We start from the raw sequence: 129,505 nt of genomic DNA on the forward strand, positions 1-129,505 counted from the left end.
TTTCTGACTTGTTAATTATAGCTATTCTGACGAGTATGAGGTGGTATCTTGTGGTTTTGATTTGTATTTCCCTTATGCCGAGTGATGTTGAACATTTTTCTCATGTGTCGGTTGGCCATTTGTATGTCTTCTTTTTTTGTATATTTTTTTATTGGAGTTCGATTTGCCAACATATAGTATAACGCCCAGTGTTCATCCCATCAAGTGCCCCCCTCAGTGCCCATCACCTAGTCACCCCATCCCCCTGCCCAACTCCCCTTCCACTACCCCTTGTTCATTTCCCAGAGTTAGGAGTCTCTCTTGTATGTCTCCTTTGGAGAAATGTCTGTTCATGTCTTCTGCCCATTTCTTGATTGGATTATTTGTTCTTTGGGTGTTGAGTTTGGTTAAGTTTCTTATAGATTTTGGATAGTAGCCGTTTATTTAATAAGACATTTGCAAATATCTTCTCTCATTTTGAAGGTCATCTTTTGGTTTTGTCCACTGTTTCCTTTGCTGTGCAAAAGCTTTTTATCTTGATGAAGTGCCAGTAGTTCATTTTTGCCTTTGAAGCTCCTAGTCTTTTTTGCCACCATGAATGTGGGAGATCACACCCTCTTCTTCCTGCCTCCTAGGGATACTGTGATAGAATGAAATGTTGTTATCGGGGATTATGTCCCTCTTGAGGAAGCTGCTGGAGATAAACAAGCAGCAAGTTTGTAAACTTGTGTGACACACTGGTAGAGGTGTGCATGGATATAGAGGCCAGCAGCCTCTTGCAACCTTGTGCTCATAGCATCTGTCTGTGAGCTGCTTCCTCTTTTTGCCCCAGGTTGTCACACAAATATAGTTTTTCATGCATGGTATGAAGTGACAAAGGTTGGGAAGCATTGTTTTCTGCAATGGCTCTCAGTGTTAGTTCCATGAGAGGATAAAAGATGAACTCAAGACACACTCACAGGAGTCACTTGAATGAGTCTTATGGACAAATGGGACTTTGGAGGTTTCATATTGCTCTTTGCCTGAGTTCATGCACATTTCTTACAGATACTTATTAGGGTGACTTGGCCCTTCCAGAGACGGAAAGCTCATTAACTCATAAGGACTTCCATTCCATTCTTGGACAGCTCTAGGTTCTAGAAAATCTTTCTTTTATTGAACTAGAAACTACCTCTCTATAAATTCCACACTTTGACCTCATTCTGTCCTTCAGGTCACATAGAACAAGTTTATACTGAGTCATAGGAATGGCCTTTCTGGTGTTACCCCTCCCCTCAGGAGTTTTGTTTGTCTTATTAATGTACTTTTTTAAAACAGTGTTAGACTTGCAGAAAAATTGAACAAATAGTACAGAGTTCCTATATACCACCTCACACTCCACACCCCACACCCAGTCTCCCCTATTATAAAAACCTTATATTTGTGTGGTACTTTAGTTGCAATAATGCATTGATAGTGATGCTTTTTTTTTTTTAGGTTTTTAAAATTTATTATTTGAGAGAGAGAGAGAAAGCATGTGCATATGAGTGGGGGGAGGGACAGAGGGCAGAAAGAGAGAATCTTAAGCAGACTGCCTGCTGACCGCAGAGCCTCCCTCTCACAACCTTGAGATCATGATCTGAGCCAAGATCACAAGGCAAATGCTTAACCGACTGAGCCACTCAAGCACCCCATTATTATTATTTATTTAGATTTTTAGAAATTTAGATAGTGATACATTTTTTAAAAATATTTTATTTATTTATTCATGAGAGACAGAGAGAGGCAGAGACACAGGCAGAGGAAGAAGCAGGCTCCATGCAGGGGGCCCGACGTGGGACTTGATCCCAGGACTCCAGGATCACGCCCTGGGCCAACGGCAGGCGCCAAACCACTGAGCCATCCAGGGATCCCCAATAGTGATACATTTTTAACTAAACTCCACACTTTAGCCAGATTTCCTTAATTGTTACCTATTGTCCTTTGTCCGCTCCAGTTTCCTATCTAGGATGTCACATTACATTTTGTTATCATGTCCCCTTAAGCTCCTCTTGACTGTGACAGTTCCTCAGACTTTTGTTGTTCTGATGACCTTGACAGTTTTGAGGAATACTGGTCACATATATCAAAGGATGCCTTTCTATTAGAATTTGTCTGTTTTTCTCATGATGCATTTAGGGTTGTAGGCTTTGGGAGGAAGACCACTGAGGTTAAGTGCCATTTTCATCAAATCAAGCCAATGGCACATACTGTCCACATAGTTTATGGTTGCTGATGTTGACTAGATTACCTGGGTGAAGTAGTTTTGGCCTGGTTTCTCCTCTACAGTTGCTTTTGTTCTCTCCTTTCCATGCTATACTTTTTGGAAACCAGTAACTATGCACAGCTTAAGGAGTGGCAAGTTGTGCTCTCCTCTAGGGTGGAGTGTTTGTATAATATATTAGGAACTCTTCTGCATGGGAGATTTGTTTCTTCTCCCTGTTTATTTCTTTATTAAATTATTCATTTACATCAGTATGGATTTGTGGATATTTATTTTAAACCTTGAGTTATAATCCAACATTACTATATTTTGTTGCTAAAATTGTTCCAGCTTTGGCCATTGGGAACTCTGTCAGTCGGTTCCTATGCCCTTTTGATACACTCTCATCAATGTGAGATTGTTTTAGGCAGCCTGGGTGGCTCAGCGGTTTAGCACCTTCCTTCGGCCCAGGGCGTGATCCTGGAGTCCCGGGATCGAGTCCCATGTCGCGCTCCCTGCATGGAGCCTGCTCCTCCCTCTGCCTGTGTCTCTGCTTCTCTCTCTATCAAGAATAAATAAATAAAATCTTTTTAAAAAAATGTGGGATTATTTTTTTTAGCCCTTCCCTATTTATGTCATAGAAGATGCTCCAGGCCAATCTTGTGTATTTCCTGACCCAGTCCTAGAATCAATCATTTCTCCAAAAAGCTTTTCTTACTCTTACTGGAGAATGGCATTAGAAGCCAAGTTGTGAGTATTAGGTGTACTTGTTTCTATGGAGGTGTTAGTTCTTTTAGGAACCTCTCAAGCTAACAAAGCAAAGAAATGTGTGTGTGTGTGTGTGTGTGTGTGTGTATGTCTGTGTTGTGTGTGCACACAAGCACATGCATTAACCCCTGCACATAAACATAAGTATTTCTATATGTAACCATTTGTATCTACATTGGGTTAAACATGAGGTCGAACTGATGTCTCCAACTCTAATTGATTATCACATGGTGGTAATGTTGATGATGACCTTGACTATCTATAAATCTCCAGCCCAACATGGGAAACCTGGTTCCTGTCATCTACAATCCTTTTATTTAGTCATTTGATTCCGGTATAAATGTATGGCAGTATCAGAATTGTTAACTTCTCACACATCCTGTTTTATCTTCTCTTGTATTAAACAGCCTCAATGCCTTTAACCATTTTATTTTTTTATTTTAATTTTAATTTTTTTGCCTTTAGCCATTTTAGGTTGTACACCATCTTTTTCATTCTCCATCAGTTCTGAGTCCATGGTTTTCCTTTCTCATGAGAAATAACCAAAAATTATTCTCCAATTTATAAAAGAGGAGAATGACTTGTAGCAAACACTTACCCTTGGCATATAGAAGGCACTGGTTTAAGTGCTTTATGCGCATGAACTCCCTTAATCCTTATGACAACCCTATGAGGTTGGTACTGTTATATTACTATGTTACGTGAGAAAAGGTTAAAAGCTTGCGCAAGGTCAAACAACTAATGAGTAGTGGAGCTGGGATTCAAAACTAAGGTCTGATATCAGAGTTCATATCTGTGATCATTATTTTATGCCGCATTGCTGCTAGAAGGGTCTTTCTGAAATACTGTTCTGCATATATAACAAATAGTGGTACACTATTGCCCATTAGATAAAGACCCAATATCTTAGGTTAGCATTCAGTGCCTTCCACAATCCAGTGTACCTTCTGCACCAGCTTAGTCAGAATGAGCAGTGAAGACCCTTAGAGCATTCCCAGATACTGTTTTACCTAATGAGCACACTCTCTACCTTTCCTCCCAGTTAAAGCCAAGAACAAGCCACACCCTTTCCACAAAGCCCCCTCACATTCTCCTGGGCAAACTGCATTTACAGTGATCTCTTCTTTCTTTGTTAACATTCTTTGTTCCTGCCCTTTGTTTGGTATTTAGTTGTGTTTTGTTAATATACTTTTCATTGGTCTGTTCAGTCTCCCCAACTTGTTCTCAATGCCATCTTGCCGTTGTTGTGACTGTTGTAAGTTTTCATCCCCATAGACTTATTTGGTGAGAAGTTGGGACTCTGTGAGATTTGTGATTACAGTATTTGCTCAGATATAATCATTTTCCATTCAATAGACAATCAAATCCTGCATTAGTATAGTTAGCCAATTAAATTAGTTTGGTTTAAGGCCATGAGCCATGCTCTATGCAGCCCCTTCTCCTTCAGGTCATGTCCTTATTTTAGGAGGTCAAGATGGTCTATTCTTCATGATCCCCATCATTATAGCTCTGTAGAGGCTTAGTTGTGCTGGGTGATATTAAGTTGAACTACTGTCCCCAGTTTGTATATCATTGTAGCCAGTATACCAAGTTTTACAAAGGTGGGTAAGCAAAGGTGGGTCTGGCACCAGCTGTGTCTCAGATAAGTTTCATTCAGTGCCCAAAGAGGGGGCTGGATGAAGGAGAACACATGAGTTTTGCTTCAAAGAGAAGAACCTAACATAAAGACTCCTAACTCTGGGAAACGAACTAGGGGTGGTGGAAGGGGGGATGGGGTGAATGAGTGATGGGCACTGAGGGGGGCACTTGATGGGATGAGCACTGGGTGTTATTCTGTATGTTGGTAAATTGAACACCAATAAAAAATAAATTTATTATAAAAAAAAACAAAGAGAAGAACCTAGATTTAAACTATAGCCTGTTTTTGCTAAACTTTAGTAGTTTCAGTGCCACCTTCATGGTTTTTGTCATATCTATGTAATGCTCACACTTTTTTAAACTTAAATTTTGGTCTCATTTTTCATAGTAAAATTATAGGTTTAATGTGCTATAGTTTTTCAAGTAGATATTAAAATAAATGTATAACCGTTAGATAACTGCCATCTTATATCATACACAATTATGTCATATACTTTCATGGTGTGCTTGCCGTCCCTTTCTAGAGTGAAGTCTCTTCTGATCAGTCCCTGGTGTTCAGGCTGGGGTCCCATATTCTAGTGGGTTCTACTAGGGCCCCTGGGTCGAAAGAGTCCCAGAGCAAGACTGTGGACATTTTTGTCTCTTTAGAAGGAGCAGCTCAGCTTTTGTTTCTTCCCCTGTCCAAGGTGCCTAGTTAAAATTATATCTGAAGAAAAGGCTCTATAGATTTTTTTAAAGTATGAAAACCATAGGAAAAGTCAATCCAGGATAAGAACTGCCAGAAAGACCACTTGTTTTGATCTGCAGTCACTCATACATTCATTCAGCACTTCTCTGGGCTTCTCTTAGCTCTTCCTAGCTTTGAGGTCAAGAGAGCTGGCTTCAACCATATCTTGATTGTTGTAATGGAGCAAAACATATGTCTCAACAGCTTGAGATGATAGCATGCTAAACACTATTTCAATACTGTTCTACTTGATCTAGGTTGAGAGTAAGCCTTTGGCTCAAGCCCAGAAGCCACCTTCCAAGATTAAGAACCTCAGAATGACTCGATTCTTACATAAGGTGGGCAGTGATGTTTAGTGTATTTTCTCTAGGAAAGGAAGAAGGCATGTGGGTGGCCAGGGTAGCTTTTCAGTGGCATTTTGGTCAACTCAGCATAATATGATGCATATGCTTTATCCACATCACCATGCCTCATCTCCACACAATTTTAAATGTGGCTATTCACTGACAGACTACCTCTTTTGTAATCAATCAGTCAATCAATGCATGAGGACAGGGATCCAAGGAAGGTCAAATCAATAATGTAGAGGAAATGGGAGCTTATGTTGCACCATGGAAGATGTACGTTATTTAGCAGGAAGAGCTTCCCATATTAGGGTGGTAAGATATTAGAATGATGATAATAATGGCCAACACTTATGGAATACTCTACATGAGTTGCCTTGTTTACCTCACAAAAGCCTTATGAGGTAGATCCCATTTTTGTCCCCATGGTAGTGATGAGATAACTGAAGCTTAAAGAGAGAGTTGTGTGACCTATTCAAGATCTGCAGCTGTATGCAGAGCAGGGATTCAAACCCAGAGCTCATCTGCTTGACCACTCTGCTTTGCTGTACAAGAGCTTTGAAAATACATTTAGGCCTGGATTTGGTTCAGGCTCATTCTTGCTGTGGTAGGAGAGCTGGTAGAAATGACTCCGTGAAGACAAAGATTTCTTTCCTGAGGCTCTGCACCTTATCCACTTTCTCCTTATATAGAATCCAAACACCAGCATTACTTCACTCCCTTTTGTGGATACCAAGGGGAAGAAAAACATGGTTAACTTTCCATGCATCGGCAACAAAATCTTGCTAAAGCCACCCCTGCTGTATCAGGTGAGTACAGGGCAGTGGACATGGCCCTGAGCAGGCAGGTCAAAGACCTAACTGCTGTCCAGAACCAAGTTTAGAAAGGCTAGGAAAAGTGCAATATCACCTGAAGAATTGGGTTCTAGTCCTTCCTATCTCTTTATAAAGAATATAAACCTTAGCAAATAAATCACTGACTTTCTTTTATCTACAAAATGGGCTTTTCATAGGGTTGTCATGAAGATTCATTGAGGAAAGGAAGAATGAAGTGTCTGGTATATAAATGGTAGAAGCATACAAGATGAGTGTTTTCCTCCAATGTCCCTTACTTTTTTTTTTTTTTTTTTTTGTATAAGGACCAAATAAGATAATGTGAGAAAGTGCCAAGTTAAAGAGGTATTATAACTTCAAGTGTTTGTGCCCTTGGGCAAATCACTTTATTTAGTTAGGAACTGACCTTCTTAAGAGCAGTAGTAAAAAAAAAAAAACAAAAACAAAAACAAAAAACTGTTCCCATTTCTTCCTGGAGTAAGACATCACTGGGGTTATCAACTGCATAAGGTACTGTGCATGAGCCTTATAGAGAATAATGTGAATCAGACAGATACTTCCTTTGACAGGAAGATTGAGAAAACCTAGTGTCTGATAATTATCATTTTCTCCCTGGAAAGGTAGAAGAGTCTGGCTGGATGTGGGTGTTCTTGGTCTGATAAATAGTTTGTGACACCCAAGAGAAGTCTAAGCAGTCCTTTATTTCAAGTCTCTTTGTCTGGACAGGATAATCAAAGTCATAATCAGATGCCAGCCTCTGAAATCAAGGCTTCTGAATTGCCTTTCCATTCAAGCATTAAAACCAAAGATCCCAAGCCAGAGGAGAAACCACCAAGAAAGCACAAGGTGCCTCTCACTGCAGCAGGTATGCCTTTTGGGCAATAACAGGGTGTAGGGGGGGCTGATTCTAGATGGTCAAGGCATCATGAGCTGAGCTGAACCAGATGTTGGAGAAGTCAACTAAGGAAAAAAGCCAAAATGAAAGTAAAAGTAAGCTTCTCATTACTTACTGTGATAGAATAAGCAAGAGATTAAATAGGGGAATTGGATGTTATACCATATGTTGGCAAATTGAACTCCAATAAAAAATATTTTTAAAAAAGGGGAAAACACCAACTCCCCAGTATTCCATTTTCCCCCATGGACTGGCACCACACCAGGTCAGATGCATCAGCTCAGTCAGAGGGAACTGTCTCACTGCCTAGAGAGCTGAACAGGCCTTCAGTCATTTTATGGAGGGGTTGGGGAGGAGGTAGAGGGGAAGAGCTAATAGTAGAAATGTACTAAGTACTGAGTCAGAGTAGGGACAAGTATCTTGAGGCCTCACTTTCTCCTCTTGATAAGGAGGTCTTGGCAGAAATACTCAAGGAATGGGGGCATCTTGGTTAGGAATGCAGATGTGTCTAAGTGCATGGCCACCCAGGGGAACCTGAGCCCTTGACAGCAACTTTTCAGATACTTCATGCACTGGCTCTGCACCAATGCTGGCATGGGGAGGGAAGCTTCCTCATGAACCCTGCCAGGAAGCCTTTTAATATCCTATGGTTAGGCCTGAAAGATCACACATATGTTTTTGGCCAGGAGCTCAACTCCATCCGTACAGGGTTCAGAGATTCATTTCCTATTAGAATTCAAAGGAAGAGAACTAACACTCACTATGCCAACACCCTCTGATGCTTGGAGCTCTTTACCCACACCCACAGCTTTGAAATTATTGTCCTTCCACTTCTTAAACAATCTTGGGAACCACCCACAAAAAGATCAGTTCAGTTTTGAGCTAGTTTTGCCTTTACAGAGCTGATAATCTGCCTCCTTGTTTTCTTAGGTCTTGGTTCTGTCTTCTGGGCTAGGAATATGCCTTATTCAGCATTCACATGATTGCCCTTCACACAGGTCTTGTCTCTCATGTCTTTTTTCCTTCTGGCAGTTCCTTCTTCAACTCTTTAGCAGTTTGTCAAATAACATGGTGCCTTCTCCTCCCACCTGCAATCCCCAGGACTCTCTCAGCACTCTCCAGTTTATCTACTTAAAGTTTGAATCCCACCCCACTTGCTGCCAGACTAAACATCAAACACCTGACGGGGTCTGGACAGAGAAGGGTAGAGAAGAACAAACATTCATTCCTTCCTTGCAGTCTGAGCTGCAGACTTGAGTGGGAATACCTCCTGGGCTTTTAAAGTTGCATTTAAGTTACCTGCTTGGCTCTTTAAGGGGTAACCTTCTTGGGATAAACTATTTGTGTAGCTGCAAACCATATTAACTCAGAAACTGCTGCCGTAACTACATACTGTTGTTGACACTAGCTTTCCTCCTGGAATTTTTACCCATGCTGCTGCAACCATAGCTTTTGGGAGCTAGATTCTCCCTTTCCCTTTATGTTTCCCTCCTGATTTGTTGAAGTCAGTATGACATCTTAACATTTATCCTTTACATTTCTACCCTGTGAGTTTTAAGATATGTGATCCTTAGTAAGTCACCTAGTTGAGGAAAGGAGTGACTGGCTTATGAGCAAGAAAGGGTGCCATCATTAGGACCCTGGGCAAATCCCCATGTTGCCTCAACTACAACTATAGTGTCTTTCATACAGAGGCCTTAAAGTGTTTTAAGAACCAGCTATCTTCATATGAGCAAAGTGAAATCCTGGGCTACACAGAGCTGTGGTTCCTGGGGCTTGAAGCAGAGAAGCTCCACATGACTCCTGAGAAGTTCAGCAAAATGAGTTTCGATGATGAACATGGCTCCTATATGAAGGTGACGGGGAAGTAGGTCATGGTAACTCCAAGGGCCTGGGGCTTGGGATAAGAGGTAGTCTGGAAAGGAAAAAAAGTGTGGGCTTTTTTGTTTTAATAGCATTTAGTGCCAATACATCTCAGACTAGGCATCCTGAAGGATTCTAGTGGGTGCTAAACCAAAGAAATGCCATGTTGAAAAATGGGAAAACATGCAGTTAATATACAAACTACTCTGCTAAGGGTATTCCAAGAGTATTTGGGGTAACAAGTTTGCATGCTGGACAAATTCTCACAAACTTTTTCTGCACAGCCCTTTACCCATTGGAAAGGCCAGACTCCATGGAATAAGATGCAGTCTTCCCAATGTCTTGTTTTTTTGTCTCCTCCATACAAGCCCACACATGGACCTCTTTCTATTTCATTTTTTTTCCTATTTCATTTTAAATGCCATTTCTCCACAAGCAAAAAAAGGTTCTTGTCACTGTAGTCCCTGGCACCTAGCTCTTGACTCCTTCTTCTCTTCTGATTGTGTCTCTGAGGTTCCCCAGGACAGTGCCTCTTACTAGGCCTGAAGGCAAAATCTGGGCAGTGGAAAGTGTCTTTTTTGCTTCAGAAAGCAATTTTCACTTCTGAAGATGTCCAGATATGTGATGCTTGGTCCACTAGATTTGTGGGCTGCTGGGAATTTCCTCCTCTGGACGTTTTCTCACAACTTGGTTACGTTTAAAGAAATAAGATTGGTCTTTGATGGCTTCGTAGAAGAGACATATTTCTTCAGAGTATTTAAAGCTGTGTTTCTAAGCTTTACTATGTACCTAAATCCCCTGGAGGTCTTGTTAAAAATGTGGATGTTTATCCAGCAGGTGTGGGATAGAACCTAAGATTTTGCCTTTTTCAAAAGCTTCCAGGCGATGCCCGTGCTGCTGGTCCTTTGGTCACACTGAGAAGGAAGGATTTAGAGTTTCTGGCACAAATTAATCCTTGGTTAATCTTACTTCCAATTCATCCAGACATCCTCAGCTCCTCCACCCCAACCATACCTGGGCATAGAGTTTCTGGGAAATTCCCCAGGGATGTCAACACTACCTTTAAGTCAATTCACTGGAGCTCAGTTCCTCAGTCTCAAATCTTAGGAGCTATGTTACTGGTGGAGGCAGGCAGGGGGATAACGCGTCCTCACTGTTTACTCAGAACCTCCATCTTTATCAAATTCCCAAAAATTCCATGCTAAATTCCCAAACAAGTATTTCTATTCTTTCAGCAATTATTAATTGAATAACTATTTATTGAGAGCGTTTTATATGTTTGGGCATGTGATAGACTCTGTGATAAGGGGAATTATAAAAATGAACACAACCTGGTCCTTGACCTCAAGTAATGATAATCAGGGTCAAAGTTGGCATCTAGACAAATAATTATCATACAACCAAACTGATGACTTGGGGCCCAAGGGTCTGGGGCTTGGGTTCCAAGCCCCAAAATACGTACAAAATAACTTTGTGCCAACATGTGCAGAACTTGTCCATTGCCCTTTCCCTGTACATTGTCACAACCGAATTTTACAAGTAGGGTAATCCACTTCCACATATTAACAGGTAAAGTTGTACCTGTTCATATTCATGGTCCTGATTCCTGCTCTATGACTGAACCACCACCACAGAATCACAAACACATTCTGAGGACTGTATACAAACATCTGTCTTTCGCCTCTCCCAAATCCTGAGAGTAAAACTAGGAATCAGAGATTCTCAGAGCTGGAATGTCTTAGAGGTTCTTCTCCAAGACCTTCAGTTACAGATGAGGGCACTCAGCTCATAGTGGGTAAGTGATTTGTCTCGAAGATACTCAGATAAAGTATTTTTAAATGAAAATTTCCTATTGCTTTGAATAAATAACCCATTCTCTAGTTTCCAGCCCATGAAGAGAATAGGTGATTCTGGCTCTTGGAAAATGCTTCTCTTAGTTGAGAAAGATTCAAGTTCTTAACTGCTAACTCTCAAGTTAGAATTAAATCTGAGTAAGTCAAGAGGAGGACCAGTTCTGACCAGGAAGAGGCAGAGCAGACATGAAGCCTTCTCTGATTAATGGAGACACATCAAGGATCAGAAATAGAACTTCCCCCAAATTGCTGCTTGGCTGCATTCAAGAATTATGAAATATCCAAACTGGAAGGGACTTTAGAGCCACTTTGTTCAATCTTCTCATTTTACAGATTCCCACATAGGCAGAAAACTAGAGATGATGGACTAGATCTAGAACCTGAGTTTTCTAAGACCATCCAATGTTCTTTGCACTGCTTGGCATGGATAGAACCTGTGGGACCTTCCTGGAACCACACTGGTAGCCTGCGATCCAAGCAACAACCTCACCATTGCAGAAGCAATTAACAGGAGGGTGGGAGTTGCACAAATACTCAGTGCAGTTCAGAATGATCTCCCTGAGGGTAAACCATGAGATGACATGGGCCCCAGTATCAGGGAAGCCCCATAGCCTATGGCTCTGTTCCTCACCCTGACCTGGCTTCTGCAGGTCCTGCATGACCACATTGCCTATCGCTATGAGGTTTTGGAGATGATCGGGAAAGGGTCCTTTGGACAGGTGGCCAAGTGCTTGGATCACAAAAACAATGAGTTGGTGGCCTTGAAAATCATCAGGAACAAGAAGAGGTGTGGTTTGGCAGATGGCCTAGGCCATGGGAGGGGTGGTCTGCATGACTCTGGCCCCTTCATAATGCCAACCCTTCCTGTTTCTGCTTTTTCTTCTGATCTTCCTCATCCTTTTCCCTCTTTCTCTCTCTACCTATCTGATTTCACAATGGGGCAAAGAAGAGGCAAGATTATGAAGCTTTTAGTGCTTTCTGCTCCCCCTGGACAGTCTTGTTGGGGTAATGGGGAGGGTCTGGGTAATGGGGCTAAGTGCTGCAGCATGACATGACACTGTAAATTCTGTCCCCATATCCTATCCTCCTGCCACTCCCCTACCACTTCAGATTTCACCACCAAGCCCTGGTGGAATTGAAGATCCTGGAAGCTCTCAGAAGGAAGGACAAAGACAACACCTACAATGTGGTACACATGAAGGACTTCTTCTATTTTCGCAATCATCTCTGCATCACCTTTGAACTCCTGGGGTCAGCTGCTTTTTCTTTTAATGTATTTTCTTTTGAAAAGTTGCTTAAGGTGATAGAAGAAAAACTTTGAGGTCCGAACACTAGATTTTTCTAGATGTGAACTTTTAATGACTAGAGTAGACACAATGACCACTCAGATACCTAGAAAGCTAAGGAGCGAAGAGCTGTATCCAAAGCTGCTCATTTCACTCCACCCCTCAGTCATGTCTCTCACCTGCCAGCATACTCAGGATGTGCTGCCCAAGTGTTGGGTGCCAAACTGGGTGACATAACCAATACAAGGCCCCTGCCCTCAAGACTGAAACTTAAATATGTTGAAAACGACTATCCTTTGCCCCCATGTCTCCATTCACTGGCTTTATAATTCTCCTTGGAACCCAAGGGAGTAGCAGCTAGCTGCTCTCAGGCAGGGAAAGGACTTTGATTTTGAGCAAATAAGGATAGGAGCAGATATTTTTTTTGGCCAGGAAGCAGAACCTGACAAATAGATTGGTATCACCTCGCTGAATATTGGAGCTGGAAGGGTGTGCTAATTGGAAGGGCATGCTAATCTGATTACTTTTCTCTCTGAGAAGACCAGCTTCCGTAATTTGAACAAAACCAGAAACCCAGAAAGCATTTAGCAAAGGGGAATAATTACGGTAGACTCTCAGAGGCCCAGTATTATGGGATTCCCTGAGCGGGTAGCTTGGTGCTCCCATGACACCTTTGTTGTCAGTGAAATTCTAAGAACCAGCTAAACTTGAATTAGAAGGAAAGTTGATACTCTTCTCACCATCTCTGATGACTACAAAATATGGTCTACTTTCTGTATGCAGAGGAGAATTATCTTCCTTCTGTCAAAATGAACAAGCCAGGATTAGATTTCATCGTATTTAAAAGAACAAGCCAGTTAGATGTCATTGTACTTAAAATTAGAGCTCTGAGAAGTGAGGAGGGGCAAATATGCTGGGGGAGAATCCAAAGACCATAGAGGTTGGGAGTTGTCCAGGGTCACACAGCTAGTCAGGATGAGGCTAGAGCTATACATCTTCCTGTACTCCTCAAGAATGAACAGCTTCCTAAATACTGCCAGAGTTAGAGAAGGCTTAGAAATGGAAGATTGGGAGAAATCAAGAAGAAGTTGATGCAGAGTTGTTTCTGGGTGGTGCCCCTTCTTTCCCTCTTCTCTCCATTTGATGATTTACAAAGTCACATACTGGCAGCCCACAGACAATGTTTTTCTTGTTAAAATGCTTTGCATTTGTTTCTAACACTTGTAAATCATCAGATTTCATATAATGTAGCAGGCTTTTATACAATAGGGCAGGCTTCTGCCTGTCTAGAAAATTTAGGATAATCTAGCAAGAGTAAACCCTCATTTCTGCAAGCTTACAGATGGATGGGACCAAGCAACCAGGATTACTTTGGATGGTATAGGGCTTCTTCATTTTACCTCAGCCCCCATCTGCCCACTCTCTTGTTCCCTTACTTATCAGGAACCTTTTGATGTCTTTAGACAGCCTTATTAGTTTGGGGCAGGAGTGACCACTTGGTTGGGTGATGGACTTCCTGGATCCTTCCCAAGGGCCTGAGAAATTATGAATATTTCAGAAGTTTGGCCCAACCTTTGAACACCCACATGTGTAACAAAGTGCTTAAATGACCTTGCCACATAAGAAACAAGGGCACATCTGAGAGGCCAGCACAATTGAGCTTCACACAGGATCTACCATGAATCAAGGCAAAAGTTGAGTTTATAGGACACAAAAGCTCTGCCTCCTGGCCTGAGGCTTGCCTACTACCAGAGGGAAACCAGGTGATATGGGATTGTTTGCAGGTTCAAGCTCAGCATTATACCTTCTGCACTGATACATACACATCACTCTCTCTCTCTCTCTCTCTCTTTTCCAGAATCAACTTGTATGAGTTGATGAAGAATAATAGCTTTCAAGGCTTCAGTCTGTCAATAGTTCGACGCTTCACCCTCTCTGTTTTGAAGTGTTTGCAAATGCTTTATGTAGAGAAAATCATTCACTGTGATCTCAAGCCCGTGAGTGCAAGCTCTGTCCTGCCAAGGGAGCTGGTTCCCACCCTCAGAAACTATTTGTCCCATTCTGTTCCCCAGTGGTAATTGGGAAGCCATCATGGCCAAGGCTCCAGGGTAGAAGCCAAGCAGTTATGTTTATATGTTGTATAAACCAAGAGAGATGCAGTGAAGATTAGGGGACAGATATCAGGGTGATGCAGAGAGATGTGGTACTATCAAGACAGGAACATAAAGATCTGAGGGCTTTTCTACAGAAGGCTTAGAGGTATGTAGAGACATATGTAATGCAGGGATATGGAGAACTACTGTACTAAATCCTGACTTTATTCACTCTATTCTGAGTTGGTCCTAGGGTACAGAAAATCCTCTGCTCCAAATGAATGTGCCCTTCCCACATGTCCTGCTGGTATTCTGTACTTGCTCTGTTACTGCTCTGGTTGCTATGTAGGGATGGTTTATCTTCCACTGACTGCAAATTCCCCCAAGGTCAGGGACCATGTCTTCTCACCATTTTATTCCCAGGATCTAACATGGTACTTGGCAATAGTAATGGCAGGCAATAAATAAATGCTTGTTAGAAGAGTTAATGATTGCAAACTTGAGGAGTACAGAGAGGTAGCTAGGGGAAAGGTATAAGGGTGTGAAGATATGTGGTCAGGAGCTGGTTCCAAAAACAATATGATTCTCACAGATATGTAAATATCCCTTAATTTTTCCTCATTCCCTTCTCACTCCCCCCAAATAGTTCATTTTTAGTTGTTTTTAATTCTAATTCCAGCATAGTTAGTACAGTGTTATATATCAGTTTCAGGTGTACAATATAGTGACTCAACACTTCCATATAACACGTGGTGTTCATCATGATAAGTGTACTCTTTAATCTTCATCGCCTGTTTCAGCCATCCCCCCCACCAACCTCCCCTCCTCTGGTAACCATCAATTTGTTCTCTATGGTTAATAGTCTGTTTCCTGGTCTCTCTCTCTCTCTCTCTCTCTCTCGCTCATTTGTTTTGTTTCTTAAACTCTATATATCAGTGAAATCATATGGTATTTGTCTTCATCTGACTGACTTATTTCCCTTATCACTATATTCTCTAGCTCCATCCATGTTATTGCAAATGTAATATTTCATTTCTTTTTATGGCTAATATCTATATATCTATATCTATATATCACCTCTTTTTTTTTTTTAAAAAAGAAGATCTTATTTATTTACTCATGAGAGATACAGAGAGAGAGGTAGAGACAGAGGCAGAGGGAGAAGCAGGCTCCATGCAGGGAGCCTGATGTGGGACTCCATCCCTGGGACTCTGGGATCATGCCCTGAGCCGAAGGCAGATGCTCATCCACTGAGCCACCCAGGTATCACTTTATACTACCTCTTCTTTATCCATTCATAAGTTGATGAATTCTTGGGCCACTTCCATAATTTGGCTATTATAAATAATGCCACTATAAACATAAGGGTGCACGTATCTCTTTGTTTTTTTTTTTTTTTTTTTTTTTTTTTTTTATGCACGTATCTCTTTGAATTAGTGTTTTAGGAGTAAATAGCCAGCAGTGTCTTAGTGGAATTGTATTTGGGGGGTAAATACCCAGTAGCATGATTAGTGGATTGTAAGATAGTTCTATTTTTAACTTTTTGAGGAACCTCTATCCCCAAACAATTAATTTTTTAAAAAACTGTAACTTATTGGGTAAATTTTACAATTTAATATTGACAAGATAGAGATGTTCTCTCAGGGCTTACTGATGGACTCTCACAAGAATGATGATACATTAATTTATTTTCCACATTCAAGTTCCTAATCCTCAGATTTGCAGCTTCAAAGGGTCACTGTACATCTGTGGTCTTTAGGCTTTGGGGCCTGACTCTTAACAAGGAAATTCACATGACATAATAGATTTTTTTCAGAAATAGTAAACTGGAATACATATGCCAAGTAAAAAAGTGTGTGTGCAACTAGGAGAGTGCTTGGTGAGTATAGATAAAAAAAATCAGGGAATTTTTTGAAGATACAAATGTGGTGATCTGAAGGGGCACCTGCACCCCAATGCTTAATAGCCAAAATATGGAAAGAGCCCAGATGTCCATCGAAAGATGAATAAAGAAGTTTCATTATATATGTATAATGGAATATTACTTAGCCATCAAAAAATAAAATTTTGCCATTTGCTACAATATGGATGGAACTAAAGGGTGTTACACTAAGTGAAATAAGTCAATCAGAAAAGACAATTATCACATGATTTCACTTATATGTGAAATATAAGAGAAAAAACAGATGAGCATAGAGGAAGAAAGGAAAAAATAAAACAAGACAAAATCAAAGAGGGAGACAAACCTTGAGAGATTCATAACAATAGGAAACAAACTGAGGGTTGGTGGAGGGGATGGGTGAGGGGATGGAGTAACTGGATGATGGGTATTAAGCAGGGCATGGGTTGTAATGAGCACTGGGTGTTATATACAACTGATGAATCACTGAACTCTACTTGGAAATTAATAATACACTATTATTAATTAATTTAATTTAAATAAAAAAAGAATCAAGGAGTTATTCTAATGGACTCAAAGGATAGTTTCAATGAGTTGTGATGATCTGATGCATCCATCACCTCTATAGAGCTATTTTTATCAATATGACGGGAAGTTCTTTAGTTAAGGGACCTTTCCATTGGTCTGGAGACACACTGAAATGTCTGCTTTTAAAAGACTTTTGCTGATTGAACTCTTCCAGTTAATACAGATATTCTTTAGGAAAGGAATATGGACTAAAATTGTGCTTTCTTAATTTGTGGTGCCAGAGGCATCAGACCAGGCCTGCTGTGCCATATCTATAAAGTTAAAGGTCTCAGTAAGCAACTAATTCATGCGCTATTCATAATAGTGAATTCTTCTAATATTGAGATCTGTGAAAACATGACTGGGACTTTAAACTCCAGGCCCAGGAAGTACACCATCATGCTCTGAGAGCTCAGGAGCTTAACCACAGCTCTCCTGGGATGCTGGTTTCACATTTTCCCCAATGTCAACGAAAGAATCATAGCTCAGATTAAATTATTGCTTTTTTTGGGTTCATTACTGATATCAGTATATTGGAGGAGCCCTTAATGGAAACACTAAGTGTTAATGATATTTCTATGGCCTTATGCAAGCAAGGGATAGAGCCAGGTGCCAAGGAGATAAAAATAAGCCCATAGTGCTCAGTAGTTACACATTCCATATGGGGAAAGAGACAAAATATATGCAAAAGAAATACGACAAAGCAATAAATATGGAGTCCAAAGAAGAGGTACAGACCACAAATCAAATGGGAAGTCAGAGGAGGGGGAGAACATGGCATTTGGGGAAGAGACCCCTTGGAGCTGGTTACATTTTGATCTGGGTCCTGGAGGATGGCTGGCATTCCAGTAAATAGAGTGTGTGGAGAAAAATTATTAAAACCTGACATCTGTCTTTCTCCTCTCTAGGAGAATATAGTGTTATATCAAAAGGGCCAAGTTTCTGTTAAAGTCATTGACTTTGGATCAAGCTGTTATGAACACCAGAAAGGTAAGCCCATTCTGGTCCCTTGGTCTGAATTTTCCTATTACAATTTCTTTCCCTTACTTAAACATCACTTTTCATGTGAGGTCACCTGGGTTCTAGCCTGGGCTCAGCCACAGCAATTGCTTGGTATGATTTTGAACAAGGTGCTTCACTTCTCTCAGCCTAAGTCTCCTCATCTATAAAATGAGAAGATTAAACTCAAATACCACAAGGGTTCTTTGCAGCTCTCAAATTCTGTATCTGGAATTACCTCAGAGTCTTGGCTCTCAAAACTAACTAGATGTGCATCTGGATCACCAGAGGGCTCTGAAAAATTACAGCCCCCAGGACCTCATCCGAGATGTAAGGAATTTAAATTTCTGGAGGAGTCCCCAGCGGTCTGCACTGTGGAACACACAGCCATTCTGAGGTTTAAGATTCACTGCCCTAAGTTCTCTAGGCTTTATATTTTTTTTCCAGGCTAGAATCCAAAAAGAAGCCCTGGAATATATTTCAAAAACCATCGTTGAACGTGATTTAACTGCCTTTTCTTTTGACTTTTATCAAGTTTGAGGGCAAGAACATGTACCATTTAACAAACATTTACTGAGTATCTTCTATGTGTCTGTCACTGTTCTGGGTACCAGAACAACAACAACAAAAAATAACATTTCCTGTGCTCTGATTGCTTACAGTTCAGTGGAAGAAACAAAGATAACAGGATAGGTGTAGTGGTTACAAGTATGTACAGATGATGCTAAGGGCATAGTAAAGAAGGGCTTGGGATCAACCTTCGTGGTGGCAGGGGGTGACACAGGAAGCCTCTGGAGGCCAAAGAAAAGACTTCTAGATGTTTTTTCCAAATATTCTGCAGCACTACTTTTGAAGACATGTTATCTTTTATGTATGGAACCCATAGGAAATTCCAGCTAGAAAACAATCTGCCTCCCATGAAGTACTCATATGCTTACTCTTCTCAGGCATGAAAGCTGTGCAATCTCTTGGCTTGGCTACTGGGATGCTCCCAAGAGAATTTGTAATGGTCTTATCCTTGCTTTCATTTTTTTTTTCTTAAATTTTTTTATTTTTTTTTTATTTATTTATGATAGTCACAGAGAGAGGGAGAGAGAGAGGCAGAGACATAGGCAGAGGGAGAAGCAGGCTCCATGCACCGGGAGCCCGACGTGGGATTCGATCCCGGGTCTCCAGGATCACGCCCTGGGCCAAAGGCAGGCGCCAAACCACTGCGCCACCCAGGGATCCCCTTATCCTTGCTTTCATATAGTCATTTCCCTCTTTATGTATTTTCTGACTTCGCTTTATCTTTATTTTAACCACGAGACAGTATAGAGTATGGATACTACACTTGAACAGCCTGAGTTCAAATCCTAGCTCTGCCACTTAGAGCTGAGTGACCTTGATAATTTATTTAATCTTTGTCTGTCTGTTTTCTCAGTTTATGATAGGACAATAATAGCACCTGCTTCACAGGGTTGTCATAAGGACTGAGGATTATTCTGTATTAAAACACTTGGAATAGTGCCCAGCACATGTTAAGGATTATAGAAGTGTCCATTCAATCTATTTTTTTAAAAAAATTATGCTGTGTATATATGTACCTTGATTGCAAAGTGCATTAAATCCATTTTGGAAGTAGGCAGGGTATGAAAGTCATTTTTATCATATCTTCATTTTGTTTTTATTCACAAAATTGTTATGTTTTTACTGACTCAAACATCAGAGAAGTGACCACAGAACCCTTCCCCTGCCAGCACCTAGGTAAAGAATGTCAGCATGTGGAAGCACAGTACTGTCTTCTGCACATCTTCATCTATTGAGATTGGGGGCTCTTCTTTCTGTACTTTATACAACACACTGCACATAATATATTGCAGACACATTAAAAGAGATGCATTTTGCATGGTTTCTTTTCCATTTTTTAATATGCCTCTTCTCTCACCAAATCACAGTACGTTTAGAAGGTGTCTGCCCCAAATGAATGTAATAGCTTAAAAATTTAGCTTTATATTAGCCTTCTGTTTCCTTTTTAAATAAAGTTTGGCTGACTTAAATGTCTGTCCCTGGAACAATGCCTACTCTAGAGTTCTTGACCAATACAGTGAGGATAATAACACTGCATGATTATCAGGTTGCTATGAATATTTGATGAGATTATGTATGTAACTTGACTCAGAAATGCTGGTGGGCTGTACTTTCATCTCTCTGCAAACCCTGGAGAGTGAAAGGGGCTGGGGAGTCTTAGTTACCCTCGACCTTCACCTGAAATGTCCTTGGAGAAGTGTGTTTTGGAAAGGAGGATTTTACATGATAGTTCTCTTTCTTTCTCCACAGTATACACTTACATCCAAAGCCGATTCTATAGATCCCCAGAGGTGATTCTGGGCCATCCCTACAACATGGCCATTGACATGTGGAGCCTGGGCTGCATCATGGCTGAGTTGTACACAGGCTACCCTCTGTTCCCCGGGGAGAATGAAATGGAGCAGCTGGCCTGCATCATGGAGGTGAGGGGGAGGGCTGAGGTGCCACAGGATGGTTAGCTTGCACTCTCAAACATTGGGCTGCGTCAGAGTCGCTGTAGGGCAGTGGCCTGTGTACTTTTTTGTGGTTGTTGGATGTATTTTTGTAATTATGTGCCCCTCTGTACACTTTTGAGTTGGTATCTAACATTTTTATCATAAAATTTAAATAGTTGCAGAGGATGAAATTTCCAACATATTATGAAAGTGACTTCATTTTTTAACTTTTTATTTTTTAGTAATTTAAAAAAATTTTTAATTCCAGGATAGTTAACATATAGTGTTATATTAGTTTCAGGAGTACAATGCAGTGATTCAACAATTCTATACATTACTCAGTGCTTAACATGTTAAATGTACTTTTTTTTTGAGAGAGAGAGAGAGAGAGAGAGAGAGAGAGAGAGAGAATGTGTGAGCCAAGGATGGGTGGGTAGGGAGGGGTAGGGGGAGAGGGAAAGAGGGAATCTACATTGGAGCCCAATGTAGGGCTTGATCTCATGACCCTAAGATTACAACCTGAGTTGAAATCAAGAGTTGGATGCTTAACCAACTGAGCCACCAGGCACCCTGATAAGTGTACTTTTAATCTCTTTCACCTAGTTTACCCATCCTCCACCCACCTCCCCTCTGGTAACCAACTGTTTGTTCTCTGTAGTTAAGAGTCTGTTTTTTGTCTCTTTTATCTGTGTTCATTTGTTTTGTTTTTAAAATTCTAAATATAAGTGAAGTGATATATTTTTATGGTATTTGTAACTGACTTATTTCACTTAGCGTATATTTTGTATAATGTTGATGCAAGTGGCAAGATTTCATTTTTGATGGCTGAGTAATATTCCATTATATATATGCTGCATATACGTATATACCACATGTGTGTGTGTGTGTGTGTGTGTGTGTGTATCTCACATCTTTATTCATTCATCTATTGATGGACACTTGTGCTGCTTCCATAATTTGGCCATTGTAAATAATATTGCAATAAACATAGGGGTGCATTTATCTTTTCAAATTAGTGCTTTTATATTCTTTGGGTGAATATCCAGTAGTAGGATTACTGGATCCCACTACTGGATCATATGGTAATTATATTTGTAATTTTGGGGGGAATCTCCATACCGTCTTCCCCAGTGGCTGAACAAGTTTGCATTACCTCCAACAGTGCACAAGGGTTTCTTTTTCTCTACATCCTTGCCAACACTTGTTATTTTTTATGTTTTTTATTTTAGCCATTCTGACAGGTGTGAGGTGATATTTCATTGTGGATTTGATTTGCATTTCCCTGATGATGAGTGATGTTGAGTACTTTTTCATGTGTCTGTTGGCCACCTGGATGACTTCTTTAGAAAAATGTCTATTTATCTGTTCTGCTTATTCTTTTTTAAAAAAGATTTTATTTATTTGAGAAAGAGAGTGAGCGAGTGCACCAGCAGGAGAAGCAGCAGGCAGAGGGAGAGGGAGAGGGAGACACAGGCTCCCCAAGGAGCAGGGAAGCCTGATGCAGGGTTTGAACCCAGGACCCTGGGATTGTGACCTGAGCCAAAGGCAGACACTTAACTGACTGAACCACCCAGGCACCCCTCCTCCGCCCATTCTTAATTGGATTACTTATTTTTTGGATGTTGAATTGTATAAACTTTTCATATATTTTGGATACTAACACTTTATTAGAGATGTCATTTACAAATATCTTTTCCCATTCAGTAGGTTGTCTTTCAGTTTTGTTGATTGTTTCCTATGCTATGAAAAAGCTTTTTATTTTGTTGTAGTCCCAATAGTTTATTTTTGCTTTTATTTCCTTTGCCTTAGGAGCTATATCTAGAAAAATGTTGCTGTGGCTGACATTAGAGAAATTACTGCCTATTCTATACATTACTCTCTTCTAGGATTTTTATGGTTTGAGGTCTCACATTAGGTTTGATTTACTTGAGTTTATTTTTGTGTATGGTCTAAGAGAGTAGTCTAGTTTCATTATTTTGCATGTTACTGTCCAGTTTTCCCAACACTATTTGAGTTGATTTAGAAAATAGAAATTTGGGATGGATGGATGCATAGATAATAGATGTTAAATAGGTAATTAGACTAATATATATATGCTGCATTTATGTATACCACACACACACACATATATATATACACACACACACACCACATCTTTATATATACACTATATATATATGTGTGTGTGTGTGTATATATATAAATATCTTTATCCATTCATCTATTGATGGACACTTAGGCTGCTTCCATAATTTGGCCATTGTAAATAATGCTGCAATAAACATAGGGGGCATTTATTATATATATATATATATATATATATATATATATATATATATATATATGAGAGAGAGAGAGAGAGAGAGAAATCAAACCTTTGTTCATGGTCAAAATATCTTTGTTCATTGGTATGATTCTGTCTTTTTCCATATTCTTACCTCTTTTATCAAAGACTAATTGATTAATGGACCATATAGGATTTATTCCTGGGCTTTCTGTTTGGTTCCTTTGATCCATGTGTCTATTTTTGTTACTAGCATTATACTGTTTTGATTATTATGGATTTATAGTATATCTTGAAATCTGGGATTGTGATATCTCCAGTTTTGTTCTTCTCTTTCCAGGTTGCTTTGGCTATTTGGGGTCTTTTGTGGTTCCACCTAAATTTTAGAATTATGTGTTCCAATTCTATGAAAAATGCTGTTTGCATTTTGATGAGGATTGTATTAAATCTATAGATTATGGACATTTTAACAATATTGTTCTCCCAATCCATGAACATGGAATATCTTTCCATTTGTTTGTGTTGTCTTCATGACTTTCATCGATGTTTTATAGTTTTTATAGGACAGGTATTTCACCTCATTGGTTAAGATTATTCCTAGATATTTTATTATATTTGGTGCAATTGTTTTCCTAATTTCTCTTTCTGATCGAATAGTGACATTTTAAAATGAAACCATTATGCCAGTCTTTCAAACATACTCAGAAGTAACTAAAAACCAGAGATGACACCTGTCCAAATCTATGTATTGTTCATTAATCATTCACTATCCTAACTTTCTGGAAAGAATATCTTTCAATAAAAAGGCTTTACCAAGACTCATTGTATGATTATTCATTATGTATTTTTCTTAAAGACATAATGTTATGGAGTTAAATTAGACAAAACAGGATAAAATAACACTAAAAATTAGAAATTTCACATTTTAGGATTACACCAGTGAGCAAAGATATTTTGACTGTGGACAAAGATCTGATTTCTCTCTCTCTCTCTCAATATATATATATCTAATTACCTGTCTAATCTCTATCTATTCATCCACCCATCCCAAATTTCTGTTTTCTAGATTGACTCAAAGTTATAGATGGTCACAGGGACACACACATACCCTTGGGAATTATTAAATATACTTTCATTTCATGGTTGAAACTAATAAGTATTAAAATAACTTAGGTTATAATAGCTATAAATGATATCTATGGTGGAATGAACACTGGCCTGGGAATCAGTAAGTCTGGAGTGTGGTCCCAGCCTTTTCTCTTGGATAAGTCAGTTCCCTCTTTTGGACCTCTGTAAAATGAGATGTTCAGAGTACTTGGCTTCTAAAGTTGATGATAAATGATTTAATGAAACATTCCTGAACCAATCCTGTTTCCAATACCAAGAAGAATTAAGAAGTATGGGATTTGATTCACTTCCTCCTGAACTGTCAGTGAGGCTGAGGAGGAGGAGGAGGACAGTGTTGTGCAGATATATATGGCTGGGAACCCAAGGCTGAGGATGACACCTGTAATTTCTCTGTCTCTGTGTATCCCTATAGGCTGCAGTGGGTAAAGGCGAACAAGTGGGTGCTATAATTTTCTTTTCTTTTGTCATATAGTGGACTGAGGCCCATCTGGTGATTTCTATCTCCAAGTTGGGATATGTCATTCCTTAATTCAAGGATGGTCAGCACATACACTGTTTTTATTTATTCTGACAGATGATATCTAGCTACCATTAAGAGTGAGCTACCTCTAGTTTGTCTTAACGCTTGTTCAGAGTAACACGACTAATATTTATGCTCAGGATACTGAAAGAGCCCTAAATTAGGAGTCAGAAGACCCATGCTCTGGGCCTTTTTATCACCGGGTTGAGGTTATCACTTAATATCCTTGGGTCCTTATCTGTAGAAGCAAAATTTGGCTAAAGTCCCATCCAGTTCTAATGTGTGACTCCACAAGAGTGAACCCACTGCATTGTACTTGTTGAAGGTGCTGGGCCTGCCACCAACCCACTTCATTCAGACGGCCTCCAGGAGACAGACATTCTTTGGTAAGTTCCTAGGTCTAATACTCTTTCTCTCATTGTGATGAGGTCTCACAGACCTTGGAGCAACCTCCCATACCCTAAACCCCATTCAATGCTCTCCCCTAGTCCCATCCCAAAGGGCAAGCTGTGATTAGGAACTTCTGCTAGGAAAGTAAAAATCTGCTGACGAGTGGTACCAGAAAGCATGATGGAGATGGGATGGAGGAGTCACAGTGGGAAGGAGGTCTTGGCATAAAAATGACCAGGTTCCTGCTCAGAAGATCTATTGGGAGATCTTGAAACCTTGAAAGATTATAACTATGCCCTTTACTGCAAATTCTCCTTGCTTCTCCAAGCAGCTTGCCCCTTCACACTATGTACTGTTCAGGGAAATAAAAAAGCAGAAGCTCCTTTCTAAGAATAGTGGGAAATTTGCTACATATCATTAACGGAGCATTATTCTTTCCTGCTGCAATTCTTTTAATCTTCCAAATCTGTACTATGCCAGAATCATTGCAACTTTGCTATAAAATGGGTAAATAAAGGCTGTCATACAGTTTGGCTGCGGATATGTTGTGACTTCCCAGTTATGTATAGGACAGCTACCTAATTGCTGGAATTAAGCTTCATCCATGGCCCCATGCTGCCCCCTCATTGCAATTTCCAGGCTCTGAATTTCTGATCCTCTGACTTTCTATATTTGACTGGTGCTGTGCAAGATGGACAGGTGGATTAACAAGGTCTAACTGCTGAAGGCAAGGGCTTCCAGGGCACTATGCACCTAATAGATGAAGTCAGTCTCATATCTAAAGTCCTTTTTTAAAAAACCACAAGAACCTAAGGGATTCTCATGTAGAAAAATCCACAGTGACCAGAAGTTCAGCCAAGTGGAGTGAAGCCAACATGAGGGAAAGGGAACTGCACAGGTAGGCTCTGTGCCATTTTGAATAGCATTTCTGACCAGTATTCTTATAAGTTTAGTTCATAGGCTTCTACCGGCTATGGAATCTCTATCATTCCTAGCCCTCTCAACTCTTATTTCCACCCAAGAGTGCCTTCAGAATGGGGGCAAATCCTTCACTTTCTTCCCACAGCTTGTTCCATCAATAAAAGAGTTTTTAAAACCTTTATGGAGGATTCCTGGACATAAAGGTGTTAAGTCAACATATAACTGAGCTAGTGCTCAGTCATGTGGAGGTTAAAATGTGGTATACTTCAGTTACTATTTGGTAAACAACAACAACAAAAAAAAACCCTGCCATAGCTACGGGCTCCCTGGCCCCTTTCTCAGGACCTGTTGGTCTCCCTGTTATCCAGAAACTCAAAGTTTAAGGCCTGGCAAGCAGAGGGTCCCTCCATGACCCTGCTTCAGTACCAAAGCTATCATCCTTTCTGATTGGTTAGTCCCATGCCATTCCAATGGTTAAATCTTTGATACATCACCCTGTAGTTATGGCTGGAGCTTTGAAGACCTTCCCTTTGGGCATACTCAGTGTCCTGGCTGCCTTAGAACAGTGCCCATGCACTAACCTTCCTTTCAGAGAAGCTGATGGCAGACAGGAAGATCTCGCTGACTTGTTTGTATAACTTATACAGAGCAATGGAACTGGTCTTTTAATCCTGGATATGCTTTTCCCATCCACCACTTTTAATTTAGATTTTTGGATTTCAAAGGATTTAGGGAAAGAGAAGTAGGGATATTGGTGTTCCTTCTTGCCAAAGACATTGTGGGAAGAGTCATATCTTAAGCCTGAACTTAAGATTATACCTTGTGTGTGGGGGCACTAAAAGGAAAGGAGTATAGGGCATAATGGTAAGAGGGTCTAGTTCATAGAGTACTAGTTTTTACCATCAGCATGAGGCTTTAGAATAATGATGTGTTTTTGGTAGCAATATCCACGTCTTCACTTCCTGCATAAGAAAGGACTTTATTGGGATTTTCATCTTCTTCAGTGTTTCCCAAACTTTATCTGATTATAAGAATTAGTTGGGGACTTGACAAAAAGTGCTCATTCCCATTATTTTCCTATGGTACAGTATAAGAGATGAGAAAAACTTGTAAAACAGTTACATAATGATGATTTTAGGAGCTGTTATTTATAAACCTGTGAGCCTGACTCTTCAGTCACTTGTAAAAAGAGCAACATAGGGTCAAATGGGTGCACTGGTGCCATAGTCAAAAAGGAAATGGGGTTCACAGTACCTATACCCTATGCAATGTCCTAACTCATTTTTATGTCTGTAAATACACATACCCATGTGATACACACACACACATACACATTCATGGTCTCTTCTAGGAATTGTTTTTGGAGGCCCCACATATTGCATTAATTACAAAATAGAAAGGCCTCATTTTGTACCTTCCAGAATGTCCATCATGTGAAACTGAGTTGTGAAAATTCAGTTTAATGTGTAAATTGTGTGTGTGTGTGTGTGTGTGTGTGTATTTCACATTCATTCATATGCAGATTTACAAGATAGGAGCATAAGTGGACACCTTGTCTGGATATGCACACCAAAGTCTAGATGTCCAAATGAGTGGCCTCACCTTCAAAGCATTGCCCATAATATTCTGGGGAAACCTCTGGAGCTTTCTTCAGAGCTTCTTTTCAGGCATGATAAATACATTTGGTGAGAGTTTTCATGAATGAAAATGACTGAAAAAAGTCATTTCCAAGCTGTTTTAAGCAACAAAACAAGTTTAATCATTCCAATTTATGGACAAAATTTTGATGTGCCTATAAAAAATAATAAGATTAATTTGCTTGTGTGGCTTGTAAATGAGTTCTGAAAGCAGATGATTCTCCTACAATGACTTTCTTGTTGTACTTCAGGGATGTCCCAAATTCTCATTTTATTGAGTTAGTGGGAAAGGAGCAAGGGCATAGATAATCCAAGAATAGACTACATCTTTTTGTTGTTCAGAGCTGAATATTTTTGTCCCTTCAGATTTATTTTTTATTATTTTTAATCATTATTATTTCACTTTGGTTAATGTTAAGCCCTTTGATTTTCGGAGAAGGAGTGGGAAGGAGGCTCAGAACATACTGGGTAGTGGGGAATATTGTAAAGGTTAATTGCATTCATTGGGTAATCTACATGTGATTCTTTCCATCTGACTGAGACTGAGGAACATGCTCCTTTGTGTGGGAGGTGGGTAATATAAGACAGAGCTAGAGCTGCAAAGACCACTCCAAGAAGCAACATGGTTGAATGAACAGCTATGATCTAACCAATGTATAATAACACCTGGAACTAAACACAGAATTATTGTATCTCTAAAGATTCCAAAGGTTTTCCTAAAAATATGACCAACAACAGGGGGAAAAAAAGATACCCGGATTCCAAGGATCTCACGATGGTGCTGAAAACCTATGACACCAGCTTCCTGGACTTTCTCAGAAGGTGTTTGGTGTGAGTTTGCAGGGGTGTCTTTGCCTCGGGTTTCTTTTTATTTTTCTTTTTAAGATTTATTTAATTGAGAGAGAGAGAGAGCAAGCGAGAGAGAGCACAAGCAGGGAGAGTGGCAGGCGGAGGGAGAAGGAGAAGCAGGCTCCTCACTGAGCAGGGAGCCTGACATAGGGCTCGAGCCCAGGACCCCAAGATCATGACCTGAGCTGAGGGCAGACACTTAAACAACTGAGCCACCCAGGTACCCCTCTTGGTTTCCTCTTAAATACTGTATTTTTCCTCATGTTTGCTGGTGAAAGTCTGGGGCCAGAACAAAGTTATAAAAATAATAAATATTGACCATAGTGCTTGAGAGGCTGTAGAATGCTTTCCCTTCATCTGACTGACTTTTCTCTTCCCTTCCTATGTGATTGATTAGCAGGGCAGATTATTTGCTCCATTTTGAGATGTGGAAGCTGAGGCTCAATGACTTGCCCTAGATTAGTGTGTGGGTAGAGCTTGCCTTCTTGGCCTCAAACCCTGGCAACAAGGTTGTAGGCCAGTTATAAATAGCTTCTGCTTCATGAACTGAGGTCAACCTCTTGCATGTTGTAACTGTTTGCATAAACACCCAGTATATGGCTTCTGGGTCCCTCCCATTCCCCTAGGATTTATAGCCTAAAGTAAAGGATTAGGGAAAGGGTGCTCCATTAACCATTTATTATGTACAGCTTTTTAGAATCTATATGCTTAGAAATTAAGTTCTGTACTTTGGTCAAGTCACAGTTTAAAAAGGAACAGAACATAAAGCATTCAGAACAATACCTAGTGTTTAAAAAATGTTAGCTTTTATTATTTTAAAAGGGGTTTTGCAAGTGTGTCTCCACTAAATGGCAAATAGGTTAGTCGCATGATATTTGATGTCATTGTATCTCTTTGGGCCTCAGTTTCTTTTTCTATATAATGAAGTATTCCTAAGGTGGCTTTTAGCTATATTAGTTCTATAATTTTTGAGTATTTTTAGAGACCATATGTTTATGTTGTCTCATTCTTCCAGTGGGATGGAGTAGTTTCAGCAAAATATTCCTCTCATATTCATGCACTCTGGGAATTTAGGTAATAGCTGAGTGGATAGGCCATCATGCACTGCTGGAAGTTTTCCGCAGTTAGAGGGTCATGCTACTCATCTGAAAAATGGAGCTAGAGAAAGATCCTATATTCCACCATTGTCTCCATCCCTACTTTTGCTGAGGCTATAGAATGAATTTGCATTAACAAATGACAGAAACTCACTACTGAGACTGAGTTATATCCAGAAACCCCAACCATCCAGAACAGAGTTCAGAACCAAGAAAGAAATATCTTTTTTTAAAAAAGATTATTTATTTATTTATTTATTCATGAGAGACACATGGAGAGAGGCAGAGACATAGGCAGAGAGAGAAGCAGGCTCCTTGCAGGGACCCCAAATGTGGGACTTGATTCCAGGATCCTGGGATCATGCCCTAAGCAGAAAGCAGATGCTCAATTGCTGAGTCAACCAGGCGTCTCAATATTTTTCTTTTTTAGGGTAAAGGGCTGGTTGCTCACAACTTGCAAGAGATAAGTTATTGGAGCCTATTATCTTATCATTCCTTTTTTTTTTTTTTTTGCTAATTAGCAGATTTTTGGAATGACAGACTAAATGTTTTGAGTCAAATTTAATAGGGGTAAATATAAAGTCCTATGTCTAGCTTTTATATGCTAACTTTAGAAATTCAGGAGAGGGGAGTTATAGTTTAGCAGCGATTCATTTGAAAAAGAACTGGGAACTTGAGTTGTTTATGATCTTATAAATCTAGAATATTAGTGTCATCTACCAGCAGTTAGAAGCTATTCTCAGCATGATGGACAATAAGCTGAAATTTTCTATCTAAGAAGTGACAACTCTAATATATAACCAACAGTTAGTAGTAATGTAAATGTTTTCAGATAGTTGGAGGATTGTGACATAAGAGATTATGTTTTCACTTTCTGCAGTTTCAGTTACCTGTGGTCAACCACAGTCCAGAAGCAGGTGACTACTAGGTAATAGTAGCCTAGTACTACATCACTGTCATTCACCTCAGTTCATCTCATCACATAGCATTTTATCATCATCTCACATTGTAAGAAGGGTGAGGACAGCTAGAAGATATTTTGAGAAGAGACCATATTCACATAGTTTTTATTACAGTATAATGTTATAATTGTTCTATTCCATTATTATCATTGTGAATCTCTTATTGCACCCAAATTAGAATTTAAGTTTTATCATAGGTATGTATAGGAAAAAACATAGTATATCTAGAGTTTTGTACTATCTGTGGTTTTGTGCATACACTAAGGGTAGAATGTATTACCCCACAGATAAGGGGGGACACTGTAATGTTAATGGGTAAAATTAGAACCTGGGTTTAAGTTATTAGTTTAAAGGTCCTGGGAAGTGTGAATTTTGGATCAATAAAAATGAAGAACTTTTAAAGAATTGGTTTTATCAATACTGGAATAGCTAACTCTGTAAGTGCCTTGTCACTAAAAATACTCAAGAATGGCACGATGATTCCATGTTGAAAATTCTGTCAGATGCCTTTTGTTACTACATTCAATGTTTGACTGGATTATATCCAAATCTCCTCATTAATATTCTAGCACTCTGTAATGTTGTGTCTGATATATTTGAAGGCCCAGATTTTGTAGTTTAGAACTTGAAATTAAGCATCTCTTTGCTTTGATCTTAGCTTACTAAGTTACTTAGTAAACCCTTAAGTCCCCGTGGTTAAGATTTTCTACAATATTTCTTGTAAGGGAGTTTCTAGGAACTCTGGAAGACTCAGGCTCTAATATATTCCTTGCTTTGTCAAGCAAATTTCAGGTACTTTTATATGTTGTAATCTCTGTTCTATGATGATATCTTTGAGTTATAACACAGTTTAAATGGGTTCATTAAGAAAGAATTATTTTTGTTATATCTTATTTATTAGGTTCTTTATTGGGGTCTTTTTAAATGTTTTCAACCTTAGAAAGGGAAATGAAACAATAACCCGTGCTGGGCTTTGTTGGTATATAGATGGGAACCTTCTCTTCGCATGACCCCTGACCAGGCCCTCAAGCATGCTTGGATTCATGAGCCACGGAATCTCAAACCACGGTACAGGCCCCAGACCCTGAGGAAACCCAGTCTCTGTCTCCCCTCTGAGGCTCAGAAGGACAAGGTTCAAGGGCATCATCGCTTGGGCATAAAAGGTACAGCCCCTCAAATAGCCAGTCTTCTTCCCCTAGTCCAGGGCTTGAGTATTTCTGGAGGATTCATGTCAATGTCTCTGAATTCAACTTTGGATAATCATTCTGACTGTATCACTACTAGCCTGCCATTTCTCACTTTTGAGATTTAACCTCTTTCAAGAGACTTGCTTCTAGCTGAGTTTGTTTCTTTCTTGCCTTCTTATCATTAGGATTTTCCATGTTTCTCCTGTCTTTAATTCCCTTTCTCCTCCTTTCCTTTTCTTTCACTGTGTCCTCCTCTGCCTGGCCTATAATTACCTTTTGAATTTTTATCAGACAGATTATGGCATTATGCCCATATCTTTTATATGCAATATAACCTCATGGGTTATGTACATGGTCACTGGGGTCAGTTACTTGGGATTAAATTCTGGCTCTACTATTTACCACCCTTGGGCACTTTAATTAACCTCTCTATCTCAGTTTTTTCATTTATGAGAATGAGAATCATGCCTATTTTCTATGGTTGTGGAAAGGATCAAAGAAATTAATAAATGTGCTTAATTCTATGTGTTTTACATATTGTTTTTATATCATTATGACCAGGATTTTCCCAAAATGATTTATAGTCTAATGGACAGAATGTAATTCACATTTGAACACTTGCTCCTTCTGTCTTTTCTCTCCTTTGGCAGAGGTGATCATCAAAGAAGAGACAAGCAGTGTCACTGCTAAGCAGGTTCAGAATTCGGGTGATCAGCGGAGCTCTCTGCAGCATGCAGCTGAAGTTGTCCAGCTGCCTCAACTAACAGAAACTTACAGAAAGCCAGAGGCAGTTGTTGGACCAGAGGAGTCCAAGACCTCCCCAGGAAAACAAAGTAAAAACTCCTCACCCAAGAACATGAATATTTTACCACCTATTGTATGACCTTTGCTGAAGGTGTGTCATGTTCTTTTCCACCAGTGATTTGTATTAGAGACAGCACTTATATTGTACAATATTTCAGATTGTTGTTTTTTAATGCATAAAGGTTTGTTTAAAAAAAAACTCTATTCACATAGCTAGTTAGCATGATTCCTATTATGAGGGATGGGAGAATGTTCTTGCACCTACACTCCCTCCTTATGCCCTCAACCAGATGAAATGATATGTGTGTATGTACTTAATGTTATAGCATCACTGACAGAGCTTTAAATAATTTTTTTCTTCCCCCCCCAAGACAGCTAATCTGTTAGGATTCTTGTTTGAAAATGAAAATGAAAAACTAGTTTGAATTCAGTTTGTTGCTTCTAGTTTAAGCAACAGAGAACATTATTTGGCTTATATAATTGGGGAATCAGGAGGGGTAGGTATATAATTTCAAGCATTGTAGTCTAAACATTCAGACAAGGTCTGAATAGGGCTCAGAATCCCTCTACTTATCAGCATTGCTTCTTTTTGTGGTTTTTATTCTAAAGACAAGCTCTTCCCAGAAGTTAAAGTGACCACCATAATCCAGTCAAAAGATGCAGTGCTTGCAGGAAAGTCTCAGAAATGACTGGACTCCATGGTAGCACCTAACTGATGCTCGTCTAGGACCATGGAGTAGAGGACAGAGTATTTCTCAAAGGAAGGGAAGTTGAATAAACAACAGGATATATTCACTTATCCACCATCCTCAAAATCTCCTTTGTTTGGCTTTCTAGTCCTTGTCTATATGATTGTAATTATAAAACAGATACAATTTTACAAGAAACTTCTTAAGATCATAACCTCATAAACAACATGGAAAATATACCTGGCTTTATAGTTTTCATCTTAGTCACTGTGTAATATTCCACGAAGGGAGACACCAGATAATTGAAGCAGTGGGTTTGGATAAGATCACCCAGAAAAGGTGAAAGAGAATGAGGATAGCAGAAGGTCAAAACAAAGTAGCAAAGATAAATATGCCAGGGGTTAACAGAGTTAAGTAAAGCCCCCAGGAGATGGAAAAAATGAAAAAATTAGAAACCAAAGGATAACAGTTTCTAGAAACATAAAAAATAAAAAATTCCACAGAAAGGCCAGAATAAGAACAGAAAATGTCTCTAAAGTGGGGTGATATGGACATTAAATCAGAGTTAAATCAGAGCAGTGTCATAACAGGTGACTTGTCCCAGGTCCTATAGCCAGTAAAGTACAGAACTGGCACAGAACTCAGGTCTTCTGGACCTTTTTAACACCAACTATCTTTAATCATGGATAAAGGTGAGGAAGACAATTTTCTGCAGCTCTAGAGAGACAGGAAAAGCAGCCAAGTCCTCAATACCACTAGAGTGATTTTCATGGTTATAAAAGCTAAAATAAATCAGGGCTTCTTATTCTTAGGAATACTTTAAGGCAGGGGATCTTCAAGTTATGGCAAAGATGGGATACATAGAAATAGGATGAATGACATTAGCCAGAGCCTCTCAGTCCAGCACTATTTTTCTTCTGCTGTCCATCTGATTATCTTTTAATTCCTGACATTTCTTTACCCATTGGATCCCAAGAAAACAAAACACCTGGAGCCCTTTCATTGTAATTTTTTTAATTTTGTGTCCTTGCTTGCATGGACAGGAAAATCTGAAAAATCCAGTGACTAGCATAAGATGACATGTCTTTGATGTGAGTGGTATGAAGATAATGTTAGGGCTCTGTAAGGATATGGAGAGGGGAGCTGTGGAAGTCAGAAGGGAGGGGAAGAGGGGAAATCAGTGGGTGGGCGCCAATCACAGGTTCACCATCAGCCAGTCCAGCAGCTGCAGCCGTGTAACATTTCCCACCGCCTCATCCAGCTGTCGCTCCTTCTCATAGCGCAGCACTGACTGCAGGACCTCACCTACACTGCGTCCTTTGTCCACAGCAGCAGCTGAGAGCTGAAGTAGCTGTGGAAAGGAAAGAGAAGCAGTAGTGGAGAGGCAGAGCATCCCAGAGCAGACCAGAAAGGGCCTGCCAAGGCTAGGACAAAGACACTGGGCAGACCTTGGAAAACTGCAGTTTAAAGAGGCTCCAATTAGATGCTGAGAAAACTTCCATAACTGCAAAATATGAAACCTGGCTGACAGAAGAGAGTTCCATCATATGGAACATACAATTTTGCACTAAGACTAAATCTTGCTGTTTCCAGTGGTCAGTGGTGGTCCTGTTTTCTAAGAATTCTAAAATTCCCAAGTTCACTGTAATGTCACAAAAACAGTCTTCAATATTGTCCTATGGCCAAACAAGGGCAAGGAGAAAATAGCCAGAGAACAAATACACATGGTGCTTTCCATGCTTCACAGAACAGAGAGCCTAGAATGCTAGAGCAGGAAAGTACCTCAGAGACCCATCCAACCCCTGTGGAGATGCAGCCCAGAGAGGTGGCAAGACTTATCAGTATACAGTGCTAGAAATTAGCCATGGCAACATGCATGCCTAGGGCTCTGAACCCAAGCTCAAAATGAGAAAAATCAGCCAAAGCAATCATTCTAACCATATGAACACAGTACATTGCCACTCATCTAAGTAACCAGATTTTTATTTTGTGTATTCTGCACCTGACTCTCTGAGAGTCAAAAGGAAAATAAACAGGTTAAATCTCAGGAGCTTTTACAAAAGGGGGGATTTCCATGAAAGAGACTAAAGTACATATGGGTGTTCTTAAAACAAATGGAAGGACTAAGTCTTAACAAAGAGAAGATATAAAGAAGAACCAAATGAAAATTTTAGCACTAAAAAATACAAAATCCAAATGAAAACTTATTGGATGGGCTATCAGAATGGAAGATGAGGGAAGTCAGTGAACTTAAAGACCGATTCATAGAAAAAAAAACCCACATTAAACAACATAAGATGATAGATTAAACTATCTTCAATTAAAAAATTAAGAAAAAATCTGAAAAAATTTTTGAAAAAATCAAGATTGTTCAGGGGCATATGGAACAACACTGAAGGTCTTACATTTATGTCATTAGAATCCCAGGAGAGGAGAAAAGGGTGGTGCAAAAGAAATGCTTGAAGAAATAATGGATGAAAGTTTACCCAATTTGCCATAAGATATAACTGACAAATCAAAAAATACTCATCTAAAATAAGATAAACCCAAAGAAATTCACTTTAGGATCTGTCATAATCAAATTGCTAAAAATTAAAGAGAAAGAAAAAATATAAAAACAGGCCACATTATTTACAAGAGAACAACGCAAATGATAGCAGACTTCTGGTCAGAAATCGTAGAGGTCAGAAAAAAATGGCAGAGTACTTCTAAGCACTAAAAAGAACTGCCCAGTCAGAATCCTGTATTAAAAATCATACTTCAGAAATAAGGTCCAAAATGTTTTTCAGATTAAAGAAAACTAAAAGATGTAATATCACTGCCAGAAAAATATGTTCTGATTCTTTAAACAGAAGGAAAATGATGTCAGAAGGAAGCTGGAAACATCAGGAATAAATGAAGAACAAAAGAAACAGCAAAAATCTCAATATAAACAATAAATTATTTTTCTCCATTCTTTAAAATACAGGCATACCTTGAAGATATTGTGGGTTCAGTTCAAGACTACCACAATAAAGTGATATTACAATAAGGCGAGTCAAATTTTTTGGTTTCCCAATGCATATAAAAATTATGTTTTCACTATTAAGTGTGCAATAGCATATGTCTAAAAAACAATGTACATAATTTTAAAATACTTTATTGCTAGAATATGCCAACCATCATTGGAGTTTCCAGTGAATTTTAATTGCTGATTAAAGATCACCATAACAAATAATGAAAATCTTTTAAATATTGTGAGAATTACCCAAGTTGACAGAGATATGGAATGAGCATGTGCTGTTGAAAAAATGGTGCCAATGGACTTGCTTGACTGACACAAGGTTGCCACAAACATTCAAGTTTGTAAAGAACACAATATCTGCAAAGCACAATAAAGTGAAACAAAATTAAATGATGTACAGCTGTTTGAGAGCAAAAAAACACTGTCTAAAGATTTTTCCAATATATGCAGATTATATAAAATAACTAACTACAACATAAGGGTCTCATAAGTAGTGAGACCCCACAGTTTAAGTGGTAACTACTGATTCTACATAGACTCTGGAAAGTTAAGAAGAAAGTTAAGAAGAAAGTTAAGAATAATGATAAGAGGGATCCCTGGGTGGTGCAGCGGTTTAGCGCCTGCCTTTGGCCCGGGGCGCGATCCTGGAGACCCGGGATCGAATCCCATGTCGGGCTCCCGGTGCATGGAGCCTGCTTCTCCCTCTGCCTGTGTCTCTGCCTCTCTCTCTCTCTCTGTGACTATCATAAATAAATAAAAAATTAAAAAAAAGAATAATGATAAGAATGTGGAGAAACCAAAACCCACATAAATTGCTGGTGGGAATGTAAAATGGTACAGTCATCTTGGAAAACAATTTGGCAGTTTCTTAAGAATTATACTTATTTAAGAGGTAGCAATCCCACTCCTTGTTACCCAAGAGAAATGAGAACATATGTCCACACAAAGACTTGTATGTGAATATTCACAGTGGCATTATTCTTAATAGCAAAAAAGTGAAAACAATCCCATCAGCCAGTGAATGGATAAACAAAATGCAATATATCCATTTCTTGAAATACTGTTCAGCAATAAAAAGAAATGAACTGATAAATACTACAATATGGATAAACCTCAAAAGTATTGTGCTAAATGTGAAGAGCCAGATATAAAAGACTACATATTTTATGGCTCTGTCATAAAAAATGACAGGTAAATCTATAATGATAGGAAACAGGTAAGTGGTTACTTGTGGCTGGGGGACAGAAACAGAAATGTACCCTAGAAAGTTCTGAGATAGAAAAATAAGCAGTCCCTGGTCTTATCAGATATTAAAACACATTACAGAATAACAATAATGAAAACAGTATGCTATTAAAATAGTAAGAGTTGACAATTCAATGGAACAGAGCAGAAAATTCAAGAAAAGAACCAAAGGCAGGTAGGCTTCTGGGGAAAAAAAAAAAAAGAGAGAGAGAGAGACTGCATCCCTACCTCATACCTTGTATAAAAATGATTTGAAAATGGATCAAAGTCTTAAATATTTAATAAAAAAAAAAAGAACTAGAAGAAAACATGGGTAAGTTTTGTTAATACATTGTTGTGTAGAATTACTTCCAAAATATGACACAGAATCCAGGAAAAAAACTTGAAAAGTTATTTAGATCTGACTACATAAGCATTTTAAAAATTCTATATGGCAAAAAGAAAGAAAAAACCAATCAAAAGACAGATGACAAAAATTGTATTTAATATCATAAAGGCTAATTTTCTTACACATATGAAAACTTACAGGTCAATAAGAAAAAGACTAGCAATCCAGTAGAGAAATAGGCAGAGGTTATACACAATTCATCCATGAAAAAGGAAATTCAAAGGGTTCTTAAACATAACAAAAGATATGTATGTACCTTCATTCCTAATAAGACAAGTGCAAAGCAAGGTAACATTCAGCAAAGATCAAAAGTTTGGCACTCACTATTGGATAAAGCATGGGAAATGGGCACTCTCATATTGTTTTAATAGGTGTGCAAATTGATGCATGTTCTATGGAAGGCAACTTGGAAATATATATCTAATATACAAATACAGTTTTCAAAGACATCTTGAAATGTTTTTCCTAGGCATTCAGCGCATACAGAGATGTTTAAATCTGTGCATTCAGCATTGCATTTGAACAAAATATTAGCAACTGAAATGTCCATACGTAGGAGAGTGGTTGAATACAGCATCTTTATACAATAATATGTAGCCACTAAAAAAGAATGTGGCAGCTAAATATGCTGCAGAAAAGAATATATATATGGTACTAACATTTGTGACTTAAAGAAAAAGATATATACCTCTAAGTATTTGCGTCTGTATACGTATGTACTTCTGGAAGGATAAAGAAGAAATTGCTCAGAACGGTTTTCTTCAGGGAAGGAAATGGGATGGGAGATAAGGATAGAAAAAAACCTTAATTTTATCTATGCTTTTTGTGCCTTTTGATTTAGTACTATGCAGATATTATCTATTCAAATATGTATACAAATTTGTTTAAAGGAACTAGGTTCGTGGGCATTCCAGAGTTACTGCATCAGCATGAGAGTATTTCCATATATTAATTAAATCTCTTTCCAAAAAAAATCTCAGATCATTTTTAGGTAGTTTCTTTGATGTATACTTCATCCAAATTTTATTAAAAATATACTAATATTCAATGCAATCTACTCATTAGTTAAAATTTGGATGTGCTGTTGTCCATTCTTTTAGATGATCATTATCTTTACAGTGGGCAAAGATGTATGTGTGTGTGTGTGTGTGCGTGTGTGTTTGTGTGTGGAATGCAAGTATGTTACCTTCATTTTGGATAAGTATATTATAAATATTTTAATTAAAAATAATATAAAACCAAAATGTATTATGTATGTATGTTATGTATGTTGGGTTTAACTTAAAAGCTGGCTATGGAACAAAAGCATTTCACACATTATACACATGAAACCTATGCTTTTTAGATTGTTTTCCATCAGTTTAAAGCTTTTGTGAAAAATAGCTCCCCTCTGTTAATTGTTATGTCCCAAAATAGTTGTCTTACAGACTGGGAAAACTGTAAAGAGACAGAACTTGCCAGGAACTCAGGGATGTATCTCAGATCGGAATGCCATGTCTTCTGGCTCAAACTTAAATGTGCACACATATGACCTGGGGATTTTGCTTGAGTTTCTAAATCAGTAGAGTGTGAGTGTGGCTTGAGATTCTGTACTCATTACAAGCTCCCAGGTGGTGCCAATGCTGTTGGTTCACAGATCCACTTTGAGTAGCAAGTCAAAATCATACAGTTTCTTGTTTAGTATAGCCTTATCTGGATATTATACAATCCTGTGTCTTCCCAGGCCTCAGATAAACCAAGTAACTCAGTTATATAAGGGTTACTACTAATACCACTTATTAAACAGAGAAACTCTCTTCTTCCATATCCTCTGGTTTCTATGAGGATTAATTATTTTTATAAATAATTCCAGCATTTCGGGCCATGCTTACTACTTAATTGGTGCTATTCCATTTCTCTCAATTGAGATGAAATCATCAAAAGTCCTCAGTGTGTGTGTGTGTGTGTGTGTGTTTTATAGGGATGCTCTCATTTTTAATTCCTCTACATTACCTTGAAGCAGCAACTTGCATAAACACTCATGCTTTCCAGCCTCAAAATTTCCTTTCAGAGGAGGATTCAAAATGACAACATAAAAGGATCCTGAACTCATCTCCTCCCACAAACACAACAAATCTAAAGCTACATATGGAACAATTCTCTCTGAAAAGGACCCAAAAGCTAGCTGAACAGTGCTTCCACAAGAAAGAATAAAAGAGCCATATCAAGATGGGTAGGAGAAGCAGAGACATGGTTGAGCAAGAAACCCAACTCTAGGCACAGGGATCTACAATCAGGAGGAATCACATAAAATGGAGCTTGTCCCTGGGGAATGAGGGGTCTGTGCCTATCAGGCACCCCAGCCCTTATGAACTCTACCAGAGAGATAAGTTCCCAAAGTGTCTGGTCTTAAAAACCAATGGGGTTTACTTCCAGGAGAACCAAAAGGCTGTATAGGGAATAAAAAAATCTGTTTTTAAAGGGTTTATACACAAACCCACTCATCCTGGAACCCAGCACAAAAGCAACAGTTTGAAAGGCTCCTAGACTATATGCAAAGGAGACTCATTTATTCAACTGCCAGAGAGGCAGAAATCTGCTGGGACTTTCTCTGGGGATGAAGGCATTGAAAGGAGCTATTTTTGTATTTTCCTTTTCCCTGTTGGTGTCAGTACTGGTAGATGTCAATTTTTACACCACCTCCCAGCCTGCTAGCTCAAGGGGAAGCACCCTGTTCCTGAACACTGCAGCCACAGCTCACCATGCCACAGCCAGTGGGCAGGCACAAACCACACAGGGGATGCTCTTTGAGTACGTGGCTCTGGTGACCAAAGGGAATTGCATTTCTGGGTCTTATGGGTCTGAAACAATCTTTGAGACAGTCTTTGGCAGGCTTCCACCCCATATCACTGCACAGAGAGCATACTGAAACACATATCCAGTCTTCCTGAGGAAAAGGCCTATAATCTTGTCCTGGAGCTTCAGCCTGAGGTGCAAGCTTCAGGCTTGCCACACATGCAGAGGTTACAGAGGCACCCCAAGGAACATGGGGAGAGAGACAACAAATTTGTACAGTCCCTTGGCTTTGCCATAGTTTTTTGATACTTCCTAAAAAGGAGCTTATGCATGTGTCTAAATATATGACTTTTGCAACTGTTATCTAGGAATACCTCCACATCTCCTGGTCCGGAAGTCATCAGGGATCACAATTGTGATGTACCTTAAAAGTTGCTGCCTGAAGATCTGGCCTACAATTAACTTGAAACTCGGCACTGAGATCCCTCCCTTACAGTGGCAGAATTTGGCACACCAAATAGGTCAATAACTGGGACTTATTAAGACCAAATCAAGCTACAAATCAAAACCACAATGAGACACCACCTCACACTGGTCAGAATGGCTAAAATGAACAACTCAGGAAACAGTGGATGTTGGTGAGGATGCAGAGAAAGGGGAATCCTCTTGTACAGTTCGTTGGAATGCAAACTAGTGCAGCCACTGTAGAAAACAGTATGGAGGTTCCTCAAAAAAGTTAAAAATAGAACTACCCTATGACCCAGCAATTGCACTACCAGGGATACAAACATAGTGATTTGAAGGGGCACATACACCCCAATGTTTATAGCAGCAATGTCGATAGTAGCCAAAATGTGGAAAGAGCCCAGATGTCCATTGACAGATGATGGGCAAACAAGATATTATATATATATATATCATATGTATATATATATGAAAAATATAAAATATATAATATATATTCATCAAAAAGAATGAAAATTTGCCATTTGTAATGTGTGGATGGAACTAGAGAGTATTATGCTAAGTGAAATAAGTCAGAGAAAGACAAATACCATATGATTTCACTCATATGTGGAATTTAAGAAACAAAACAGATGAACATAGAGGAAGAGAAGGAAAAATAAAATAAGATAAAAACAGAGTGAGGAAAACAGCCATAAGAGACTCTTAACTATAGGAAACAAACTGAGGGTTGCTGGAAGGGAGGTGGGTGGGAAGATGGGATAATTGGGTGATGGGCATTAAGGAGGGCACTTGAAGTAATGAGCACTGGGTGTTATATGCAACTGATGAATCACTAAATTCTACCTCGGAAACTAACAATATAGTATATGTTAATGAAATTGAATTTAAATTAACAATTTTTTAAACAAGAAAATCACTAAGGTCCAAGAAATAACCAAAAGCTATGGCAAGTTGAACAATAGTAAGTTTCATTTCCTACATAAGGCCACTCATGCAAGACTGGAAAAGATCTGTTTCACCTAATACTTAGAAACAAACACAGAGAAGTCACACAAAATGAGAAGACAGAGGAATATGTTCCAAATGAAAGAATAAGACAAAATCTCAGAAAGAGATCTTAGTAAAATAGAGATAAAGAGTTCAAAGTAGTGGTCATAAAGATGCACATCAAATTCAGGAGAAGAATGAATAAACACAGTGAGAACTTCAACAAAGAGATGGAAAATAGAAAGTATCAGACAAAAGTTATGGAGCTGAAGAATTCAATAGTTAAACAGAAAAATACACTAGAGTTGTTCAACAGAAGATCAAATGAAGTAGAATGATTAGTAACTCTGAGGACAGCACTGGAAAGGACCCAATCAGAGCAGCAAAAAGAAAAATGAATTTTAAAAAGCAAGGATATCTTAAGAGACCTTTGGAAAACATCAAGCAGGATAACATCTTCATTATAGGGGTCCCATAAGAAGGAGAAGTGAGAGAAAACAGTAGAAAACTTATTTGAAGAAGTAATGGCTAAAAACTTCACTAACTTGGGGAAGGAAAGGCACCTAGCTCCAGGAAGCAAGGAAAGTTCCACATAAAATGAAACCAAAGAAATAATCCTATTTATAACTAAAATGTCAATAGTTCAAGAGAGAAGGGGTGCCTGGATGGGCTCAGTTGCTTAAGTATCTGCCTTCAGCTTGGGTCATGATCCCAGCGTCCTAGGTTCAAGCTTCATGTCGGGCTCCCTGCTCAGCAGGGAGTCTGCTTCTCCCTCTCCTCTGCTCTTCCCCTTACTCATTCTCTTTCTCTCAAATAAATAAATAAATAAATAAATAAATAAATAAATAAATAATTTTTTTAAAAAACAAAAGTTAAAGAGAGAATATTGAAACAATAAGAAAAAAAAACCATTTTTCTTAGAAGAGAAAATAGAAGAGAGCCTCCATAAGACTATCAGTAGATTTTTCAGCAAAATCTTTGCAGGCCAAAAGGGAATGGTATGATATATTCAAAGTGCTGGAGGAAAATGAAATCTTCCAATTGAGAAGAGTCTACCTTGCAAGATTATCAATCAAAATTGAAGGAAAGATAGTTTTCCAGAAAAGCAAAAACTAAAATAGTTCATTACACTAAACTAGCCTTATAAGAAATTTTAAAGGAAATTCTTTAAGCTAAAAACAAAAGGCACTAGGGGAAAGGAGAGAAAATCAGTGGGAAATATCAGAGAGGATGACAGAACATGAGAGACTCCTAACTCTGGGAAACGAACCAGGGGTAGTGGAAGGGGAGGTGGGTGGGGGGATGGGGTGACTGGGTGACAGGCACTGAGGGGGGCACTTGATGGGATGAGCACTGGGTGTTATGCTATATATGTTGGTAAATCGACTTCCAATAAAAAAATACAAAAAAATAAATATGACAGTAAAAATCTCGCTGAAAAGTGCAAATATAAGTAAAAGTGGTGGATTAACCACCAATAAAGCTAATATAAAGGTTAAAGGACAAAAGTAGCAAAATTACCTGTCACTATAATAGTTAAGGGACATACAAAATAAAAAGATGTAAAATAGGACATCAAAAACAAATAGAATATGGTGGGGAGTAAAAATATAGAATCTTAAAAATGTGCTCAAATTTGCTATCAACTCAAAATAGGCTTTTGTATAAATAGGATGTTATATGTAAACCTCATGGCAACTATAATGCAAAAATCTATAGCAGATAAGGTAATGTGAAAGAAATCTAAACATAACACTAAAGAAAATCACTAAACCCATGAGAGAAGGAAGCAAGAGAAGAAAGGAACAGAGAGGATCTACAAAAATAGAAAATAATCAACAAAATGGTTAAGAAAAACATGAGTCTTTCATCTCTTTGTTGTTTGCAAGAGATTTACTTCATCTAAGGACACACAGAGAGCTCAAATAAAATCAGAAAAGAAAGAGGAGAAGTTACAGTTGATACCACAGATACACAAAGAATCACAAGAGACTACTATGAAAAATCACATGCCAACAAATTGGACAACCTAGAAGAAATGTATAAATTCCTAGAAACATATAGTCTTTCAAAACTGAGTCATTAAGAAACTCTAAATAGGCCAATTACTAGCAAGGAGATTGAGTTAATAATTAAAAGCCAGGCAGCCCGGGTGGCTAGGAGGTTTAGTACCACCTTAGGCCCAGGGTGTGGTCCTGGAGTCCCAGGATGGAGTCCCACATCTGGCTCCCTGCATGGAGCCTGCTTCTCCCTCTGCCTATGTCTCTGCCTCTCTCTCTCTCTCTCTCTCTCTCTCTCTCTCTCTTTCTGTGTGTGTATGTGTCTCTCACAAATAAATAAAATCTTTTTAAAAAAAATAAAAATAAATAAAAACCTCCCCCAAAACATGTCTAGTGCCAGAAGGCTTCACTGGTGAACTCTACCAGACATTTAAGGAAGATATATTACCTATCTTTCTCAAATTCTTCCAAAAAATTGAAGAGGAGAGAACACGTCCAAACTCAACTTAACATAGCCAGCATTATCCTGATAACATAACCAGACAAGGACACCAGAGAAAACTAAAATCACAAGCCAATATCCCGAATAAACACAGATGCAAAATCCTCAACAAAATATTAGCAAACCAAATTCAACAATATAATAAAAGAATCATATACCATGCTCAAGTGGGATTTATTCCTAGGATGCTAGGATCGCTCAACATTTGCAAATCAATCAATATGATATACCACATTAACAAGTTTAAGGTTATATGATCATTTCAATAGATGCGGAAAAAAGCTTGTGACAAAATTTAATATCCATTTATGACAAAAACACTCAACAAAGTGGGTACAGGAGGAACCTACTCCAATATAATGAAAGCTATCTATGACAAAACCACAGCTAATACCATACTCAGTGCTGAACAACTGAAAGCTTTTCCTGTAAGATTAGGAACAAGATAAGGAAGCCTACTCTTGCACTTTTATTCAACATATTATTGGAAGTCCTAACCACAGAAATTAGGCAAGAAAAAAAAAATGAAGGGCACCCTAATCAGAAAGGAGGAAGAAGTAAAATTGTGTCTAATTACAGGTGATATGGTATATATATATATATATATATATATATATATATATATATAAAACCCTAATGACTCCACCAAAAAACTGTTAGAATTAATATGAGTTTAGTAAAATTACAGGAAAGAAATCTATAAACAGAAATCCGTTTTGTTTTTATACAATAATAACAAATTATTTTTAAAAAGGGAAGTTAAAACAATCCCATTTACAATTGTATCAAGAATAAAATATCTAGAAATAAATTTAACCAAGAAAGTGAAAGAACTGTGAAATGAAAATTACAAGACACTGATAAAAGAAATTGAAGATAACACAAATAAATGTAAATGTAAATAAATAAAATGCTCATGCATTGGAAGAACTAACATTGTCAAAATGTCCATACTACCCAAAACAATCTACAGATTCAGTGCAATTCATATCAAAATCCCAGTGGCATTTTTCACAGAACTAGAACACATAATTCTAAAATTTGTATGGAACCACAAATAGCCAAAGCAGTCTTGAGAAAGAAAAAACAAAGCTGTTTGTATCATGCTCCCTGATTTTAAACTGTAATACAAAGGTATACTTATCAAAAAAAGTATGATATTGCCACTAAAAACAGACACAAACATCAAAGGAACAGAATACATCGATCAGAAATAAACCCACACATACATAGCATACATAGTTAATTAATTTGCAAAAAGAAGCTTGGAATGTGCAATAGGGAAATGACAGTTTTATTCAATAAATGGTGCTGAAGAAACTGCATAGCAATATGCAAAAGTATGAACTTAGACCACTATCTTACACTATATAAAATATTAACTCAAAATGGCTTAAATATTTTTGAGTCTGGCTCCAAAGACAAGGGAAACCAAAGTAAAAATTGTTTATTTTTGTTTATAGGACTACATCAAACAAAAAAGCCTCTGCAAAGCAATGGAAACTGTCAACAAAATGAAAAGGCAGCCTACTGAATGAGAGAAGATATTTACAGATTACACATCTGATAAGAGGTTAATATCCAAAATATATGAAGAATTCATACAACAACAAAAAATCAAGCAACTCAATTAAAAGATAAGTCAGAGAAAGACAAATGTTGCATGATTTCACTTATATGTGGCATCTAAAAATATGAAACAAATGAATAAATAAACAACAAACAAAAAGACTCTTAAATACAGAGAACAAACTGGGGGTTGCCAGAAGGAAGGAGGCTGGAAGATGGGCAAAATTGGTCAAAGAGAATAAAAGGTACAAAGTTCTAGTTATAAAGTCATGGAGATGAAAAGTCCAGCATAGAGAGTATGGTCAATAACATTGTAATAACCTCATATGGTGAAAGGTGCTGACTATACTTATTATGGTGAGCACTGAGAATTGTAAAATTACTACCTTGTACACCCAAAACTAATACATTGTATGTTGACTATGTTCGATAATAATAAATTTTTAAAATACTCTAACAAAAAATGGACAGAAGATCTGAATAGACAGTTTTTGAAAGAAGACAGATTGTCAACAGGGACATGAAAAGATGTTGGGAAGATGTTCAATATTACTAATTATCAGGAAAAGGCAAATCAAAACCACAATAAAATATCACCTTACACTTGTCAGAATGACTATTATAAAAAAGGCGAGGAATAACAAGTGTTGGAGAAGACGTGGAGAGAAAGAAGTCCTCATACACTATTGGTGGAAATGTAAATTGGTACAGCCACTGAGGCAAACAGTATGGAGATGCTTTAAAAAAGTGAAAGTAGAACTACCATATGATCCAGCAATTCCACTTCTGGGTATTTATCTATAAAATACAAAACCACAAATTTGAAAAGCTATATGTACCTCTATGTTCACTGCAGCATTTTTTACAGTAGTAAAGATGTGGAAAAAATCCAAGGGTCCTTTAATGGATAAATGGATAAAGAAAGTATGGGCTCTGTGTGTGTGTGTGTGTGTGTGTGTGTGTGTGTGTGATGGAATACTACTCAGGCATAAAAAGGGGAAAATTTTGACAACTTGAAGGTGGACAAGTCATGCTAAGTGAAATGAGTCAGACAGAGAAAGACAAATACTGTATGATTTCATCTATATGTGGACTCTTAAAAACAAAACAAAACAAACTCAAATACAGAGAACAGACGGGTGGTTACCAGAGGGAAACTGGGTTAGGGGTGGGTGAAATGGGTCAAAGAGCTGAATTGTGGGGTGAGGGATGGTAACTATACCTATGGTGATGATCACTTTGTAGTATGTACAGATATCAAATTATAATGTACACCTGAAACTCATATACTTGTTTCATTATGTTTTTTCTCTATTGTGCTTTGCAGATACTCCTTTTTTTACAAAGTGAAACCCTGCACCAAGCAAATCTATTGGTGCCATTTTTCTGACAGCATTTGTTCACTCTGTATGTCATATTTTGGTAATTCTAGAAATATTTCAAACATTTCCATGCTTATTATATTTGTTGTAGTGATCTTGACTAGTGATATACTTGCTAATAGCTCAAATGATGGTTAGCATTTCTAGCAAAAAAGCATTATTAATTTTTTTAATCTTTTGCATCTTTTATTTTTTAAATTTAAATTCAGTTTGCCAGCATATAGTATAGCACCCAGTACTCATCACAATAAAGCATTTTTTAAATTTAAGTATGCCCTTTTCTTTGAAATAATGCTATTGCACACTTAGTAGACTATAGTACAGTATACTGGGAAACCAAAAAAATTCATTTGACTTTGCTTTATTGCAGTGGCCTAGAACAGAACCCACAATGCCTTTGAGGTCTGCCTGTAAAGTTATATGCCACTTTTACTAGACACATGCAAATTCTCTTCAGTAAGCAGTTCCAAGGCCTACACTGGGAAGAGCAAGGAGTTAGAAGGCACACACTTACCGTTTTCAGTAATAACAGTGATAGGTGGATTTCTCATCTGCCTTATTCTTTTTTTTTTTTTTAAAATTTTTATTTATTTATGATAGTCACAGAGAGAGAGAGAGAGAGAGAGGGGCAGAGACACAGGCAGAGGGAGAAGCAGGCTCCATGCACCGGGAGCCCGACGTGGGATTCGATCCCGGGTCTCCAGGATCGCGCCCTGGGCCAAAGGCAGGCGCCAAACCGCTGCGCCACCCAGGGACCCCCATCTGCCTTATTCTTTAGTCTTACTTCTCAGTTGATTCAGAACTTAGAGTAAGGGGAAGAGGGATGTTATTATTGAATCTCTCGAATCCCCAACACTGCCTAGACAACCAGCTGAGAGAGTAATGACAAGTTTGAAAGGGTATAAACCTAGATCCTTTACCCTAACCTCCTGCCTCCTCAATACATTCCCAGGATGCCTCCCGGCAGGTGATATATATATATATCACCTGCCGGGAGGTGAATATATATATAATATATATATATATATATTATATATATATTATCCCTTTTCTTTTTTGATATGCCTTTTATTGGGCAAAATCCAATATTACTTTATCCATTATCTCTGCCAAGGTGCATCTTCAAATTCTCCCTTCCCCAGCCTACACTTGTAGCTATCTTCCCATTCAGAAAGAAAACAGAAAACAGAACCTAAAACTCTACTTAACCATTAACAAATCTTTTCAAATTCCTCTGACTCTACTTCCTTACCTTCTCCTGGATTCCTTCATCGTCACCAGCAAAGTACAAAATAGGGACATTTAGTTCAGATGCAGCTACCCACTGGAGTACTGCTTGCAGTTGCTTGTTCTGAACTGTATCACTTAGGCTATGATTGCTGACGATCACTTTGGGTGCTGTACATCCTTCAGGGGGCTGTCCTGATATACCTCTCAGTTCATTATGGATAGCTTGATAGGCATTCTGCAGGAGCGTTTCTGCTGTCCCTGTGCCCTTGACTGGTAAACACTCATATAAACTATCTGGGAAGGCTGAAGTTGGCCTGCTCGCATCTCCAGACTTATCATCTCCTAGCTCTGCCAAGGGAGAGTCACAGGACTTGGCAATAATGAGACATAACTTCATCACTGAGTCCATTAGATGTTCTACCATTTGCCCATTCATGTGGCCATCTAGCTGGTTAGCAACCATCTTGGTCAGCCCAGCAAAGGTACCACCAGTCTCATCGCCTTCACTTGATTTGATGGGAGAAGGGGTTATAGGTCTTTCACACTGGTGGCTATATTCTTCCTTAATTGGCTGTTCTGGTACCTTGGGTTCAGAGCTACGGTCACTCTTGAAAATGGTCTCACCAAGTAAATTCCGGATAAAATTAAAGAAAACACTCATTAGATCTTTCTTTTCTGCTTCTTCTTGGTCACCTCCCATTTGAGGAGATTTAAGGCTGGACTCATCAGGAACTACAGGGGACTTGTTGGCAGGCAAGTTGGTGCTGCCAGCAGCTTCAAGGAAACTCTGTGGATCCATGCTTCCTCCCTGAGCCAGGTGGTATTGAATCAGAAGTAAGGCAGATACGATCAGATCCTTGGCCCAGGAGTCTGAATCACATACAAAATTCTCAGGTTTCTCTCGGTGATGCATAGGGGGACTGAGGTTGCAAGTATCCAGAGGATATCCCAGAGGGATGTCTGGTACAGGCTTGTACTGTTTGTTGGGAGCTGCAAATGTTGCCCTTTGGAAACCTGGAGATTTTCCTTCTTTTTGTTGATTTTTATGCCAAAAGGTCAATCCCTCCTTGATAATGTGTTCACCCAGAGTTTCAGCACAAGTCTTCTCTTTCTCTGGTTTGGATGCAGGAGAGTACATTTTTTCCCTCAATTTACCTTCAGATTTCATGCTTGCAAAGTTTGTATTTTGGTGTTTAGGGTCACACATCCCTTTCATGGAGACAAGGGAGTAACTCTCAGACTTGTCCTTGGTTTTCCTCAGATTTTCAGGAGGTTTCTTTGCAAACATTACAGTGTATAGCTTACCCAGCATAGCATCCATGATATCTGTAGCCTTCTGGCTTCCATGAGAGAACAGACTTCTTTTTACAGCTGAGACAAAGTCTGAATCAGTCATGAGGGTCCCTGTGACGTTGTGGAGGTTCTTCATGAAGGAGTCAATAAGATCTGAGACAACTTCTTTTGCATGCTTCAGCAGTACCTTCTTTAGCAGAATGGTGGCAATTGTTGTGTCTTTCACTTGGATCCTCAGTGTCTTCATGATGGAAACCATCATATCAGATACCACACTGTTAGCATAGGTCATGATCCCTTGACTAACAGAAGCTGTAAAGTCATCAGGCCTTTCCTGCCCTCTGAACATCTTTCTCTCCCCAGGTAAGGACCTTCCACCCTCTTTGGCATCACCCGCATTACGAGATTCAAACACCTCCTTATAGAAGAAAGACTTCTTAGAAGGAGGCTTGTCATCTGGACCCTTGCTTTCCTTGGTGCTCTCCTTGATCTTCAGAGTGGTCTTATATTTCAAATTTGGAGGACTTTGTAATAATCCTGAGGCTCTGTCACCAGAGCCTGGAGCCTTATCTGAGGTAGTATTCTTGGAACATGCAGAGACAGTCTCATTCACCAGCTCTGATGCCACCGTACTCAGGCTTTTGTTGGGTGTGGGTTCATCTCCCATGTACAATGACTGATGGATACATCTGTTTTCAGAGCCATCTATCCTCTCATTGATTTCCTTGCGGGCCATGGCTATGACTAGATTTGTGAGGCGGTTAGCATAGAAGGAAACTTCATCTACTGAACTTCCATTACCAAGTTGGACACTGGGACCCTGGACAGGGTTCTCTCTGTGACTCATCTCAAAATGCAATCTTCCTGGACTGCCCTTGGTGGTGGAATTATAATAGTCCACAGAGAAACCCTTGCGGGGATCTCCTAAGTTGCTCATTTCCCCATTAAATGAGGATTCTCCAGGCTTGAATCTAACATCTTGAAACCCTGCTGTACTTTTTTCCAGGTCTCTGCGGAGCCAGCTGAGCACTCTGATAGGATCAGTTGAAGCTTCCTTAAAAATAGACAAGGATTCATCCGACTATAACAAAGTAAAGATATGGGACATTCAGGACAAACTCAAAGACTAGTTACAAAAATGGTCACCTCTCTCCAGCCTTAACTGTTGTATCATTACAATAAAAGTAACCAACATGTATTGAGTGCTTAGTATGTATCAGGCACTATTCCAAGTATTTTAAGACTATTATCTCACTTATTAGTATTCTCTTTTTTTAGTATTTTTTAAATGATTTTATTTATTAGAGTGAGAGAGAAGGTACATGAGTGAGGGGGAGGGGTAAAGAGAGAAGGAGAAGCAGAATCCCCGCTGAGCAGGGCTTCATCCCAGGACCCTGAGATCATGACCTGAGCCAAGGCGGACATTTAACCTACTGAGCCACTCAGGCATCCCCTCACTTAACATTATTCTTGCAGTAAACTTAAATGTTGGCTCTCTTATTATATGCATTTTACAGAGGAGGGAACTGAAGAAAGAAAAATCAAGTTAGTTACTTATCTGAAGTTATACAGATAATCACTGATGGAGCAGGAGTTCCAATGCATGTAGTCTGACTCTAGAGCCCATGCTCTCAGACACTACAGTATACTACTTTTAACAACATACATCCTTAAGATCTGATATTTATAGCTATGTAGCAGAATTAGCATTTAAACTGAATCAAAATTTTCTTATATTTGTATTACTTGCTATTTTCTAGGGCTTACCTGTTTTTATTTAGGTCTCTTAGTACAACTATAGTTTTCAAAAAATTAGAGAATTCAAGGACAATTGTGCATAATTAATCACTTTGCTGGGCTATACAAGCACAGTCTTGATATGTTAAATGGTTTCCAATGAACTATTTGATATCACTTAACTGAACAATCTAATTTATAATTAATGAGTTAATATCTGTGGACAATTATTAGTTTTGAACGAATATAGATTCTTTAATGGACACTAGCTGTGATAAGCACATGTATATATTTATATATTCCCCCACTGCAATTTATAATTTTCATCTGAACATAGACCAAAATAAGAAGTGAAAACGTCCTATTTACTATCAAATGTAAAGGAGCACTGTGATTATTAGAGTAATGTCTATCTAGGAATGACTACAAGTATTGTCCATTTTTAAAGAATAATTTGGTATTTTAACTACCAAGTGTCACATAGGTTACTAGTTACTATTTCTTAAATACTTGTGTTTGCCAGGCACTGTGCTGAGTGCTTTACACACATTATTTCACTTGCTCCTCATATACAGACTGCAGGAGAGGTATTGTTTTGGTTTCATAGGTGAGCAAACTGTAGCTTAGGTTACATAAATTGGCTAGTATCTCATAGCCTCCACATGATGGAGTTTAGTATTCAAATCCAGTTCTGACTCTAGAACTGGCTCTCCACACCTGCAGTACACTGCTATGTTTTGATGACTTGGAAAGCAGAGAAAAGCAGTTTCGCCAGTCTGCTATGGGGCTGGTTTAACCTGTCTGTGGGCCATGGTGTTTGGGGCAAAGTCCTTTTAAATGGTTCTCCTAATTTGAATAATAGCTACTTCAGGGAAATTTCATACTTCAGTGGAAAACTATGCATAAGCTATAGCACAGCCTTCCACATTTTCTGCTTCTGATTCTCTTGAAGCTATGTTACAATCTTGTAGATAATGGATAGCAATTGCAGTATAATTCTTGTTTATACATGTTAATTCTGACCAGAGAAGGTTCCACTGTATTTTGCCTCCATTTGCACATTCACTTCAATATTCCTGATCTATAATATGTGTTTTTTTAAATTCTCCTTTGAATCTCACCAGTTCCTTGTTAATGATTAAAATCTTTACCATGTTATTTTAATTAATTAGTTAATTAATTAATTAAAAGCAGGCTCCACATCCAGCATGGAGCCCAACACGAGTCTTGAGCTAATGACCATGAGATCAAGATCTGAGATCAAGAGTCTGACACTTAAAGGACTGAGGCACCCAGTCTGAGCCCCACCATGAGCTTATTTTTATACATGTAGGAAAGTCATTATTTCATCCTTCTCTAAAAATCTTTTAACAGTTTTTGAAGTCTTTGCCAAGATGTCCAATGGATTCACCTAACAGAGGTAAATGTCATCCTGAGGGAAGTGTACTAGGTGCATGCATTCTTTTTCTTTGACCTCAGAAGTGAATCTAAGGTGGCAATAGAACTTTGCAGATATTATGTTTTTTTTCTAGTTTTAATTTTCCTCTGTATTAATTTTGCATTGGCTTTTCATTTTTGTTCCTTTAGGGCTAATAGTCATTGGTGGCAGTGATCTCTTTAATGGACTAATTGTTTATAGAGATCTATTCTCTGTTGGGTAAAACAATGGAAAGTTTGTTTTGCTAGTATTTTTTGCCCATCTCAACCTCAAAGTAATTAAGAATTTTGTGCCCACTTGGAAGAAGAGCTCTTTGATTTCTGGACAGGGGAGTCTTGTGTTTCTGTGATTACTTTTGATGCATGCTGAAAGTTTATTATTTTTTATTGAGATTTAATTGACATAAAATTATATTAGTTTCAAATGGGCAATATAGTGACTCAATATTTGTGTATATTGCAAAATGATCACCACAATAAGTCTAGTTAACATCCTTCACCACACATAGTTCAAAATTAATTTTCTTGTGATAAGAATGCTTAAGATCTACTTTCTTTGCAACATCCGATATACAATACAGTATAATTAACTATGGTCAGTATGCTGTACATTAAATCCCCAGGACTTATTTATTTTATAGCTGCAAGTCTATACCTTTTGACTCTCTTCACCCATTTTGCTCACTCTCACACCACCCATCTGTTCTCTGTATCTGTGAGTTTTATTTTTTAAGTTTCCACATGTAAGTGGGATCATATGGTATTTGTCTTTCTCTGTCTGACTTATTTCACTTAGCTTAACACCCTCTAGATCCATCTATGCTATTGCAAATGGCAAGACTTCCTTCTATTTATGGCTGGATAATATTCTATTGTGTATATACACCACATTTTTTTTATTCATTCATCCATGGATGGACACTTATGTTGCTTTTATGTCTTGACTATTGTGAATAATGCTGCAATAAACATAGGGTATAGATATCTCTTTGAAATACTGATTTTGTTTCCTTCAGATATACACTTGAAGTGGACTTCCTGGATCATATGGTAATTATTATTAGTTTTAATAATTTCACCATGTAGTTGCAATTAGTATTAAATGAGATAATATGCACAAAAATTTGTACTCTTAGAGTGTGTATATGAGATAATACTACTCAAACATTTCAAATTAAGGTTAAATTTCAGAAGAGGTAAGAGAAGAGTAAGAAAAGTCAATAAGCTTGATTTTTAGAGTAATGCAGTGAAACAAACTTAACCATCTGTCAGAGTATTAGGAATAAAACTTGACTTCCCATATGCATAGGAGAGTGGTGCTCTGGAAAAGAGAATGCTGGAAGACAGTATGGCTAGGGATGTGTACTGTGATTCATTCCTATCAGACCAGTGGGAGTTGTCGGGAAACTACTTTCTGAATTCCTGTGATGAATTTTTTAAAAAATTGTTTTTCTGAACCAAAGATCAGTAACAAATGGGAAATTCTATACGGACATAATTTAGCCTTCAGAAGAAGTTTCAGGAAAGAAAGCTGCCTATAAGCATGTCTGAGAAAGAGACAGAGAAAAGGTGGTCAGGTCAGAGCAGAGACTGCATTCAAGAAATGGAAAATCAGGTTCAAATATACAAACTATCCACCAGGAGGACCAACCTGATGGTCCTCTACTGAAGAAGTGATTTAGGGATTTAGGGGAGGTAATGTGTAACACAAACCACCTGCATAATTCAATATATATATAGTATCTGTGTGCAATACACTCTATTAGATATTGTGGGACATATAAAGATGAAAGAAATATGATCTTTGCCTTCTAGAAACATAAAGTCTACTGTAGAGATGAACTATGAACACAGATATTACTAAATACTATGTGATTGGTGCTATAAAATAATAAAAAGATATGTTTAATGTTACAAAAGGGACATACAGCTTTGGGTGGATAACTAGAAAAAGCAGTGGCATTTGAGATGGAGTTCTAAACATTTGATAGATATAACAAAGTGGGCATTTCTGGCAGCAAGATGACACAAGCAAAATATATTATTTGGGATAATGCTAGTTTTAAGTCAGATAACCCCTGAAGTACTAGTGGTATAAGGAAACAGGAGTATTTCTCAATCACTTTGTTTAGAGAGGACATTCAATAAGAAGCTTTCTTTGCAGTGACTCAGGGACCTAGGCTCTGCTTTTGCATGGTTTTACTCTCCCCTAGGGCCTCAAAACCTATTCTTCAAGTGTATAAGGAACAATCAAGATCACTGAGAACTGAATGGGAGACTTTTGTGGTTCAGACACGGAAGTATCAAAAACTTCTACTAATATTCCATTCATCCTTGTTTTTTGAAAGTTTGATTATAATGTGTCTCAGCATGGGTATCTTTGAGTTCATCTTTGTTGGAGTTTGTTGAACTTCTTGGATATTTATATTCATGTCTCTCATCGGATTTGCAAAGCTTTAAGCCATTATTTCTTCAAATATTCTCTCTGCCCTTTCTCTTTCTCTTCTCCTACTGAGGTTCCCACAATGTATGTTTGCTTGATGGTGTCCCGCAGGCCCCTTTGGTTCTGTGTTCACTTTTCCTCAATCTCTTCTCTTTGTTCCTTAGAGTTGATAATTTCCATGGTTCTATTTTCAAGTTTGCTGATTCCTTCCTCTGCCTGCTCAAATCTGCCTCCAAATCCCTTCAGTGAAATTTTCATTTCGGTTATTATACTTTTCATCTACAGAATTTCTTTTAGGTTACTCTAGGTTTTCTACCTCTTTATTGATATATCTATTTTGTTCATACACTTTTTTTTACTTTCTCCATATTTATTTCTTTGAACATCTTTAAGACAGTCGTTCATTTTGCTTTTTAATATGTTTTTTCTTTATTTATTTGAGAGAGAGAGAGAGTGCAAGAGAAAGCATTAATGGGGGAGGAGGGGCAGAGGGAAAGGGAGAAGCCAGAAGCCTGACACAGAGCTCAATTTCAGAACCTGGGTCCATGACCTGAGCTGAAGGCAGACACTTAACTGACTAAGCCACCCAGAAATCCCAAGACAGTTGTTTTGTAGTCTACGTCTAGTGGATCTGCCATCATCAGGTCTTTTTCAGACACAATTTCTGTTGGCCTACTTTTTCCTTTGAGTGAGTCACACTTTTCCTGTTTCTTTGTGATTGTTGTTGAAAACTGGACATTTGAATCTAATGGCTGAAAGTTTAGAATTTAGGCTATAAGCTATCAGTATTTGTCATTCAGAAAAACATTAAATGTAAGCAATAATATCTTCCTACTTCCATATGATGCCAAATTAGATTATAAAGTCCCTTAAATAAAGGATCTTTTTCTGACTGGTAAAGTACTCTTAAAGAACCTAACCCAGAAAAATTTTAGGAGCTTAACGTCACATAATTTAGGATAACCTTTGGCAAACAAGGTAAGTTTAATAATTTTGATTTAATAAAAACAGCTGTCCTTTATGATTTATCAGTATGAAGTATAATGCAAGTATGCACTTTTTACTTTGATATGCTCTTCATAAACTTATACAGGTTATACAAATCCAGCAAGCTAATATTACTTCTACTTTATGTTTAAGATCATGAAAAATATATATTTGTGTTTATTCAACTTGGATATTATTCTAAAAAACTTTATTTCAAGTTATTATATTTTATAGTATTCAACAACTCAACGCTTGATGGTAAATTTACAACATCTTTATGTAACTTAAAACACTGTTATTTAATGGATATTCATTGGATATTTTGATAATTTCTAAGTAAGGTAGAATATTGAAACATTGATGATTAAAAATAGGTTATATGCTTTTGATTCTTATGGTTTTTTTTTTGCTTATTATTTTTTATTGTGATAGAGAGGCTATATCTTTTGGTCTGTTAATAAATATGTCCATTTCTGCCACTTGGTTATGAAGGAATGTATATGGCTATAGAAAGTTGTCTGCCAGTCTGCACTTTAGCTGGTGTACAACAGTTCACAATTATACCTTACTTTCTCTCTCTTTTTTTAAATTATATACTTCGCCTTCCCCACATTTTTTTAATGAAATAGAAAAATGAAAAGTACTTTGCCTAAAAGTTTTTATTAGTATAACTTAACTGTATTTAGGAATAATGGTTTCAGGGAATCCCAGTGGTATATATTCTTGTTTTTATAGAAACTATAGGTGAAATCTGGTAGAAAGAATTTCTTAGTCTCATCTTCCTAGTGTCAGGATAGCAAATAATGGAGGCCTTTAAAAAAAAGTTCAACCAGAGCTTCTTTATGAAAACTTCCAGTAAAGCAAACTTAAGGCCTATCTGGTTGCTATGGCCTATCTGGTTTATCTATGTAAATAACTGACTAAGTCTGAAGATATTAGCCTGATTTTGTTATCAAAATCACCTTATTTTGAGATTTATTGAAATGGAGGTAACTGTAGGGAAAAAAAAATCATGCTCCAATAGAAAATAATGCATTGTCTATAGTCTACAATTTATAGACTAAGCATTGTTTACAGCCTCCCACATAATCAGATACTGAATCTATGGGAAGTATTTTACAACTGTTAGCTTTAGATAATTGACAACAATGCAGAATAATTCTTCATATCTGTAGACATGTAAATTCTGTCTAGTAAGGGGTTCAGCTCCCTTCCCTTCCCCACTGTAGAAGAGGCTAGTTTTGCCTCTACTTGTACATTCATTTTAATATTCCTGATCTGTAATACATCTCTTTTTAAATTCTTCTTTGAACTGGTTGTAACACCTCTCCAGTCTCCTCATTAATGAGTTAAATAAAATCTTTAACATGTGTTCATTTTCATATCTGATTGAGAGTCTTGACTTTATACTATTTTTTTTGAAAATTATCCCTTAATATTACCCACTTATTTAAAGATAGGCATATCTAGGAAGATGAGACTAAGAAATTATTTATACCAGATTTCACCTACAGTTTTTTTTTTAATTTTTATTTGTTTATGATAGTCACAGAGAGAGAGAGAGAGAGAGGCAGAGACACAGGCAGAGGGAGAAGCAGGCTCCATGCACCAGGAGCCCGATGTGGGATTCGATCCCGGGTCTCCAGGATCGCGCCCTGGGCCAAAGGCAGGCGCCAAACCGCTGTGCCACCCAGGGATCCCTCACCTACAGTTTCTATAAGAACATTCTGCAAATAGGTATGTTTCTGTAATTGGGCTATAACATGTATATGAAAGTCTTCTCATAATGCAGATGTGGGGCTTATTCTTTTATCTTTTTTGATTCTTTTCCCAGAGCATTAAAAACATATAGCATAGCACACAGTTTTATGATGGAGTATAAATAACTGTGTTAGTCTTCTGTGTTTTTAGGTTTTTATTGCCCGTTTACATTTTTTAAATCTAAAAAGTATGCACCTTATGTCCATTATTCCACTTGACCCAGGAGGATTTTGCAAAAGTGGTTAATGAAAGGCTAACCTTTCATGTGCTTTTCTATCAGTGCAGTCTACAAACATCCCATCTCTTCCAAACCCCATTCCCTTCTTGCAAACTTTAACTCTCTTCTTATACAGTAGTATCAAAGGCAGCTGGAGAAGGTGGATGCCAAATGATTTCTGAATCTTTCTTAATTAAGGCCAGGGAAAATTTTCACATCCATGAAGGAGAATATAAAAAAAGTTTAATTTTCTCTCCTCAGCCATCTTCTGCTCCAGTACCTTAGTTTGAAGTCAACACATATACCTACCATCCTATTCTTCACCTCTAGCTCTGTTAAATACACTTTATGAAATTTTCCCTGACCACTTCCCACTTTGATCTGTACTTTAAACACCTAATCCAATTATTGCCAGAAAATTCACTTGGCAAATTATCATGAACTTCTTATAATTAGGCTAATTTTTCGATTATATTTATATTTTTTATTTTCCCAAATTAATTGTAAGGTCTATGAGGGCAGTAATTGTTTCTTTTTCTTTTCTTTTTTTCATTCCCCAGAGTGCTCCTCCCTTAATGAAAAATTATGACTTTTTAAATTTGATTTAGTATTGAAATTCATCTATCTTTTATTTTTCTACATGAAAGAGCAGAGGTAAACAAAAGATCTAATAGCAGCTGTTTTGGTTGGCACTTACTCTATAATAATTGGATATTTATTATCTATACATATTAATGTCTTATGTAGATTTGATAGTATTATCTCTCTTAGGCTACATAAGACAGATCAAATAGATTTTGGAAAATAGAAGATGGGTATAAATAGAATATTGTATGCAAATAGGTGTTTGATAAATAATAATAGTAAGGATGGGAATTACCATAGTGATTTCATTAGATTATGAGATCCTAAAAAAAAGAATTCTGTCTAATTTGTTTTTACATCTCTGACTCTAGGACTCAGCACAGGGTCTACGCCAGTCATCCATGACTGTCTCTCAACTCCAAGTCCACCTTTCTTTGCCTTGCTCTGTGACATTGGAACTGGACCCCTCTAAACATTTCTTCTTTGGCAGCTGGCTTTGTTAGTAGAGGGTACTGGAGAGATGCCGCACTTCTGGTGCACTTGCATCCTCTGGCAAGCATCTTCTGCCCCAGCAGGCTAGTCCTCCTGTGGCAAGCCATACTCTCTCCAAAGAAATCTGAAGCCACCTTGGCTGAAGGAGAGGTAACTACTGTGAGTTCTTAGTCTCTTCCTGTTCACTCTCTTGCAACCTAGGGGTAGTAGCTGCTCTCTATATTTGCTACTTCTGAAACTCTCAGGGTCTTACAGTGTTTAGTAGTTAACTTGTTAACTATCTTTCACTAAAATTTTTAATATCAAATTGTGTGCTATGGTCTCCATCTTCTGACCGGACCCTGACTTACAGTGCCTGATACTAAGCACTTAATAAATGTTACTTAGATGAGAGCTTATAATTCTGAGAATTTTGAGGCACCTTAAATTTAAAAAAATAGTTTCTATGAACTTTGTAACATTTCTATTTGAAATCCAATCCCTTTCTGTTTGAAAATTTAAAAAAATTTACAGCTGTAATATATAGGTTTTGCATTAATTATATTTCTTCTATGAAATTATCATATTATAGAATTTTGCCTCCAAAACAATATGAATAGGAATTTTTTGGTCTAGAGGAGCTTGTGTTTTTCCCCAAGAATTTCACCTTCAAAAATAAGAGGTAGGCAGTGGTGGTGAAGAGCATAAGCCTACTCTTAATGGTACTCCATTTATTCCTAAATGAGTATTTATCAAGAGATGGATGCTTACCATTTTCCAGTCCTGGGGTTGGCTGTCTCCAGGTGAATAGATATCAACTTTGCATACTCCATTTTGGCTTTGTAACCAGTCAACCTTATCTGACATCTGGAATAGAAAAAATAAAAGAGAGAAAGAGAAATGGTCATCAAAGGGACAAGTTACATGAAAGTAAGGAGAAATAAGGCAAATAGCTGAGATGTAGAAAACAGGAGCAATGCTTTCAGTAGAGTCCTGTCCCAAGAGCTACTTCAACCTACCTACTGAGAATGAAGATCTCTTCATTCCCAGTTCTCCACTGCAGGAGGATTTCTTAAATATATTTATTTCTAGTACTCAGGCCAATGCCTGTTATATGCTAGAGGTACTTAATACAATTTGTTCATGAATGAACCTATGAAGCCCTGCCCTGCTATGTGTCCTTGCTTGACAGCCTTTCCATATCCTGGATTTTCAGTAGACACTCAAAACTCAATATGATCAAAATAGAATTAATTTGTATTTTCCCTGCCTGTTCTTGTCCCACCAACTTAATATTTTTGCTTCACCAACTTATTTTTAAAGTAATATATGCTTCATTTTCATTAATTTCTAGAGCACTAACTTAACTTATATTAGCCGCATGTCTTAGAAGCTTCTCCTTAAGACCAGTCCCTCTCCAAATACCCAAGGATCTTGGGGAAATTCTTAGTCTCTATGGATCAGCCAAACTCTGGATGCCAAGAGAAAAGGGATGCCACATGCACTATCAAATGGACCTTTGTGTGGATGCCTTGTTGATGTTGATGGTTCAATCCTCCCAGTACTGTGCTCTACTCCCTAATCTCAGTAATGGCACTGCCATCTAGCTAGTCTTCCAAACTAGAAAACTGATAATCATTTTAGTTGTCTTCTCCTACTCCAAGCCTCACTCTAGCTGCTACCACTTTCTTCTTTTATTTATTGTCTCTTTTCAGTGAAAGAATTGCTTTTACTTGCTTTTTGCTCACCTCAAAATTTAGCATAATATCCCTTATTCCTAGAACTTTGACCTTAGTCTTGTTCACTTTCCATAGCATGGCATCTTATTTGGTAGTCCTTGAAAACATGGCTAATTATTATAATATTTGTCCACTGATAATCTACAAGTATGAGAAGCTTCTCTTTGACCTCTTTTTCCATGTCAGACTTCCATTACCATTACATTGAAGTTCCCTTCTTTCATTATAAACTTTGCTTACATCTATACTTCTCAACAAGGTGGAATAAGATGGCCAAATTTTCCCTTCTAATGTAAATATCTTTAAAAAGTATATATATATGTATGCTTTATATATAATATATACGTTATATATAAGATATATATATACTTGATTTGAACAAAATAAAACATTTATTTAAAATTGTTATGGGGCGCCTGGGTGGCTCAGTCAGTTAAGTGTCTACATGTGGCTCAGGTCATGATCCAAGGGTCCTGGGATTAAGCTACAAATCAGGCTCCCCGCTTACCAGGGAGTATGCTTCTCCTTCTCTGCTTTCCCCCACCTCGTGCTCTCTCTCTCTCTCTCTCAAATAGATAAATAAAATAGTAAAAACATAAAATTGCTATAAATTGTTTTAAACTGTTACAGTAAAGTCCAAAAGTTTATCTTAATTTTTTACAGTGAAAATGCATTTTATAAAAAATTACTTGAAGTAAGTTAAGCATTATTAAGAGTTGAATATCTGGTTAATTGGAAATATTTGTGTTAAAAGACTTTGGGGGGGGGGGTTGACATCCTCCCTCAAAATAAAACCAACACAAATCAAATACAAATTGCACAAATTATTTAAGCTTATTTATAAATGGATTTATTATTTTTGTTATGTAGAATATTACAAATAATTACTAAAAAGAAAATAGAAGACCTTTTAAGAGCTACTGGTCCTTTGCTCCCACAAGGATTTGTACCTGTTTTCACACCCAATCACTAACTCAGATTAGGGATACCGTTTCTCTTACTCTTCCTGACGTTGTAATACAATAGTTTCCCTGGATACGCAGAGGGTTTTCCTCCCTGATTAGATGGAGAACTGTTTAAAGATACTGAATCTGTGATACTACCTCCCAAAGAATCTTCAATGGTTTTGGGGTCGGGAGACTTAGGCATTGAATTTCATAAAAGCATCCTCGGTGATTCTAATGTACATCTACATAACAATGAGAATCCCCGGGCCTAGGGATTCTCTCTGAGAACAACTTGCCAGCTCCAGATTTATTTTTATTTATCTTTTCCTTAAAAATTTTCTAAAATTTTCTAACATTCTTTGCTATCTCATTTTAATGGTTATTTTAAACCATAACAAGGGGTTCTTAATGTCTATGAAGTCCTTTATTGCTCTCAGCAACTCATATATGCTAATATTCTTATGTTTGAGTCATTACCATGAATAAAGGAATGGATGCTATTATTACTTGGACAGAGAATGAGGAAACTTGGAAACAGTTTGCTCTGAATTGTTGACAGAACAAGTGAAACCCAGAAGCTTACCTTTCAATCTCCACTGATATTTTATCTTATTGAACTACTAATAGAAGACAACAAAATCAACAGGACCTCCTGACTTATTTAAGCTATATATTGCAATTAAAAATCAAGAAAGATTACATACAAAAGTAAGGAAATTATGTGATGACTTACTCTTACTGAGGACAGGTTCTGAGATATGAGGAAAGCTCGATTAATTTGTTGTTGTCTTCACTATTCCTAAACTTACCCACCCCTCCTGCCATGAAATATAAGGGATCTGCAATGGAAAGACACAAATAAAAATGACTAATTTTACATGTGAACCCTATTGTTTTTATTACCAAGTAATACTATTTTTCACATGTCATGAGCACAACATGACATTCAAATTTAAAGTCCAGATCTTATTCTGGGTACAGTCTGATGGTTCCAAGGTGACAAAAAAAAAAAAAAAAAGGCTCCATCTTTCGGCCAACACTTTCTGAAATGACTATTGTTATTCTCCACTTCCAAATCAGTGATATGTAGGCTTATTTAACAATGACAAAACTAAAAGTATTTAGCTTACTTTCAAACTTCTTGACTAAGAAGTCAGAAAATAAGTAGCTAGAATGAAGAATAAGTATCCTGAATTCATGGATCTCAAAGCACTTTGTAAATATTCTTTTGGGGACTTGAGAGAAATATACATCTTCATGTTGTGAAGGGAATTGATAATGTTAGCTCTAGCTTCCAGATCAAAGATCTTCCTTATACTTCCTCTTCTAAGACATTTAAATAGAAGACACAAGGGCATTGTACTTTCACACTGGCATACCCACACAGCCCACTAGTAATGTCTCTCTAAATCCCACCCTTGCTTGATAGCTCAGGACAAAGCTTACCTACCCCATCTATGAAATATTTTCTAAGTACCTAACTGAATGTGATTACTTCTCCAATATTTTCATCATATTTTGCTTCAACATTCCATCTAGTCCTTTAACTGATCACAAATATTTCATCTCTTTAATTAGATGGCTTTCTGAGGGCAGATGCCTTTTCTTACTCATCTTGTTAACCCTCATAGTAACTAGTGTCTTAAAGTTGGTGTTTAATAATTATCTGCTGAAAGAGTGAATACAGGAATACTGCCTATTTCTAATTCCGGATAGTGTAAATTTTTCTTTCTTAAGTAGGAGAATCTGAGAACAACCAAAAAATGGTTTGCTCCAGTTTGCTATGATGGTAAACCACACATTCAGTCTTTCCTATTAGCTTAATTCCTATTGGATTTTTCCTAATAGCTTAATTCCTATTGGATATAAGTTCACCCTAGAGACATAGCCAAGGTATTAGTATTTATTCAATGATTTATTAAAGACCTTCCCATCCCAATAATACAAATAAGTCAATATTTCAAGAGTGCTCTTGTACTTCTTTCACAAACAGAAAGTACATCTTTTAGTCATGTATATCCAGCAAACATTTCCAATTATGTGTACTAATGTTTCATTCTACTTACTATATCTTCTGCATTTTTATCTGCATCCATGAAACTTATTTCAGACTTTAAACTCCCTAAATTGTCCTGGATAATTATAGTTATATGAGGTACTTAAATATCTTTGACGGTAATGATATTGAGACTTCTAACTCTGTATACATTTCCCATAATAAAATGAAAAAGAGGGAAGGAAAATCTAGAGTTTAATGGAGCCAATGAACAGATTCATAAATATCTTAAGTCCAAAGTTGGTGAATAATATCCTGGAGTTAGGGTAGAAAATACAAAAGAAAAAGGATGCGTTGTATTATCTATTAAATTTGATGAGGAGGTATCCCTGGGTGGTGCAGCGGTTTGGCGCCTGCCTCCGGCCCAGGGCACGATCCTGGAGACCCGGGATCGAATCCCATATCGGGCTCCCGGTGCATGGAGCCTGCTTCTCCCTCTGCCTGTGTCTCTGCCTCTCTCTCTTTCTCTCTCTGTGACTATCATAAAAAAAAATTTGATGAGGAGAGAAAGCTAATTCTATACAATGTATAGATAAATGGACCCTAGAAACCATTTATTCTAACATCCTCATTTTACAGACTAGGAAACTAAGGCCCAGAAAGGGAGTGTTAAAAACATTGGATATATTCCTTTACATATTGCAGCTCTGCAAGTTAACATCCCAAAAGCTATGAAATTTTTCTATGGCCAATAGAAGGATCCTGTGGCCCATAGAGGGAATACTCCCTAAAAGTGCGAATGTGGTTGAGACCTCAGCAATAATTGAGGAATGCAAATGGTGAATGGCAGCCAGAGAGGGCATAACACAGGGATTTGGTTATGGCTGCTGTACTTCAGACTATAGCTCTATCTCAAAACAGTTTTCTCCTATATCCATCATAAGCAAGAGGCTTCTGCTTACTCAAGATTCTTAAAGTCACAGAAAAGCCCAAATTACAGGCAACATAAATGAAGCTTTTGTAGGGTTGATACATATCTGATCAGCTTTTAAAGTTAATTGAACCAAATTTTATTACTGGTTTTAAAAAGAAAGAATATATTCAATTAAATCCATTCTCTTTTTCTCTCTCATTCCCTTCCTCTAAGTGCTTGGCACATTGTAACACTCAATAAATGTAATTTTTGCTGACATCAGTCACAGTCGATTTTGTTTAAATAAAGATTAGAAGTGTGTGCATGTCTTTTCCTCTGGTGATACTGTTCACTATTAAGCCTCTCTGTCAATCTCCTCCATTTTCACTTTCCTTTAGCTTCTTCTTCTGGTGCTCCATAAATACAGACACTTTCTTCACATGGCTATATATAGTCTGCCTTTTCCAAGGTCTCTGTTGTCTAGCCAAGGCTTCAGAAATAACAGTAGAGGGGATGAAAGTAGATGAGAATCAGGACTCAGTGGTATATCAGTCTAATTTTGTTTTTTGAGCACTGGAGAAAAAGACACAACTTTCGGAATAGCTACACAATGAAGAGAAGTCAGCAGGTAGTTAAGCTTCCAGTCTCATCATCAAGTTGGGAAGTGGGAAATAAGATCCCCTCATAATCCCAAAAGGATGGCCAAGGAGATCTGGTCAAATCTGCAACAAAATGAAAATTTCAGCAGCAAAGATGGTACGTTTAGCTGTAATGCTACTGAGGGAGAGGCTCATTTATTTCCAGAAGATTCTGATATAAAATTAAAATTGTGCAAAGAGGGAGGCTGGGTTAAATATTAAAAGTTAACCATCATTTGTCACTGAATTTTCCTAACTACAGTGGCTCAGAAAATGGGCCGTTTTAGCAGCCCACTGGACTTTCCTACCTCTGTAGCACTGGAATAGTGAACCACAGAAGACTCCAGACTTGACTTTAAAAGTCAGTGAAGATGCTGGGATGTTCTTGCTCAGCTCAAGATCTTGTTTCCTCCTCCAGCCTTCCATGTGCCTCCCCCTTGTTGGGACTGAAGAGTGACATCAGAATTGCAACTGGTGATATCACTGTCTCCATAGCAACAGTACTGAGGCTATCAGAAACTGAGTTGTCAAAGGAGAAGAGGATAGGTGAAAATACACTCCACTGCTCTGATGCTTAGTTTGGAAGGACTGGGCTTGCTTTCTTCTAATTAATTTTCTCCTTTAAGTATCTAATTTAGACAGGGAATATGGGAGGGGGGGTGGTTTGCCAACGAATTGCACTTAAAACAACCGAGTATTGTGTATGAACAAATTCAGATGGGTGCAGAGGGGAAGAATTAAAATTGAGCATCTACTAAATTTTTTAATGCAAAGCCCATGGAATCACTTCATTTTGTGGACCCAGCCTTAACTCTGAGTTATAAGCATCTCACCTTTTATAAAACAAAAATAAATTTATAGACATTTTGCCCAAACTGACCATTTCTGGGTTATAATTTATCTTCAATGGTCAGATACAGTAGCACTCATCCATTCTCTGCAATGCCTCAGCTTGAGGAAATGTCCTAGAATAAACTGAGAGGCATTTGGTTGGCAATTTCTATCCTCGAGAAGGACTTTGTTCTTGGCACATTCTCTTTGGAAATATTACTCGACATACACTTGACGATTAAATACAGGACTAATACATAGTTTCCATGAAACAAAAAGAATCTTGGTCAAGGCCACAAGATAAAGATTAAAATTGTTAACGAATTCAAAAGTGACTGGTTTGTTACAGCTTCCTTCAACGAGGCTATTTAACTATCGATGATCTTTTATACTGACTCAGTTTCTTCATCTGTAAAATAAATAAATTGGGTTTACTCATCTCTTAAGGTCCCTCCCAGCTCTAACAGTCTAGGATTTTGATATCTCACTGTTATTTAAATAGAACTTCACACACATGCACATAGTACTTTGCAGCTGACAAAGCACCTTCACACCCCATTATGTCATCTGATCCTCACAATAATCTTCTGAGGTAACAGGACAGGTACCACTTTCTGTTTGGTAGGTGTAGAAACTTGCCCAGGTCACAGCTATTAACTGGTAGAGCTAGGACTGGGATCTAAGATTCTGAGTTTTAAGACAGTGCTCTTTCAACAATATGCCACTTTGAAACTAGTATTGAGAACAGGAGACAGAGTTGGACTTGGAGATGTAAACCAGCAGGCTTGCGCGCTGCACAGGTGTCAGGAGGCTGCTGCTGCTAAAGGAGTCTGTCAGTTTATCAGACCCAGTTGGGTGTTTCGTACTCACATTGACCCCAGACTCAAGTATCAGGGAATTTTAGATACTGGGTGAACACTGAATGAGTCTTCAAGAGCTTCTTTCCTGTTCCAATTCAATTTTGCATGTGAGGCTTCAAGAAACAGTGGAGGTGGCATCGAGTGGGGAACCACAAGCCAACGAGCCTAGTAACAGGCAACCTCTACTCATTAGGGCACTTTGTCCATCCAGGCAACTCACAGGACTTTTTCTTCCTGAAAAACAAAACAAAGCAAAACAAACCCCAAAGCGCTGAAAGAACTGCCAAATCTAGAAAGATGCCCCAAACTAGTTTGTTTTCTGATAAACCTGAGGCAGATGTCTCAGGACAAGCTGCGGCTGCTTCCTGTCTTCCACTCAGAAAACGTGAGTGGCCAGAAGGAGACAGTTAAAATTGCGAGCGTTTAACCTTTCTGCCACCTCCTCGGGCTCCAGAAACCTTTATTGTGCAACAGCGCAGATTCTCAGAGAGGCCCGCGGGTAAGAAAATAAAAATCTTGAGTTTCCTCCTAGAAAAACGTGCAGAGGCACACACACACCCAAAAACGGAACGTTTCAGGAGGTTCAGAGTCACACTCCAGGTTAAGAATCCCTGCAGTCATGTCAGGTGGTGGTAAGTGCTTTCACTTATTAGTGTTACCGAAGTGATGACAACAAACAGGCGGCGGAATGACCACCTTGGGCCACCGTGGGCGTCAGAGAAGATTGCTTCGAGCAGACACTTGGAGCATATCAGGTAAAGGGTACAGCAAGGGCCAGGCTCCGAGGGCAGAGCTGCTTGGCCAGTCAGACGTGCACAGCCTCAGCTCCATTTCTTGCCCTCCTCCCCTTCTCTGCGTCCCACCTCGCTTCCTGCTTGTCTCGGGCCCCGCTCTCTTTCCCCAGCTCTCCTCTTTACAGCCGCCCCAATCTCTGGCCCGCCCTTCGCTTCCTACCCAGCGCCTGCGCAGACACGCGCGGAAGATCGCTTTTGGCCCGGCTCGGTAGCCGTACTGGGTTGGGGCGCCGGCCGCGGGGGGTTGTGGGAGAAGATGGCGGCCGCCGCTCACCCCCGGCTTGTCCGGGCCCTGCCAATGTCACGTAAGTGTCACCGGGAACATCGGCCCCCGGTTGTCTTTCCGAGACGGGGATCAGAAGTGCTGGGGGTTGCGCCGTGCCGCAGCGGTCACTCCAACTCCCCAGGCACCTTGGTCTTTCTAGGTCTGGGGCTGCCTGTCGTTTTCAGCTTTCCTTTTCCCCTCCCCGGCTCAGGGGTCTGTGCTGAGCGAACGTGAGCAACGGGAAGGGAAATGGAGGAAGTAGGGGACATCTACTAAAGGGTAGGGTTGTAAGGGGTTGAGGTGACGAGGAATGTGCGCGTGGCCGGCGGCGGGGCGTTCGGGAGCTGGCGGGGAGGAACCCGAAAAGGATGGGGAAAAAGGATAGTGAAAGTCTTTAATGGCTTCCCTGTATGCCCTTGTGCAGGCCTCAATTCCAGGTTCTTCACGTTACAGTGGGAATGATGATAATACCACAGCGTCAGGGAGTTTCTGAAGCGGGTTAAGTAAAGTAGCATTCGCAAAAGCAGTTTTTAAGTCAAAAGCATTCTTTTTTTTTTTTAATTAATTTTTATTGGTGTTCAATTTACCAACATACAGAAAAACACCCAGTGCTCATCCCGTCAAGTGTCCCCCTCAGTGCCCGTCACCCATTCCCCTCCAACACCCGCCCTCCTCCCCTTCCACCACCCCTAGTTCGTTTCCCCGAGTTAGGAGTCTTTATGTTCTGTCTCCCTTCCTGATGTTTCCCAACATTTCTTTTCCCTTCCTTTATATTCCCTTTCACTATTATTCATATTCCCGAAATGAATGAGAACATACACTGTTTGTCCTTCTCCGATTGACTTATTTCACTCAGCATAATACCCTCCAGTTCCATCCACGTCGAAGCAAATGGTGGGTATTTGTCGTTTCTAATTGCTGAGTAATATTCCATTGTATACATAAACCACATCTTCTTTATCCATTCATCTTTCGATGGACACCGAGGCTCCTTCCACAGTTTGGCTATTGTGGCCATTGCTGATAGAAACATCGGGGTGCAGGTGTCCCGACGTTTCATTGCATCTGAATCTTTGGGGTAAATCCCCAACAGTGCAATTGCTGGGTCGTAGGGCAGGTCTATTTTTAACTCTTTGAGGAACCTCCACACAGTTTTCCAGAGTGGCTGCACCAGTTCACAGTCCCACCAGCAGTGTAAGAGGGTTCCCTTTTCTCCGCATCCTCTCCAACATTTGTTGTTTCCTGCCTTGTTAATTTTCCCCATTCTCACTGGTGTGAGGTGGTATCTCATTGTGGTTTTGATTTGTATTTCCCTGATGGCAAGTGATGCAGAGCATTTTCTCATGTGCATGTTGGCCATGTCCATGTCTTCCTCTGTGAGATTTCTCTTCATGTCTTTTGCCCATTTCATGATTGGATTGTTTGTTTCTTTGGTGTTGAGTTTAATAAGTTCTTTATAGATTTTGGAAACTAGCCCTTTATCTGATATGTCATTTGCAAATATCTTCTCCCATTCTGTAGGTTGTCTTTTAGTTTTGTTGACTGTATCCTTTGCTGTGCAAAAGCTTCTTATCTTGATGAAGTCCCAATAGTTCATTTTTGCTTTTGTTTCTTTTGCCTTCGTGGATGTATCTTGCAAGAAGTTACTGTGGCCGAGTTCAAAGAGGGTGTTGCCTGTGTTCTCCTCTATGGTTTTGATGGACTCTTGTCTCACATTTAGATCTCTCATCCATTTTGAGTTTATCTTTGTGTATGGTGAAAGAGAGTGGTCCAGTTTCATTCTTCTGCATGTGGATGTCCAATTTTCCCAGCACCATTTATTGAAGAGACTGTCTTTCTTCCAATGGATAGTCTTTCCTCCTCTATCGAATATTAGATGACCGTACAATTCAGGGTCCACTTCTGGGTTCTCTATTCTGTTCCATTGATCTATGTGTCTGTTTTTGTGCCAGTACCACACTGTCTTGATGACCACAGCTTTGTAGTACAACCTGAAATCTGGCATTGTGATGCCCCCAGCTATGGTTTTCTTTTTTAAAATTCCCCTGGCTATTCGGGGTCTTTTCTGATTCCACACAAATCTTAAAATAATTTGTTCTAACTCTCTGAAGAAAGTCCATGGTATTTTGATAGGGATTGCATTAAACGTGTAAATTGCCCTGGGTAACATTGACATTTTCACAATATTAATTCTGCCAATCCATGAGCATGGAATATTTTTCCATCTCTTTGTGTCTTCCTCAATTTCTTTCAGAAGTGTTCTATAGTTTTTAGGGTATAGATCTTTTACCTCTTTGGTTAGGTTTATTCCTAGGTATCTTATGCTTTTGGGTGCAATTGTAAATGGGATTGACTCCTTAATTTCTCTTTCTTCAGTCTCATTGTTAGTGTATAGAAATGCCATTGATTTCTGGGCATTGATTTTGTATCCTGCCACGCTACCAAATTGCTGTATGAGTTCTAGCAATCTTGGGGTGGAGGCTTTTGGGTTTTCTATGTAGAGTATCATGTCATTGGCGAAGAGGGAGAGTTTGACTTCTTCTTTGCCAATTTGAATGCCTTTAATGTCTTTTTGTTGTCTGATTGCTGAGGCTAGGACTTCCAGAACTATGTTGAACAGCAGTGGTGAGAGTGGACATCCCTGTCTTGTTCCTGATCTTAGGGGAAAGGCTCCCAGTGCTTCCCCATTGAGAATGATATTTGCTGAGGGCTTTTCGTAAATGGCTTTTAAGATGTTGAGGAAAGTTCCCTCTATCCCAACACTCTGAAGGGTTTTGATCAGGAATGGATGCTGTATTTTGTCAAATGCTTTCTCTGCATCTAATGAGAGTATCATATGGTTCTTGGTTTTTCTCTTGCTGATATGATGAATCACATTGATGGTTTTACGAGTGTTGAACCAGCCTTGTGTCCCAGGGATAAATCCTACTTGGTCATGGTGAATAATTTTCTTAATGTGTTGTTGGATCCTATTGGCTAGTATCTTGTTGAGAATTTTTGCATCCATGTTCATCAGGGATATTGGTCTGTAATTCTCCTTTTTGGTGGGGTCTTTGTCTGGTTTTGGAATTAAGGTGATGCTGGCCTCATAGAACGAATTTGGAAGTACTCCATCTCTTTCTATCTTTCCAAACAGCTTTAGTAGAATAGGTATGATTTCTTCTTTAAACGTTTGATAGAATTCCCCTGGGAAGCCATCTGGCCCTGGACTCTTGTGTCTTGGGAGGTTTTTGATGACTGCTTCAATTTCCTCCCTGGTTATTGGCCTGTTCAGGTTTTCTATTTCTTCCTGCTCCAGTTTTGGCAGTTTGTGGCTTTCCAGGAATGCGTCCATTTCTTCTAGATTTCCTAATTTATTGGCGTACAGCTGTTCATAATATGTTTTTAAAATCGTTTGTATTTCCTTGGTGTTGGTAGTGATCTCTCCTTTCTCATTCATGATTTTATTAATTTGAGTCTTCTCTCTCTTCTTTTTAATAAGGTTGGCTAATGGTTTATCTATCTTATTAATTCTTTCAAAGAACCAACTCCTGGTTCTGTTGATCTGTTCCACAGTTCTTTTGGTCTCGATATCATTGAGTTCTGCTCGAATTTTAATTAACTGTCTTCTTCTGCTGGGGGTGGGGTCTATTTGTTGCTTTTTCTCTAGTTCCTTTATGTGTAAGGTGAGCTTTTGAATTTGAGATCTTTCCAGTTTTTGAATGGATGCTTGTATTGCGATGTATTTCCCCCTCAGGACTGCTTTTGCTGCATCCCAAAGATTTTGAACGGTTGTATCTTCATTCTCATTAGTTTCCATGAATCTTTTTAATTCTTCCTTAATTTCCTGGTTGACCTTTTCATCTTTTAGCAGGATGGTCCTTAACCTCCACGTGTTTGTGGTCCTTCCAAACTTCTTGTTGTGATGAAGTTCTAATTTCAAGGCATTATGGTCTGAGAATATACAGGGGACTATCCCGATCTTTTGGTAACGGTTCAGACCCGATTTGTGACCCAGTATGTGGTCTATTCTGGAGAAAGTTCCATGTGCACTTGAGAAGAATGTGTATTCAGTTGAGTTTGGATGTAAAGTTCTGTAGATATCTGTGAAATCCATCTGGTCCAGTGTATCATTTAAAGCTCTCGTTTCTTTGGAGATGTTGTGCTTAGAAGACCTATCTAGTATAGAGAGAGCTAGATTGAAGTCACCAAGTATAAGTGTATTATTATCAAAGTATTTCTTCAGTTTGGTTATTAATTGGTTTAAATATTTGGCAGCTCCCACATTCGGGGCATATATATTGAGGATTGTTAAGTCCTCTTGTTGGATAGATCCTTTGAGTATGAGATAGTGTCCCTCTTCATCTCTCACTATAGTCTTCAGGGTAAATTTTAATTTATCTGATATAAGGATGGCAACCCCTGCTTTCTTTTGAGGACCATTTGAATGGTAAATGGTTCTCCAACCTTTTATTTTCAGGTTGTAGGTGTCCTTCTGTCTAAAATGAGTCTCTTGTAGACAGCAAATAGATGGGTCCTGCTTTTTTATCCAGTCTGAAACCCTGTGCCTTTTGATGGGGTCATTAAGCCCGTTCACGTTCAGAGTTACTATTGATAAATATGAGTTTAGTGTCAACATATCTATTCAGTCCTTGTTTTTGTGGATTGTTCCACTGAACTTCTTCTTAAAGGGGAATTTTAAGAGTCCCCCTTAAAATTTCTTGCAGAGCTGGTTTGGAGGTCACATATTCTTTCAGTTCCTGCCTGTCTTGGAAGCTCTTTATCTCTCCTTCCATTTTGAATGAAAGCCTTGCTGGATAAAGTATTCTTGGTTGCATGTTCTTTTCATTTAGGACCCTGAATATATCCTGCCAGCCCTTTCTGGCCTGCCAGGTCTCTGTGGAGAGGTCTGCTGTTACCCTAATATTCCTCCCCATAAAAGTCAGGGACTTTTTTTCTCTTGCTGCTTTAAGGATCTTCTCCTTATCTTTGGAATTTGCAAGCTTCACTATTAAATGTCGAGGTGTTGAACGGTTTTTGTTGATTTTAGGGGGGGGATCTCTATTTCCTGGATCTGAATGCCTGTTTCCCTTCCCAGATTAGGAAAGTTTTCAGCTAGGATTTGTTCAAATACATATTCTGGCCCTCTGGCCCTTTCGGCGCCCTCGGGAACCCCAGTTAAACGTAGGTTTTTCTTCCTCAGGCTGTCATTTATTTCCCTTAATCTATCCTCAGGGTCTTTTAATTGCCTGTCTCTTCTTTCCTCAGTTTCCCTCTTTGCCATCAACTTGTCTTCTATGTCACTCACTCGTTCTTCCACCTCGTCAAGCCTCGTCGTTAGGACTTCTAGCTTGGCTTGCATCTCATTTAATTGATTTTTAATTTCTGCCTGATTGGATCTAAATTCTGCAGTCATGAAGTCTCTTGATTCCTTTGGTTTTTTCTAGAGCCACCAGTAGCTGTAAAATAGTGCTTCTGAATTGGCTTTCTGACATTGAATTGTAATCCATATTTTGTAACTCTGTGGGAGAGAGGGCTGTTTCTGATTCTTTTTTTTGAGGTGCGGTTTCCTTCTAGTCATTTTGCTCAGTGCAGAGTGGCCAAAAACAAGCTTGATAGAGGCGCGAGCTCTTCTCACTGTACCGTTCCAGTTGGTCTCTCTTTAAATCTCAGGCCGAATTCGTAGATTTTCAGGATGATTGGATGGTTTTCTAGGTAATTTGTTGAGGACAGGTGACTTGGAGACCCTACTCTTCCGCCATCTTGCCCCTCCCCCCTCAAAAGCATTCTTGCATGTGTCCAGTGTATTAGCTGGAGGCACCGGGGGTTGGGGGCGCGAGGGAAGAGTAGGGGACACCCTAGGGTTTAACCCACTCTGGGGACCACTTTTGAAATGAAAAACATTTTCAGTAATAACAGCAATAGCTTCGGGACATCTTGACGTTGTTCATTTTTCCTTCCCTTCTGATGGGATCTGCTGTCATGGCCCTCACTTTGAAAATACACATTTGCCCCTACACTCGGGAGGCGAGGCAAGAAGAGCCAGGAAATGGGGAATGCAGTTACACTTCATTATCATTCTTCCCGCTCCGCCCTTTCACTGATTTGCCCCAATTAGCCTCTAGAAGTTGTGTTTTTCCGTGGTGCATTCAAGTCATTATCAAATCCCACTTGCTCTCAAAATGAGCTGCAGCATGTCGGAATCATTTTTAGTGCTTTAGAAAAGATAGAAATGGAGACTCATCGCAGAGCTTTGAATCAAAATTTTTGAGATTGTCTCCTTGCACTTTAGGTTTTAAAGAATTTCACAAGTCATTCTGATGTTTAGGCAGAGGAGCAAGTCGGGAGTAATTGGGGGATGCTTTCCTGTTTTCCATCTTGGGTAGAGCTCCTGCCTACCACTGGAAAGGTGATTGGTTCACATCATTTATAGTGGATGGTTATGTAGCCATGACTTCTTTGCAAAGACATTTGTTGGTTCTTGTGAAGGTATTACATTGCTGTGACATGATGTAGATCATGAATGAAAATAACTGCCATTTGCTATTGGCTATCTGCTAACTATAGTCCTAAATATTTTCATAAATATTTTTGCTTTAATTTACTTTTTTTAAAAAAACTGAACCTGTAGTTTGTGCTCTTAACTGCTATGCTTTATTGTCTCTGGGTAAAGTAAGCTTTTGCATAAACTCTGGAGAGCAAGTCTAGTGGTAACATAACCAAAACTCTATAAAACAGAACTGCATAAAACAGTTATATATGACGAAATGTGGAGAGACTACTAAATACCATAGGAAATCAGAAAAGGGAAAGATTAGTATCATTTGAAGTAGTGAGGGAAGATTGGAAGACCAGTGGAGAACTGCAGTGCTTCCACTGATTTTTTTTTTTTTTTTTTTAAGAGTTGTCATGATTTGGAAATTCAGAGAAGCTAGGCATTTTCCTGACATGGGCAAGGACAAGGTGATGAGAATAGAATCACAAAGTACGTAGGAGGCAGTGAAATGATGACCGGTATATATGGAATAATAGTAGGAAAGACAATTGAATGTGTTAGATGGGATCAAATAGTGGAGGACTTTGCAAGTCAAGCAGTTTAGTCCAGTGGTCCCCAAAGTGGGTTTTGTAAGAGGAATCAGTGGATACAAAAATATGATATAATTTTGAAATGAAAAACATTTTCAGTAATAATAACAATAGCTAACATTTATGTAGTTCAAACTATATACCAGACACTATTCTAAGTACTTTTTTCCTTCTACTGGATCATTTCCATTAGTGTATAAGTATGTTATAATAAGGGGCACCTGGGTATCTCAGTGGTTGAGCATCTGCCTTCAGCTCAGGTCATGATCCTGGGGTCCTGGGATCGAGTCCCACATCAGGCTCCCTGCAGGGAGCCTGCTTCTCCCTCTGTCTATGTCTCTGCCTTTCTCTCTGTGTCTCTCATGAATAAAGAAATAAAACCTTAAGAAAAAGTTATAATAGCTCATATTAAATAAAAAATCCTGGGACGCCTGGGTGGCTCAGTGGTTGAGCATCTGCCTTTGGCTCAGGGCGTGATCCTGGAGTCCTGGGATCGAGTGCCGCATTGGGCTCCCTGCGTGGAGCCTGCTTCTCCTCCCTCTGCCTGTGTCTCTGCCTTTCTCTGTGTCTCTTGTGAATAAATAAAATCTTTAAAATAAACAAACAAACAAACAAACAGATAAATAAATAAATAAATAACAAATCCTGTTCTCATGTTCTTCTAGTCCCTCCCCCGCCCCTTTTACATTATGTCTCTCTGGAAGAATCATTGATACTCTTTATCCCACTTCCTTGCCTTACATTCTCTCTTGCCTGCTCGGGTTAGGCTGTCATTCCTACTGCAATAAAATAGCTCTTATTAAAGGCATTCAAAACCAGTATCTTCTAGGTCTCTGATCCTCTATCCCCAACCTATTTTACTTTTCAGCAGCCTTTGATAGAGCTAACTATTACCTCTGTCAGTCCCTTTCTTCATTTGTCTTCTGGATACCATTTCCTTTTGTTTTCCCCTTACCTTACTGGGCTGCTTTTCAATTTCCTTTGCTGGCTTTCCAGGCAAGTCACTTAAACTCTTTGAGCCTGAGTTTCCTCATCTGTAATGTGACAGTAGGAATAGTATTAAATAAGATAATACCTACTGAGCACATAGAACAATGGCCAGCATCTGCTAACAGCTTTGTAAATTTAGCTGTTATTGTGATAAGTTTGTTATGTGTCCAGTCTGCAATAGGTGTTTTTCATCTTTGTGGTTTCAGTCACTGTTCAGTAAGCTAGGCTTTTTCTCTAATTTCATGCTTTTGGATAGGGAAAAACTCATGGTTTCTGGGCAGAGTGCCACTGGAGAATCATGTGCAGAAAACAGACACAGACTTATTTAGTTACTTACCATCCTTCCTTCCTTCTTTCTTTTTTTCAGACACAGATTTTCTAAAGCCATTCCTATTTGTTTCTTTTAGTTTTCCCCAAGTTTACAAAGTGCCAATGCTATTGACAAACAGTTTGTTGAATGGAGCAGAAATTTATCAGCAAACTGTTTAGTTGTTTTTTTACTTACTCCCTGAAAGTTAGGTAGCTTGCTCAAAAACTCTACCCTCTTTCAAGAGACTTGAAAATTGGGAGTGTGATTCCGAAGGAGTTTTACATCTCTGCCGAATGAAGAAGGGTTGATGGAACTGAGGATGTGAAATCTGAAGAAGACTTAGCAGAGATACCATCACTGCACTTAAATGCAGGAGAGGGGTTAGATTTGTTCTTGGTCATTCCAGAGGAACATAGGGATCAAAGCTGCTGGGAAACAATCATTGATCTCTCATGTGGTGGAACCTTCTGGTAGAGTGGCTCCAGTGAGAATGGTCTGCAGTAGTGGAAGTAGTGTTTCCCAACCTTGCAGATGTCCACACTAAGGCCACGTGGTCTCCTTGCATATATATGTGGAGAAGGTTTAAACACTGATGCAGAAACTTAGAGGGTTCCTTCTAATCCACGAACCCAAGCCTATGAAAAAGAAACAGAGGTTTGAGAAACACTCATTTTGTCATTAGTTTTGATGATTTTCAATAGCTTTATGTTGTCTGAACTATACTCTTAAAAAAAAATGTTCTCTACTAACAGTCCTCTGCTTCGAGCATGTATGTCAACTTTATTTTTTCATTCGTTATCAGGTTTCAGAGTCTGTTCCAGGTAAATCCTCTGTTCCCTGCATTGGGCTTTTTCATTCCCACATCTGCATTGTTACAAGTGTTATGTGCTTCACACAGAAATCTATTCTTTCTGATATTCCTCTCTATTTCTCAAACCAATTTATTGCTCAATAGCAAAAATCCTCCAAATAACCCAATTTAAAAATGGGCAGAGAGGGTATGTGGAAGGCCAACAGGTACATGAAAAGGTGCTCAACATCATCTGTCATCAGGGAAATGCAAATTAAAACTACAGTGAGGTATCAGCTCATACTTTAGAATTGCCATGATCAAAAAGACAAGAGAACAAATGTTAGCGAGGATGTGGAGGAAAGGGAATGGCCACTATGGCCAGCATGAAGCTTCTTCAAAATTAAAAATACAGCTACTATATGATCCAGCAATTCCACTTCTGCTAATATGTTAAAGGAAATGAAAATACTCAAAAAGGTATCTGCACTCCATGTTTATTGCAGCATTATTTATAATATCTGAGACATGAAAACAACCTAGGTATTCATTGTGGGACGAACAGATAAAGAAGTTGTGGTATTTATATGCGATGAAATATTATTCGGCCATAAAAAAAACAAGGAAATCCTACCATTTGTGTCACTGTGGATCGACACTGAAGGCACTCTGCTAAGTGAAATGTTAGAGAAAGACAAATACTGTATGATCTCATTTATATATAGGATTAAAAAAAAACCCAAACTCATAGAAAAAGAACTCAGACTTGTGGTTCCCAGAAGCAGAGGGTTGCAGGAGGGGGGACTGGAGGAAAGTGGTCAAAAGGTACAAACCTACAGTTATAAAGAACTGCTCGTGATATAATGCACAATATGGTGACTTAGCTAATGTTGCTGTAGGATACATAGGAGCAGTAAGGTAGTTAATGCTGAGTTCTCATCACAAGGAAGAGGTTGTTTTTTTTTTTATTTTTATTTTTTAATTTTTTTTCTATTTATTTATTTATGATAGTCACAGAGAGAGAGAGAGAGAGAGAGAGAGTCAGAGACACAGGCAGAGGGAGAAGCAGGCTCCATGCACCGGGAGCCGGATGTGGGATTCGATCCCAGGTCTCCAGGATCGCGCCCTGGGCCAAAGGCAGGCGCCAAACCGCTGCGCCACCCAGGGATCCCTTGTTTTTTTCTTCTTTCCTTTTGTAGCTCTATGAGATGATGAACATAAGCTGAACCTTTTGTAATCATTTCATAATATGTAGAAATCAGACCACCATGCTGTATACCTTAAACTTACACAGTGATAAATTTCTCAGAAATTTCTCAGTCAAACTGGAAGAAAAGCCCCCCCAAAACACACTTTACCCAGGAATTATTCCTCATAATTATCTATTTTATTGCTCCCTTTCTTTGCATTCTCTCAGTTCCTTTTACTATGGAGGTTTATACTCTCTTAGTTTTTTTAAATGTGATTTATCTTCCAAGGTGTATTGTATCCTATAGGGCAGGGAGAGGGAGTTTACAGTTGACTCTTAAACAATGCAGTAGTTAGGGGCACTGACCCCTCCCTCTCCCATCCCTGCAGTCAAAAATTTGTTTGTTCCCCTAAAACTAGCTTACTGTTAACCAGAAGCCTTACTGGTAACATAAAGTTGATTAACATATTCTGTACGTTTTACATATATACTATATACTGTGTTCTTACCATAAAGTGAGAGAAAAGAAAATGTTATTAGAGAAAATCATAACAAAGAGAACATAGAGTACTCTGCTGTATTTATCGAAAAAAATCCACATATAAATGGACCCACACGGTTCAAACCCCTGTTGTTCAAGGATCAACTGTACTTTCTAATTTTTATGTATTTCCTATGACATAGATTCCTTGTTGCAGTAGTTTGTGTTTATTATTGATGTTGGCAATTAATTAAATCACAACTTTTAATTTAAAAGTTCTTTTTAAACTTAAGTATATGAAAGTACTGATAGCAAAATAATGTTACCAGTTTCTGGGAAAAGAGGTTATTCATACTCTTATGTTAACATTTGCCATTTTTGTACACTCTGGGTTTTGTTTAAGGTTCTTCTGTTACTGCAAGAGCCACAGCTATGTTTCATGGCCCACTCCGGCGCCAGCTTCATCATGCACTCATACCTCATGGGAAAGGTGGGCGTTCCTCAGTTAGTGGGGTTGTGGCCACTGTGTTTGGAGCAACAGGATTCCTGGGCCGCTATGTTGTCAACCACCTTGGTAAGTAAAATTCCTTGAGTTCCCTGTGCTCCAGTGCCATTTATTAGGGTTGCCTAATGAGAAGCCAGGAGCCATGTTTCTGTTCAATTTAACAGTGTTGCACACATTACTTCTACCTTGGATTTATGTAATTTTGATCTGCTGTACATTGGGAAGTATTATCATGCTTCCTGTATAGGATGTTGAGACAGGAATAGGGGACTCTGAAAAGTTATAGCATCTCTAGCACAGCAAAATATGCTTTTTGTAAAACATGGTATCCGTTCACTTATACTAGAAGTTAAATATTTACCAAATCACTGTCATATGAAGTATCCATATTATGTTAATGTTGATCCTTGCTTCAATCCATTCTTTCTTAGGACGTATGGGATCACAGGTGATCATACCCTATCGGTGTGACCCATATGACACCATGCACCTTCGTCCCATGGGTGACCTGGGTCAGATTATCTTTCTGGTAAGAGCCTGTATGACTGATTATTGGAGTTGACAGATACAAATTACAGAGGTCATTTTTAGGAGAGAGAGAGAAAGCAGCAGTTTCATTCCAGAGTGAACCAAGGGCATCCTTTATTCACCCATTCTTGTAAACTCTTGCCCAGCAGTTGACTAACGTTTTCTGTAGAGGGCCAGATAGTAAATATTTTAGCTTTTGTAGGTCGTAGGATCTTTTCATGATTGTTCAGTTCTGCGCTTCTAGCCTGGAAGCAGCCATAGATAATGTATAAATGAAAGGAAGTGGCTGTGTTCTAATAAAACTTTACCACATTACTGGTTAATCTTAATTAAGATGTGCTGTAATTATACACACCAGATTTCAAAGACTTAGTACAAAGAAAATGATATATATCATTAATAATTTCTTACACCTATTACATATTGAAATAATATTTGGATATACTAGGTTAAAGAAAGTATATTATTCAAATGAATTTCACCTGTTTCTTTTTACTCTTTTAGAAGTGACTGGTGGAAAATTTAGATGGCTTATCTGCCTCATGTTATATTTCCTTTGGACAGTGCTTCTGTAGATGGTGGAGATCACAAATAGGGTGTTTTATAACTTAGTTTCCTTGGCACAGAATGAACTTAGAACAGTGCTCGCTGTGCTTCCCTATTGTTTAGACCAAGAGTTGCCAATGAGGCAAGGAGGGTGGGGGCTTGGAACAGGGTAAGGCAGACCCTTCAGGGAGGTGATTAAAAATGTGTTGGCCTTTTCGATTGCCATTATGACTGAAGTTTATACTGGTTTCTTAGCTAGGGACCAGGGATGCTAAATATCATATAGTGCCCAGGGCAGTCCCTTTCCACAGAGTTACACTGTCCCCAGTGCCTGCGGTTATCCTGTTCAGAAACACTCTGGGCATTCATGCTCAGTCCTCCTGTTCTTCTGGCTAAATTGTCCTGCTTTTATCATTTTATATGGAGTTGAGCTCTTCCATGTACACACTTCCCCTTTTAAAAAATATTTGGTAAACATCCTTAAGATCTCTGATCTATTCCTGCAGATTATTTGTGATCTCTCTTAAATTCTTACTTATTTTTGGGATGCCTGGGTGGCTCAATAGTTGAGGGTCTGCCTTTGGTTCAGGGCGTGGTCCCAGGGTCCTGGGATCGAGTCCCACATCAGGCTCCCTGCGAGGAGCCTGCTTCTCCCTCTGCTTCTCTCTGTGTCTCTCATGAATAAATAAATAAATAAATCTTTTTTAAAAATGAATTTTTATGTATTTTTAATAGCATTTTCATTTATTCCTTACTGAATGTTCACAAGCTAAGTATATTATGTTGGAAATTTCTTTTTGCTAAAGTGTTTTTCTTTCCTGAAAATCTTATTCTCAAATATCTTCTTGGTCTTACAGTTACAGGAGCTTATTTTCTTTCTAGTTTCTTTATGACTTGGGATTATTGGTTACTTTGTCAATCCTCAGAATTAAAGTTTTTCACAAATAATAGGTGAAAACTTTGGCTGGTAGATGCAGTCATTGGAATTGAGCCATATGATATATATTCCATTCTTCCCATAGGTATTTATTGAGTGCCTGACGTTGACCTAAATTATGAACGTGTCTTGATGAATAAGACTGCAGGGAGTTCTCAGTGTTAACAGAGAACATGGGGACTAAGCATATAACCTTTTTTTTTTTTTTTTGAATGAGAGAGAAAATGAGTGAGCTTGAGAGTAGTAGAGATGGAGGGGAGGGGCAGAGGGGAGAGAGAGAGAGAATCTTAAGCCAGGTTCCGTGCCCAGCATGGAGCCTGATATGGGGCTCAATTCCACAACCCTGAGATCATGACCTGAAACAGAATCAAGAGTCGACATTTAACCAATGAGCCACCCAGGTGCCCCAAACATAGAACTTTGAATATAATAAAGTTTACAAAAGTGGAAGTACGAGAAAGGTAAAATGGGAAGACTTCACTCTATTGTTTATTTTTGAGAAGGATGGACCATACTAGGGGTGGGGAAATACTGATTTCCCTGCTGTAGTCTCTGTTGGAAATTGTCTGAACAACTACTTGGTTTGCTAACATGACTGTATCCCCTGGGCCTTCTCCCTGGGAATTGGATTTCCTTTTAATTCTTTCTCTCCAGGCCACTCTCTTGGGCCCTTCCTGCAGTTATGTCTCAAGCTCCTTCACTCTGAGTTTTCTTGGATTCTTTTTCTTCCACCCTTGCCATCTTTTCTAAGAAAAGCCTTCTTTAGCTCTTTATGTGAAGAACTCCTTTTTTTGGTTAGATATGTTAACTTACTGTGCTACAGATTTTATGTCTGTTTTACTTAATCTTTATAGCAAACCCATGAGGTAGGTTGTATTTTCAAATTTTACAAGGAGGTCAGGGAGAGAAGTTTTACCGAGTTTGTAAAAGGCAAATGGAATTTGCATTCCTGTCTGACTCTGCAGCTGTCACTCTGTACGTCTCTTGTAACCCCCTCATCAGTTGTAACTAGTTTGTCCTGCTGCGGGCTTCATCTTTTGATCCTGAGTCTGGTTTCTGTAGCCCTGTCTCTCTTTTCTAAATTGCACTGCCCTCTGCCCCTGCTCACTACCCTTCAGCCTTCCTTTCTCACTTTCCCTTCCCACTCATACATATACCTTAGCAGTTGACCCTAAGAACTTCTTACTATTTATTCTCTTTCATTGAAATGTTTAAAAAATCCAGTCTTATCTTAACATAGAAAATGCTGTACTTTGTCTGGGGTTTTTAATCCCCAGTCTCCATTTTGGACAAGAACCATCAATGTGACTGTAGGCCTGAATCACTACTCAGACATTTAGTTCTACACTGAAATCTGCCATTGGCTCACTCTGCTCTTTTAGGCAGGTCACTCCTCCTTGAGTGTTGTTTTAACATCTTTAGAGTAGAAATGGCTAGATCCAGGATTATAAAGAGAAAAGAGTTAAAAAGAAAAAGTCATGAATGCTCCCAATTTAATGTTAGCCTTGAAGAGATACTCCTGTTTTTCAGTCGGTGGCTGGTTACTGCAAAAAGGGAAAGTCAGTTTTCCTCCCAAAGACTCTTAGGCTCTATTTCAGGAGGGGAGATTTGGTAACTAGAATCCCTTACAAACTTGCAGGGGGCAGGTGGGTGGTCAGAAATGGACGTGCCCCACTAAAAATGGATATTGTCTTTTCTAATTCTATCATTTCATTACCTGAATAAAATAGATATACTGTGACCTATTTGTCTCAAGGAGAGTCAGAGAATCAGCAGGGAATTTGAGACCTCATGACCGTTTCTCTTATAATAAATGGAGCCTGCATGAAATGGTACCATATTATGACTATAACAGGCCCTGTTTTGAAACTTGCCCTTATGTTTGCATCTGACTGACTTCTGTTCTTATAGGAATGGGATGGGAGAAACAAAGATTCTATCCAAAGAGCAGTGAAGCACAGCAATGTGGTCATTAATCTTATTGGGCGAGAATGGGAAACGAAGTAAGTCTTTGGCTCTTGTGTTTTCTTTGTATATGCTGTCTTAGGGTTCAGTAGATATTCATTGGATACCTTCTAATGTCAGGCATTATAGTTGTCACATTTTTAATTAGTCCATTAAGCATTGATTGAACACCTGTTTACTTGCATACCCCAAAACCCTCTTTCAGGAGATTTAGTCTGGTATAAGTAAACAAAGTGATGTGCTACCCATAAAAAGCCAGTACGGATTGTGTCAGTATGGTTGGTGTCATCAACTTGATGTTAATGTTATTGCATTAAACTGGAGATTGATTTTTTTTTAGTTTTTTTTTTTTTTTTCCCCCTGAGGGAAACAAACCCAGGGATAAAAAGTGGGTCCCTCTTTAGCTCCCAACACTTCCTGGCTCCCTACCCAACCACTACAGTGAGATGTTCTCAAAGGGTCTCAGCCTTGGGATTCCTTGAGGTCAGAGAATATTATGTATGCTGATTTATAACTTATAGTAATAAATTAGATAATATATATAGTACTTAAATTATGTATAGTAGTGATGAGCAGTAAAATTTATATGTATATCAAAAATACACATGTATATGTATATATATATAAATTTTGACCCTGTGTTAAATCATTGCCATTTACAAGTTTAACTATTATGAATTATAGTAATAGTATGAAAACCAGCTTATCACAGAAAGCTTTGGGATCCTGAGTCAGGTTTTCTTAACTGATCCCTTTTTCTTCCTTCTTCCAGAAACTTTGATTTTGAGGATGTTTTCGTGAAGATTCCCCAAGCAATTGCCAAAGTGTCCAAGGAAGCTGGAGTTGAAAAATTCATTCATGTTTCACATCTGAATGCTGATATTAAAAGCTCTTCTAGATATCTGAGAAATAAGGTAAGTGGTTCACAGAGCTGGAGTTTCTTAGCCCCTTCGAAACGTGACTTAAGTGAGAAGAGTTTCCTATTGACATATCCAGAATTAAAAGGGGTTTCTAATTCTCCAGATTTAGAATTAGATTGATGTGTGTGTTGTGTTCTGACATTTCTTTTGAGTGCCTTCTGTTTGTAGGGAACTATAGTAACGGGCTTCAGAGATGGATAGAGCATTATTTATTACCTGTTCTCAAATGCTGAAAGTTGCTTGGGGCATAATAGAATTATATAGTAAACTTCGTAAGAGTAGAGTGTTATTCCTGCCGAAAGAGTCCTACCTGTGTTTTACCTACAAGGTTAAAAGGCCATTTTTTTCCCTCAAACCTTGTGCATAGTCATGGTCTTATGTAGCTCTTGTTGTAAGCATAATGTAAAGGCTGAGAATGACAGGGATAAATATTTGGCAAGGAAATATAGTATGTAGGCTTTTTATACTTCCAGAAACCACATTGTCATCGAGATTGTATCTAGGTATTGACCATTCTGATTTGGAGTCAGTCTATAACATGAAATGTCTTTATTGTCAGGGATTCAGAGAAATTGCAGTATCTGAGACTGTCTTTGGCATTTGTTTTCTGCTATGATGAGCCGCTTTGGGTCAAATTTATAAGGCCACTGAGTTCTTTGCCAGTGGCTCCCAACTTTTTTGACCTACTGCATTCTTTTATTGAACACATGATTTAATAAGTACCTTCTGTGTGCTGCATATTGTATTAGGTGGTGTATAGTGTAGTGAATAAAACAGACATGGTCTTAGCCCATGTCTGCTTTCTAATCCATTGAGGAAAATAATTCCACTTGTGCCTAGTGTTGCAAAGTAGGGAACTGTGCCATAGGAGAATATGATGGTGGAGAGAGAGCATCTATCAGTTAGGAGCATTTAATTGCTAGCATCTGAAAATTCAGTGTAATCTGGCTCAAACATAAAGGGAGTTTATAGGCCCCTATATCTGAAAAAATCCAACAATAAGGAAGCTTAGCCATATTGGTGCCAAGGTTCATCAGAGTTTCAGCTTTGATTCTTTCAGCCTTTTTTTTTTTTTTTTTAAAGATTTTATTTATTTATTCATGACAGAGAGAGAGAGAAAGGCAGAGGGAGAAGCAGGCTCCCTGTAGGGAGCCCAATGTGGGACCCAATCCCAGGACGCCAGGATCACGCCCTGAGCCAAAGGCTGACACTCAACCGCTGAGCCACCCAGGCATCCCCCAGCCTTTTTTGTTGTGTAAGCTCTGTTTCTCATGGTCATGGAACTGGCTTGTAGCGCGTCCAAGCCTCACCATTTTCATACTGCATGGATGAAGGAGAATGAGCGTGTACACTCTGTGCCTGCCTCCACACTGGCACTCACAGAATCCGCTCAATCTATGGTTGTTTGGAAGGGCCAGGGTGGGAGAAAACTCAGATGTCCAGCCCCATGGCTTACACCACAAGGTGGATTTGGTTTCTGTTGAATATAAGGGGAGAAAGACAAGGCTTTCGGGCAGTGGTTCTTACCATTAGCTGCCCATTAGAATCACTGAAAGAACTTTTTGAAAAATCCTGCACCATGACCAATGAAAATAGAATCTCTGGGGATAGAACTCGGGCATCAATATTTTTAACTCTTGCTGGGTGATTCCAAAGCTTAGCAAAGATTGAGAAATAGTATTTACAAAGAAGAAAGAGGATGATCCAGTTTTGGATGCAGGTTACATTGCAAGTGTGTGTTAATCATCCAAGTAACGATGATGAGTGGGATTTATAATCCTGGAGCTCAGAAGTGAGGTCTGGTTTGGAGATATAAAACCAGTTAATTAGGGGCACCTGGGTGTCTTAGTCCATTGGGCATCTATCTTCAGTGTGGGTCATGATCCTGGGGTCCTGGGATCAAGCCCCTCAGTGGGCTCCCTGCTCAGCGGGGAGCCTGCTTCTCTATCTGCCCCTTCCCCCGAGAGCTCATGCTCTCTCTCTTGCTCTTCTCTCTCTCTCTCCCAAATAAATAACATCTTTACAAGAAAAACCAGTTATTGAAGCAAGGTTTGAGAATAAGTTTGCCTAATGAGAAAGCGTGGATTGAGAGAACTTTGGACAGAGCCCAGAGGAATACCATTGATTAGTACTCTGGTAGACAAGGAGGCACCTGCAAAAACCAAAACAAACAAAGACTGAGAAGGAGTGGATGTGGCAAGGTAGGAGGGAAACCAAGAGTGCGCAAAGTCATGGAAGCCAAGGGGAGATGGTTTATATAGGAAGGGAGTCGTTGCTTATGAATGCTGATAAGAAGCCTAGTGAGGTGAGAACTGGAGAGTCAACTTGGATCTATCGATATGAAGGTCATCTATGATTTGGTTAAGAATGGTTTGGGTGCAGGTGTCAGGGCGGAATCACAGGTGAGCACAGAGAGTGAGCGGGAGCTAAGGCAGTGGGGCAGCATTTTAAGTAGATTGGTAAGAGGAGAGAGGGGGCAAGAAGTTGGAGGGGTACATGGAACTGGGATTTTTTTTTTCCTCTTAAGGTGGAAGGTCTTAACATTGTGTAAGTACTGGTGAGAGGGTACTGGTTAGAGTTGTGGATTTTCTGGCAGCAACTTGAGATGGTTTTGTCTGCTGCTGTATTTTCTCTTTGGATGAGAAGGTAAACTCATTTACTAGAAGGAAGAGAATAATAAGGGAGGAATCTGAATAGAATGGAGAATGTTCGAAATTGTCATAGGAGAGAACGGCTAATTAGAAGAGAATCGTACTTGTGGGAAATGTTGAAGGCCAAGTTAAAATCGATGATGTGAGTATATAGTGGCACCGATTTATGATTTTTTAAAAATTTAGGTGTAATTGACATATATTAGTTTCAGGTGTATAATGTAATGATTTGACATATGTATATATTGTGATCTCCACAATAAGTCTGGTTAACATCACCACATAGTTACAGATTTTTTTTTGTGTGTGATGAGAACTTTTTTTTTTTTAAGATTTTATTTATTAGAGAGTGTGCTTGCGTGCACATCGAGGGAAAGGGGCAGAGGGAGAGGGACAAGCAGACTCCCTGCTGAGTGCAGAGCCCAATGCAGGACTTATTCCCAGGACCCTGAGATCATGTACTGAGTTGAAGTCAGATGCTTAACCGACTGAGCCACCCAGGTACCCCTTTGTGATGAGAATTTTTAAGATCTACTTTTAAAAAAAAAAAAAAAATTTATTTACAAGAGGCAGAGACACAGGCAGATGGAGAAGCAGGCTCCCTCAATGCGGAACTCGATCCCAGGCCCCCGGGATCATGACCTGAGCTGAAGGCAGATGCTTAACCACTGATCCACTCAGATGCCGAAGATCTATTCTTTTATTAGCAACTTTCAAATATACAATACAAGCTTATTACCTAGAGTTGTCATGCTATGTGTTACATCCTAAGGTATCTTACTTTATAATTAGAAGTTTGTTCCTTTTGATCCCCTTTGCCCCTGCCTCTGGCAGTTAGTTTGTTCTTTGTATCTATGAGTTTGGTGAGTTTTTTGTTTCCTTTTTTTTTTTTTTTTTTAAGATTTTATCTATTTATTCATGAGATACACACAGGGAGGGAGGGAAAGAGAGAGAGAGAGAGGAGAAAGGCAGGCAGAGGGAGAAGCAGGCTCCATGCAGGGAGTCCAAGGTGGGACTTGATCCAAGGTCTCCAGGATCAGGCCCTGGGCTGAAGGCAGCGCTAAACCGCTAAGCCACCCGGGCTGCCCCTGTTTGCTTTTTTTTTAATTTCAATTCCACGTATAAGTGAGATCATGTGGTATTGGTCTTTCTTTGTCTGAATTCTTTATTTAGCATAATGCCTTCAAGGTCCATTCATGTTGTTGTAGCAAATGGCAAGATTTCCTTCTTTTTTGGTGGCTGGGTAATATTGCAGTGTGTGTGTGTGTGTGTGTGTGTGTGTCACATTTTCTTTATCCGTTCATCTCCCAGTGGACTCTTAGCTTGCTTCCATGTCTTGGCTGTTTTAAATAATGCTGCAGTGAACACCGGGATGCAGATATCTTTTCAAGTTAGTGTTTTCATTTCCTTTAGATATATTAGCAGAAGTGGAATTGCTGGATCATATGGTAGTTATATTTCTAAGTTTTTGAGGAGCCCTCATGTTGTTTTCCACAGTGGCTGCACCAATTTACATTTCCACCAACAGTGCACAAGGGTTCCCTTTTCTCTACGTCCTCGCTAACATTTGTTATTTCTTGTCTTTTTGATCATTTCCATGCTAAAAGGTGTGAGGTGATATCTCATTGTGGTTTTGATTAGTATATCCCTGATGATTAGTGATTCTGGGCACCTTTTCATGTACCTGTTGAGCATCTGTGTGTCTTTACAGGAAATATGTCTATTCAGATCCTCTGCCCAATTTTTAATCAAATTGGAATTTTTTTGGCTATTGAATTGTCCAATTTATGATTTTTAAGTATTTATTTTCCTGCAGCTCTGAAGGCAGCAGGAGTGCATGGCTCAAAGAAGGAGGCTGATAGGGTTTTTTCAGAATTGGGATTTTTGCCTGGTGGGTGGAGTAAAGACAAAAGGATGAGGTAGATTACAATATTGGTAAGAGAGTGATTGAAAAGTTGGGCCATGGGATCTAGTCTCAGGCAATTAGGAGGGCTTGATGTGGAGGAAAACAGTGCTCCTGAGAAGGTGATGAGCAGATCTCTCAGGAATTGATGATGAAGCAGCAGCTGGAAGCATGGGAGATTGCCCTCGGAGAGCAGGGTGTGTTCATGTAGTTTGAGAAGAATGGCGATTGCAGTTCTTGAAATGGTTTGTGGCCTGAATGAGCTGAAGGGGGCAGAAGTAGAGAGAAAAGGAGGTCATTGGAGTTGAGAAGCTCAAGAAACAGAGGTTCAAGTCCACCTGGACATACATGTCACTCACAGTGGTGGTGCAGGTGGAGAGGAAGGCTGGACAGGGTGCTGATACCTGCATGGAAAGAGGCCTCATCTAGGAGGAGATAGATGGTAGCAAGCTAGGGTGTAGAGGTTAGGAAGTTTCCTGGCCCGTCCCTGACTCCTCTGGATAGGTATTTGTGCTGTCACTTCCATATCATGGCCTCCCACCACACTCCCTTTTCTCTGGCCAACTGCTAGATTGTTGACACCTTCCAGAGAATCTGTGATTAGAAAGAAAAATGGAGGCTGGAAAAATTCCACTACTGTTGTTATTCTCCTTTCTTCTGCCTATTTATCCCTAGGATAAATATAGTAAGAAACTCAACAAGAGCCATACAGGCAGGGCATTTTTGTATGCTAAATAGCACTTGGGGCTCGATCTCATGATCCTGAGATGATGTAGGTCTTCCTTGTTAATAGCAATCTCTGTGGAATGGGATCTGCTTTAGTTTCTGATTCTATTGAATTACCTCTCCGCTTACTCTCTTATATATTAGGAGAGGATTCTGACCCTCCTAGGAAGTAAGTACTAGGATGGTTAGTGAGGTACAGTTTTATCAGTAGCTTCCTGTTTTTCGTTGTTAGCCATTCATATTATTTTTTTCAGTTTTCTTTTTATAATGTATAAAAAAGTTCTTTGTAACTGACTTTTATGAATCCTACCATAATCTGGAGAAACTGACTTTTGAAATACAAGTAACATCCTGATAGTGAGGGATCCCTGGGTGGCGCAGCGGTTTGGCGCCTGCCTTTGGCCCAGGGCGCGATCCTGGAGATCTGGGATCGAATCCCACGTCAGGCTCCCGGTGCATGGAGCCTGCTTCTCCCTCTGCCTGTGTCTCTGCCTCTCTCTCTCTCTCACTGTGTTCCTATCACAAATAAATAAAAATTAAAAAAAAAAAAAAAAAAACAAAAAAAACATCCTGATAGTGGAAAGAATGCAAGCTCTGTTCACTCATCTCTGAACTCTTTTTTTATCTGGCTGGTTGTTAAGGCCGTTGGAGAGAAGGAAGTGAGAGATGCATTTCCAGAAGCCATTATCATAAAGCCATCGGACATCTTTGGAAGAGAGGATAGATTCCTCAATCATTTTGCAAGTATGTATTCTTTCTTGTATTCTTGTAGAGAGGAGGAGACTAGTTAACTAAGTCGAAGTTAAGCCCAAGCTAATAGTGTTCTCTGAATTGACAGACTCAGGTATATTTTCTCTATCCCAGTTGCCCTTTTTTCCCCAGAGTTTCTTTGCCTAGCATGGTCTTTGTTACTATCTATGGAAAGCAACACTTTAGATGCACAGAAAGAGTGCAGCCTGGGGAAGCAGAGACTGACTAGTTCTGGGACTGTGGCATGTACCTGGGAGGCAGCTTCCTTGTGTTGAACTGGAGATGAAAAGAGTAGTGTGTTACCAAAATGAAGCTGACCATGTCACAGCACCTGGTCCGTAGTCAGTGTTTAAACGTTGGCCTTGTTTTTATTTTTCATATGAAGCCCGTTCCTAAACTACCCTCTCAGTTTTAGTCTGACTGCCATGTCCCCAACATCTAAATGTTGGTTTTGAAAGACAAAGAGGCAACATCATAAGTTTGTCAGGTGCAGGTAATCAGTCTTCCTTGTTTTTTTTTTTTTTTTTTTAAGATTTTATTTATTTGGGAGAGGGAGAGCCCAGACGCACATTGTGGGAAGGGCAGAGGGAGAGGGGGAATCTCAAGCAAACTTCTCACTGAGTGTGAGCCCGACTCGGGGCTCGATCTCATGATCCTGAGATGATGTAGGTCTTCCTTGTTAATAGCAATCTCTGTGGAATGGGATCCGCTTTAGTTTCTGATTCTATTGAATTACCAGTTACCTCTCAGCTTACTCACTTATGTATTAGGAGAGGATTCTGACCTTCCTAGGAAGGACTAGGATGGTTAGTGAAGTACAGTTTTATCAGTAGCTTCCTGTTTTTCATTGTTAGCCATTCATATTATTTTTTTCAGTTTTCTTTATACATCCTTGGCCCATAAGTATTTGTTTTTTTGAGAACTGTGTTCCTAACTGATTTATTTAGGCTCTTTATATATTAAGGGCATGTATCTTTTGTTATATTTACTGTTCTTTTTTTTTTTTTCTTGGCTTACTAAATTGTTTTAAAATTTATAGACTTTAATTTTTTTGAGTAGTTTAAGGTTTATAGAAAAGTTGAGTGGAAAGCACAGAGCTCCCACATACCCTTTAACTCCTTGATCTCTGCCCCCAACAGTTTTCTCTTTTATTTATTTTTTTAAAAGATTTTATTTATTAATGAGAGACAGAGAGAGAGAGGCAGAGACATAGGCAGAGGGAGAAACATGCTCCATGCAGGAAGCCTGATGTGGGATGTGATCCCCAGACTTGGGATCACATCCTGAGTGAAACTCAGCCACTGAGCCACCCAGGAGTCCCTTTATTTCTATTTTTAAAAAAGTTTCTATCTGTTTATTTGAGAGAGAGAGAGAGCAAGGGCAGGGAGAGGGGCAGAGGGAGAAAGAGGGAGAGGGAGAAGCAGACTCCCCCGCACAGCAGGACCCTGAAATCATGCATTGAGCCAACACCAAGAGCCTGAGGCTCAACCCACTGAGCCACCCGGGCATCCTCTGTGTTGCTTTTAAATAAAACCAAGAATCAGTCCCCTACCTGGGTAAGCTGTAAATGCCGCTTGCCTTCCCCTACTCTTGAGGACCACCCTCTTGCACTCTGCATCAAGACAGTGTTTTATCATCGCCTTCCCAAGCACACCCTATTTCATAGAGTGCCAAGCAGTGGGAATTGACATCACTGATCCTTATTAAAAATGATAGCATTTCACTTTTATTAAACGTTTGGTGTATGCCAGGCACTGTGTGAAGCGTTTTGCCTGCATCATGTGATGGGAAGCTTTGAGGCAGGGACTGGTATGGTGGGGGTACCCATTCCACCAGTGTGTCAAGTGCGGTTGGAAGAGGTAAAGGATCATCCAAGGTTGCACGGTCATACTCTGTTTCTCAAAGGAAGTTTCCAGTGGATGGACCCAGGTGCTGGCATGTGAATCTGTTCCTGTCACTTGAGCCAGCTGAGAGGAACATTAATTTGTTTGAGAGGACGTGTGCCAACGGTATTCTGAAATTGTAGGGTGACAAAAAAGGCTCTGGGCACAGAGGTGGCAGAGTGGTTCCATCTAATCTTGGAGGTATTTTCTTTGGAAGTATTTTCTTTATAGAAGGAACACAGTGATTGCCTTGGTGGGGTCATGATGGCGGTGGGTCTCATCAAGCCCTACATGTGCTCATTTGATGCTGAGTCAGCTGCACAAATGTACCAGTTTGATGTGGGACTTGATACCAGGACTCTAGGATCATGCCCTGAGTCTAAGGTGTTAGACGCTTAACTGATGAGTCACCCAGGTGTCCTAGTTTTCTCTGTAATTAACACCTGGCATTAGTGTGGTACATTTGTTATAATCGATGAGCCAATATTGATACATTAGTATTAACTCAAGTCCATAATTTACATTAGGATTCATTCTTTATGTTGAACATTCTGTGGATTTTGACAAATGTATAATGACATCTACCTAGCATTAGAGTATTACAGAGAATAGTTTCATTGCTTTAAAAGTTCCTTGTGCTTGACCTATTTATCCTTCCTTCCTCACCCCACTACCTGACAAACACTCATCTTTTTCTGTCTCCATAGTTTTGCCTTTTCTAGAACACCATATCTTTGGAATCATATACTATGTTGCCCTGTCAGATTGGCTTCTTTCACTTAGCCTCTGCATTTAAGTTTCCTTTGTGTCTTTCCATGACTGATAGCTCATTTCTTTTTATAGCTGAATAATATTCCATGGTATGAATGGACCACGGTTCATTTATCCAATTTAGATAGTTTTATCATGTGTTTTTCCCTGATTGCTCATGTCTTTTCACATTCTGTATTACCTTCCAATTTAAAAAAAGAAATGTGGTAAGAAACACAATATAAAATTTACTGGGGCTCCTTCCTTCCTTCCCTTTCTTTTGATTGTAACCATCCTAATGGGTGTGAGGTAATATTTTGATTTTCATTTCTGTAATGATTAGTGATGTTGAGCATTTTTTCCTGTGCTTGTTAGCCATTTGTGTATCTTATTTGGAGAAATGTCTGTTCATATCCTTTGCTCATTTTTTAATTGGGTTTGTTGTTGAATCCCAGGAGTTCTTTATATGTTCTGGAGAGTAATCCCTTATCAGATATATGATTTACAAATATTGTATTGCATTGTAGGCTGCCTTTTCGTTCTGTCCTTCAGTGCACAGAAGCTTTTAATTTTGATGTAGTCCAATTCTCTTTTTACTGTTGTTGTCTATGTTTTAGTATCATAACCAAGAAATCATTACCAGTGATCAAACCCAGTGTCACGAGGCTTTCCCCCATATTTTCTTATAAGGATTTTGTAGTTGTAGCTCTTACGTTAAGGTCTTTGATGTATTTTGAGTTGATTTTTATATATGGTATAAGGCCAAGGTCCAATTTTATTCTTTTATATGTGGATCTTCAGTTCTTCCAGCATCATTTGTTGTAAACATTGTTATTCCCCATTAAATGATCTTGGCACTGTGTCAAAAAAAAATCATTTGATGATAGATACAGAAGTTATTTCTGTTCTGTTCCACTGGTTATATGTCTGTCTTTGTGCCACTGTTTTGATCTTGATTACTATAGCTTTGTAATAAGTTTTAAAATCAAGAGGTGTGAGACTTCGAAATAGTTGGAATAGTTTTTCTTTTCCAAAACAGTTTTGGCTATTTGGAGTCCCTGAAGATTCCATATGAATTTTAAGATGGTGTTTTTTGTACTTTTGCAGAATTCACCACTGGGATTTTGATAAGGATTGCATTAACCATAGATTCTTTGGGTAGTTTGACATCTTAACAGTGTTGTCTTCCACTGTGAATGTGAGATATGTTTCTATTTATTTGTTATCTTATTACATTTCTTTCAACCCAGGCATTGGGTGTCTCAGTCAGTTAAACATCCCACTCTTGGTTTCAGCTCAGGTCATGATCTCAGAATCATGATTTCAAGCCCACATTGGGCTCCACTCTCAGCTAGAGTCTGCGTGAGATTCTCTTCTCCCTTTCTCTGCCCCTCTCTTCACTGTCTCTCTCTCAAATAAATAAATCTTTTTTAAAAAATACCAGCAATGTCTTGTAGTTTTCAGTGCGCAAGACTTTAGCCAATTCGGTTTGTTTATTCCTGAGTATTTTATTTTTTCTGATGCTCTTATAAATAATGGCTACTTAAAAAAAATTTTTTTTGTAAGGCTTTTTTTACCTTTACATTCAATACACTTGGGATTTGCTTTGGTTTGTGGTGAGACATGAACCTTTTCTCCCTCCGTTCCTCTTTTTTTCTCACTTTAATAAAATGATTGTCTCAGCACCACTTATTAAATAATCTTTCAGTTCCCCACATATTTGTGGTAATACATTCATCCTATCCTAAATTCCCACTTTTTATAAGAATCTTTTTCTGAGTTACTCCTGTTGTATTGCTGATCTATTGATTCTTGTGTTCCTCCTTAGAATGGGGTGATGTCACTGAGAGTCCAGTCTTGGGAGTGGCCATGCACCAAGTGGCCACGCCATTTGATCATTTTCCTTTGCTCTCCATGTCTTTAAAGCTGTGGTCTTTTTACTTTCTGTGTTTGTTATCTGAAAAACAAGTGGCTACCTATTCACTTCCTCAGTGTCAGCTACATTTATTTCATTATTTCAGTTATGCAAAATGATTCTGCTAACCTGGAGCATGTTGAGATTAATGAGGCTTCTGGTTGTTTGTAAGCATACTTCTCTTTCTTTTGCCAGATACTCGCTGGTTTGGTGGTGTACCTCTCGTTTCCTTGGGCAAGAAGACTGTGAAACAACCAGTATATGTAAGTAGCCCAAATGGAGGGGCTTTGGCTGGATTCAGATTCAGGTGGTCAGTTTTCCGGTTTTATCCTAATCCTATAACTCTATCACTTTTTCTTTTCAGTGTGCTTCAACTACTTGTCTCTCAGTTTACCTAAGAGGTCCATGTATTCTCTGTGTGTTCACTTGTTTGCTCGTTGCTCATTTAAGAAAAATATATTGAATGTTCCAGGCACACTGTACATGTCACTGGGAATACAGAGATATGAACTACGCACAAATTATTATCCTCACATTGGCCTCATCCAGGGGCAACTAGCAGAGCAATTGCCATGCAGTGTGGTAGTGCTTGTGATAGGGAGAGGACCTATATAATTACAGTAGAGGGATATCTAATACAGACTTGGGGGTCAGCGACAGCTTCCCAGAGGAAACAACATCTAAGGTGAGGCCTTAAAGATGACTAGCAGCAAGTCAGATGAAGAGGGTTGGGGAAGAGCATTCCATGCAGAGGGAACGGTGTGTTCAGAGTCTCAAAGGTAAGAGCATATTAGGTTCCATATTATGTTGAAACCAGGGTATTTCATCTGTGGCACTGTACATTTTGGGCCAGTTATTTCTTTGTTGGAGAGCTGTTCTGGAATGTTTAGCAGCATTCCTGTCTGCTAGCCACCAGATGGCAGTAGCACAACGTCCCTAGTTGTAACAACTAAAAATACCTCCAGGCATTTGCCAAAAGTCCCTTGGGAAACCCAAATCCCCCAGTTGAAAACCTTGAAATCATAAAATTATTATTTGGGAAAGTCAAACTGGTAGGATGTTGGCAGCTCCATGGGATTCAGCTTACTAATTTGTGATAACATGGTAACAGCATTAGGATAAGTGGTAAGGGGTGAGATTGCAAAGATAGTGGACAAAAGTCCAATCAAAGGCCTTGACAGCTATCTGAGCATGAACATGTTCTGACCAGAAAAAATATTTAGGTGAACCTTCCAATATGTAGGTCATTTGAGCCCTTGAGAAGTGGGTTCTTTAAGGAACTTTCTGGAAACATAATTCCATTATTTTAATTTAATCTTTTGCTTGGGGGTGGGAGGGGCAGGAAGTTGTGATTGATGCCGTCTGATTTCCTCCCTCCCTCCCTCCCTCCCCCCCTCCCTCCCTCCCTCCCCCCCTCCCTTCCTTCCTCCCTTCCTTTTCTTCCTTCCTTCCTTCCTTTCCTCCCGCCCCCCCCCCTCTCTGTTTTTTCTTTCAACAATTACTTAAACATGTGTTACAAATTCCGACAGGTTGTGGATGTATCAAAAGGAATTGTTAATGCAATTAAGGATCCAGATGCCAAAGGGAAATCTTTTGCCTTTGTTGGGTAGGTGACTAGAGTTTGACTTTAAAATTGTGCTGCCTGTTAAAGTGAACAAATTGTAATGATTTACAAGAACGATAATGTCTAAACATGTCACTCTACACTTATTTGTTGCATTTTTAGTGTCTTTATTCAACTGTTTTTATTCCAGAAATTTTCTTCCTTTAGCCCCAAGGTCAGTGTACCTCAAAGAGGTGTCCGGAGGGTACTATTGTCAGAATCTCCTGAATGGTTCTATTAGATCAGACTTTGAGCAAACCAGGGAATTTGCTTTAATAAGTGACTTTTCTGTCTGAAAACCACTGCTCTAGACTATTACATATACTTAGTCCAGCGATCACCAAGGATGATTTTGTACTACTCCAGTGATGTTTTTAACATATAAAAGGATGTTACTACAGATTCGAAAACACAGAATACTTTCAGAGAGTAAGAATAGTTGCAAAATCAAATTGCTTTTGACAGAGTATTGCAATGCCCCAAAAAGCTTGGAAATGGCTGGTTTAGGGTACAGTTGCTATTCTTGTGCAAGACTGATCATTTAGGATATGCCCTCTTTGCTCTTTAGACAGATGGGGCACGGTTAAGCTATATGACTCACCTGAGTTTTATTAAATCTTGTCACTGGGTTTAGGACCTTTTTTTTCTGACTTAACTATAATTAAAATTTAAGACTCAGTCCAGCAGACAGAAAAGTACCAAATCCACCTAATAATTGGCCTAGAACCCTGTCATTTTATGAAGCAAACTAATGATACCTAATGTTCCATGAATGGTGAGGATCTGATTCAACAATTAAGTGATAGCTTAACTCTTAAGAAATATTTGCTTCCAGAGTAAAGACACTTTTCTCTCTAAGCCAGGAAACATAGTATATATTCCCAGGAGTTTTACTTCATATGAATTCATTTCAATATTATTATAGGCTTAATTTACTAAAATTTTTGTCAGTGCAAAAAACTATATTGTGTTTCCATATCTATTGGCTGCAAGATGTATGCCTCTCTCTGAGTTCCTAGTTCAGTATGTTAGCATGCAATCAGTAATATACTCCAGGAGAATTAGCCCCCAAAAGTGTGTTCCTCTTAGGGTCCATAAATCACTAGACTCCAAGACATCTGACTTGAGTCAAAAGGTAGCTAGACTAGAATTCCAAAGAAAAGAACAGAAATGGCTTTATAGACTTTGCTTACGGCATGGTGGAAATACTCTGGGAGGAGTTAGCTTTTTGCCTCTTTACCTTTGCTCAGCCCTTTCCAGTCTCTGCTAGGCTGCAGTGCACCATACTTGTTTGGCATGTTGGTAGGAAAAGTAGTGCTAGGCATGGTAGCGTATGCATTTTGTGTATGTGAAACTAGATAGGCATCTGCATTTCTCTTTTTGTCTCTTTAGCCCAGGGGAAAACTTTGCTTATTGCTCATAAGACCTTAATTTTGGTCCTGGTTTTTTTTCATAGTTATTAATTGTAGAACATTGGTCCATTCTATAATTCAGTCATTAAATACCTAGTGATAGACACACATGCATAAAATTATGAGAACTAATAAAGTCCGCAGGGTCAGAAGGTACAGGATCAATATATAAAACTCGGTTTCCATATATTCACAAATGAAACAATCTGAAAATAAAATGAAGAAAATAATTTTATTCACAATAGCAACAAAAGAGTAAAAAGTACTTAGGTATAACTATGACAAATATAAAACCTGTATCCAGGAAATTGTAAAACACATTGAGGGACATTAAAGAAGAGTTCAATAAATAGAAAGACATTTCTTGGTCATGTACTGAAAGAGCCAATATTGTTAAAATGGCAATTTTCCCCAAATTCATGTATCTAGTCAACCCAATCCTAACCATATTCCAGCAGGCTTTTTTTTTTTTTTCAAAAGTTAACAAATTAATTTTAAATTTATATGGAAATGCAAAGATCCACAATAGCCAAAACCATTTTGACAAAGAAGAAACTTGGAGCACTTAAATTTTTCAATTTCATAACTTATTCTAAAACTAGTTATAAAGACTGTGTGAGAGATGCTTGGGTGGCTCAGCGGTTGAGCATCTACCTTTGGCTCAGGCTGTGATTCTTGGGTCCTGGGATTGAGTCCCACATCGGGCTCTCTGCATGGAGCCTGCTTCTCCCTCTTCCTATGTCTCTTCCTCTCTCTCTGTTTCTCATAAATAAATAAATAAATTCTTTAAAAAAAAATACTGTGTGATGCTAGCATGAGAATAGAATATAGGTGAATTAAATAGAATTGATAGTCTAGAAAGCAGCCTTCATGTTTATGGATGATTGATTTTTTTTAAAATTTTTATTTATTTATGATAGTCACACAGAGAGAGAGAGAGAGGCAGAGACATAGGCATAGGGAGAAGCAGGCTCCATGCACCGGGAGCCCGACGTGGGATTCTATCCCAGGTCTCCAGGATCGCACCCTGGGCCAAAGGCAGGCGCTAAACCGCTGCGCCACCCGGGGTTCCCGATGATTGATTTTTGACAAAAGTGCTGTGACACCTCAGTGGGGAAAGGATAATCTTTTCCATAAATGGTCCTGGGAAATCCATTTGCAAAAAGGTAAACATAAGCCCTTAGCTTCACACAATAACATGAAAAAATTAACTCAAATTATATTAGATACCTAAATGTAAGAGTTAAAACTATAAAACTGGGCAGCCCCGGTGGCGCAGCAGTTTGGCGCCGCCTGCAGCCTGGGGTGTGATCTTGGAGACCCGGATTGAGTCCCGCATCAGGCTCCCTGCGTGGAGCCTGCTTCTCCCTCTGCCTGTGTCTCTGCCTCTCTCTCTCTCTCTGTGTGTCTATGAATAAATAAATAAAATCTTTAAAAAAAAACTATAAAACCTTTGGAAGAAAACTAATCTTCTAGACTTTGGGCTAGGCAGAAATTTTTAATTTTTTTTTTAAGATTTTGTTTATTTTAGAGAGACAGTGTGAGTAAAGGGAGAAGTAGAGGGGAAAGAAGAAGAAGGGTGAAGAATCACACAAGCAGGCTCCATGCTGAGCATGGAATTGGACATGGAGCTCAATCTCACAACCCTGAGATTATGATCTGAACTGAAACCAGGAGTCATGCTCAACTGAGCCACCCAGGCACCCCAGGCAGAGATTTTTTGGATGTGATATTCAACGCCTACTTCATAAAAGGAAAAACTGATAAATTAGACTCCACCAACATGGAAAAGTTTTGTACTTCAGAAGGCAGCAGTAAGAAAATGATGTTGAGTGGAGAGATCATTGGCTAAAAGGCAGGGCAGGGTGGATCAGAGAGGTATGTGGAAAACTTGAGGACAGAGGAGAAGATTGAAAGTATTCCCTGGGAGCACAGAACACCTCCTAGGAGAGCATAGTAGGGTAGCAAAGCAGAACTGAGTCTTTCATCTGAAGGTAGGAGTCAGAAGGATAGGTGAAGCCAGATTGCCCAGCTCTGTTTTCTCTGCAACTCTGTCTTGCTGGGGTTCTGGTGCAAAGAAGGCAGACACTTGTATGAACCAGAGAAGGGACTTTGCTGTGCTAGTATAGTGGAGAGGCAGCTGAGGGATAAGGGGTTGCTGAGGCTGTTTGCAAAGGAATGCCTATAATGCTGAACCATGAAACTGAAGCTGGGAAGGACATGGCTTCAGTGTACCTTTCTCTGTGAGCAGAGGCACTTGAACCGGTCTTTGAGTCACAGTTAATGGAACACAGAGTGCTTCAGAGAAGCTGAAGAGCCTTTTACATATAATTAATTTACCCTTGATACTGATACTGCTTGTCTTTGTAAAGATTACAGATTGTTCTTTGGCATAGTGTATATGCCCTGCAGTGCTTCTTCCACATGCTTCTGGAACTTGAAGGAAGCTATCTGAGGCCTTTGTCTGATAGTTCCCCTGGCTGACGTTTTCATGTTTTTTGTTTTTGTTTGCTGAAATGTCAGAGTGAGGAGTGTCTCATTGAATCACACTCATCTAACTTTCAGCTCTCATAGGCTTTCTGAGACAAAGGGGACCAGGCAAAAACAGGTGAAGAGATATTAAAATGTATTATAAGCAATAATAATTATTAAAGTGAGGTTGTACCAGTACAAAACTATTCAGATCTGTGGAATAGAAAATCTAGAAGCAGTCTCAAGCATGTAATAATAAAGAATACAGTATGTGATATTTCAAAATATGGGGAAAGGGTAGATTATTCAGTAAATGGTATTATATCTTTATATCATTACAAAAATAGCTTGCAAAAGGAACATATGTTATGGATTAAAGAACCCCAAAACATTAGAAAAAATATGTCGGATGGCTCAGTTGGTTAAGCGTCTGCCTTTGGCTCAGGTCATGATCCTGGAGTCCCAGAATTGAGCCCTGCATCAGGCTTCCTGCTGAGCAGGGAGTCTGTTTCTCCCTCTGACCTCTCCTTTCTTGTGCTCTCTCTCTCTCAAATAAGTAAAATCTTAAAAAGAAAAAATATGTGGGAATTTATGTCACTGGTGACTATAGAAGGATTTTCTAAATATGAAATCAAACCATAAAATAAATCAGAACTTTTGTTTAAGTGAAATGTTTAAACTTATATATGTCACAAAACACTTAAACATTATAAAGCAAAATAGAAACAGTAAAAAATTTTGCCAATGGAATCATTAAAATATAAAGAATTCTTACAAATCATTCTTTATAGACAGACTTAAGGAGGAAAGAGAGGAAAGAAAGAAGTATACGTAGCTAAAACTATATAAAGAAAAACCAATTAGGGATGCCTGGGTGGCTCAGCAGTTGAGCATCTGCCTTTGGCTCAGGTCGTGATCCTGGGGTCCTGGGATCGAGTCCCACACCGGGCTCCCCTCAGGGAGCCTGCTTCTTCCTCTGCCTATGTCTCTGCTTCTCTCATGAATAAGTAAATAAAATATTAAAAAAAAAGAAAAAATTAATCTCCAGGATTACAGTAATGCAAATTAGAATGTTGAGGTACCTTTTTTACCTAGAAGATTGTCACAGTTTTATTTGCCTATTTTTATGACTAAACTCATTTTTAGTGAGGGGGCTGCTAGCATTTTATGTGAACTGATATGACGTTTTTAGAAGGCAGTTGGGAAATATTCAATAAAAGCCTTAAAATTTCCAAGCATACTCTTTGCCAGTTCCACTTATAGAATACATTATAAATATATAATTATGGATAAGTACAAATATTTACTATAAAAAATGTTTACTATAAATTGTTCATTAAAGCATGATCTTATAAAGGGAAAAAAATATTTTTAATAGCTTAAATATCTTCCCCAAACTGGCATTTTATCAAATAGTTATTATTACACACAATACAATTTATGTGATTGTTAAACATGCACTAGAATATTGAATGACATAAAAAGGTGATTGGGATTCAGTGTTAAATAAAAGACATTATAGAATAAGATGACCTCTGTAATCTTACATTTATAAAAGCAAAAAAAAAATGTGCATATGTAAGGGGATAAGAAGGCTACATTAAGTATATTAGCGTTGTCTTTGATGGGATTATGGGTGAGTTTTCTTTGTGCCAATCTGTATTTACTGCAGTGCATGTGTTTTCTCTTTCATAAGGAAAATGCTATCTTGTTAAATTTATTTATTTATTTATTTTAAAAGATTTTATTTATCTATTCATGAGAGACACAGAGAGAGAGAGGCAGAGACACAGGCAGAGGGAGAAGCAGGCTCCATGTAGTGAGCCCGATGTGGGACTTGATCCTGGGACTCCAGGATCATGCCCTGGCCTGAAGGCAGGCGCCAAACCGCTGAGCCACCCAGGGATCCCCCTATCTTGTTAAATTTAAAAAGAAAATTTGAAAGGAGCAAATAATTTGAAGAACTGTAATTTTCTTTTTATAGGCCCAATCGGTACCTTCTTTTTGACCTGGTGCAATATGTCTTTGCTGTGGCTCACAGACCCTTCCTGCCGTACCCTTTGCCACATTTTGCCTATCGGTAAGTAGAGCATTTCTTTTTATGCCTTCTAAAATAGAGCCAACTTGATACATTTGTTTGTAATGCTCTCATTTAGGATTATAGGGAGTATGTTCATTACAGTAGAGCCTCTGAATCTCTAACTAGGAGGCACTCCTGATGTCTTGATCTTAAGTCTAGGACATATCCAGAGGTGTCTAAGAAAGGGAAATGTGGAAATGTGGATGAGAAGAAAATGTGTTAAGAGATCACTCTGCAGCTCTTCAAATTCTCTCATTAGAAACCACTTAATTTTAATTTAGAGAAGTGTCTTGCTCGGCAGGTTGTATAAAGGAGCAATTAGATTTCCCTCTCTTTTCATACCATCACCTAGATGTGGGAAAGGGAGCCTTCTTTATTAAACCAGTATGATCATGCAGTTGGGGAAAGGAACTGGGTTGATCAGACTTGACCTGTGGTTGCCGTATCTTCTTTCTTCTTGGCCTGCTTCTTGGTTCACTTCTTCCCGTTGCAGGTTTAGAATCTCAGAATCATGTCACATGCTAGTGGTCTGGTCTGGGAGACTTTCACATCCAGTTTGTCAGGGATTGACTTAAAAACCAACGTGGCACTTCACCCCTGCATTCGTTCAACAAATATATCTTGAATGCCTACTATGTCTGAGGCAAGGCACTTAGGGACTCAGGATATTACACTAGATCATCAGAAAGCTTGGGATCTAACACAGTTATCAGTAAAGTGTTGTTGGGTCAGGTTGTTTGAAATCTGAGACTGTATATGTTCCTGGCGCAGGGATCCCTGGGTGGCGCAGCGGTTTGGCGCCTGCCTTTGGCCCAGGGCGCGATCCTGGAGACCCGGGATCGAATCCCACATCGGGCTCCCGATGCATGGAGCCTGCTTCTCCCTCTGCCTGTGTCTCTGCCTCTCTCTCTATCTCTCTGTGACTATCATAAATAAATAAAAATTAAAAAAATAAATAAATAAATAAATATGTTTCTTTAAAAAAAAAAAAAGAAACTTTGACCAATCTTCAGCTTCCTTTTTCACTTTTTTATGCACATTGGAATGGTGTTTTTAAGTTTTTAAAAAGCTGTGGAACCTCATGTTCAGTGACCCACTAAAGACCAACTAGGTAAATCAGATACCAGCAGAGCTGGTCTAACTATAGTGATGGGTGATACTCAGAGCATGTACTTCCAGCCTTCGCCCCCAGTGCTCTGTGGGAGCCTGGATGCAGGCTGAAACCCACTGCCTGAGGATACTTAATGGGAACTTGGTGGCAGATAAAGAAAACTGTTTTCAGTAAGAATGGACAGATGGCATTAAGTGAGGCAGGCAGCTCTCCCCTCCTGTTGTTTAATGTTTGTTTCCTGATTTGAATCACATGTCTTAGGCTTCTCCTTACCTTTGAATTTTTTTGGTTCCCTTGGGGCCCCTGCTTTTAAGGATTACAATTTATATCTTGTGTACTACTCAGCTTGCTCTGCATCCTTAACAGAAGCTTATTTGAATGTCTGAGTCTTAGATTAGATCAGATTGTACTGACTTCTATGGAAGTTGGATACTTAGTGTTTGTTTTGTTGGTAGTAATGACTTTATTTTAGTTTTCAATTCTGTAGAGAATAGGACTGCCGCCAGTTAGGGCAGGCAGGCTAGGTTAGCTTGAAAGGAAAGGTAGCTTCACAGGTAGTGGTGTCAGGATATTGGTTATTTTCTTTCTTTTTTTTTTTTTTATAATTTATTTTTTATCGGTGTTCAATTTGCCAACATACAGAATAACACCCAGTGCTCATCCTGTCAAGTGCCCCCCTCAGTGCCCGTCACCCATTCACCCCCACCTCCCGCCCTCCTCCCCTTCCACCACCCCTAGTTCGTTTCCCAGAGTTAGGAGTCTTTATGTTCTGTCTCCCTTTCTGATATTTCCCACACATTTCTTCTCCCTTCCCTTCTATTCCCTTTCACTATTATTTATATTCCCTAAATGAATGAGAACATATAATGTTTGTCCTTCTCCGATTGACTTATTTCACTCAGCATAATACCCTCCAGTTCCATTCACGTTGAAGCAAATGGTGGGTATTTGTCGTTTCTAATTGCTGAGTGATATTCCATTGTATGCATAAACCACATCTTCTTTATCCATTCATCTTTCGATGGACACCGAGGCTCCTTCCACAGTTTGGCTCTTGTGGACATTGCTGCTAGAAACATCAGGGTGCAGATGTCCCGGCGTTTCATTGCATCTGAATCTTTGGGGTAAATCCCCAACAGTGCAATTGCTGGGTCTTGGGCAGGTCTATTTTTAACTCTTTGAGGAACCTCCACACGGTTTTCCAGAGTGGCTGCACCAGTTCACATTCCCACCAACAGTGCAAGAGGGTTCCCTTTTCTCCTCATCCTCTCCAACATTTGTGGTTTCCTGCCTTGTTAATGTTCCCCATTCTCACTGGTGTGAGGTGGTATCTCATTGTGGTTTTGATTTGTATTTCCCTGATGGCAAGTGATGCAGAGCATTTTCTCACGTGCATGTTGGCCATGTCTATGTCTTCCTCTGTGAGATTTCTCTTCATCTTTTGCCCATTTCATGATTGGATTGTTTGTTTCTTTGGTGTTGAGTTTAATAAGTTCTTTACAGATCTTGGAAACTAGCCCTTTATCTGGTACGTCATTTGCAAATATCTTCTCCCATTCTGTAGGTTGTCTTTTAGTTTTGTTGACTGTATCCTTTGCTGTGCAAAAGCTTCTTTTCTTGATGAAGTCCCAATAGTTCATTTTTGCTTTTGTTTCTTTTGCCTTTGTGGATGTATCTTGCAAGAAGTTACTGTGGCTGAGTTCAAAAAGGGTGTTGCCTGTGTTCTCCTCTAGGATTTTGTCTGGTTTTGGAATTAAGGTGATGCTGGCCTCATAGAACGAATTTGGAAGTACTCCATCTCTTTCTATCTTTCCAAACAGCTTTAGTAGAATAGGTATGGTTTCTTCTTTAAATGTTTGATAGAATTCCCCTGGGAAGCCATCTGGCCCTGGACTTTTGTGTCTTGGGAGGTTTTTGATGACCTCTTCAATTTCCTCCCTGGTTATTGGCCTGTTCAGGTTTTCTATTTCTTCCTGTTCCAGTTTGGTAGTTTGTGGCTTTCCAGGAATGCGTCCATTTCTTCTAGATTGCCTAATTTATTGGCGTATAGCTGTTCATAATATGTTTTTAAAATCGTTTGTATTTCCTTGGTGTTGGTAGTGATCTCTCCTTTCTCATTCATGATTTTATTAATTTGAGTCTTCTCTCTCTTCTTTTTAATAAGGCTGGCTAATGGTTTATCTATCTTATTAATTCTTTCAAAGAACCAAACTCCTGGTTTTGTTGATCTGTTCCACAGTTCTTCTGGTCTCGATTTCATTGAGTTCTGCTCAAATCTTAATTAACTCTCTTCTGCTGGGTGTAGGGTCCATCTGCTGTTTTTTTTTTCTCTAGCTCCTTTATGTGTAAGGTTAGCTTTTGTATTTGAGTTCTTTCCAGTTTTTGAATGGATGCTTGTATTGCGATGTATTTCCCCCTTAGGACTGCTTTTGCTGCATCCCAAAGATTTTGAATGGTTGTATCTTCATTCTCATTAGTTTCCAGGAATCTTTTTAATTCTTCCTTAATTTCCTGGTTGACCTTTTCATCTTTTATCAGGATGGTCCTTAACCTCCACGTGTTTGAGGTCCTTCCAAACTTCTTGTTGTGATTTAGTTCTAATTTCAAGGCATTATGGTCTGAGAATATGCAGGGGACGATCCCGATCTTTTGGTATCGGTTCAGACCCGATTTGTGACCCAGTATGTGGTCTATTCTGGAGAAAGTTCCATGTGCACTTGAGAAGAATGTGTATTCAGTTGAGTTTGGATGTAAAGTTCTGTAGATATCTGTGAAATCCATCTGGTCCAGTGTATCATTTAAAGCTCTCATTTCTTTGGAGATGTTGTGCTTAGAAGACCTATCGAGTATAGAAAGAGCTACATTGAAGTCACCAAGTATAAGTGTATTATTATCTAAGTATTTCTTCACTTTGTTATTAATTGATTTAAATATTTGGGAGCTCCCACATTCGGGGCATATATATTGAGGATTGTTAAGTCCTCTTGTTGGATAGATCCTTTAAGTATGATATAGTGTCCCTCTTCGTCTCTCACTACAGTCTTTGGGGTAAATTTTAGTTTATCTGATATGAGGATGGCTACCCCTGCTTTCTTTTGAGGACCATTTGAATGGTAAATGGTTCTCCAACCTTTTATTTTCAGGCTGTAGGTGTCCTTCTGTCTAAAATGAGTCTCTTGTAGGGATCCCTGGGTGGCGCAGCAGTTTGGCGCCTGCCTTTGGCCCGGGGCGCGATCCTGGAGACCCGGGATCGAGTCCCACGTCAGGCTCCCGGTGCATGGAGCCTGCTTCTCCCTCTGCCTGTGTCTCTGCCTCTCTCTCTCTCTCTCTGTGACTATCATAAATAAATAAAAAATTTAAAAAATAAAAATATAAAATGAGTCTCTTGTAGACAGCAAATAGATGGGTCTTGCTTTTTTATCCAGTCTGAAACCCTGCGCCTTTTGATGGGGTCATTAAGCCCGTTCACGTTCAGAGTTACTATTGACAGATATGAATTTAGTGTCATCATGATATCTATTCAGTCCTTGTTTTTGTGGATTGTTCCACTGAACTTCTTCTTAAAGGGGAATTTTAAGAGTCCCCCTTAAAATTTCTTGCAGAGCTGGTTTGGAGGTCACATATTCTTTCAGTTCCTGCCTGTCTTGGAAGCTCTTTATCTCTCCTTCCATTTTGAATGAGAGCCTTGCTGGATAAAGTATTCTTGGTTGCATGTTCTTCTCATTTAGGACCCTGAATATATCCTGCCAGCCCTTTCTGGCCTGCCAGGTCTCTGTGGAGAGGTCTGCTGTTACCCTAATACTCCTCCCCATGAAAGTCAGGGATTTCTTGTCTCTTGCTGCTTTAAGGATCTTCTCTTTATCTTTGGAATTTGCAAGCTTCACTATTAGATGTCAAGGTGTTGAACGGTTTTTATTGATTTTAGGGGGGGATCTATTTCCTGGATCTGAATGCCTGCTTCCCTTCCCAGATTAGGAAAGTTTTCCTATGATTTGTTCAAATACATATTCTGGCCCTCTGGCCCTTTCGGCGCCCTCGGGAACCCCAATTAAACGTAGGTTTTTCTTCCTCAGGCTGTCATTTATTTCCCTTAATCTATCCTCATGATCTTTTAATTGTTTGTCTCTTTTTTCCTCAGTTTCCCTCTTTGCCATCAACTTGTCTTCTATGTCACTCACTCGTTCTTCCACCTCGTTAACCCTCATTGTTAGGACTTCTAGTTTGGATTGCATCTCATTCAATTGATTTTTAATTTCTGCCTGATTGGATCTAAATTCTGCAGTCATGAAGTCTCTTGAGTCCTTTATGCTTTTTTCTAGAACCACCAGGAGCTGTATAATAGTGCTTCTGAATTGGCTTTCTGACATTGAATTGTAATCCAGATTTTGTAACTCTGTGGGAGAGAGGACTGTTTCTGATTCTTTCTTTTGAGGTGAGGTTTTCCTTCTAGTCATTTTGCTCAGTGTAGAGTGGCCAAAAACAAGTTGTATTGGGAAAAGGAGAAAGAGAGAGAGAGAGAAGGTAAGAAAAGAGAAAAAGAAAAAAGAAAAAAGGAAGAAAAAAAGAGAAGAAAAAGAAAGAAAGGTGAAAAAAAAAAAGGCGGTGGGGGAAGCAAACAGGAATCAAAAAGAAAAAAAAAAACACGGGGCAGTATCTTCTGATTCTGTATACTTTAAGTCCCTTGACTTCCCCTGGAACTTTTCCGTCTAGCTGGTCTTCTGGGGGAGGGGCCTGTTGTGCTGATTTTCAGGTGTTAGCACTTGGGGGACCTGCTCTGCCCCCTGCCTGGTGCAGGGTTCAGTGGGGGTTGTTTACCCCCTGAGGCCCGGGGAGGAACAACCCCAGTAGTGGCTGGCTCTGGAGCCCTGGATTCAGCTCCCGCAGTAACTACGGAATTCTCAGCCTGCATGGCCTGGAGGCTCTGGGGCGGGGCCGCTGATCTGCTCAGCTCAGGGCAGGAGTGTCCTTGCGGTCCTGGGCCCTCCTGGCCTCTGCCTGTGGGGGGGTGGGGGGGCGGGGAGGCTGGATCCTGGGCTGTGTCCCGGCGCCCTGTGCTACGGGGCCTGCGCTGTTGGATTCGCGCTCCCGCCCCGCAGCCCCCTCCGCGGAGCCGCCCGAGCCCCTCGGAGCTGCTCCCGGAGCCGTGCATCCCCCTCCGCACGAAGCCTCTTCCTCTGCCGGAGCTGCCTCCGAGCTGCTCCCGGCCGCGCAGCCCCCTCCGCGCGGAGCCGCCACCCGAGCCCCCCCCCGAGCTGCTCCGGGTCCCGCCGTGCGCGCTGCAGCCCTTAGGGAGCTTGGCGCACTCTCTTGGGCGCGCAGGTGCCTGTTAGTGTCCCCGGGAGCCTGAGGGCATCCCCGCCCTCCTGGGTCCTGCTCTAACTCCCTGTGGGTGCCTTTCCGCCCGGGAAGGTTGGTGCAGCTCCTGCTTCTCCGGGTCGGGGCTCTCCTGTCCTGGGGGCACTCGCCCCGGCCTTAGCCCGGCTCCTCCCGGGGCCCCTCACCCTGGAGGCCTTTTGTTTCTTTATTCCCGCCCCCCCCCCCCCCCCCATCTTCCTACCTTGATAGAAGCACGAACTCTTCTCACTGTAGCATTCCAGCTGGTCTGTCTTTAAATCTCAGGCCGAATTCGTAGATTTTCAGGATGATTTGAAGGTTATCTAGGTAATTTGTTGGGGACAGGTGACTTGGGGACCCTGCTCTTCCGCCATCTTGCTCCTCCTCCGGTTATTTTCTTAAAGACAAAACAAAACAAACAAAACAGAGAAATCAGTGAATGCCTGCCTCTACAGCAGCTTTTCCCCTGGTGCATCCTGCAGGTTAGCTTGAGTATTAGGTCTGGAGACCCTTACCATATGTGTCGTATTTATTCCTTTTTCTAGGTGGGTGGCACGACTCTTCGAAATGAGTCCATTTGAACCCTGGACAACAAGGGATAAAGTGGAGCGGGTGAGTATGTGTGATGAACATCTGCCTGGGCAGGTACCTACGGAGATGGATAAGTCAGAATTGATTTTGTTTGCTGGCTTAGGTTATTTTCATGATCTTGTCTATTATCCTTCTATATGAGGCAAGCCCTGAGGCTTGGGCCCTGAAACGTACCCCACCTCCTACTCCAGCTCTGGGGGTGTTCCCCAGCTTCTCTCAGACTTCACCTGTTTTCCTTCTCTGCTGGATCATTCCCAGCAGCACACAGACATGCCCTCAGGGCTCTAGTTTTTCAAAAACAAAACCCTTTCTTCTCTCTTGTCTCTTCCAGCTACCATCCTGTTTGTCTGTGTCCATTTGGGTCATAACTCTTCAGAAGAGCTGTCTATTCCTTTTTTTTTTTTTAATATTTTATTTATTTATCCATGAGATAGAGTGAGAGAGAGAGAGAGAGAGGCAGAGACACAGGCAGAGGGAGAAGCAGGCTCCCTGCAGGGATCCCAATGCGGGTCTCCAGGATCATGCCCTGGGCTGAAGGCGGTGCTAAACCACTGAGCCACCCAGGCTGCCCAAGAGCTGTCTATTCCTGCTCTTAACCGTTGCTTCCCTCAGTCTTTCTCACCTACTCTGTTCAGGCTTTTCCACCTGTTTCTCCCCACAAACTGCTCTTTTTCAGACTATCTACGATCACCACTTCTCTCCATGAACCCTCACTTGCCAGTTTGTTCTCTGGCTGTCCCCATATTCCCTTGCTCTTCCTTGTCTCACTTGACCCTGCCTTTTGGTTTCCCTTCCTGGTTTACCCTCCTCTCCCTGAGGGGACCCAGCCCTTAGCCTTTTATGTATCTCTGCTCATTCTCTGAATGACCCTCCCCATGTTCCATGCCCCAGCTGCTGCTTGCAAGCTCATGGCTGCATTTTTGTCTCCAGCCTTGAACTGTCCCCCACCCTCCCCAGCTGCAGTCCCTTACATCTATTTGGGTCTCACACAGTTTTCTGAAACTTATAGATCTCCATAAATAGAACTACAAGCCTACATCTCTCCTGGGCTGTCTCGTCTTAATTAATGAGATCATTGTTCTCTCTGTTGCTCAAGCCAAAAATCTAGGAATTCTCCCTCAATTTGTTCCTTTCTCTTACCAGTCTAAACCAGTAGTGTCCAGTATAACTTCCTGCAGTGATGGAAAGTTCTGTAATCTGCAGTGTTCAAAACAAAGCAACTAGCAACATGACTAGCAGAAATAAGACTTGAAGTTTATTTAATTTTAATTAAATTTCAGTAGAAAATTACCATATTGGGCTAGTGGCTACTATATTGGGCAGCATAGCTGTGGACCATCAGCCAGTATTATTCAGGCAACCCTCAAAATATATGCCAGATCTTACTACTCTTGCCTCTCCAGGCCCCCCCTTTTTTTCAAGTTTTTATTCTAAAAATGTAGTTAATAGTATTAGACATTTTTGGCTTAAAGAAAGATCTCCACTCTGCCCACCTTAATCTAAGTAGGTCAATTATTCCTTTCTCATTCTGTGATCAGTCTCGGGCTGCCTCTCTTGTCTCTCTAGAGAGTTGTGTTAGGTTCCAGAGCTCTGGTTCTGTCTGTCTTGCTGTCTCCCACACTGCATGTAGAAGTGTTTTGAGGAAGGATACAAAGTAAACTAAAAATATCATCTCTACCTTTGAAGATCTATTGACCTTTTCTCAACAGAAACAGCCAAATTATCCTCTAAAAATTAAAATATAGAGGAGATGGGACAGTAGTCCTCAGGGAACAAATGTGAATGGGCAGGTGTTATCCTCCCCTCTGACAGGCCATGTCTGGAAAGCTGAGACTTTTTTCAAGATATCCTTGTTACATTCATGAAAGATTAGATAGGAAGACTGACTCGGAACACTTGAATGTATTTTATGTGAATGTGCCTCTTACATTGATAATGGAGCAGGCGTTGATATATTAGGCTGAATGGGCTTTGCATTTGGAGGCTGCCTCACAGCCCTCTGGTAAAAATTGTAGACTTTGTCAGGTGGGGAGGATGAAGGAGCGTGCAGCCATATATGCAAGTTGATTCTCTTCATTTGCTTGTGGGTGGTCTGGGATCGTGGACGTCTCCAGCTCATTCTCTACAAACAAGATGGGTTTGGTGTTTTAGATCTCTGCTGAGCATCAGGCAACCAAGTGAAGTACAGTAGGAGCACAAAGGTTAATAGATTATCTCTTAATGAACAAGGAACCAATGCTAATTATCGCCTTAATTCAACAGTGCAAATGGAAACAGAAAGCCCATACACAGGGGAGAATTAGGGAAGGGACTGGTTCTGCATTAGCCCCTACTTTATTTTCTTCCTGGACATCCCATGAAGCTACCCTGACAGTGATGACTGGTGCTTCTCCATTGCAAATTGATTTCTGTTTCAATCTGGAGCCAGTGTTCTATGTTTGTGGGTAGTGCTGGGGACCTTTGTGCTGATATTTGATGGCCTTGCCTTTTTCCTTCCCTGAAACTCTTTTTTTCCTGTGGTCTACTTTTGGTGAGGTCCAGGAATCAAAACCAGCTACCTGTCCTTTGGAGACAAGTCTCGGTAATAGGACTTAGGGCCACTTAAGTATTTCAGGGTTTGGTGAGGTAGTGCTTTGTGCTCTTGGTCAGTTCTCAGAGTTCCATGGTTCTGTGTATCCACAGCTTCACATCACAGACATGATATTGCCTCACCTGCCAGGCTTGGAAGACCTGGGAATTCAGGCCTCACCCCTGGAGCTCAAGGCCATTGAGGTACTGCGGCGCCACCGTACTTACCGCTGGCTGTTGTCCGAAATTGAAGACGTGAAGCCGGCCAAGACTGTCAACTTTTAGCTGCCCCTGTGATGCCCTGGGGTTTCGGTGGTCAGGTTGCCTGGCTGGTGACTAGCCCACTTTCTTCAGGGAATCCTGTATATAATGAATAAGATCCCTCTATTAAAGCATCTGAGGATAAATTTTGCTGCAACTTTCTGTCTTCATTTGTAAAATGAGAAATTTAGTCATTTAGAATTTGAACATAATTTCTTTAAATATGTATTTAATAATGACATATATATTATTTATTTTCTGAAATTTTGAGGGATTTGAATTTCCCTTTCTCAGGCTTTTCCTGGCATGTTTTGGAAGACACAGACCTTTTTAATATCAAAATATTGTGATGATCCCCCGGTGATGTATGATTGTCAACTAATATCCATTAGTTGAGAAAATATATAGTGTTGCATAACTAATCTACACGTACTCACATTTAAGGTATTTTAAAAAAATTTATCTTAATGACATCTGCCTACACTTAAGAAAATAGTCCATACAGGTAAAAACATCATCTGTATCTATGAGTTCTCAAACTACTTGCAGTAATTCCACAGACCTCTGCTTGTGTCTGAACTCCCCAAGGCCTTTGCCCTGCTGCCATTTGGACAATGAAGAGATGATTTCAGATCCGTGGTTGTGGATGGATCATCTCCGGTGCAGAGGCAGTGCCACAGCCTCTCTTCAGTGATGCCAATGCTTAGGAATTAGAACTTTTTATATAAATTGTTAACATCACAGCCAAGATCCACATGAACAGGTGGTGTAGTGTAGGCAAATCCCTCAGTGCCGTATGATTAAGAACTCATGTAATTTCTGGTGAGGCTGACACGCTGCCATTTTAGGTGACCCAGGGTTGGTCACTGCATTCCACTGCAGTGCAGCCACTTGATCTGTAGGATGGGAATGTCCTCAAAAAACCTGTTCAGTTATGGTTATGTCCACCACATCCTCACAGAGTAAGGTGCATGAACATTGAGGATGAGTTCTCCCTACCTGCCCTGTCTGCATGCTCCAGTCTTTTGCCCCTATATGGACAGAAGTGTGCTATTCAGGTGTGGTCATGGACCACCTGGGAGCTTGTCAGAAATGCAGAGTGCTAGGGGCACCTAAGTGGCTCAGTCAGGCCTCCGACTCTTGATTTCAGCTCAGGTCATGATCTCAGGCTTCAGGATCTAGCTGCATCGCAAGGCTCTATGCTCAGCGGGGAGTCCTCTTGTCCTTCTCTCTTTCCCCCTCACCCTGCTCATGAAAGAAAGAAAAAAAAGAAAAAGAAAGAAAGAAAGAAAGAAAGAAAGAAAGAAAGAAGAAAGAAGAGAAAGAAAGAGAAAAGAAAGAAAAAAGAGAGAGAGAAAGAAGAGAAAGAAAAGAAAGAAGGAGGGAGGGAGGAAGGAAGGAAGGAAGAAAAGAAAGAAAGAAAGAGAAAGAAAAGAAAAGAAAGAAAAAAAAAAAGAAAAGAAAAGAAATGGGGAATGCCAGGCCCTGCCTGTTGGATCAGGATCTGCATTTTAGAAAGGTCCCTGGAAGTTGTGTATGTAAATTAGTGGAAAAGCACCAATGTGCAGGAATGCTGCGTCCAGGTAGGGCCGTTCCCGGGACACAAGTGGCTGAGGCCTACCCAGACCTATTAAACAGAATGTCTAGAAAAAAGACTTAGTGATTTTATTTTTATTAAACATGCCAATTTATTCTTCTGCACACTAAGATGTGAGAATCATGCTCTAGGGAAAAGAGCCCAATTCCAGCTTCACTTTTTGTCTTTAGCTAAGATAACTTGTTAATTTTGGATGACACCCTGGTTGGTGACAAGCCAGCCGATAGGCACACATGGGTAGGTGTGATCTGAAAAGAAATGATAATTTTATAATGTACAGCATCTCCTCTTACAGAATCTACATGTTCTAGCAGTGCTGTTTCTTATTTGTATCATAACTCATGGTGCCACATACTTTCTCTAAAATGATGATTCAGTCAGGGTAGTGTTTCTTTTCCTGTCATGGCCAGTGCCTCCTTTTATATTTCCTAATGCATCCTTTGTTATCCTGATACGAAAGTCAGAGCTACTTTAATCTAACATATAATCAAAATACAATGTCCTATTCAATACCAACAAGAAATGAAAGTAGTACATAATAAAACAACATGGACTCCATTGTATCGAAGTGTGGACAGCCATACTGAAAACATAATGAAGTTTTCAATTGCTCACTTCAGCTGGGCAGTCACAACGGGCAAAAATGTAGACTGGCCTGACATTGCAGGGGAGGAGTTGTACTGGTCACTGAAATAGGTGAGCACTGTCACTGTTCATTGTACCAGCTTCTGTATTTAGTGAACAACTTCTTGTAAAGTTCAGAACAAAGGAAAATGTGATCCTTTCCAGGTTCATAGTACTTGCATTCTTAGGAAATGCAGCATTAGGGGTGCCTGGGTGGCTCAGTTTGTGAAGTGTCTGCCTTGGTCTAGGTAATGATCCTAGGGTCCTGGGATCGAGCCCCACCTCAGGCTCCTTGCTCAGCAGAGAGTCTGTTTCTCCCTCTGCCCTGCCCACCTCCCTTGCTTGCTCTCTTTCATGCTCTCCCTTTCAAATAAATAAGTAAATAAAATCTTTTTTTTTAATGCAGCATATATTAAACCCTTTCAGATGCCCCTTATATCTGTAAAACTGAGTTAGATTCTAAGTATTTCAACTCCTCATTTGCTGTCTTGTGATTCACTGTGGTAAGCCTACCACTCCTGGTGTGTGCCCACTAAATGCTCCTGGTGCCCCTCAGTCATTGTGATAACCAGAGGTACCCACAGGTTTTTCAGATGCCCGTAGGGGGCTTTCCCACTCCTGTTAAGAACTATTGCTGTGATGCATGCACAGAGATCTTGCCTTGGGGATCAAGGGATGGGTTCAGGCAAGGTGACAGTGGTTTAATTTGAAAATCTGAACACCATTTGAGCAAAAGTGTAGTGTTTCCCTCCCTTGCCTGCCAGTTGTGCAACACAAGCACCTAACATTCTCTGTTGGCTTTTCTATCAGGCAGGCCCCGGGCACACCATGGTTCAGCCTTCTGAGTTGACTTCCTATTTCCTTCCCCCACAGTACACTCTTCAGTAGAGTGCACATTTGAAGTTCAGAATGCAAAAAGCTACCATAGTACCTCTGGTGCTAACTTTAGTCAGGTAAGTTATTATTCAGTATTCATGGTTTGCCATGAATTACCACAATAACCAAACTTCTATGGGCGATTTTGCTGGGTTTCACCTCTTGGTTAGCTAACCCGTCTGATACTGTTCTTTTGGGCTGTCCTTGCTTGTCCTCTCATACTTCTTCCTTAGACGAAAGTGCCAGAGATTTTCTCTTTAATTTTCCTTGGCTCTTGAGAATCCTGTTTGCTTAATCTGGGTTACCTGGCATTGTGCCTCAGCTCCAAATCAAAATGCCACGACAGTCAACTGACCATGAAGGAAATATCCCCTGGGCCTCCATGAATAAATCATGAACCAGACAGTTCTTTTCTTGATGCTTCTAAATGAAGTCAAACTATTTTCTTCCTCTCCCTTGCTTATCTCCTTCTCTCCAGACTTCATATTTTCTGTCACCTTTTCACTCTTCTCAAATTGTTCACAGAATTGGATCCTCTATCTCTGTCCTGGTCACTTGTCCACATGGAACAATTTATGTCCATGTCTACCACATGCATATCATCTCCTCAGCTCAAATAATACTGTCTGAAGTCCCACCATTAAAGATTTTCATCCATTCAACTAATACTGTAAAAGATATGGGAAGATCCAGCCCTAAAGTCAACTTGGATTCAGCCTGGGCTCTGACTCTCCCCAGCTGTGTGACTGGGTTGTCACTCTTCCCTCCCTCAACTGTGTAAATAGGTTATGATGAAGATTTCTTGAGAGTATATGGATAAATCACTTATCACAGTCCTGGCAGATGGCAGATAATATCAGCTGTTGGATGACTTACCCTTCCCACCATTCTTGTGTTAGATGGTGGGGATATAAGGATGCTTTCTATGCAATGCAATGAATTCCTAGTTCAGTGGCAGGAAACAGACACATAAGTAGTAGTTATTGTACCTCAATATCGATTTTTAGGTTTCTGGGAGGGTATTTTATCAGTATAGAAATTTTCAAATTATGTAATTTGTTGAAATAATCAACTAATTTTTAAAATTTTATATTCAACCCACAATTCTAATTATGAATTTATTGAATTCAGCAATTAGTTTTAAGGAGTTCTTATGATTTATTTACTTAAATTTCCTGAGATAGTTAAATTCATTTAAAAAAAATAATAAATTATAAGTAATAAATTATTTTCTCTGTTAAGTTTTGCAGTGTAAGTTTTGCAATATATAAAACCTTCCTATATACTTGAACAAATCTAGCAAAGCTAATAAATTAACTATATAGATACTAATATTAAAGTCTGGTAATTACGGTTACTATTTACAAACTTCACAAAATTCTCCTACCTTTCAACTTAAAAACCAAAGTCTAAATAAATAAAATACACACTTGAAACTGGAATGATAAGATGAATCTGTTAGTCTCTAAAATGCTAAATTCTTAAATGCTATAAATACTTTCAGTACCAAATATGCAGAGGCTATTCCCAAATTTGACATGAGACATTAATCAAGGTTTGAAGTGCCTCATTCTGTGTATTTGGTTTTAAGTGTTGCAGAGGTGGAAGACCTTTACCAATTAAGGAGGCACTTGTCCCATCCCAAACCTTTTGGAATTCCCTTCTCAGTGTATGGAGATTGCAAGTGACCAGGGATGGTGCCCTGGGCACAAGATCTAGGACACTCATATCCAGGACAGTTCTTTTCATGGTAAAGAGGAACCGGCTGCGTGTTCATTTATAGGGCCTTTTTTTGGTCAAGACTTCAAATCATGCTCTCATGGGGGAGCACTTGGAGCCTATTTTCTCTGAATTTAAGTTGCACATGACTTGATCATCACAGCTGATATCACCCCCACCCCCCATTTATCACAACATTGCCCTTTATAATTTACCTATGTTCATCATTATATCTCTGTAGTCCCGCAAATCTATTTGTGTTCTGATCCTACTCTAAATTCCTTTCATGTTCTTCCTTGCCTTCCTGTATATCTCCCTTGGCTTTGCTTGTCTCTAAGGTCACCTCACATATTTTATCCTAATGACAAAAATTCTATAATGGAAGCATCTATGGAGATATATGTGAAGAGTTCTTGGGGTATTAAAGGAAAGGCTATTTCTGAAAGGTTTGGGAAAATTCCACAGAAAATGGATTTTAAAGTTGTCTTGAGAAACATCTAAGTGTGCATGAGTTTGTTGTTTGTGTGTTTGGATGAGAAGGAAGTAATCACTTGGCATGAAGAGAACAGCATGAGCACATGCACTGGGGCATACGGAGTAGGTGGTTATCTGTGGGAGGCAGAGTCCATGTGTTATGAAGGGAGAACTGGGGAGTGTGAACTTTACTTTGGAGGTTCAGCAGGTCAGCTCTATACAGTCTTGGTTTCCAAGGTGAACTCCAGCACTTCTCAGCTGGAGATTTGGACAAATCACTTAACCTCTCTTTCTCAGCCTCAATTTCCTTGTCTATAAAATGAAGATGATGATAATAATACCTATAAATACCTGTCTACATCATGGCATTGCAGTGAGGACTTAAGTGAGATAATGCATGTAAAATGCTGAGCCTGGCACATAGTAAGCACTCAGTAAACTTTAGCTGTATCACTTAAGTAGGGAATACCATGATGGTCTGAGTCCATGCATTGGTTTCTTGACTTCATAAGTAATAGTGCTTTTCCTGAGGAAGGGAGTAATCCATGTTTTCCAAAGAATGGAAATAGGGGCTTAAAAAAGGTGAATTGCCACATTAGTAAGTAGCTGAGCTGGTTTTCTAACGTGGGTCTATCTGGCAAGAAAAAGTTTCAAGGATGTCAAATAAAAAGGCAAATTCAGACTTAGGGAGAGATGTTTTTGAAAAGATTATTGCAACCAGAGTGAAAGACCAGAACTAAGTCTAAGCTCAACTCTACTGAAGCTGAGTATGGGCAGGTTCTTAAGGGCTGGGGGTGAGCTGGAGGAGAAGCCCTGAGGACATTAGGCCATCTAGATTCTGTGAGGTCCAGCATCATAGGAGGTGATAGGTCATCAGTGTTTGTTATTGGCTTTATCCAAAGGGAATATAAACAGTTCTTAACTGTAAGACAAGAGGTGGTTCTACAGATTGGAGCAAGGCAACCAACTTAGGGTCCTACCCCTCTAAAGAGACTGGAACATAGGGGTGCCATCTCCTTGATGATTATATTTCAAGGGGATGGTACTTGAGGAAGACATTCCTGGGTTGTGAAATTGACAAAGGGCTTTTAAAAAATATTTACATACATCTCAAAGGGCAGAGAAAGACTTCACACGTTTTCTAAAGAAAATGCTCTAAGGGAGACCAGGGACCTAGAGTCAGGAAGAAGACTGTCCAAAGTTTAGTCAGGCTGAGGGAATGGCCAGGCCCTCTTGATTAGGAGGTACATAGACACAAGAACCTTGATGTGCTGGGGTGATGCCTGTGTAGTCTGTGGTTCCTGGTTCTGGAGGAAGTGGAAGGGATGGGAGTCAGAGCACAGATGGAGGATTAGGGCCAGAACAGTGTGGGCTGATAGTAGTAGTATGAAAGTGTATATTATTATTTTTAAAATTTAAATTCAATTTGCCAACATATAACACCCAGTGCTCATCTCATCACATGCCCTCTAGTGCCCATCACCCAGTTACCACCCACCCTCCGCCTCCCCTTCTGCAACCCTTTGTTTCCCAGAGTTAGGAGTCTCTCATGGTTTGTCTCCCTCTCTGATTTTTCCCACTCAGTTCCCCTCCTTTCCTTTATAATTTCACTATTTCTTGTATTCCATGTATGAAACTATATAATGATTGTCCTTCTCCAATTGACTTACTTCACTCAGCATAATACCCTCCAGTTCCATCCATGTCGAAGCAAATGTGGGAATTTGTCATTTCTGATGGCTGAGGAATATTCTATTGTATATGTAGACCACATCTTCTTTATCCATTCATCTGTCGAAGGACATTGAGGCTCCTTCTATAGTTTGGCTATTGTGGGCATCGCTGCTATGAACATTGGGGTGCAGGTGGCCCAGTGTGAAAGCATATATTAAACAAAAATTTTTCCCAGAGTATCCAAAGTGCACAATTTTTGTTTCAATTTTTCTTTAAAATCCTTAAAAATCTTATTTATTTATTTATTTATTTATTTATTTATTTATTTATTGGAGTTCAATTTGCCAACATATAGCATAACACCCAGTGCTCATCCCATCAAGTGCCCCCCTCAGTGCCCATCTTAAAAATCTTAAACCATGTGAAACCAGGACTTACTTTTTTTTTTTAAGGAAAGAGCTTCTGAAATTTATCTATCATCTATCTATCTATCTATCTATCTATCTATCTATCTATCTATCTATCATCTATCTATCATCATCTATCTTTATTGGAGTTCAGTTTGCCAACATATATCACCCAGTGCTCATCCCATCAAGTGCCCCCCTCAGTGCCTGTCACCCAGCCACCCCAACCCCCTGCTCACCTCCCCTTCCACTACCCCTTGTTTGTTTCCTAGAGTTAGGAGTCTCTCATGTTCTGTCTCCCTCACTGATATTTCCCACTCATTTTCTCTCCTTTTCCTTATAATCCCTTTCACTATTTTTTATATTCCCCTTATGAGTGAAACCATATAATGATTATCCTTCTCTGACTCACTTACTTCACTCAGCCTGATACCTAATCCAGTTCCATCCACGTTGAAGAAAATGGTGGGTATTTGTCATTTCTAATGCCTGAGTAATATTCCATTGTATAAGGGAAGGGAGAAGAAATGTGCGGGAAATATCAGAAAGGGAGACAGAGCATAATGACTCCTAACTCTGGGAAACGAACTAGGGGTGGTAGAAGGGGAAGAGGGCGCGGGGTGGGAGTAAATGGGTGACGGGCACTGGGGGTTATTCTGTATGTTGGTAAATTGAACACCAATAAAAAAATTTTTTTTAATGAATCAATAAATAAAATCTCTTTAAAAAAATAAATAAAAATAAATTAAAAATTAAAAATAAATAAATAAATATTACCTGAAACCAAAAAAAAAATATTCCATTGTATACATATACCACATTTTCTTTACTCATTCATCTTTTGATGGGCACTGAGGCTCCTTCCACAGTTTGGCTGTTGTGGACATTGCTGCTATAAACATTGGGGTGCAGGTGTTCTGACATTTCACTGCATCAGTATCTTTTTTTTTAAAGGTTTTATTTGTTTTTTCACGATAGACATAGAGAGAGAGGGAGGCAGAGACACAGGCAGAGGGAGAAGCAGACTTCATGCAGGGAGCCCAATGTGGGACTTGATCCCGGGTCTCCAGGATCACACCCTGGGCCAAAGGCAGGTGCTAAACTGCTGGGCCACCCAGGAATCCCCACTGCATCAGTATCTTTGGGGTAAATCCCCAGCAGTGCAATTGCTGGGTCGTAGGGCAGATCTATTTTTAACTCTTTGAGGAACCTCCACACAGTTTTCCAGATTGGCTGTACCAGTTCACATTTCCACCTACAGTGCAAGAGCATTCTCCTTTCTCCACATCCTCACCAACATTTGTTGAAACCAGGACTTTTTATTTGTCATATTCACTGTTATGTGCGCAATACCTAAAACAGTGCTAGAAGTCTAGTCGGCACTCAACAAGTATTTGCTAAATGAATAGGGTAGGGAGATTCTTACCTTATTCTTAGGTGAAAACTCCATCTGACCACATATTGTTCTGGTCTTGGTCGTATAATAACAATTTTAATTTTGTAATAATATCTCAAGGCTGAATTTTGTCATGGGGACACCCAGTCTCAGGTAATAATTTAAATCCTAGCTTGGTAACCTAAATCTCTTCTCTTCTCCTCAGCTGGGGTCCAGGAACATGGTGTGGTTGGCCCTCACTCATCATCATCCTCACAAGGGTGAGGGAGTATGGGGGAAAAGATATGGCCTTATGGAGCAAGGGGCTTCACTGGCAGATAGATGTGTGGGCCTTCTTGGCAGCAGATGTTTAACGGTAAATATTGTGTGGTGCTTTCATGAAAGTGATGAAGGTTTGCAATGGTAGTCGAAGCTATGGAAACAGATGCTGCAGGAGATAAAATATCACATAATTAAAACATCACCCATTAACACCTTAGCACAAATTGAAGTAGCTACACCTCACTGATAAGGACCTGAATGGCTGAATAAGAATGAATAATTTACAGAGCTGATAGGTATGTGGAGTGTGGGGTGTTAGATGGAAACAGAACTAAGAAATGTGAATTAAGGAACGTAAGGGAATGTAGAGATTATTGGGTCTAATCTCTAAACATTGTAACTGAAGAAACTGAATAAAAACAAGAGACATGAAAGCCGTATGGGATCTGGGTGAACAAACACTTCTGGGGCCAGGCAGTCCATAAATAGGATGAGGGGAAATGGAAGCGTAGGGGAAAATTTGTACTTCCTTGGAAAACTATACATCATCTGGAGTCTAGACTGTAGAAGAGAACTCACCCTGCCCGGCTATCTGGTTCAGATTCTGTGGGGGCTGTTTCACAACTCTGTAAGCTGGAAATAGCTGATAGCAATGCAAAAATAATTTTTGTCCACAGACATGTGAATTCTGACCTCCCTCCCTAGTTTCGCCTCCAGTGGCACCTTTATTTCAATATTCCTGATCTTTGGAGTCTCCTTTGAACTGGTTGTAACATTTCACCTCTTGACTCAGTAATGAATTAAATACAGTCTTTTTTTTTTTTTTTTAAGATTTTATTTTTTCATGAGAGATGCAGAGACATAGGCAGAGGGAGAAGCAGGCTCCCCGCAGGGAGCCCAATGTGGGACTTGATCCTGGGACTCCAGGACCATGCCCTGAGCTGAAGGCATATGCTCAGCCGCTGAGCCACCCAGGTGTCTTAATAGTTTTTAACATGTGTTCACTTTTATATCTGCATGAGAATTGTGATTGTTACCTCCGTTTCAAAATTGTCCTATAACTCGAGGGACTGGGGTGAACTGGAGCAGTCTCACTGGCTTTCTACAGATAATTATTTCTGGATGAGGATGTTGGTCAATGTTACCAGCTCTCTACAGTTTTTCAAGGGAAGCTGAAAATCCAATTTTTGACCCTGTGTGAAACCTCTTTATTTTCAAATGTTGATGACTGATTTTTTTTAAAAGAAAAAAAAATCTGTGTGTGTCCACTGAATCTCAGTTGTCCAGTCCGGCCCAATGGCCAACTTGTTGGGTCAGGAGAGCAGGGGAACCTGGATCCAAGGAGTACCATATGCTAACCTGAAGTAGAGTCTGGGCTCCTTCATATATTTATTCGCCCCCACCACCAACCTGCGAAGCAGGTACAATTCCATGTTATAGGGCAGCTGCCAGTCCAGACCTGGCTCTTCTACCCAGTGCTGTTTTCCCTACAACCAGGAACAGTGGATGTTGGAGGAGGAAAAGAAGGTGGTCGTGCTTTCCAATTTTATGGGGCCAGCATCATCAGGCTCACAAGAAATGTCAGTTGGGAGATCCTTTAACAGTGGGTCGGGTGGGTTTTCAGAGAAGCTTTCATAACCCACTACGTTTTCCAAATGATTTGTTTCAGTCCCAACTGAAAAAATATTCTTTGGTTCTTTAAACCTAATACCTAGATTCTTTATCAAGGACAGTACTAATCGGATGATTATAAATCACAATGGTAACAACAGTGGGGATGAATTTTTAGGAAAACTGGTGAGATCATAGGATAGATAAAAAGCAAAGCTTCTGCATTTTTGAGTTTCCTTAATAAGTTTCATGACCAGAGTGCATAAAGCATTCATTCATTCATCTAAACACTTACTAACTCCTTACCATACATGCCTCTCACTGTACTGGAGTCTACTTGGTATGTTGCATCCGTGTTAAGACTGTCTCTGCCCCTCCTCATTTCACTTTCTCTGATAAATGTGGCAGGCGAGACCCTGTGTTAGGCTCATAACCACTCTGAGAGGAAAGTACTTTCTCCATTTTACAGATAAGGAGAAGCAAGGTAAGGATGCACAGCTGATATCATAAAACAAACACAATATCATAAAACATCATATGATTCAAAATCCAGAGCTCTAAACCTAGATTATATCATTTTTATGGGGCTCATAACCGAACACTTTGAAATATAGCTGACCACTGATAAAAATAAAACAAACCCTTCAATGACTCTGGTTCACTTGCCTCCATTGAGTATCACAAAGTTTTCTATTCAGTTTCAATTTGGCAGAACTCTCATGATATTTCAGACACTGTGCTAGGTGCTGGGGACCCAAAGGTAAGAAATTGGCACTACTATGAGGGGACTCTCTAGCTGGTCTTTTTTTTTTTTTCTTTTATCACCCTCTCTTTAAAAAAATGTTTTCCCTATTTTGTCCTTTCTCCTTTGTACTATTCCAAATTTCACCATTGTCAGAGTTTCCCTCAACATAGAAACTTGAATTTTTATTCCCTTGCACTTAGAGAGTTAAATGGTGGGGGAGTCAGAAAAGGAATCATAGTTTAATAGGGATACTACTATTCTTTTTAGGTGTGTGGATTCTGACGTGATTGTGAAGAATCACACAGGAAGGGTTTCAAAGTTTATTACTGGCATTTTGGTTTAGATGAGGACAAGAAGGTATAGATGGGGGAACTATCAGTACTGAGGGAAAGCCAAGGGTGAGAGAAGAGTCCTTGAAACCAGATAGAATAAAGAGACATGATAAGGATGCTAGAAGCCTAATCTAGAAAGAAATTTGCAGAGCACTGGGGGTTCAGCATGGCCATCTTGAGTCTTTTCTGCAGAAACCACCAGGTTCTTTTGCTCTTAATGGAAGTGGCAAAGTTAATATTGCAACCAGGTCCCCAGCATGAAAACCCCAGGAGCCAAGTTGAGGTGTAAGTTGTCCCATTCCCAGGAAAACTATTCCAGAAATGCAGAGAACTTACCATGATATGAATCTTCAAATCACATGTTTGGAGATGAGAGTCCATTATAGTTGACAAAGGTGTTACCTCACAAATGGCCTCAACATTATATTTAATTCTGCAAAGAACATTCTTAGACACATTGCCCACATTTCTGATGGTCTTGTTAGGAAATAGTCTGAACATCTTTAAGGTTCTTGTTAACCACTGAGAAATTGACCTCAAGAAAGTTGCACGATTTATATACTCACAAGTGATCGCCTATCCTTACCAACTCTGAAAATATTCCTTGTTTTTGAAATTTTTGTGTATTTGATAGGGTATAAAGGATATCATATTATTTATGCATGTGTGTTGTTTTGATCATGAGAAGGATAATTTTTCATATGTCTGTTGGTCATTTTATTACTTTTATGAATGCAATTTGCATATTTTAAATTAAGGTAAACTTCTCTCTTTTTTTGTCAACATGTAACCACATTTTATATAGTAAAGCTGTTGACCATAGATTATACATTGCAAATATTTTTTACAGCTAATTACTTGGCTTTTAATATGTAGAAGTTACATTTTTATTTAGTCGAATATATTAAATATTTTCATTTGTGGATTTGTCCATAATTCTTCCCTTCCCCAATATCATGTATCCACCCTGAACTAACAAAACATCTGAATTTTATTTACACATTAATGAGTGAAGCTATTATGTCCTTTCCCTTTTCTATTATTTACTTTAAAAAAATCTTCTCCTTAGCCAATAATCTGTGATACCAGCTTTGTCATAGGATAGAGTTTAAATGTATGGATTGTGAGACCAGCCTGTCTGGTTTCAAATCCTAACTCCAGTAATTCCAGCTTGGTGGGTCTCAGGCAAGTTATTTAACCACTCTGTGCCTCTGTAAAATGATTATAATAATGTCTACTCATGTACTGGTTGTGCAAATTAAACAAGTTGATGTGTGGAGAGCAATTAAAAGAGTGCCTGATATGTGATTAACTTCTATGTACATGTTAGCAATTATCACATACCAAATTCTGTCACTATTAGGGTCTGTTTTGGATTTCTCCTGTTTTATCAATGTACCATATTTTGTGCCAAATTGAATTACATTTTAATTATTGTAGCTCTTTGGTACTCTTAATAGCCAATGAAGTACACCTGAAGTTTACCTTGGTACTTGATGGGTCAAGACCTTGGATGAAATGAGGAATTGGGAATAACTCAGGTCTTTTGAAACACTAGCCATGGAAGGGGTACTCCCAGGGCAATCTCAAATGCGTGACCTACACTCTCCCCAGTCAAGCTACTTAAATAAATCCAAAGTGGGGCACCATGAGGCATTAATATACCTAAGCCTCAGTCGCCCAATGATGTGGGGGCCTGGGAACCACTCTCCTGAAGGCCAGGAGTGAAGGGAGCAGAGCAGAGTTGTGTCAAGGCTTGCTGAGGGTCCTTAGAAAGAATCAGTGGGAACTTGGGTATTTAATGCCACTGTCCACCAAGGAGAGACTGGAAGAGAGAGGATGCCTGACACCCAACCTCACCACTGTTTCCCAAAGTGACTGCATGAGATCCTGCAGAGGGGACCAAAATATTTAAGTGCTATTTTTGTGGTTGTTAATTACACTAGAAGCAAATAGAAAACTATGTGGGTAGTGGCTTGTGTAAGTGTCCTGGCCAGAAAAATTTCTTGGGCTGGGTTAATATTAACTTAGGGACTCAGGCAGGATGCTCATTCCTTTGGGCAAAGTATGAGTACTTGCCAAAGGCCCTTCCCTCTGACCAGCACCCGAGAAACAAAACTGCTATAAAGACAACCCTTCTGCACTCTGCCTATCACCATGTACTCAGTTCCTACCTTGAAGGCTTTGGAGAACTGTTGTAAAGCCAAAATAGTTTTTGGGAAGTATTTCACCTATGAAAATCTTGACAGTTTTAAGGATAAATTCATCTGCTGCCCTTACAACTAACTAATCTTGATAACAGATCTATGTTTCCTGGTAGAATAGGGAAAGCTGTGACATTGCCCTTTAACAAGTATTTTGGCCATCACATGAAGTCTTAGAATTTACAACTATCAACTCTGTAGTGCATCCTTAGTCATGTTGACTTATGACAATATATGGTCACTGTTAGGGTAGGTGACATAAGACACTAGAAGAACCATTGTTCAGTCCCAAAGGTGTCTATCTTTTGGCCATGTTCGAGGGAGCAGAACTGTGATGATCAGCTCAAATCCAAGAAGCATATAAGATGTGCATGCAGCTTTAGACAGATTAGGCTACAGAGCCAAAATGTGGACATTTGTAGAAAATCTTGTTTTATATAAAAACACTCCCAAGGAGAAGAGAATACTGTGGCTTATAAGATCTAAAGGTGTTCCTATAAAGATAGCATCAATTAATGTACCTACATTATACCTTTTAAACTTCCTTTGGAATATGGTTGGTAGTGGGCATCGACGATGACAATGTCAACATAGGGGTGCTAATTTAATAATGGTCATTACTGGGTGCACACTGGGTACCAGCAAAGAACAAAGTGTTCACCCTGGGGATTTAAATCTAAATTAGAAAAGGCATTAAAACTCAGACATAAAACATAATAAAAGAGACCACAACAATCTCTTTCCATTTGGGATTACTTCCCCTGATTTGGATTTATCTTGGTCCCTTCAGCACACATCTTGGTATCTTTGGACAACATCCTATGTACTGTAGGTACTCAGAAATACTTATCACAAGGATAAAGAGTGGATGATTTGTTAGATAAGTTACTCTTCCTCAAGGAGGTGGCCTTAACATTACAGATATGGCAAATCAATATTTGAGGGACAATGCTTAGAAAATTATTTCACTATGAAACAATTTTTGGAAGTTTTAATTATGAGCTTCAGAGAAGGTGCTCATTTTCACTATTGATCTATCTTCAGCTATTACCAGTAGTGCTACAGCAAATGTTTCATGACTAGATACTTGCCTTTAGAGAGCTGGCCTCTAACTGACAAAAAAAGTGATCACTACATAAAAAAGCCAACTGTTGCCTATTTTTGAATTTTGATACTGGCATTATAAAGGGCAAAGTTGAAGGATTTGAAAGGCCAAAAAGAGAAGGCAATCAATAGCAGAAGATATTTTTGATGGTATCTAATAAAGAACAATTGGAGTGTTGGCAATGTAATAAACCATCAGCAAAATGTCATTTTTTTTCCTTCTTAGGTCCCCAATGTGCGAAAAGCCAACCATAAAACTCAGACACAAATGAGAAATGATTTTTCTCCAAGCTTTCCAGGTTTGAGAGTAATGAAGAGTACCAATTTATTTCTTTTATTATTTCTTATCTTCATAGACTATACACAGACTCCTAGGAAGCAAGGTATGTTTTCTTATGACTTATACAAAATATTGGGCATTGATGCTCAATAGGAATAAAACTGGTTGTCACTTTCTGCACACAAACTACTGGTACATATGTGATAGATATCCCCTGTTTATAATTGTGTAAAATTAAAGTTAGGAAATGAGTCACTTTCTTAAGGTAATAGTAGGATAAATAAGATCCTAGACCAGATTATATTCTTCCTAATTCTAATCTTCACTTTCCCTCTCCCTTCTCTGTCCTCAAAAGTTGACTAGTTATTTAGAACACTTTCTCTGTTGTTTTCATTGTAATAACCACATGATTTTATGTGGTCGTAAAATCAACAGGAAAAATGTTATTTAAATTGCCCCAGTTATCCAAATCTGAAGAACTGTGAACTTGGCTTTCTTTTTCATGAATTGATAGTGGGAAGTTCTGTTGTATCTGTCAAAAATAGAGACACATTTTCCTACTTCATTTTTTTTTTAAAGGAAAAGTAATATCTACAGGTAAGCTCCTTGAAGGCAGGGACTTTGTCTTATTCTTTGTGGAATCCCTGACACCTCTACCAAGTACATCAGAACTCAAGTCTTTGTTGAATTAAAATAAAATAAAAGAAGAGATTTTTTTAAAAAGAAGTAACACATTTTATTTCTTTAATAAAACATCTTGGAAGGGTACCTTGGTGGCTCAGTCAGTTGAGCCTTCAACTCTGGCTTTTGGCTTTGGGTCATGATCTCATGGGTCATTGGATGGAGCCTGCATTGGGCTCCACCCTCAGCAGGGATTCTGCTTGAAGATTCTCTCCCTCTGCCCCTCCTCCTATTCATACTTGCTCTTTTTCTCTCTAAAATAAATAAATAAAATCTTGGAAAAAAAACATTTTGGAGATTCATCAGTTCATTGGTTTGCTTTGTTTATTTATTAATTCTTTCATTCAGTATTTATTTATACCCTACTATGTCCAATTATATGCTAGGCTATGTAAATCAGAGACAAGATATTTTCTGTCTTTAAGGAACTAAAGTCTCATTGGGAAGACAGGTAGGTAAATAGATAAATTAAAACACAGCCGTGTGATGCTCTTTCAGACATACAACCAATACACCATAGGCACACAGGGAGCACTGTCATGGCTGAATGGAGAGTTGGGGAAAGGAAGGAGATGCTTAAACTGGGCTTTGTAGAATGAGTAGGATTTTGCCACACAATGAAATTAAAGAAACAGGGAAGGACATTCTAAGCAGAATCAGACAAAGAAGACTGCACAAATAGCAGAGGTTAGTAGTCATGCAGGCTTTGTATAACATGTTGACACTTGGACTTCATCCAGCTAGAAATAGAAGCTACAGAAGGACTGGAAGCAAAATAGCAATGCATGATTTGTGTTTTGGAAAGATCATTCTGACTGCACCCTGTAGAGGGGTCAGAGGGGAATGCAACTAAAAGCAGGAGAACAGCTCGTTCTGAGGAAG

At 39.3% G+C, this 129,505-nt stretch overlaps 3 protein-coding genes across 11 annotated transcripts; 2 read left to right on the forward strand and 1 right to left on the reverse strand.

Annotated features, from left to right (window-relative positions):
* The first annotated feature begins 7,242 nt into the window (after nt 1-7,242).
* On the forward strand, nt 7,243-32,363 carry DYRK4 (dual specificity tyrosine phosphorylation regulated kinase 4). Of its 2 annotated transcripts, none has more exons than XM_041736642.1 (11): nt 7,243-7,375; nt 9,098-9,261; nt 11,772-11,908; nt 12,232-12,372; nt 14,266-14,404; nt 17,876-17,957; nt 20,286-20,458; nt 24,728-24,788; nt 28,052-28,181; nt 31,246-31,442; nt 32,111-32,363. In XM_041736642.1, the coding sequence occupies exons 1-11, from the start codon at nt 7,258-7,260 to the stop codon at nt 32,326-32,328; spliced, it is 1,560 nt and encodes a 519-aa protein (XP_041592576.1). In that variant the 5' UTR covers nt 7,243-7,257; the 3' UTR covers nt 32,329-32,363. The 2 variants fall into 2 exon arrangements, with proteins under 2 accessions (XP_041592576.1, XP_041592577.1); XM_041736643.1 differs by having other exon boundaries at nt 31,246-31,421; nt 32,096-32,363.
* A 1,572-nt stretch (nt 32,364-33,935) lies between these two features.
* On the reverse strand, nt 33,936-68,310 carry AKAP3 (A-kinase anchoring protein 3). Of its 8 annotated transcripts, none has more exons than XM_041736368.1 (6): nt 68,207-68,310; nt 67,354-67,577; nt 62,839-62,944; nt 60,191-60,286; nt 48,511-50,862; nt 33,936-34,289 (listed from the first exon to the last, which is right to left on the reverse strand). In XM_041736368.1, the coding sequence occupies exons 4-6, from the start codon at nt 60,284-60,286 to the stop codon at nt 34,134-34,136; spliced, it is 2,604 nt and encodes an 867-aa protein (XP_041592302.1). In that variant the 5' UTR covers nt 62,839-62,944; nt 67,354-67,577; nt 68,207-68,310; the 3' UTR covers nt 33,936-34,133. The 8 variants fall into 8 exon arrangements, with proteins under 8 accessions (XP_041592302.1, XP_041592303.1, XP_041592300.1 ...); XM_041736369.1 differs by having other exon boundaries at nt 68,040-68,293; XM_041736366.1 differs by having other exon boundaries at nt 68,003-68,293.
* NDUFA9 (NADH:ubiquinone oxidoreductase subunit A9) lies at nt 68,303-112,784 on the forward strand. The gene is made up of 11 exons (XM_041736373.1): nt 68,303-68,442; nt 79,631-79,801; nt 80,164-80,261; nt 83,655-83,746; nt 84,481-84,622; nt 90,550-90,652; nt 95,402-95,469; nt 96,736-96,812; nt 102,678-102,773; nt 109,764-109,830; nt 112,492-112,784. The coding sequence occupies exons 1-11, from the start codon at nt 68,394-68,396 to the stop codon at nt 112,660-112,662; spliced, it is 1,134 nt and encodes a 377-aa protein (XP_041592307.1). The 5' UTR covers nt 68,303-68,393; the 3' UTR covers nt 112,663-112,784.
* Nucleotides 112,785-129,505: the final 16,721 nt, after the last annotated feature.

Source organism: Vulpes lagopus, chromosome 21 (assembly GCF_018345385.1).
Source record: "Vulpes lagopus strain Blue_001 chromosome 21, ASM1834538v1, whole genome shotgun sequence".
Taxonomy (NCBI): domain Eukaryota; kingdom Metazoa; phylum Chordata; class Mammalia; order Carnivora; family Canidae; genus Vulpes; species Vulpes lagopus.

Bases quoted from the DNA above. Each gene is read 5' to 3' on its own strand.
- DYRK4 (XM_041736642.1), top strand. From the start codon at position 7,258: ATGCCAGCCTCTGAAATCAAGGCTTCTGAATTGCCTTTCCATTCAAGC. The intron at 20,459-24,727 runs GTGAGGGGGAGG...TACTTGTTGAAG, and splicing joins AGCTGGCCTGCATCATGGAG to GTGCTGGGCCTGCCACCAAC. The intron at 24,789-28,051 runs GTAAGTTCCTAG...GTATCTCTAAAG, and splicing joins CAGGAGACAGACATTCTTTG to ATTCCAAAGGTTTTCCTAAA.
- AKAP3 (XM_041736368.1), bottom strand. From the start codon at position 60,286: ATGTCAGATAAGGTTGACTGGTTACAAAGCCAAAATGGAGTATGCAAA. The intron at 50,863-60,190 runs GTAAGCATCCAT...ACTTTGTTATAG, and splicing joins AACCCCAGGACTGGAAAATG to TCGGATGAATCCTTGTCTAT. The intron at 34,290-48,510 runs GTAAGGAAGTAG...TCCTTTCCACAG, and splicing joins ATGAAGGAATCCAGGAGAAG to CTACTTCAGCTCTCAGCTGC.
- NDUFA9 (XM_041736373.1), top strand. From the start codon at position 68,394: ATGGCGGCCGCCGCTCACCCCCGGCTTGTCCGGGCCCTGCCAATGTCA. The intron at 79,802-80,163 runs GTAAGTAAAATT...ATTCTTTCTTAG, and splicing joins CTATGTTGTCAACCACCTTG to GACGTATGGGATCACAGGTG. The intron at 96,813-102,677 runs GTAGGTGACTAG...TTCTTTTTATAG, and splicing joins AAATCTTTTGCCTTTGTTGG to GCCCAATCGGTACCTTCTTT.